We start from the raw sequence: 127,762 nt of genomic DNA, 5'->3' as shown, positions 1-127,762 counted from the left end.
CAAAGTTTGTTTAAAATCATTTTTTAATGATGCAATGTTACCAAATTAAAATAAAGTTGGGGTGCCTTCTGCCCTGATGAAGGTGGGAGTCTTCTCCAGGACCCCTTGTTCAAGACAGTCATTCATTAAATTCTTATTGGAATTACTTACACTCTTAGAAAAAGGGTTCCAAAAGTGTCCTTCTGCTTTCCCCATAGGATAAGCCTTTTTGGTTCCAGGTAGAACCCTTTGGGGAAAATGTTATAGATGGAACCAAAAAGTTTCTTCAAAGGGTTCTCCTATGGGGACAACCCTTTTAGGTTCTAGATAGCACCTTTTTTTCCTAAGAGTAGAGTTGGTCTGGCCTACAGTTTGATACAGCCATAGACTGAATTGTACTGCTCCAAGGCATTTTTAATGATGGTTGATGACTATTACAATATAATTAGTAGAGCATAAACTAATGAGGTATGTATATGAGTAGGTAGAATATGTGGGTGGAATTTCAAGTTACACACAATATTGAGAATTATATTTCAGATTCTTGACGACAGGGGATTCCTACAGGACCATCGGATTCAGCTTCGGAGTTGGACGGTCCACGGTGGCAGGCATTGTCCCCTCTGTGGCACAAGCCATTTGGGACTGTCTGGTTGGTGAATACATGCCTGTCCCTAAGGAGGAAGACTGGAGGGCCATTGCTACCGAGTTCCTGGAGAGGTGGAATTTCCCCAACTGTCTTGGCTCCATTGCTGGGAAACATGTAGTCACCCAGCCTCCACCGACCTCGGGTTCGCAATTCTACAACAAGGGTACATATTCAGTTGTAGATGCCATCTACTGTTTCCGTGTCGTCAATGTTGGTGCTTAAGGCAAGGGAAGTGATGGTGGGACTCTGCCTTCGGCCAGGCATTTCAGGATGGCACCCTGGAGATTCCACCACCTGCATCACTCCCTGGGGCTGAAGACCTGGGACCCGGTCCCCACGTCTTCGTCAAGGCCTTCCCTTGAGACCCAACCTCATGAGGTCAGCAGCTTCATCTAGGACCTCCTGAGATTATTATGACCCTCCCGGGAGTGACCACTGAAGGCCTTGAACAGGATGTGGCCGCGGAGACAAATGAGGAGAGAAACGTGGAGACAAATGAGGAGAGAAACATGGCTGCATCCCTCTCGATGGCTTTGAGGAGCCTCTGCTGAAATGAGTTGAGTGGTTCTGGGGGCTGGTGTGACGTTGTTCCTCTTCATTTCTCCATGTTTCTCTCCTCATTTGGCTCCACGGCCACATCCTGTTCAAGGCCTTCAGTGGTCACTCCCGGGAGGGTCATAATAATATCAGGAGGTCCTAGATGAAGCTGCTGACTCAGACCTCTTCTCTTTCTCTGCCCTTCTCCCTCTACCTGTCCCCGAGTCCTCTCCACTTCCTCCCACAGTCTTCTTCTACAGACATGAACAGGATAAGCCAAACCATCACCTAGCATAGCTATCATGTAAATGTCACCTACTGTACAGACAGTTATCTGACCAAATTATCAGGGGAAGTATCTACCATCATTTCTATTAACCTGACATACACTCTTTAAAACATGGTTATTTGGGCAAGTTATTAGGGGTAGTAACTATCATAATAAAGCACTGCTTTGCTTTATAGTGGCCAGGTCGCAGTTGTAAATGAGAACTTGTTCTCAACTAGCTTACCTGGTGAAATAAATACAAAATTGAAAAAAATAAATGTTACCATTTCTTTCACACACACAACTCATTGGCTAGTTTAGCTAGACACATCTAATAAAAGCTCACTACCAAATTTACCTGGCAATCCTATCGTGGACACGCAGCATTTTTTTGTGTTTATGTCCCTGTAGCTTTCAGCAGTTGTGTCAAAAAGCCGGTTTTGAAGATACTGCGAAAATGATTCTCCCCATGTGTCCAACCACATTCGACCGTCTGGCAAAATATACCTGCCTCAGTATAGTTGCCTAGCTGCGCAAAATGTTATGCAGCACTGTGGCAATGACCGAGTCGGTATGTTCGAAGCGTAATCCGTTTGTAACCCCCCGGAAGCGCACGAACATAAATATTATTTCGGTGACGCTCCCAATCTATCAAGACCCACATCCCACGCCATTGGCCGTTCGATAGCCAATTGGCTCTCAGCAACGCTTCTACCACTGCGTCCGAGGAGAATCAGTCTGCATCCCTCGCCCAAAGCGTCAAAATAGCTAACTAGCTACCGTCGGGGTCCAACAGTGAGCTAAATAACATGCTATATGTAAATTGAGCAAACTCGCTAACGAATTAGATAGGATTACGAGTAGAACTTGTGTTTTTTTAGATCCAAAAACTACAGTTATGGTGGTGATGGAATGCCTCTCTCTCCTACCACTCTGTCTGTATAACGTTAGTTGCATTGTGTCCTTCTGCCATGTCCCTTAACACGGAACCCACACCGGCTGCGCGCGTGCACTATCGTGCATACATTTATTTTGTCCCTTACACCAAACGCGATCATGACATGCAAGTTAAAATATCAAAACAAACTCTTAACTAATGTTAGGGTTGCGTAAATTCGAATCTGGTATCAGGATAAATATAACAATGAGTCACCGTTTTTATACTATGTATTTTTTATTAGCTAAGTAATAAATGGCAAATGCAACTTTCTATATACGGGCTCACTGTAATACCACGCAGGGCAGAACAGAGAACTGACAAGTATGTAAACAGTATTCTTATACTGACATTGTCCCAACCCGTCTGTTGGCCTATCACAGTAGAGACTGGGCGTGGTTTAGACTCACCCAGCCTATTATTGATTGTTGTCGTACGCGCTGGTACCAGCCCCCGGGCGCTCCAGTTGATAGATGTAACTTGCTGTGAAGAATATCTATGCGCTCATGCTCGATACCGTTATCTCGCACCTGGCTCCTGTTATCTAACAAAAGACCCTGCAACCCCACGCTCTGAATGTGCGTGGGTCTTACAAATTCTTATGAATTGACAAGAGTGTTTAATTTTAATTGGGAATTAAAACAGAGGAATTAAATTCCTTCAACAGATAGATAAACATTAATCCACACAAAACGCTCAACCCAATCATTTCTAGTCATCTCTCCTCCTTCCAGGCCTTTTCATCTTTGAACTTATATGGTGATTAGAATCTACACTTTCATAGTATTATTACGACAACCGGCAAAACAGTTTGTATTTGTGGCAATGACAAATATACCCTACGTGGGTATAACCAATGAGGAGATGGCACGTGGGTACCTGCTTCTATAAACCAATGAGGAGATGGGAGAGGCAGCGCGATCCGTCTCAGAAATAGGAATGGCTTCTATTTTAGCCCTTGGCAAAGCAGCTCGTTGGCGAGCGCAAGCAGCGTGGGTGCAATAATTGAATAACATATTCCTAAATCTATTTTGCAATGCTCGCGGACGTGACGTGAGCGGTGTAGTCAGGGTATAAGGCTGTTTATTTAACTAGGCAAGTCAGTTAATAACAAATTCTTATTTACAATGACTGCCTACCCCAGCCAAACCCTAACCCGGACAACGCTGGGCCAATTGTGCTCTGCCCCATGGGACTTCCAAACATGGCCGGTTGTAAATACAGCCTGAAATCTAACCAGGGTCTGTAGTGACGCCTCTAGCACTGAGATGCAGTGCATTAGACCACTGCGCCACTCGGGAGCCCAGGGCAAGAGGTTGATAACAATGATGTACATATGTCTGTTAAATAAAGCAGAATTCAAACCTTGTCTTTTACTACTAAACTTCCTGGTTTTGAATATATGAAAACGTTAATTATCTGTCAATCAGCTGTCCCCTGTGTCTTCCCTTCAGAAGGGTACTTGTGTGAGAAGAAACCCATTGGAGAGAGGTAGGTGAAAGCTCAGTAATTGATGAAAATAGTTAGAAAATGATTGTCTAGGATTTAATACCCATCATTACAATGGACTTGTATATAATGTAAAATATTACAATAGCTTTTGGTTGATAGGCAAGTCAAAGAGTGCTCGCTTGTACATCACTTCAGAGGTAATTCACCTCTAAGAGATGGCTCTCTATAGGCCTACTTGCAGGGGACTTAGCGAATTGGGGGCCTGTTTTTAAAAAATTGAACAAACATTTGATTGTGGGGGGGTAGAGGCAGTTTAAGGTAAACGTTGAGTGAAATTATATGCTGTATTTGTGATTTTCTTCCAGAATGGATTTCTTGACAAGTATCTTTTTAAATTAAGAGAGCGCTTTCAAAAGGAGTCGTAGGGCAGAGGTAGAGGAGTATATCGAAAACTACATCCGTGACCTTGATGGGTCATATGTCTGCAAAAGTCGAAATACACAACCCCTTAATTTTTACTATGAACGACAAGGCAAGAGGAAAGTCACCACAGCACACCACGGCAAACAGCTGTAAGGTCTACGTGTCCATTGACATCAACCATGGGCCCACCTCAAAAGTGTGCATCATCAGAAAGATGCTGGAGCACAAGGACAATGATAATTCCCACTCTGAGAATGTGACAAACAGCATCCACCCAGACCTGGTCACATATATTGAGATCTTATCTCTTCAATGCAAGGCATGCCACGAAATTGCCAACAGTACCATGAACTGGGAGAAGAGCAGGGGGTACACTGAAATGGCGGACAGGAGATTCTTTCCATCTCTCAGGGAAATCCTGTACCTAAAGAATCGAATGAAGACCCTGGACAGGCATCATGAAAACGACTCCTGGAGTGTTGACTCGCTTATGAAACCAGACCTTAAGAGTGAGATATTATACCATCAGCCTCTGCAGAGCAACAGATCAACCACAGATACTCATACTTCAAAAGAAAATATTTTAGGGTGGGAAGAATCTACTTGTTATGGACGCTTCATATTCTGGTGAGTATGGCAATAACGTGAAACTTAAAAATATATACAGAAGTCAGAAGTTTACATACACCTTAGACAAATACATTTAAACTCAGCTTTTCACAATTCCTGAGATTTAATCCAAGTAAAAACTCCCCGTCTTTGGTCAGTTAGGATCACCACTTTATTTTAAGAATGTGAATTGTCAGAATAATAGTAGAGACCACCGATTTATTTCAGCTTTTATTTATTTCATCACATTCCCAGTGGGTCAGAGGTTTACATACACTCAATTAGTATTTGGCAGCATTGCCTTTAAATTGTTTAACTTGGGTCAAACATTTCAGGTAGCCTTCCACAAGCTTCCCACAATAAGTTGGGTGAATTTTGGCCCATTCCTCCTGACAGATCTGGTGTAACTGAGTCAGATTTGTAGGCCTCCTTGCTCGCATACGCTTTTTCAGTTCTGCCCACACATTTTCTATTGGATTGAGGTCAGGGCTTTGTGATGGCCACCCCAATACCGTGACTTTGTTGTCCTTAAGCCATTTTGCCAAAACTTTGGATGTATGCTTGGGGTCATTGTCCATTTGGAAGACCCAATTGCAAACAGGCTTTAACTTCCTGACTAATGTCTTGAGATGTTGCTTCAATATATCCACATAATTTTGCTTCTTCATGATGGCATTAAATTTTGTGAAATGCACCAGTCCCTCCTGCAGCAAAGCACCCCCACAACATGATGCTGCCACCCCCATGCTTCATGGTTGGGATGGTGTTCTTCGGCTTGCAAGCATCCCCCTTTTTCCTCCAAGCATAAGAATGGTCATTATGGCCAAACAGTTCTATTTTTGTTTCATCAGACCAGAGGACATTTCTCCAAAAAGTACAAACTTTGTCCCCAAGTGCAGTTGCAAACAGTAGTCTGGCTTTTTTATGGTGTTTTTGGAGCCGTGCCTTCTTCCTTGCGGAGCTGGCTTTCAGGTTATGTCAATATAGGACTTGTTTTACTGTGGATATAAATACTTTTGTACCCATTTCCTCCAGCATCTTCACAAGGTCCTTTGCTGTTGATCTGGGATTGATTTGCACTTTTCGCACCAAAGTACATTCATCTCTAGGAGACAGAACGAGTCTCCTTCCTCAGGGGTATGACGGCTGCGTGGTGTTTATACTTGCATGCTATTGTTTGTACAGATGAACGTGGTACCTTCAGGCATTTGGAAATGGCTCCCAAGGATAAACCAGACCTGGGGAGGTCTACCATTTTTTTCTGAGGTCTTGGCACAGTTTGAAGGTAGACCTTGAAATACATCCACAGGTACACCTCCAATTGACTCAAATGATGTCAATTAGCCTATCAGATGCTTCTAAAGCCATGACATAATTTTCTGGGATTTTCCAAGCTGTTTAAAGGCACAGTCAGTTTAGTGCATGTAAACTTCTGACCCACTGGAATTGTGATACAGTGAGGTAAGTGAAATAATCTGTAAACAATTGTTGGAAAAATGACTTGCACAAGTGTCATGCACAAAGTAGATGTCCTAACCGACTTGCCAAAACTATAGTTTGTTGACAGGAAATTTGTTGAGTGGTTAAAAAAACAAGTTAATGACTCCAACCGAAGTGTTTGTAAACTTCCGACTTCAACTGTAAACCAATAATATTACAATGACATTTCAGGCCTCACAACTTATGCTTATGCAGTCTACGCACTAGTTGTCAGGGATGAAAGTGGGCATGGCTTCCCAGTGGCAACGTTCATCATCAGTTAATAGACCCCCCAGCAAAATGTTGCTCATGACTTTTGAGACAAGGTATTTGTACAGCTCCTCCTTGACAACTGTTTCTAGTGAATAACTATGACTTGCCATAACCAAGTCATTTTCTATAGTTTATGAATCTAAATAAAACATGTTATACCTCTTTTCTTTCTTATTGTTTTTTACATTTTTACCCCTTTTTCTCCCCAATTTTGTGGTATCCAATTGTTTTAGTAGCTACTATCTTGTCTCATCGCTACAACTCCCGTACGGGCTCGGTAGAGACGAAGGTTGAAAGTCATGCGTCCTCCGATACACAACCCAACCAAGCCGCACTGCTTCTTAACACAGCGCCATCCAACCCGGAAGCCAGCCGCACCAATGTGTCGGAGGAAACACTGTGCACCTGGCAACTTTGGTTAGCGCGCACTGCGCCCGGCCCGCCACAGGAGTCGCTGGTGCGCGATGAGACAAGGATTTCCCTACCAGCCAAACCCTCCCTAACCCGGACGACACTAGGCCAATTGTGCGTCGCCCCTCGGACCTCCCGGTCGCGGCCAGTTACGACAGAGCCTGGGCGCAAACCCAGAGTCTCTGGTGGCACAGCTGGCGCTGCAGTAAAACGCCCTTAACCACTGCGCCATCCGGGAGGCCCCTTTTCTTTCTTATTGTTACAGTACATCTAGGGCCTTCATGATTTACAAAGATATGGAGGAGGTGGAGGCCATAAAGGAAGTCTTTCCAAATGATCATGTTCTTCTGTGCTGGTTCCACATCCTGCAGGTAAAATATGATTGAAATTATGTGTTTGACCTAATAGATGTGTATGTCATTCATGACATTTTTCTGGTATTAAGGTAGACATTTCTTCAGAGGACTATATATTTTGAAGGCTGTAAATGCCTCCAAAGACTCAGGAATAACAGGACAGGTTAACATCAAAGACAGGAGAAAAGTGATTGACTTTATGATCCAAGTGAAAAACCCACAATCAATGAGTAGATGAGTCTTTATAAAAAACACACATGAAGGTATTGGGGCTTCATTTAGTCAGATTAGGCAATTTGATATTATTTTGCCTTTAATTTATCACAGGAAATTATTACCTCATAAAAGTAGATGTGTAGCAATGACACAGAACACACTACATTACAACCCTCATGGGGGTAAAGCTCTCTCCTGAAAAGGAGAGCATATTCCAAACATGGAATGCTATGCAATGTCCTTTAGAGGAAAAAAATAATGCAAATAAAAACTGAAACAAAAGGAGGATAAAAAATAAAAAAACAGAGCGACTAAAGAGCACCCAAAGGAAAATCACAGCTAACAAAAAAATGGGTATTTTAAAACTATTTTTTAAAAATATGTCCAGTTTCGGCCCCCTTCAGGTTCTCTGCTAGGCTATTCCAGAGGCCGGGTGCATATTAACTAAAGTGCAAGAGGACCAGAGGGATCTACTGGGTACATAACTTGAAAATAATTACAATATAGCATTAATACTGGAGTGATAGATGTGCAGATGATGATGTGCAAGTAGAGATACTGGAGTGCAAAAGAGCAAGAGGGTAAGTAATAATATGGGGATGAGGTAGTCGGGTGTGCTATTTACAGATTGGCTGTGTACAGGTACAGTGATCGGTAAGCTGCTCTGACAGCTGATGCTTAAAGTTAGAGAGGGAGATTTAAGACCCTAGCTTCAGTGATTTTTGCAATTCGTCCCAGTCTTTGGCAGCAGAGAACTGAAGGAAAGGCAGCCAAAGGAAGTGTTGGCTTTGGGGATGACCAGTGCAATATATCTGCTGGAGCACGTGCTACAGGTGGGTGTTGCTATGGTGACTAGTGAACTGAGATAAGGCGGGGCTTTACCTAGCAAAGACTTATAGATGACCTGGAGCCAGTGGGTTTGGCGACAGATATGTAGTGAGGGCCAGCCAACAAGAGCATACAGGTCACAGTGGTGGGTAGTATATGGGGCTTTGGTGATAAAACGGATGGCGCTGTGATAGATTGCATCCAATTTGCGGAGTAGAGTGTTGAGACAAATTTGTAAATGACATCGCCGAAGTCAAGGATCGGTAGGATAGTCAGTTTTACGAGGGTATGTTTGGCAGCATGAGTGGAGGCTTTGTTGCGAAATAGGAAGCCGATTCTAGATTTAATTTTGGATTGGAGATGCTTAATGCGAGTCTGGAAGGAGAGTTTACAGTCTAACCAGACACCTAGGTATTTGTAGTTGTCCACATATTCTAGGTCAGAACCGTCCAGAGTAGTGATGCTAGACGGGAGGGTGCGGGCAGCAATCGGTTGAAGAGCATGCACTTAGTTTTACTAGCATTTAGAAGCAGTTGGAGGCCTCGGAAGGAGTGTTGTATGGCATTGAAGCTCATTTGGAGGTTTGTTAGCACAGTGTCCAAAGAAGTGCCAGAAGTATACAGAATGGTGTCTTCTGCATAGAGGTCAGAGAATCACCAGCAGCAAGAGCGACATCATTGATGTATACAGAGAAAAAAGTCGGCCCGAGAATTGGACCCTGTGGCACCACCATAGACTGCCAGAGGTCCGGACAACAGGCCCTCCGATTTGACACACTGAACTCTGAGAAGTAGTTGGTGAACCAGGCGAGGCAGTCATTTGAGAAACCAAGGCTATTGAATCTGCCTATAAGAATGCGGTGTGTGACAAGAGTCGAAAGCCTTGGCCAGGTCGATGAAGACGGCTGCACAGTACTGTCTTTTATCGATGGCGGTTATGATATCATTTAGGACCTTGAGCGTGGCTGAGGTGCATCCATGACCAGCTCAGAAACCAAATTGCATAGTGGAGAAGGTACGGTGGGATTCTAAATGGTCGGTGATCTGTATATTAACTTGGCTTTCGAAGATTTTAGAAAGGCAGGCAGGATGGATATAGGTCTATAACAGTTTGAGTCTAGAATGTCTCCCCCTCTTGACCACGGCAGCTTTCCAATCTTTGGGGATCTCAGACAACAACTGTGGGAAGCATTGAGGGCTCCTGAGTGGCGCAGCGATCGAAGGCAATGCATCTTAGTGCTAGAGGCGTCACTACAGACCCTGGTTCGATTTCAGGCTGTATCACAATGATTTGCCCAGCGTCGTGTGGGTTAGGGTTTGGCCAGGGTAGGCTGTCATTGTAAATAAGAATTTGTTCTTAACTGACTTGCCTCGTTAAATAAAATTGATGTCAGCATGGGCCAGCTTTCGAAACCTTGTAAAGTCCATGCCCCGATGTATTGAGGTTGTTCTGAGGCCATATATATTGTATATTTCGACACAGAGTTTGGAATAATATAGTGAAAATGATTACAATGCCCTTTTAGTGTAAGAGCTGTTTGACAAGACTGCATGGAATTTCATCCTGCTTTGGTGCGATGGCGTTTTGGCCTGGCTAGTGACATCACCAGGCGGTAAATTAGTTAACAGACCAATATGAAATTGATTTCCAAACCTCTCTGCCAATAACTCATTTTCAGTTTTCCCCTCTCCAATCAGACCATTCCGACAGTCCTAGCTAAATTCTTGCTTGAGAAATCACTCTTTGCTAAGAATTGTTTATTTTATTTTTTACCATTTGAATTGAACACGATAACAGTAAGGTACTTAATATTTTACCCCAGGCCAGAAATTATTTGATATGGAGATGAAAACAGCTGCATTGGACCTTCAACCCCAACCCCCTTAACCTAACCTTATTTTAACCAATTCGGAAATAGATCATGACTTAACCATTTATCTGCATAAAATATCCCATATCATACATCGAACTCTCCATTTTACCACATCCAGCTCAGGTTACATATAGGCCTACTCTGCTAACTCCTCCTGTCCCTCCTTTGCTGACCTCACTCCCACTTGGACCCTCTACATATGGGAAAACAAAGGACAGAAATGTTGCCAGCATGGAAGAGCAATTAGAATGTGTCTTGTACATAAGTAACTAGCCTGTGGCAGAGAAACAGCACAGTCCAGTTGCAGCACTCACGTGACAAATGGATTCAATATTCAAGTTAAGGCTATTGGAAACACATCATAGTCATATATGTTATGTTTTGTTATCTTTATTTTCACAGAGGGAACTTAATTTGTGGTGTCAGATACATCAAGCACACTTCAATTTAAAACACAGTGTGAATAGGTTTGATTGTAATAATACTCTATGAAAATAGATATCTAATATCATAGCTTAGGCTACATTTTATAATATAATAAGTCCCTTTTTTAATAGGGGGGCCTACCCGTCATTGATGGAAACATAACTAAAAATGGCATTCATATAATAACTAATACTTTTGTTTGCAATGCCATGCATTAAAATATTTCTGAATTAACATTTACCATTAGGTCGATTACCTTTCATGATACTGGTGCGTGCCGTTTTATATGTAAAGACATTAACACGTTATTGGAATAAAAGTGTAGACATGTAATTTCAGAGTAACACATCATCGACAGATAAATTACAGTAACTAACGTTAGCTACCTTACCGAGTTGTCTTTCACTTTCTTCCAGTGTAAATTACTGCTCAGTCTGTCAAAGTCGCCAGTTTTTGTTCTTGATTTCATGAAGTGCAACGTGTCATACCAATGTTTGTATGTCTTTGACATTGTCAATGATGCAATTTAAACTATTTTTCTATCTGAAAACAAGCAATTATACTCGTAAACCATATCTAATTCGTTAGCTAAGCTTGCTTAATTTACATGTAGCGTCGCATTTGACTCGCTGTCAGTCAATCGAACTAGCTGGTTGGACGCGGCACTGCTGCAGGAGGACTGCTTCTCCTCGAACGAGGAAGTGAAAGCGTTGCTGAGAGCCCATTGGCTATCGAACGGCCAATGGCGTGGGTCTTCATGCCCCCCTCCTCGAAACCAGTCCCGGCGTTGCTCAGATGGGCGTGACTGGAATTGTGTCGCTCCGACAACACTGCGCAGACTCATCAGGACAACTTCGTGAAGAAAGACGGATGCTGGGCGAACGCGGATGCCCAAAGTGAACCTCGAAAAGTCAACTGTTGGACAGAATACAGAAGTGTGAATAAATTGAGAGTCTTGCTCTGTTACCATGAACATTGGACCTGGATGGTGAGTCTTGCTGCCACAGATTAAACGACCACCGGGAGTCTGACCGAGGCGGGGACGTCATCACATCAGCAGGTACACGGCATAGCCTCCTAACAATCGGCGGCGCAGAAGTCATTGAGCTAAACGTAGGTACCCTAGCTGACCACATATCCTAGTCACAATAGTGGTTATAAAGATCCCATCGATTCAAAATCCTTATCCAGGACCCCTGGGCTTCTGCCTCCCCAGCCACTGGTTAGTTAATGTTAGCTAACAAGCTAACCTATCTATACTGAACAAAAATAAACGTAACGATTTTACCGAGTTACAGTTCATATAAGGAAATCAATCAATTTAAATAAATTACGACTCAATCTATTTTCACTTGACTGGGGATACAGATATTCATCCGTTAGTCACAGAATTTAAAGAAAAAGGTAGGGGCGTGGATCAGAAAATCAGTCGGTATTTGGTGTGACCACCATTTCCCTCATGCAGCAAGATACATCACCTTCACATAGAGTTGATGAGGCTGGGGATTGTGGCCTGTGGAATGTTGTCCCACTCCTCTTCAATTGCTGTGCGAAGTTGCTGATATTGTCGGGAACTGGAACACGCGGTCATACACATCGATCCAGAGAATCCCAAATGTGCTCAATGACTGACATGTCTGGTTAGTATTTAGGCCATGGAAGAATTGGGACATTTTCAGCTTCCAGGTATTGTGTATAGATCCTTGCCATTAGCAGCTAAAACATGAGGTGATGTCGGCAGATTAATAGCAGGACAATGGGCCTAAGGATCCTGTCACAGTATCTCTGTCCATTCAAATTGCTATCGATAAAATGCTATTGTGTTTGTTGTCCGTAGCCTATACCTGTCCATACCATAACCCCACCATGGGGCACTCAGTTTACAACGTTGACATCAGCAAACCGCTTGCCCACACAACACCTTTACACGTCTTCTGCCCGGTTGGACTTAATGCCAAATTCTCTAAAATTACGTTGGATTCGGCTTATGGTAGAGAAATTAGCTTTCAATTATCTGGCAACAGCTCTGGTGGACATTCCTGCAGTCAGCATGCCAATTCCATGCTCCCTCAACTTGTGGCATTGCTATGACAACTGCACCTTTTAGTGGCTTTTTATTGTGCACCTGTGCAATAATCATGTCTAATCGGCTTCTTGATATGCCACACCTGTCAGGTGGATGGATTCTCTTGGAAAATGATAAATCCTCACTAACAGGGATTTAAACAAATTTGTGCACAAAATGTGAGAGAAGTAAGCGTGGATGAAAGATTTCTGGGATTTTTTAAAATTTCAGCTCATGAAAACAACACTTACAGGTTGCGTTTATATTTTTGTTCAGTCCAGATGTGGTTCTGCCTAGCCCTAGGTCATGACTCTTAGTTCCATTATACGAAGGCGTCTTCTGTAGGGGGGAGTTTTGATAAGATCCCCGTCACTCGGTCTGAACATTAACATGCATCGCATTCGGTAAGGTTTTGGAAGCATATGGACCTCATTTTTCATATCGGCAAGAAATACTTTTCAGAAAATAAGAGGTTATATTTATACACACCTTGATAGGGTTAGTGCTCCCACACTGCCATATCTCAATGTTACAGCGCTAGTTTAGGGAAAACAGACTGAAGCAATCTATAGCATGCGCCGAACACCTGTGTGTAAACATAACTTGACATGTAGTTTGGTAGAATGGAAGCACCCATAGCTGTATGGAACTGTGCAAAACTTCTACATTAAGTATCTTCTTTATCTGAAGTATTTTTTTCTCGCTGATGAGAGATAAGGGCCATATCACAAGCAATGATTTGACGTTTCCAAATGTTAAAACACAGCATGAGGGTTGTAGTTCACACAAGGCAGACGGGGAAAGCTGAGAACTGTAGGGAGTTTGAGTGCTATGGTTCTGCTTATGTCACACATGCGTAAGTAGCAGTCTTTGCTGTTCTGTAGTGTGAACTACTTAGTTATCAGCCATAGAACCATGGGTATGAATATCAAATTGTTTTAGAGAATAAGTTTCAACTAACCTGGCATTGGCGACACTCCTAATTCTCGATTCAGCCAAACGTATCTTCTAAAATGTCCAGTTGCAGGTGGTGCGTTTTGAATTTCGAAAATTCTCCATTGTTAAAATGAATAAATGTTTTTCTCCATGAAGTAATCCAACAATGTGTACGGCGCCATCTTGTCTATTTCAAATCTTCTCTCACTGATCGAGACATGAGTGTCATTGTGACATGCAACACTTTGGGGTGGACCCATCTATCTCAATCAATACCAGGTTAGTTGAAAAACCTCTGGCAACGTGTTTTATAGGCAAGCCTGTAACTCGCAGTAATGGATACCAAAAATCTTTGGTTAAATCACATCTGTTGGACAGAGGAGCAGGTAGTCGTGGACGTTCAAAATCGTGCAATATATGTAAAAGTAAAATAACGTTTAGTCTCCATTGTACATAACAATAATTATAAAACATTTTCTTTGTTGCCAGGCAATAGCATACGGCAGATACTACCACTGTGAGAGAAGAGTGGTGGGAGTAGGGCGACGTTGGGATGCTTGCGTGTCTGTGTGGTGCAGACCAGACATACAGTGAAGAGGAGTGGCAGCAATGTTGCCTGGTGTTGGTGTGTTTGGCACAGGGAGTACGGCACGGATGCTAGTTCCATTGCTGCGGGGGGAAGGGTTTGAGGTACGTGCGCTCTGGGGGAGAAGCGAGGAGGAGGCAAGATCCCTGGCGCAGGAGCTGGGCATTCCGTTTCACACCAGCCAATCAGACGATGTCTTATTGCACCCTGATGTTGACCTGGTCTGCATCTACATCTCACCCCCACTCACACGGCAGATTGCCGTCAAAGCCCTGGGTAAGACAACACAAATGCATGCACGCTTGTACACACACACACACAGTTGGGTTCTATAGTGTCCAGCCCCACCCAGGAAGTGTGGCAGACTGGGGCTCTTTCCTGCCCCTGCCCCGTGGGAGAGTGTTGGTAATCACAGTAACAATCCCAGTGTTTACACCACAAACGTTGGCACAGTGCCTACACAACACTCAACAAACACACAAAATACTCTTACTGTGCTTTCATAGCACACAAGTAATTGACGAGGCCGTAGGGAAGCGATGCTTCCACAAACTTACATAAACAGTACAGTCTCTGAACACTGATACTGGCTGCATTCCTCTTCTAATCTGTCTGGACTCATACCTCGCATACCTCTTCCCCCCCCCCCCCCCCCCCCATCTCTTTCCCTCTCCATGGCTGAGGCTCTCTTTTCCTTTTTCTCACTCTTTCACTGTATTCTGAATGATTTACAATAGTTGCCAATAAGCTTTAACTGAATCGTGAGTTTTGAGGTACTAGTAGGTTATGATGTCAGAGGAAGTGAATTGACTGTCTTATCTGGGTGAATTCCTGAGCGTTGACCTTAGCTTCCTGCTTTAGTTCCTGCTTCCTAAGAGTGTGTCCAACAACCGGCAGGTCCCTCCCTGCTCTGGGGGAGGGACTTGCTCTTTGTGTGTGCGCGGCAGAGGGGTCTGGACAGTATGTTCTTCCTCCTTCTGTGTCGGTCGATTGGTGGAACCCCTTAGTTGGGTGGGGCTTTAAGGTCAGGGCTGAGGTTATATTTGCACATAGACACACACACACAGTTAATAAATAGTGCCACAACCTACATACACACATGGTGGTTGTTGAAGCATAGAGGTGCTTTTCAGGAACGTCTCTCTCTCTTTCTCTCTCAGGGATAGGTAAGAATGTGGTATGTGAGAAGGCTGCTACCGCTGTGGACGCGTTCAAGATGGTGACTGCGGCGCGGTACTACCCCCAGTTGCTGAGCATTGTGGGTAATGCTCTGCGCTTCCTCCCGGCATTCGTAGCAATGCGGAAGCTGCTGGCAGAGGGATACGTGGGTGAGCTGCAGGTGTGTGACGCCCGCGTCTATGGCCCCAGTCTGCTCGATCAATCATACGGCTGGACCTGCGAGGAGCTGATGGGGGGTGGCGGACTCCACACAGTTGGCTCTACCCTCGTGGACCTGCTGAGTCACCTGATGGGAGCACGGGCGATACGGGTGCATGGCCTTCTCAGGACGTTTGTGCGACAGAATGGAGCGATCCACGGGATCCGCCGAGTCACCAGTGATGACTTCTGTTTCTTCCAGATGCTGATGGGAGGTTCTGGACCTGGGACTGGGTCAGGAGTGTGCTGCACTGTGACTCTGAACTTCAACATGCCGGGGGCCTTTGTCCACGAGGTGATGGTTGTTGGGTCAGCAGGGAGGCTGATTGCCAGGGGGACAGAGCTGTATGGGCAGCGAAATGGAGGGAACGGGGAGGAGCTGCTGCTAGGGGACAGCGAAGGGACAGGACAAGAGGTCAAGGATGTCCCTCTGCCACACCTGCGGGGGCTAGGTTCCATGGTTAAGGCTCTAAAAGATGCTTTCCAGGCACAGGAAGAGCGTCGGTCGTGGGCGCGGGGGCCAGTTGCCATGGCGTCTACGTTTGAGGATGGGCTGTATGTGCAGACGGTGGTGGAGGCGGTGAAACGGTCAAGCCGCAGCGGAGAGTGGGAAAGTGTGGAGGTCATGACACAGGAACCAGATCCCAACCAAAACCTCTGTGAGGCGCTGCAGAGAAACAAGAACTGAGTACTCGTTTATATACACACATACAGCCTCTATGGCCTGTCCTGAGGAGACTGTCCCCTATCAACTACTACCCTGTGTCTGGTGACCTCTTCCGTGCATAAGGGCCACACTCAAAGCCACAGCATCCTGTCCTGCAAGCAGCCACAGCCAGGCAGACTGGTGGGCACACCTTCTACTTGATGTCAACTCTTCTTCTCAGCTGAGTTATTGTGTGTGCATGCCTGTGTGTTTTTTTTTTTACATTTTCCAGCCAATCCGACCCTAGTTCACCTTACCCACACACATTCCTGTCTAATCAGTGAACACCTTGAAGGAGGAAGTGTTAAGTATTCACACTACAGTTTCTCACTGTGCCTCACTACTTCTGCTGATGTAAGAAATGTTTGGAGTTGTTTACATACATGTCACAGATGAAATGTAGGATTATCTCTTATACATGTGTACTATACACAAACTGTTACTTTTAAAAGAGTAACTTACTAACTCAAGAATTTCATAACAAATCTAACTTTACAACTTCTCGTAGAGTTTACAAGAAGGTGCGTATCATCATCAGACTGCCATCACAGCAGAGTTACTCATATGCAACCGCCCTTGACTTTCAGTTATTTGATGTATATTTTATTATATTGCTTGTTGATCCCATATTCCATATCAGCATTTCCTGCACTGCTAAAATGCTACTACAACCTCTGCTGTGTACAAGCCTGTGAATAGAATGTGTCTGACTATATGGTGGAAAGACTACTGTATTTATTTCTTTTTTACTTTTGCGTTTTACTAAGAAGGCTGTATGCTTTTTATTTAAGTAATATGTGTTCAGGAAGTGGAAATGTGTCTAATAAGCTATAAGTTTGTTAATGAATATTTATATTTTGTGTTTTTAAGATATCATTTCAGTTTTACTTGGTGTTATCACTGTTACACACAATACCTGTGATTTTGTTTTCAGTGGGGGGGACAGCGGCTGTGAAAACATACTGTGCTCTCGTGTTACTTCCCAAGTTAATAAATATCTCAGTCTTATTGCTTCCTCCATGCGTGTTTAATTTACTCAGAAGTGAAGATTTTCAAAAATTACTGATTAAATGTCTTCCAGTAGTGTAAAGTAAAACATATAACACAATGTTAATTGAATGATGGCTCCAATCTCCCCCTAGGAATTGTTGGATGTACAATTAGACCGACCAAAAGTGCACTGCATCACAATGTTGCTAATTTAGACGAGATAGAGGTTTCAGTCCTCTGCTGCAGACTGTCGATGAAGACTGCAAATACGATAGGTGGCAGCAAAACGCCTGTGAAGTGTCATTTTCCAGCATTCAAGCAACTCGCAACCACTTAGGTACCATGCATACGCTACACGATTTTTCCATGTTCTGCCGTTCCAGACAAATTTTCATGATCGGGGTAAAATCCTCTGCATTTGGCCTAGGATCATAAGAACTTAGGCTAGGATCAGAACATACGGGACTCGTGTAGTTTGAGCGGGACTCTCCTATGATGGTTGTTCTGTTCGCCAGACCCTGTCAGATGTCCCGAAAATGTTCTGACATGTCAGCAATTTCGGTTGTGCATTTTGTTGCATACGCAGTACTATGACGCGATTGCTGCCAATTTTCAGCATGTGACACCAAAATCAAAGACAAAGTATGAAGATAAAACAAACTGCTTTTCAATAGAAATCCCTGATCACACGTGGCTAGCCAAGCGCACGTGCACAAATACACAATCGGGTCTAACAGTCGACTCTCCGTGACTAGAACGTTTCAGAAATTCCGTGACCCGGAAGTACCTTTTTAGTGTTGCTGACGAGACGTCTATTAGTTACCACAACCACAAAGTCAAAAGGGCTATATCGTACAAATTCATGAAAATAAAAATGTGGTCTTCATTTAAGGTTATGCATAAGGTTGGCAGTTTACTTAAGGTTAGGTTTAAAACCACGTTTTAATAAGATAGATTCTAGAAATGGCTAGCGTTAAGACATTGAGGCTGTGGTAACTAGTGACGACTGACGAGACGTTTATGGGAAGATGGCGCCTAGAAAGCGAAGTGTCGTTTGGTCTTTTTTCAGAGCCGTAGATGAGAAGAAAGTGACGTGTCTGCTGTGTTTGGAGACCGTCCTTCATTGCGGCCACACCACGAACATGCTAAGGCATTTGCGTAGCAAACACCTGAACGAGTATAGTAGCGCGGCAGCATCAAAAGATAGGCGGTCTGTGGCGGCGGACGACAACAGTCAACCAATGATGATGAACAGTGAAGACTATTGTGATGGTATGATTTGATATTATGTGGAGACGTTATCATACTCGGATATCAGGTAATGCGAATGTAAAGTGTATCAAACTTTCATTCGTCAACCCACGCTTGATGCAGACAGTGTTTAGCTATTCCGTCAAATGTTTCCATTGTGTTAGCCCATATGGATAGTCGTCAGCTCAATGACTGGGCGTCTATGGGAAGACCTAGTATGATAGCTGAGCCAGTCACACTTCGTATAAAATGAATGGAATGCTACTTACCAACTAGCTATATTATGCTGCACACACAATGCTGAATGCTTCTACCAAAAACTAGCTAGCTTGTAACGTTAGCAGCTATGCTGTCTGTGTCCCGAAACATGCTGATTTACGAACTGACTTGTGATAACGTTCTCTCTTTTGGGGCAGGATGTCTACAACTTTAGGGTAAATAAACAAGCCAAGCAGTGTTGTCAGGTCTAGTAAAAATGTCTAACCCAATGACCTCTGAAAACCCGCCCACAAGGTCTGAAAACTAGCCCTAAAATGTTGTTTTGCAGCCTCAGAGTTGCCACATTTATCCATGAAAGCCTTTTCCCATAATTGTATCGAGCGAATTAAGGAATATCTACGTACTTTTTTTACGAAGTGAGTTAAGAACCAAAATTCAGTTTTCCATTAAAATAATAATTCTTCCAAGTATAAGAATGTTGCAAGAGAACATACATAAATCGCCTTTATTAATCTCTCCAGATTATTTTCCAACAATGGATGTCGATTTAAATTGTTTTGACTGCTATGATTAAACAATAAGGCCCTAGGAGGTGTGGTATACGGCCAGTATACCACGGCTAAGTGCTGATCTTTGGCCATAGCCCTTAGCCTGGTAAATTGGCCATATACCACAAACCCCTGAGGAGCCTGATTGCTATGTAAACAAAACAAAAAATTGGGGTCATTCCCATGGTACACAGTCTGATATACCATGGCTTTCAACCAATCAGCATTCAGGGCTCAAACACTATAGTTATGCATGTGCGTAATTATAGATAAATCTGACAGGATCATTTTTCTGGCAATTGTGCCTTCATTTATGTGCCAGATGTTAAGGCTACAAACCATTATAAATGGCCTATTTGCGAGATTGATTTATTTCAATCGGCATAGGCTACTGAAAAATCTGCGTTTATGATTGCAATTCAACTTTTCCATGGTTTGCTGAGCTAGTTGCAGGTAGTTTATAGCCCCTGAAAGGCCAACATCTAATTTCAGGGAAAAGTCCACAATGAAATGTGGAGAATGATACATTCGTGATAGAGCTGTGACCATGATCACAACTGATAACTTCCTTTTTAAATTAACATGGCCATTAAGAATTGCATAACACAAGGCTACAACAACAAATGGAGCAATACGCTATTTATTAAATCATTGTGAACTTTCCCCCATAGCACGCGAGGGAGTTACATTATTTCCATTTCTAATGTCCACTCGCACAGTGCTCGAGACCCAAGAACTGAGCATGCATAAAACCCTTCGCTTTTGATATGGTTTTCCAGAAACAAAGTCGGCATTAGAATGCAGTTTATCTAATGTTCTCTTACAGAGCCTAAAGTTGTTTTCCTGTGCTTTGTTACCATTATTTATTGATGCGCATCAGTTCTAGCTTTATGGAACAAGGGTTGGAAATGGATTCCTCCATAATGACGATCTAAACACTATTTCAACTGTATTATGTGACTTGTTCAGCACATTTTCATTCATCAACTAATTTAGGCTTGCCATAACAGAGGGGTTGAATACTTATTGACTCAATACATTTCAGGTATTCATTTTTTTATTTGTAAACATTTGTAAAAATGTAATTCCACTTTGACCTTATGGGGTATTGTCTCTAGGCCAGTGACCAAACAAATCTAAATTTACTAACTCAACAACATTTTGAAAAAGTCAATGGGTATGAACTTTCTGAAGGCACCATATGTAAAATACACGACATGACCAAAAGTATATGGACACCTACTTGTCGAACATATCTTCCGAAATCATGGGCATTAATATGTAGTTGGTCCCCCCCTTTTGCTGCCACAACAGCCTCCACTCTACTGGGAAGGCTTTCCACTAGATGTTGGAACATTGCTGCGGGGACTTGCTTCCATTCAGCCACAAGCATTAGTGAGGTCGGGCACTGATGTTGGACGACTCGCAGTTGGTGTTTCAATTCAATGGGATTGAGGTCAGGGCTCTGTGCAGGCCAGTTAAGTTCTTCCACACTGATCTCAACAAACCATTTCTGTATGGACCTCGTTTTGTGCACGGGGGAATTGTCATGCTGAAACAGGAAAGGGCCTTACCCAAACTGTTGCCACAAAGTTGGAAGCACAGAATCGTCTAGATTGTCATTGTATGCTGTTGCGTTAAGATTTCCCTTCACTGGAACGAAGGGGCCTAGCCCGCCCCATAAAAAAACGCCCCAGACCATTATTTATTTTCCACCATATTGTACAGCTTGCACTATGCATTGTGGCAGGTAGCATTCTCCTGGCATCTGCCAAACCAATGTTAGTCCGTCGGACTACCAGATGGTTAAGTATGGTTCATCACGCCAGAGAAAGTGTTTCCACTGGTCCAGAGTTTCAATGACGGTGAGCATGACGAACAGTTCTTGTACTGATGTTGCTTCCAGAGGCAGTTTGGAACTCTGTAGTGGGTGTTGCAACTGAGGACAGATGATTTTTATGAGCTACGTGCTTCAGCACTTGGCGGTCCTGTTCTGTGAGCTTGTGTGGCTGAGCTGTTGTTTCACCTAAATGTTTCCACTTCACAATAACCGCACTTACAGCTCTAGCAGGGCAGAAATTTGACTAGGTGACTTGTTGGAAAGGTGGCATCTTATGACGGTGTCCCATTGCAAGTCAATGAGCTCTTCAGTAAGGTCATTCTACTGTCAATGTTTGTCTTTGGAGATTGCATGGCTGTGTGCTCAATTTTATATACCCATCAGCAAATAGCTGAATCCACTCATTTGAAGGCAATGAATCCACATACTTTTGGCCATGTAGTGTAGCTGTAAGATAAGTTGGCTAGCAACACATTTTAGGTGAATGGTTGAGTCAGACAGTCCTCAGTGGAATAACTTTTTTTTTTAAAAATGTTTTTTTGCTGGTACACTTGTCTCAGTGGAGGTAGCGCTAGAGGAGCAGCCCCCAGAGCAGGCAGCCTCGGTGAGTGACGCAGACATCGCAAGTGCCATCAACGGCATCCTGAAGGCAGCAGAGGATCACGCTGTGGTCAGAGACACCGGGGCTGTGATTGTGAGCCAAGTCAGTGCAGGGGCCACACCATCTGGCCGGAAGTGGAGCTCCGTGTGGACGCACTACGAGCGGTTGGGGGAGCAGAACCGCGCGCTTTGTCTGATCTGCAATGAGAAGATCCAGCACCAGAGCAGCACCAGCAACCTGCTGCGCCACCTCTCCAAGAGACATCCAGAGGCCTTTGCTCGCCTGGAGGGCCACATCAAGAAACAGAAGACCAGCGATTTCCAGAAAACATTGTGTAGAGACTGCGACCCAGGCCCAAAACACACCAACCTGTCAAGGAGAATTGGAGGGATAGCACTGAAACAAAGCCCAGGGAAATTTCCAGGTATGTCTAATGATTATATATGTGTGCGTATCGGTGTTGCTCAAATTGATCCCAAAATTCTGTATTCGAAGAACTGATGCTCATACGCGTGTCTGCTCATACGCGTGTCTCCACTCTCTTTCTCTCACTCTGTAGATGCATTTGATGTGATGGGAGCATGTGAGGGGGAGGTGCGTGTGTTGGAGCGGGAGCGTGAGCTGACGGAGGCCTTGAGGAGGGCTCAGCAGCAGGAGGCACGGGCGCTGGAGCAGCAGAGAGAGCTCCTGGAGACATTACGTCGGGCCAACACCAGAGAGGCATCTGCAGAGAAGGTGGCCCTGGAGACCCTGAGGAGAAGCCAGGAGCAGGAGGCCCGCTCCCTGCAGAGGGAGAGGGAAGACCTGCAGAGAGAGCGAGTGGAGTTGCAGATGGAGAAGGAAAGGGTGCTAAGGGAGAGGGAGGAGCTGGAGTGCTTAAGAAGGGACTCTGGGCAAGAGAGCAGTCCGGTGCAGACAGTGGACCGAACCACTGGGTTGTTCCAGGGGGGCGTGGTACAGGAACAAGAGGTGACTATGAGGGAAGAGGTTCTTGGTTAGGGGATGTTTCAGTAAGCCAACAGGACGATACTGTAATGTTCAGAAGTTGACCACCTATCCCATCACCATGCATTCAGACTCTAACTCAAACACCTCTCTCTAAAAGGAGGGAGATGGTGGGTGAATGCACTCAGGAGGGGGTTTAGTGATGTAAATAGTTTTGTAACTTTTTTAATGAAAATAAACCTGTACCATGTCATTCAATTGTGGAGTTTTTAGTTCAGGAGTATAGTAAGTCCTCGTGTACCATTAAATCATTGTACTCTAGAACAAAGTAACATATTTGAGTTAGGAGTATAACATAGTTTGTTTATTATTATACAGTACCAGTCAAAAGTTTGGCTATACCTACTAATTCAAGGGTTTTTCTGTATTTTTACTATTTTCTACATTGTAGAATAATAGTGAAGACCTCAAAACTATGAAATAACACATATGGAATCATGTAGTAACCAAAAAAGTGTCAAACAAATCAAAATATATTTGAGATTCTTCGAAGTAGCCACCCTTTGACAGCTTTGCACACTCTTGGCATTCTCATAACCAGCTTCACCTGGAATATTTTTCCAACAGTCTTGAAGGAGTTCCCACATATGCTGTGTACTTGTTGGCTGCTTTTTCTTCACTCTGCGGTCCAACTCATCCCAAACCATCTCAATTGGGTTGAGGTCAGGTGATTGTGGAGGCTAGGTGATCTGATGCAGCACTCCATCACTCTCCTTCTTGGTTAAATAGCCCTAACACAGCCTGGAGGTGTGTTGTTACGTTGTCCTGTTGAAAAACAAATGATAGTCCCACTAAGCGCAAACCAGATGGGATGGCGTATTGCTGCAGAATGCTGGGGTAGCCATGCTGGTTGTGTGCCTTGAATTCTAAATAAATCACTGACAGTGTCACCAGCAAAGCACCATCACACCACTTCCTCCACGCTTCACTGTGGGAACGACACATGAAGAGATCATCTGTTCACCTGCTCTGCAGCTCACAAAGACACGGCAGTTGGAACCAAAAATCTCAAATTTGGACTCATCAGAACAAAGGACAGATTTCAACCGGTCTAATGTCTATTCCTCCTATGTCTTGGCCTAAGCAATTCTCTTCTTATTATTGGTGTCCTTTAGTAGTGTTTTCTTTGCAGCAATTTGACCCCATAATATGGGCTTGGTCTTTTACCAAATAGGGCTATCTTCTGTATACCACCCCGACCTTGTCACAACATAACTGATTGGCTCAAATGTATTTTGAAGGAAAGAAATTACACAAATTAACTTTTAACAAGAGACACCAGTTTAATGTAAATGCATTCCAAGTGACCACCTCATGAAGCTGGTTGAGAGAATGCCAAGAGTGCAAAGCTGTCATCAAGGCAAACGGTGGCTACTTTGAAGAATCTCAAATGTAAAATATAATATATATATATTTGTTTAACTTTTTGTGTTACTAAATGATTCCATGGGTTATTTCATAGATTTGATGTCTTCACTATTATTCTACAATGTAGAAAATAGTAAAAAATAAAGTAGGTGTTGTCTTGTCTGGCTATGCCGGAGGAAGTGATATGACGTGCTATTCTATAAAATAATTTATCCGTAATTACTATTACCTGATTGAGCTAATCATGTAAATGTAATTAACTAGAGAGTCAGGCACCACAAAATAATATTTATAGAGCTGTTATCTTCCGAATAAACTCTTAAAGACCTAGTAATATTTTACATCCATAGCAGTCGATATCAATCGTCACCTCAATTCAGTCTCATCTGAAAGTTGTAAATTCTTGGTTATCTGAAAGAACCCTGGCTAACAATTTGAATCCGCAATACAACATTTGGGTTTAATCATTTATTTACTAAATACCAAACTAATCACACAGAATCACAAATGCACATAATTAAATCATAACTTGATTACAAATGACGTCATAAAGGAAAACGTCCCTAGCGGGCGGAACAGATATGACAGCTTGTTACACAAAGGAAAAGGGGCTGGGTTGAGTGAAAGAGCGGGAAGACAGGAACAAAGGTGAAGCTGTGCAGTATCTTATGCATTCTAAATTACCACCCATTTGGAAAAGGAAAATGCAATAAATATTTACTCTGAGCTGTGCTTCAGTAGGTTGGTTGTAGATGGAAGGCCGTGTTGCCCAACCGAGTCCTTTGTCCTTTGAAGAATGTCTCTGGTGGTCAATTGGATACGTTGTAGTAACGTCGTTGTGTGGTAGACGGGATACTTTGTCTGTTCCTTCCTAACCTGCGTTTGCAGCTGCGGTCGCTAACTCAACGGCTAGGAGGTATCACTTCTGTCGTGAATAAGAGTTCAAAGTTCATACCATTCGCAATTTGGTTGCTCATGCTGATGTTGTCTTCGTTCTGTAGTTATCTGAACCATTCTGACATAGGACCGTCATCCTACCTCACCGGAACAGGAAGTTCTGTTGTCGTCAAGGCTTTATATAGGAAGGGAGAAGAGGTCGTGTTTGAAAAGTTTTATAGCCCATGTCCCTTCACAGAGGCGGGCCACTGAGTGAGCAGCAATATCTTATGAAAACCCACATCTCACATTTTAAAAGCTAAAATCACATTTCATCCCATCACAAATAATTTCATATTCAAACATTTAAATTATACAACAATTCCATGTGAATCCGATAACTCTGATGTGTAGACTTTCCACTGTAGAGTTTATGTCATCTTATCATTGATGAGAATGTCTCAGATGACAACCGAACTGACATCATATTCATTAAGTACCACCGCATATGTTCAATTGTTCGGATTACCAGAATATAGTTCATTTCCCCCCACCTTCTGATGTACCCAGAATCTCTATGTTAAAAAAGTGTTTTTAAAAATGTAACCTCAGTAGGTTAGAGAGAGGATAAAGGGGGGAAGAGGTATTTATGACTCATAAACCCATCCCCCAGGCCAACGTCATGACAGTGTCAACTTTTGACTGGTACTGTATATGTATATTTATTACAGAATTAGTTTACAATCATTATAATTCACTTTAGTTTCATCTCTGAGAACAGTTCCAACTCCCCTTTCCATCCCAGAATAATAATAATAGAAGGCTTTAGGTGAAAGGTGGCATATAAATCATGGCATATAAAACAGCAAATCTCATTTTAACAGGAAGAAATTAAACGATAGGAGTACAACACGTTCTTTCTTAAGGATTATCTGCTTTAACATTTATTTAAGTATGTGATGTACTGTATGGGACCGAAGCAAAACAATTCCTTCACCGTACTTCATTTCCATTTGTAGATTTCCTTTCATCTCAGTGAGCTAAAGCATCACAAACTAAAGTCAGCTTTTGGTCAGAACTTAGCTGTATTGTCAGCAATTGCTCCCTCTTGCACTGACTGCCTTGTTCTTCCAGAAGAGGGCCAGACCTCGCTTCCAACGGAGAGAATGTGGGTGCTTGAGCTCTGTCCAGTTGTCATGGAACTCTGCTCTGCCCCCCCCCCCCCCCCCCCCGCAGTCTCTTAACGCAGAGCCATAGGAACAGGAAGAACCCTGTGGAAAACAGGAAGCAGTGTCATAAACTAGCAGAGCAGAGGTGTATCCGGAGAACGCAACATTGCTGAATGTTCAGAAAGAAATATACTGTGTAGAACAGCCACACTTGTCTGTGGAGCTCAGCAGTACATTATTGCTATCTGCAGTGTTAGAAATTGAAATTGCGATGTTAGATTGTATGTACGGGATATCTTTCACCCCTATGTTACTTGCTTGTTTTCTCACTCTTATGGAAAGATAGAAAATAAAGTATGTCGTTGGCTCCCTCCGATAAGGATGAGAGTTTACCCTGCAGTGAGTTGAGGATGGTAAAAATGTAGAGCAGGGGTGTCAAACTCAAATACCCAGTGGGCCAAAATGTAAAACCTGAACAAAGTCACGGGCCAACATTGAACAAATTAACCTTTTAATATGGACCCAAACAAGTTTTGCTTTAACATTGAATATGGAACAAGCATCGCTTATTACCATACAATATATAATTTAATAGTGGAGACATGCAAAATCGAATTTCAAATGAAAAAACACATCAATGGCATTCATTTATTAAATAAATACAATTTAAATAAAAATTGTATGCCTCTTTTCTATTTGCAGCCTTCTGATTTAAATACCAAAATAAACTTTTTACACTGGCTAATAATTTTACAAATAAAATGATAATAAATCAATCAACCATTCAAGCCCATGCCTTGTAGCAAGAAAAAGTGCATAAAGAAAACGTTAATTATTGCACACTGGTCTAATCTGATGTGCCCAAGCCAGATACCTGGCATCTCTTCTTGGATGCTAGTTCATCAATGTCTGGGCTCAAGCTCTGAGCTGAAGAAATCCTCAGTATCGAGCGAAGATGTTCATCAGTCAGATGTCTCCTGTGAGTTGTTTTGGTCATCTTCATCGAGGAGAAAAGTTGCTCGCATAGGTAAGTGCTGCCGAACATGGAGAGCATCTGAGCAGCTTGGGTGCGGAGCTGAGGCATTGTGTCAGGGATGAACCGTGGAAACTGTGCGGCGCCCACAGCATCATACTTTGACTTCAGCGTGTCGTTGCACTGGAGTTCAATCAGCTCCATTTGGATGTTGGTTGGTGCATTTTCCACATCAACTGCGAAGGGATTACTAAGCAGTTCAAACTTGCATTTCTGGGCATCGAAGTCGGCAAATCGCCGGCTAAACTCAGCGGCGAGAACACTGAGTTTTTCAGCAAACTGTGCGCATGGGAACACGGCGGTAGAGATCTGCGCTTTTATGGATTGGCAGCAGGGAAAATGGCAAGGGTTTCCTTGCAGCATCTGATTCTCCCACAGACACAGTTTAGTTTTGAAGGCCCTCACTGCAGCGTACATCTCTGTGATGATGCGCCCCCGCCCCTGAAGCTGCAGGTTCAGCGCATCGAGATGGTTCGAGATGTCACAGAGAAAGGCCAGCTCACACAGGAACTTTTGCTCCCGGAGCTCTGCTGTATTCTTCCCTTTGGTTTCCAGGAATTGACATATTTCCTCACGCAGCTCGAAACATCTGTTCAGTACTTTTCCTCTGCTTAGCCATCTCACCTCTGTGTGATACGGCACGTCTGCGTATTCCAAACCACACTCCTCCAGAAAAGATTTAAACTGGCGGTGATTTAGACCTTTGGCTCTTATAAAGTTAACTACCTGTGTTACTGTGGTCATAACATGTTCCATCTTTAGGGCTTTGGCACACAGTGCTTCCTGATGTATGATGCAGTGGTAAACAGTTAGCTCACCTGCACAGTTCTCTTCCCGCATCTTCTCTCGAACCATGCCCACCAGTCCACTCTTTTTACCGCACATCGCTGGCGCACCATCTGTCGTTAATCCAACGAGTTTATCCCACGGCAGCTTTATTTCAGTTACACATTTGGAAACCTCCTCAAAGATTTCCTTTCCTGTGGTTGTGCCATGCATTGATTTGAATCCTAATAGCTCCTCCGTAACACACAGATTTGAGTCCACTCCACGGATGAAGACTGACAGCTGAGCAGTATCAGATGCGTCGCAGCTCTCATCCACAGCGAGGAGAACGCAACAAAATCTTTTCCCTTTTCCATCAGCTGGTCATACAGATTGGTGGCAAGATCACATGTGCGATCAGCTACTGTGTTCCTGCTCAGGCTCACGTTTGAAAATGCTTGTTTTTCTCTGGGCATACGAGGTCACAAACCTTCATCATGCACTTTTTCATGAACTCTCCCTCATTAAAGGGCCGGGCTGATTTTGCGATCTCTGCTGCCACTATATAACTAGCCTTTACAGCAGCCTCGCTTTGTGATGTGGCTTTTTAAACATATTCTGTTGTGAAACCAAACTTCTTTTCATCTCCTCTACTTTCTGGCTCCTTTGAGTCATGTCCAGGTCCTTGTATTTGTCATGGTGTTTCGTTTCATAGTGTCGTCTAATGTTGTACTCCTTACTTACAGCCACGTTGACTCCACAAACAAGACAAACAGGTTTGTCTTTTACATATGTAAACAGATATTCTGCCTCCCACTTGTCCAGAAAGCTCCTGTTTTCTGCCTTTCTTTTTGCCATTTTTGGGAAGGGTTAGCTCGCTGACAGTTGTAGCGTCTATGTTGCAATGACTACTGTCACAGAGGAGAGAGCGTTTCTGGGTCCTGTCCTGATTGGCGCGCGAAAACAGCAGAGCATTATGGGATTCGTAGTATTAGTGGTGAATGCGCTGTATAATACCGGCGGGCCAGCTCTAGTAGTAGTTTGGTATTGTCTCGCGGGCCAAATATAATTACCCCGCGGGCCAAATTTGGCCCACGGGCCAGAGTTTGACACCCATGATGTAGAGGATGACATAGTTGGTGTAGCCCATGGAGAAGAAGCCCACCCCCCAGGTGAGGCCCAGGATGCAGGTCAACCCAAGAACGCTGCAGGTGATGTTGCGGCTCTGCCTCTTCCCCTGCGGCGACGTGACAGAGCGCAGCTTGAGCATCGTTGTGATGACGATGGCGAAGATGGTGTTATTGAAGAGCAGGACCACTATCAGGTAAGCCACAACAGAGCCGTACTGCACACCAGAGTCTTTGATCCAGCACCTGTGTATCAGGGAGAAAGTCCTTCTAAGGGCTGGTATGCAATGTACCAATATGATGTGTTTTGTTAATAAACATTCTGTTATTCAGCCCATAGAAATCTGTACTGACAGCGGCGACTATGGATACAACCAAAGCAGGAACATCTGAGAGGAGACAGATTTGAGACTTTTGATTGTCAGTTTACTGCTGGTCTGTACATGTTAACTGTTGTTGACTGTTTAACTGTGGTATCTGTTTTGACAGTGCTGTTCTCACCCCAGCCCAGCAGGCTCAGCTTCAGCAGGTAGTGTCTCATGTAGGTGTTGTAGACCAGGACCAGCAGCCTGTACAGATGCAGAGCCTCCAGGCCCATCCAGGTGAAGCAGCAGAGCAGTGAGTAGTGCAGCAGGGCGGCCACGGCAGGACACAGGCCAGGGGCCATAGATGCAGGGCCCACAAAGGCCAAACCCACACTGGTCAAGAGCAGCAGGTTGAGTAACAACAGAGATGCCACCAACTGGAGATGAACCAGCATGGCATGGTCAGTAGATTTCCGTCTGAAAGAGAGAAAGATTGTGTGTGTGGTTGGTTACCGTTCATACAAGGATTTATACATAGCTAGACATGACTGCCTCATTGACCTGCTAGCTAGTGAGGTGAGACAGACAGTACCACCATTAGTGCTTATTCACAAACACTCTTGTCAGAGGAGGCTGGTTTGATGTTTTCTTGTATACAGTTGCTCTTTTGACTTGTAGTGCTGATATTTGGGAGCCTCTGCCATGTACATAGGCTGACAGTATGTGGGCTTCAGATTGCAGACCTGCGTAGGACAAAGCAGCTAGCGAGGTACTGCTCTGTATCAGCTGTCATGGGCAGCGGGGCTGTATGGAGAAGAATGTGCTTTCTGTACCCATAAGTGTCCATATACTGTATCTATGACCTATTAGATGTTTGAATCCTTCTTGACTGTAATGTGATTTATGGGTTCAATTTAAGTATTTAAAAAGTGTGTGTTTGCTTGATAGGTGTCACTCACGAATGCTGAAGACAGTGTGTCAGTAAGGTGATGGTGCAGAAGAACACAGAGATGGCTCCGCCCACACAGGTGAGCACACTCAGCGTCCTGGCATGGACCTCACTCAGCTTCACATCAGGGATCTGTGGGAGCAGTGACATCATGCTGCACATAACATTTATAAGGATTTGAGAACCCTAAGGCTATCTGCATACCATTTGTCTATTGTTTTGGCTGTGCGTACTAAACAAGAAGCGGGTATGGATATTGGAACACAACCTCAATGCATTGACTATTCCTCTCATGGGCAGCATGGCACTATGGTAACGAGCTGACTTTTTGAGTCTGGAAATATGCAAATGTTGCCCATGAATAGATGTCAGGAAAGGAAATGGCAAACACTAAGATATAATCTGGAAAGTAATATGAAAAGTAGGATCATCTCACCATGAGGGCAAAAAAGGAGAAGTGGTCACAGCTACAGATGGTCTGGTTAGTGAGCCTCAGGGTGTGGCAGCCATCAGTGACCCATTCACCTCCTTCAACAATAAGAAACAGACGTTCGTATACAACAGATCAACCGAGTCATTCTTGAATAAGTCATTCTGCTTTATATCATGCTGTATCAAATCGAAGCAATAGCCCATATTTATTGATTTGATACACAATTGCTCATTAGTTATGCAAAGATATGCAGTCCATATTTACGACTCCGGTTGTGGTAGACACACGTTGTATTCTCTTTTTCCTGAAGAAAAGAAAATGACAGTGTAAGCAGCTTGTTTAAATCTTACCACTGGTAAGTTGTTTTTGAAAGTAGCTACCTGTAGTTCAGATTTGTGTTTGAAGGTCATGTTGAATGGTGTTGACAGGTGAGAGATGGTTATGTTCACAACTTCAATACCAAAGAGAATCTTACCAAGTTGTCCCTCTACGGTCTACACACAGACACACACATTATTCCTGACAAAAGTTTAAGATGTTTTAGTCATGTGATGTGCAACTTGGGAGTGCATGGTAACTCACCCAATTTGGTGGTGAGGTTTTAAGCACAGAGAAGATGAACTTAACCATGTCAGGGGTGTGTCTCCACTTTAGCCCTGAGAGAAGGTTGGGGGGCAGGTTCACCTCGAGTTCAGGGTTCAAAATCTCTGCGATGTTGAATGAGATCTAGGGAGACATGCATAAACACCCTCATACTGATACTTACATGTACACTAATGCACTTACTGTACCAGTGACAACTCCATCTCCTACTCAGATACATAGGTCTGTATATTACTTACACACAAATATGTATTGAGAAATTCTTCATGAAGAGTGAGTAGTTGTAAATGTATTATATGCTTAGTTTGAGATGTACAGATGAATGCTGTGTTGAGATCTTGTTATAGTATATAATTGAGAGGATTTTTGTATTGATATCCGTGGGTTGTTGGATTTGGTTGGAGTTGACAGTCGTTTGGTGCTGATATGTATTGGAAGGTAGAGGTTGCATATATCTGATATGCTGTATGTACACTCAAAAGGGTTCTTCGCTAGGGCACAGGCCTGTGGGGGACCGGAGGCAACAAAAATAATAACAAAAATAATAACATATGTATAAATGTTATTATTTTTGTTGCCTCCGGTTGACTCAACGTCGTTTTAGAGAATTTGGCAGTACGTCCAACCGGCCTCACAACTACTTTTTCTTGCCACTGTGTGTGTGTTGAAGTAGTAGAGAAAGGGAAATTAAATTCTCTTGCAACAGCTCTGGTGGACATTCTTGCAGTCAGCATGCCAATTGCACACTCCCTCAACTTGAGACATCGTAGAGTGGTCTTATATTGTCCCCAGCAAAAGGCGCATCTGTATAATGAACATGCTGTTTAATCAGCTTCTTCATATGCCACACCTCGGGTGGATGGGATTATCTTGGCAAAGGAGAAATGCTCACTAACAGGGATGTAAACAAATGTGCACAACATTTTCGAGAAATAAGCTCTTTGTGCGTATGGAAAATGTCTGGGATTTATATTTCAGCTCATGAAACATGGGACCAACACGACATGTTGCATTTATAGTTTTGTTCCGTGTGTGTATTTACTGTTCCAGTGGCAAATCCATCTTGCTGCATGGATTTGTTCACAAAAAATGATAGTGTGCCGGGAAGTGTGGGGGCCCTATTAAATAAAATACATTTTCAAAAACAACTAAAGCGCTGGGGACTATGATTTCTTAATCCGGCCCTGCCTATGGGGACAGCCAAAGAACACTTTAGGTTGTAGATCACACATTTTTTTTCTAAGAGTGTAGGGCAGACTCACCTTGTTTTCAGATACTGTCTGCAACCAAGGTTGCTCTCAGATTAATCTCCACAGCAAGACGACTGACTTCCTGATCTGGAGAGGTAGCTGAAGTAGTGAGAGTTGTGGTAGTGGTAAGGACAGGAGTTGTGAAGGTGTTGGTGGAAGGGATTGGAGAAGGTGTAGTAGAGCTGGGTGAGTAAATGGGGGGAGAGGAAGGAGTTGTCAAGGGTGCAGGAGTTGTTTCAATGGTTGAAGAAAGAGTAGCAGCAGTAGTTTTAGTTTTAGGGGTAGTTTCTTTGGTGGTGGTGGTAGGAGTAGAAGTAGTGGCTGTTGTAGTAGTGGAAGAACGACATTTATCTAAAAAATAGAAAAAGAGTGAAGATGCTATCATATGTAGCGGACTGAGGCTTCTTAACAGCATGGTTGCTTCATAAAGTTCCCCTGGTGTGTTGGAATTGATAGGATCAGAGTTTAACATTTAACAGTATCAACTGCATTTACCTTAGCCAAACTTTATACATGGCTCTAATCGTCCTTCATTTTATACCATTAAATCCACACACCAAACCAAAGTGTTAGAATGCTAGATCCACCTACCTGTAAAATCGCCATAATATTTGCTTGGCTCATGTTGAGAGGCAGATGGTCAGCCACTGTGCAGCACCCCTGGATGGTGAGCAGGTGCTCAAGGGCACAACAGCAGATTACATTTTTTATTTTTTATTATACCTAGTATGCCACGGGTATAACATTTGTCAATAATTGTTGTGTTTCTCCAGGTAGCCTGCAGCATCTTGTGGACTATAGATTCACTTGCACACTAAGAAAAGAGGGTTCAAGGGTTATTTGGGAAGGGTGATGGTTCTATGTTGAACCATAACTCCAAGAACCATTTTAGCTTTTCAATGGTTCTTTCAGTTCACAAAGGGGTTCTTTGCTCTTTTAGTGATAAATAGATTGTCGCTGGGCTGCGGCTCATTTGAATATTTTGAGGCGTGGTTTCCTCACAGCTTTATAAATCTCTTTGATGTCGGAATCTTTGTCTTCAGCCTTCTTTCCATTAGTTGTTATGCAAGTGAGAAACCTACTCCATCCAGGGGTGTGTTTCTGTACTCAAAGAGAGCTATGTAAGGATCTCTGTTGCTGTCGCATGCTTTTTTCAATAGGTTCTTCACAGTCTGAACTGCTCTCTCAGCTTGGGTCAAGTGCAAGGACAGATGATCACGTAGTAATTACTAACAGCGCCACCCTCGGGGCGGCAGGGTAGCCTAGCGGTTAGAGCGTTGGACTAGTAACCGGAAGGTTGCAAGTTCAAAACTCCCGAGCTGACAAGGTACAAATCTGTCATTCTGCCCCTGAACAGGCAGTTTACCCACTAGGCCGTCATTGAAAATAAGAATTTGTTCTTAACTGACTTGCCTGGTTAAATAAAGGTAAAAATAAAAATGTTCTCTCTTGATGGCTTTGTTGAGATCCTGTGGGTCAATGCATACCCATATTTTGTTTGGCTTCACAATTGTCACCAAGCTGTTTACCCATTCAGTAGGCTCAGTTTGCCATCCATGTTTTCCATGCAGTTCAGTTCCTTTTCAAGTTTTTTTTGTGCTACATGCACTTTTCTGGGTGAGGGAACCACTGGTGTGACTTCTGGGTATTTTTGCATGTGATGAACTCCTGCAACACATCCAAGTCCTGTGAATAAATGTTCATATAAACTCCAAATGTCAGTCTCTGTCCTTTGTTCAAGTTTGAATATACTCTTTATTAAGCCCATTTGCAGACAAGCTGATCTTCCAAGTATTGCAGGTGCATCTTATGTCACTTGAAATTCCAGTTCGAACACTGTTCTTGTATTGACATCGGAGTTTCTTGCCTTTTGGCTCTAGCTGGTGGCCAGAATACGTCACTACCTTGCAGTTGGATTTTTGCACGGAATCGGCACACACTTTCAGCGTTTTCAAGTCTCTCACAGACAATACATTACAAGATATGCCTCGGGTACATCCGATTTGTCTCACAGTACGTTCGGGGAAAAGCTACTTTAATACATCCAAGTCATCTACATCATCGTCAAAATCAAACGTATTCCGGCTATGTGCAGGAATGTGGCACACTTCACTTTTTCGGATTTCTCTGAGATGCCACTAGCTTTTATTTTCTTTATTTTTATTTCACATTTATTTAACCAGGTAGGCCAGTTGAGAACAAGTTGACATTTACAACTGCGACCTGGCCAAGATAAAGCAAAGCAGTGCGACAAAAACAACAACACAGAGTTACACATAAACAAACATACAGTCAATAACACAATAGAAAAATCGATGTACAGTGTGTGCAAATGTAGAAGAGTAGGGAGGTAAGGCAATAAATAGGCCATGGAGGTGAAAGAATGACAATTTAGCATTAACACTGGAGTGATAGATGTGCAAGTAGAGATACTGGGGTGCAAAAGAGCAAGAGGATAAGTAACAATATGGGGATGCGGTAGTTGTGTGTGCTATTTACAGATTGGCTGTGTACAGTACAGTGATCGGTAAGCTGCTCTGACAGCTGATGATATATGATGATAGATGATATAGCTGGGATATAAAGGTTTAATTTATGGATCCACACTCCCAATTTTCGGCTAGATTTTCCTCTAGGTTCAGAGTAGTTGGTGGTGTCATTTGTTCCATGTTTTGTAATGTTGAGCTTTTCTTTGTATTACTTTTTAACTACTGACAACATGTAATATATTAGCACACTGAGGCGGGTAAAAGAACTATGTTCATCTGGGGCTGCAAGTAACCAAGACCGTTGGACTAGTAACCGAAAGGTTGCTGGATCGAATCCCTTAGCTGACAAGGTAAAAATCTGTCATTCTGCCCCCTGTCATTCCCCCTGTCACCCCTGTCATTCTGCCCCCGAACAAGGCGGTTAGGCCGTCATTGCCGTCATTGTAAATATGTATTTGTTCTTAACTGACTTGCCTAGTTACATTTTTTAAAATAAATAAATAAAATCTGATTTCATGTGTCAAGTGCAAGTACAGATGATCACGTAGTAATTACTAACAGCGCCACCCTCAGACACTCCAGGTAAATACATGTACATGCATGCCCGTTTCTGGAAGCAAACATAACGAAACCGGGAGGGGCCTTCATGAATTTGTCTAATATAAACTCTCGTTTTCGTTGCAAAACGCAACTGTTTTGCTAATGATTACACACCTGCTTCCGGGTGTTTATAAATGAGACTCAACAGGATTTATGAAGGGCCGTCACATAACCTCTAACATTCGTTTAGTCTTGGACCTTATAGACCTTATAGATTATTCAGATGCAATAGACTCAGATGCGGTTGTCCTATTTCTGGACTTCTGTAAAGCCTTTGACACAATTGAACATTAATTTATCTTTAGGTCTCTTAAACTTTTTGGATTTGATGAACATTTTATTAAAGTAATTCGCATGTTTTACAAATATATAAATAGTTATGTGCTACTAAACCTTAATTCTTCCAAAAGATTTAGTATCAATATAAGTGAGGCCCAATTTCGCCATTTGTATTCATTTTGGTTGTGGAACTTCTATCTGTAGATATTCTGAATAATGCAAATTATTATTGATGATATCTGCCTTTTCTGTGAAAAGGTGAGAATCTGTCTCACTTGTTCTTTGAATGTAAATTTGTGTCAGAATTTTGGGAAAACCTTGCAAAGTACTTATTTACCATTATGAACACTGCCTATATTTTTGACATGAAAGATATAATATGTTACTATTGCAATGATAACAAAACCACTGAAATGATAGTTTTTTTTATTGTATTCTTGTTGTCAAATACTTTATACACAAACATAAATTCCAAACTTCTATACCCAAATTACACATTTTTCTGATTGAATTTAATTATCTTATTAAAACATTAACCCTAGTGAATATCAACAAGAATAACATCTTCATGAATCATTATAATAAGATATTTTCAGAGAGAATATAATTGCACTTAAATTGTTTATTTTTGTATGTTTGAGTATTGTTAATACCGGTGATTGGTTTGCTAGACATGTTTGATGTAGCAATGTAAGTTTATTTTTGTATTATGAATAAAATAAAATAAAATAAAACACACCTGCTTCCGGTCTCCACCACTTTTCTTTTGTCTACTGGCTCACACAGTAACTTCTTTTTTAAAAATTGTATCTCTCTCCCTGGATCTCCAGCTCTGCAATGTGCTAGAAATAAGAAACCGGTGGATGTATCTTTATTGACAAATTTAGGTCCCCGTGATTGCAAAGAGCAAGGTACCAGAGCAGAAAAAGCTGAAGCTAGACCAATTTATTTCGCTAGCTAGCGATAGGAGACAGATGGCAGCTGTCTAAACTTGTTTTGCTAATAACACCGTTGAGATAGCTAGCGTGAGCATTTAGCTAGGTTTAGCGTGAGCATTTAGCTAGGTTTAGCGTGAGCATTTAGCTAGGTTTAGCGTGAACATTTAGCTAGGTTTAGCGTGAGCATTTAGCTTACATTTACATTTAAGTCATTTAGCAGACGCTCTTATCCAGAGCGACTTACAAATTGGTGCGTTCACCTTCTATGTATATTTGTGTGGTAAAGAATGTCACCTTGTGTTTTTCGGCAAGATCAGACCAAATAAAGTCAAAGAGGAAAGGTGTATGTTATCTAGCTATAGCTAGAACATCTCATTAGACATCGTTCTGTAATGTTAGTTAACTAACGTAGCTATCCACGTTGTGATAGCTTTGAGAGTTAAGCCAAAATGTAAACAAAACAATGTTATTAGCTACATTGTGAGCTTTTGAACATTTTAAGGACAGTCATCAATCATGGTCAAAACCTTTTGTAGCTAAAGTTTCTGGCTCAGTATGTTAAACAGCATGATGTAAAACTCATTTTGTGTTTCCAGGATGCTTTTCCACTTCTGTCCCCAGTGTGGCACCAAACTACAGCCTGGATTCCGGTTCTGCCCCTCCTGTGGGGACAAGTTGCAGTGTGTTGTGGACCCCTCTGGACCTGTGGAGGCTGCTTCCTCTGGAGTCTCTCTGCTTCATGTCACTGATGGTGTAACCATGACTGCTAATGCAAGCAGTCCTACTCCAAGCACAGGACAACTGACTGTCTGGGACACAGAAGGTAATGGGGCAGCAGGGTAGCCTAGTGGTTAGAGTGTTGGACTAGTAACCGAAAGGCTTTTTCTGGAGATGGAAAGATGCTCTTGTCACATCTCTCATTTGTTTACAGGTCTCGTCTGTGCCACCCCCAGTCCAGTGTCGACCCGTCCCCCACTGCGTAGGACCCGTAACTCAGTCCCCGTGGCCCGGAACGATGAAACTCCTAGTAGTATAGCCAGTCCTCCTGTCACTGCCTCCCCGAAACGTACTACAGGTAAGGGGATGGTGGCAGTATGATTATCATCAGTGGTAATGAAGGAAAGGTAATGATCGTAGCCATTGACGGGCTTTGGAAATGTAATTGTCTCATTGATGCTTTAAAAACATTTTTTTTAATGGAAAACGTGTGTCCTCCCTATCGGCAGATCAAAGCCACAAATTGTCTCCACGAAAACGACGTGCTGTCACCCCAAAAGTGGAACAGATAAAAAAGGAACCGTCTGTGGAGCTGGCCTCCTCACCTGGCTCTTCACCTCTCCCCAGGTCCCCCTCCACAGGTGAGTCTAAACTACAGCCACTTACAACTAATAAAACAAATGACTCCCAACAGCCTGTCCTCATGGTTTTGGTCCTTTTTTTCCCTCCCTCGTATGTGTGCGTGTATATGCATGTTCCTGTGTGTGTGTGTAGTCAAGGGGAAGGGGAAGAAGGCCAAGCGAGCATGTGCTGTGGAGCCACTGCAGGAAGGGGAGGAGCTTTGTGACACAACTGGCAGGAAATGGAGGCTTGTGAAACTGTTGAGTCAGAGCGATGCAGAGATGTTCTATGGAGGTGAGAGGTCACACTGCACTCTTCAGTTCTGGTCCAGGGTACCCTCAAGGTGTATAGGCTCTTGTTCCAGGCTAGCACCAACAAATCTTGATGATTAGTTGACTATTCACTGATTCAGGTGTGTTAGTACTAGGCTGGAACAAACATCTGCAACACCCTGTGGGACCCAGAGGACAAGGGTTGAAGAATAGTTTCACACATGAGTGTCAAACATGGACCAGGCTGATTTAATCAGACACTTATTTTTTTTTATTTTTTTATTCAATCTCTACCCAGTCCTGCAGAATGGGCCAGGTGCCAATTCCAGTGACTGCAAGCACATCCTCAAACTAGTGAGTGTAACTGCACAGACTGTGTTCTCTAATATAGAATGATTATGTTGGCTACAGTGTTGCTTTGCGTGTTATGTGGTGAATACTGATGTCTGTTCTTCTGCAGGGGGCTAAGGACGGGAAGATGTTCAATGAGCAGAACTTCCTCCAGAGAGCTGCCAAGCCCTCATCTGGTGAGTGTCAAGATCTGCCTTCATATACCTGGCCAGCCCTCAGTTTGATTTCAGCTCTAAACAGACCCCTGACTGCATTACCCATTCTCTTACCATAGCTATCTACACATTTAAGTAGGTCTGGCCGTACAGTAACACATTTGACAGAAGAATACAAAGCCAAGATTGTTACAATATCCTTTCATAAGCAGGTCACAGAGAGGGCTTGCAGATCACTGATGTTTACCCCATAGACAGTGGTGGAAAAAGGACCCAATTGTCATAGACTCAAGTAAAAGTCTAAAAGTATTTGGTTTTAAATATACTTAAGTATCCATAGTAAATGTATTTGCTAAAATATACTTGACTATCAAATTGAAGTATGAATAATTTCTAATTCCTTTCATTAAGCAAACCAGACGGGATAATTTATTAAGATACCCCAAAAAACGACTTAAGTAGTACTTTCAAGTAGGGTGCTACTTGGCAGGAACATGCTTATATTAATGCAAAGCTGCAAACTGTCATGTGAATGGGCAACTCAGATAGGTACCTATAGGTGGCAATGTAAGTTGTGTAAGCTGAGGTATAGAGCAGAAGGAATTGTTTGTTTTGTTTATGACTGACTAGACTACTGGTGGTGGAAGCCCATTGTAGAGCCTCTGTTAGTTACTAATGAGCCTTTCCAACTGCTGTGATGCTGTCTCCCCCTAGTGGACAAGTGGATAAAGCACGCCAAGATGGACTTCCTTGGGATTCCTACCTGTGTAGGATTTGGTCTCCATGCAGACTCTTACAGGTGTGTGTGTGTGCGTACACTGAGATGTGTGTTTGCTGCCTGCTTGTACATATGGTGGGGATATGTGTGTTTTGAATGTGTAATCATAGACTGTTCTCTCTGCTACTGCGCGCAAACGGTACTGAAGGTCCAAAATACTTCTTAACAGCTTCTACCACCAAGCCATAAGACTCCTGAACAGCTAATCAAAGGGCTACCCTCTTTTACGCTGCTGTCACTCTGTTTATAATCTATGCATGGTCACGTTAACTCTATCTACATGTACAAATTACCTCGACGAACCAGTACCCCCGCACATTGACTCTGTACCTGTACCCCCTGTATGTAGCATCGCTTATTTTACTGCTGCTGTTGAATTATTTTTATTTTCTATTTTTTACTTAACACCTTAAAGTATTGTTGGTTAAGGGCTTGTAAGTAAGCATTTCACTGTAGGGTCTACAATAAGTATATTCGGTGCATGTGACAAATAAGATTTGATTTGTGTTTTTGTTTCAGGTTTTTGATTTTCTCCAGCATGGGCCAAACTCTTCAGTCTTTCATGGATGAGGGGGAGGGGCTCCTGTCTGAGAAAGTGGTCCTTCAGCTGGCCTGCAGAGTAGTGAGTGCTCTCTCAGGCTCATATAGAGGCCCTGATATGACTTCAAAAATAGGATTCCCTATCTGATGTGCTTCCTGTTTGACTCTGCCTTTCTCCCTCCTCTTCCAGTTGGATGTGTTGGAGTTCATCCATGAAAATGAGTATGTTCACGCAGATATCCATGCTGAAAACATCTACATCAGCCCAGCACAACAAACACAGGTTAGAGTGCGTTTGTATAGTTGTGTGTTTGTGTAGCTGCCAGACCCCTCTGCTATGCTCTTACTCCTGCATGCATGTGTGTAGGTATACCTTGCAGGGTACTGCCATGCTTTCCGGTACTCTCCTGGTGGCCGGCATGTGGAGTACCGTGAGGGCAGCCGAACACCACATGAAGGAGCCATAGATTTTATAAGCCTGGAGTCTCACAAGGGAGCAGGTGAGTCATCTTACAGCCTGTCAATCATCTGCAGTCCTTCAGATACTGTGGAGGGGGTACAAGTTGCCTCTAACCAACCATAAGTGTTTGTGTGTGATCGTACCTCCTAGGTCCATCTCGCCGTAGTGACCTGCAGGCTTTGGGCTACTGCATGCTGCGCTGGTACACAGGGGCACTGCCCTGGACCTCCCTCACACACACACCAGCCCGCGTTGCCACGGAGAAGGAGAGGTGAGAGCTGAGGTTCTCACTATGGCAACAAAGCCATTGTGATAATGTTATTCTGTATTTATGAAATAGTAAAGCCTTGAGTGAGTGGCCAAACTTGACCCTTCACTGTAATGGTCCAGATACATGGAGGACGTCCCAGGTCTCCTGAGTCACTGCTTCGGACAGAAGAAAGTCTCGAGTAAGTCCAGTTTTCTAGTGATTAGTTTTTGTATGCAGCGTAATATGTTTTGTGTGTGCATGGGATATAATGCATCTGTATGTACTATGTATCAGGTGCGCTGCAGGTGTACCTGTCTCAGGTGATGGCTCTGCAGTACTCTGACCAGCCGGACTACAGGGCTCTGAGGGCAGGCCTTAGTGCAGCGCTGCAGAAGCTGGGAGGGTCACTGGAGCAACCCCTTGACCTGCAGGTCAGAATACCCCCACACACACAACCTCCACTCTATCCACAAGCTCCAGTTGAGAAAACCGTCAGATGACCACAGAAACCTGGAACCTCCCTCACCCCACAACCACCACTTAACAAGTGGGGTCCAACATCTTTTAGTTGACATTAATCATTACTTTCTCTTAACCCCCCACAGCAGGTTTGACAAGAAACCTGTCCCTTCCAACTGGTTAGACCACTCATCCTTACACCGCTACCTGTTCAGGTTATCTACTGAACTAATTTACACCTCTACACCAGTCTGAATGTTTTTCTCTTATCTCTCTTCAGATGAAAGCGATCGGAGGAAGATGATCCTTCGGGATGAAAATTCACGAATGAGATTTTTAGCCAACTGTTTTTAAAATGCTGACTTTGTGACTGTATGTGGTGTGAGTCCTGCTGTGTTTTTATTATGTTGGAGTACACTCAAGAAGGAGCGTGTGAAGGTGCTTTTCATTAAGTTCACTGGAGGTGCAGTGCACAGAAACTCCTGGTTATGCCAGGTTAGTGAGCACTGCTGTACTGTGTTATTGTCAGCAGTGGTTGGCGCTGTGTTAGTGAGTGTGTCGTTAATGTTTAAGCTATGCAATAATACAGTTTATAACAAAGAACCTTTGGTCAGGGTGGTAATGATTGTAAGTACAATAATGTGCACTGTTCCAGTTAGGTGTTGTAGATGTTCATGATATGCGTTTTACTTTTTGTATTGTTTTGATCACAGGATAATACTTTATTAAAGAGCTTTTATTAATTCAACTGTGTATCTGTATGTGCCCATTTCTTTGGGGTTTCTGGTGTTGATTGTGAAACACTGTTCTTGTGTACCCCTGAGTGCTCGGGGTCAGTACACTGATCTGAATGAGTAGATATCATGGCCCAATTCCAAACCAGTTCCCTGCTCACATCCCTAGATAGTTGTTGACCCCCTTCATCTGTCAGGAGTTGATGTTTGTGATGTGAGCAACATGGTGGAAGACTGTGTATGGAGGCTAGATGGAGCTAAACAACACAGACTAGCCAACATGCTCTTGTCACATCTAGACTTGTGCGTCTCTTACGACCCCTCTGAATAACAGAGGGTCCCTCCCTGATGGAACAGTTTCTAAGTCAGGACACTTCCACGGTGGGGACTCCCTGTGAGGCTGCTGGCTATGAGAAAAAAAAGTTAGGCTGCAGATTTATTATAAGACGGAGAGAACCTTTTAAGTTCCATGAAAGGGGGGAGCAGATAAATCGTGTTCATTTTCAAAGTTCTGTGGTTCTTACTCCCTCTTCATATATTCCATCCTCCTCCCATAGCAGTTCTTCTGAGAAAATAAATATTTAGGGATGATGTCTAAAATGTTAGGTGTTCCATAAAGATGTTAGGCTACCTCTTCAGCCTCGGTACTGTTATAGATTAATTGTTTTATATGCCTTTTATTTTCCTGCATAAGTAAACCTCTGATTATACCTCTATTGCCATTCATTCCTATTAGACTGGTTTGGATTTCTCCCTGACCAATATAGCTGCCATGTTCACACCTTTCTGGAACTTTGAGGGTTTATGACATAGCCCTTCTAGTAATTTAATAGGATCTCTGTGTGAACCACGGTGTTGGTGTAAGAAAAAAAAATCTGTGAAACGGTTCTATATTTAGCACCAGAGACCACATACTGTTGTCATGGAAACATCACAAACTTCAGTGTCCTAGTTTATGCTGTGGAAGGGTATTTTCATCAGACTTTTTGAATAATTCAGTAAAGGAAGAACTAAACCCACGCTCAGAGAGACTAGCTGACCTCTCAACCCCTCCCTGCACAAAACGCTTACAAAACCCAGGCGCTCGCTATACTTGAGAAGGAAAATAGGTAGTGCCTTAATGCGCAGACACACATTAAGGCTATAGCCTACTCCACACATGGCCCATACAACCTTGTATTAAACATTGTGTTTCTGTGTGTGTGTGAGAGAGAAATTTTCCCTTGTGTACTTTAACCATTTGTACATTCTTACAACACTGTGTGTGTATATATATATAAATATGACATTTGTAATGTCTTTATTGTTTTGAAACTTCTGTATGTGTAATGTTTACTGTTCATTTTTATTGTTTATTTCACTTTTTTATATTATCTGCCTCACTTGCTTTGGCAATGTAAACACTTGTTATGTGCTAGAAGCTGTTTCTATTGGCCCCAAGTGCAGATGGGTATGTGCGACGCTTGATGGCTCCAGAACACTGCAAGAAAATCCTGAAACGTCGATGTTTATGAAAAACGTATTTTCACCTCCCCTTCGTATTCCCAAAATATAACGGGATTCTTGTCGTCAGAAACAGACGCGCTTTTTCCGTTTACACCGAACGCCACACCCCTTACTAGGGGGGGGGGGGGGGTAGCCCCGTGGCGTCGCCAGGAGAAGAGGGGGAGGGGAGGGGAGGATGAGCGAGAGTGACAGTGACAAAGTGAAAATTTTGTTGGGAGTCGGAGTAAGGACAGCGCCCATGCTGAAATTGGATAGGCCTACCTTTTTATTCTCACATCGAAACATCGGACTATCGTTCTCCGGTCGGAATAGCGGCGAATGAAACATCGGATCCTTTGGACATGTACGTAACAACAGCAACTTGTAAGAATAATTTCCCTCCTCTTTTCTAAACCGGGGGTTTGCATTCATAGTGTAGTTTATAGTGTTATTTACGGCTTTCTCAAACTCTTCCGCTATGTGGCAAAGTGACAGATTGTGCATAAAAAGATGTTCTGGTAGGCTACTAAACGTTTTTAACTAGGCTTGGTTTTGTTCAAATTGAAAGAGCCAAGTCATGTTCTTCTTCTTTTCATTCTACCGGACAGTGGGGGGTTGGAAAATGTTGCCAGGTTGGGCGTTACGGGGTGGAGAGATTTGGGGTTGGGGAGAAGATGTCACGCTGTGGTTATCACCCGTAACGTGACCGACAATACATCCTTCTTTTCTTTTTTGGTGACCCAGAGGCGAAAACATCCACAACCACTGAGTCCAGGATCTCGAGTTTACCGGGTTGAAAACTTTGAGGCCATGTTCCAATTTAGTGGAGCATCCTAAACGCTGCGCAAGTGCGCTGTTTTGGAGTTGTTCGCCATGGCCTATGTCGTCCATTTATGTCTGTGTTTTTAGAGATTAAAGGATTATCCTCAATCTCTTTTTTTCACACCACTGGGTGTCTGTCAATCTGTCGATGGGTTTCTCTGCATCTATCCACATGGTCCTTCCTTTATAATCTGTGTTAAATCGTTTATTCATGCAGGTGACCAGTCCCCATCACCCCTACCCTGAATGTAACTCACTGCTTGTGCAGTGGAGGATAGTTTGAATGAATTTATGACGAAGTTCCACATGCACAACAGTGCAAGGCCACTGTCTCACAATGATGACCTCATGGTTTCATTGAATTAATGAATTTCTGGGATGGCAGGTAGCCTAGTGGTTACAGTGTTGGACTAGCAACCGGAAGGTTGAATCCCCTGAGCTGCCAAGGTAAAAAATCTCTCGTTCTGCCCCTGAACATGGCAGTTAACCTACTGTTCTAGGCCGTCATGGAAAATAAGAATTTGTTCTTAACTGACTTGCCTAGTTAAATAAAGGTTAAAAAGAAATATATTAATCTCTTCACTGACTACATTATTACTGTAATTCTAACCCTTTTTAGGGAGATCGTTCACAAGAAGGCCTTGTAAATCTTACAAAATTACAGTGGAGTAAGTCTGGCTGGCCAGCGCATGAACAGCAGGCCACTCTGTCACACACAAACACACGAAGCCATACTCTATGGACTTTATGCAAACCATCCAATATTTCTTGACCGTCCTGCGTTTGCATAAAGTCCATAGAGTATGGCTTCGTGTGTTTGTGTGTGAGAGAGTGGCCTGCTGCTCATGTGCTGGCCTGCTGAGTGTGTGGAACAGCTCTATGGAAACTCAGCCTCGTGGGTTAATTCTTACAATCTGTCCTTTGTGTGCGAGCCGCCTGTGGAGAGGATTAATAATAGCTAATGATCCCATCAACTGCTCACTAACACTGGTGAAGAAAGGGGTACACACACAGAAAAACATAAACATCACAAATATAGATCTACTGCAGTCTACACCTGGATCAAGGGGTGGCACTGGCAGGGATTGAGTTTCGGCATGTGTGTGTTTGGAGGTTCATGTCTGAGATGAGAAGTGTATGTGGGGGCTGCTGTGTTTTGTGTATGTGTGTTTGTGTATGTCTATGTTAGTGAATGTGTTGGCTGGTAAAAAAAAAAAGAATCCATAAAATGTAATAAAGACAGCCTTCATTTATCAGATTTGTTACCCAAACCACACCTCTATCCAAACTAAACCTGACCTTGACTAACCTAAACTAATCCTCTCATTGTCCGGCATGGATTAAGGATTAAACTGGACGCTTGGAATTCAGCATGGTCTAAGGATTTCACAATCTTAGACCAGAAATCACTTGGATAGTTCCATGGTGATGGTAGAGGTTGCATGTGTACATTATATTAAATAGGCTTCAAATTAAGATTATTTTAGTTGATCTGTCCATCTGTCCTTCTCTCCCTCTCTCTCTGCCTGCCACTTACTCTCTCACAGAAACACCCAACCATAAAGATGCAGGGTGGAGTAAGGGTAACTAACACTGTTTGGGATAGCAATTGGTAGTAAGTGGTGTTCTGTGTAAAAGGTAGGCTACTGCTGAGTCGTCATGTCAGTTTCATCTACAGGCATGTGGAGTTTTAGCCTCGCCTCAGCTCATTTACTGAATATTTGTGTTAATTTAGGTTTGGCCTTCGCTAGTAAGATCAACTTTAGCCTTTAATCCTTTTATCATAGCTAAGACACCTACCCTGTGGGGTGGCTGTAATGCTTATTACGGTACCCTCTTTTCTTGGAGAGGCTCTGTTCATGGTGACTGTACATGTGGCTGGTGTCTTGCTTGTTTAGACTGTTATTGTACTCTCTTTTCCAAAGTACTTCAACCAGAACATTTTGTAGTGTGTGTGTAATGCGTATGACACAGTGGACACACATGCAATCTAACAAATGCCTTGAATATATGAGCAGGAGGAAGATTGGCAGTTTTACACTCTTTCACACAGTCATACTCATATGTGTACACTTGCACACACAGATGGTTATATATTCCTGGCCCAAGCTCCTCTGTAGAATGTCCTGTGTAGAGTCAGCCATCATACTTCCTGTATTCAGGATTGGATGCAGAAGGGGAGGAAGTGGGGGGGAACCGGGTTAATGGGGAACAGGGAAGGAAAGGAGAAAGAGAGAGGAAGTAAAAGCACAGAGTGTTTGCTGGATTCAGTGTTGGTTGTTGTGGTTGTTGAGCTATGTACAATGCAGCCACATAGCATTGGACATGAAACAGCAGACAAGCTCTGAGGGAAGGAGGGGAAGTAAGTGAGTGGGAGCTAGGCTGTGTTCTTGTTAAGACTTCTGCCGAAGTCGGCTCCTCTCCTTGTTCGGGTGGCGTTCGGCGGTCGACGTCACTGGCTTTCTAGCCATCGCCGCTCCATTTTTCATGTATCCAGTTGTTTTGTCTTGTTCCCTGCACACCTGGTTTTCATTCCCCAATCAATCCATATGTATTTATTCCTCTGTTCCCCATCATGTGTTTGTGTTACGTGTATTTTGTAATTGTGGATATTGTTACGCGCATTACTTTTTTGGGGATTTAAAAAAAAAGGTTTTGTTGAATTTTACGCCTTTTTCTCCCCAATTTCGTGGTATCCAATTGTTTTTAGTAGCTACTATCTTGTCTCATCGCTACAACTCCCGTATGGGCTCGGGAGAGACGAAGGTTGAAAGTCATGCGTCCTCCGATACACAACCCAACCAAGCCGCACTGCTTCTTAACACAGCGCGCATCCATTTACATTTACATTTAAGTCATTTAGCAGACGCTCTTATCCAGAGCGACTTACAAATTGGTGCGTTCACCTTAAGACATCCAGTGGAACAGCCACTTTACAATAGTGCATCTAAATCTTTTAAGGGGGGGGTGAGAAGGATTACTTTATCCTATCCTAGGTATTCCTGAAAGAGGTGGGGTTTCAGGTGTCTCCGGAAGGTGGTGATTGACTCCGCTGTCCTGGCGTCGTGAGGGAGTTTGTTCCACCATTGGGGGGCCAGAGCAGCGAACAGTTTTGACTGGGCTGCGCGGGAACTGTACTTCCTCAGTGGTAGGGAGGCGAGCAGGCCAGAGGTGGATGAACGCAGTGCCCTTGTTTGGGTGTAGGGCCTGATCAGAGCCTGGAGGTACTGAGGTGCCGTTCCCCTCACAGCTCCGTAGGCAAGCACCATGGTCTTGTAGCGGATGCGAGCTTCAACTGGAAGCCAGTGGAGAGAGCGGAGGAGCGGGGTGACGTGAGAGAACTTGGGAAGGTTGAACACCAGACGGGCTGCGGCGTTCTGGATGAGTTGTAGGGGTTTAATGGCACAGGCAGGGAGCCCAGCCAACAGCGAGTTGCATCCAACCCGGAAGCCAGCCGCACCAATGTGTCGGAGGAAACACTGTGCACCTGGAAACCTTGGTTAGCGCGCACTGCGCCCGGCCCGCCACAGGAGTCGCTGGTGCGTGATGAGACAAGGACATCCCTACCGGCCAAGCCCTCCCTAACCCGGACGACGCTAGGCCAATTGTGTGTTGCCCCACGGACCTCCCGGTCGCGGCCGGTTACGACAGAGCCTGGGCGCGAACCCAGAGTCTCTGATGGCACAGCTGGCGCTGCAGTACAGCGCCCCACCTGGGAGGCCCCCGCGCATTAAGTTTTGTCTATGTTCCATGTTTGGCCACATTTTATGTTACTTTGTGCTGTCATTGACCGGAATAAAATGTGCGCCTGTTCACTACACTCTGCTCTCCTGCACCTGAATCCGCCTCCAATACACACTCCTAACAGAATCTTACACCTAACCATGGAGTCAGCAGGAGCAGGTACCCCGGTCAGAGGCGTCGAGGAACGCGGCTATGCTACATAATCTCGGTGCCATGATGGATCGCGTTGTCCAGACCATGGACCGCGCCTCGACCAGCTCAACCGGGGTAATCTCTACGCTTCCAGTCCAGACCCAGCTCCAGTGGAATTACGTCTCTCCCTTCCCAGGGAGTATGATGGGACAGCCGCACAGTGCCCAGGGTTATTTTTACAACTGGACCTATACCTGCCCACTGTTCACCCAGCTCCCTGAGGAAGGGAGAGAGTATCCGCCCTCGTCTCATGCCTCTCGTAGAGAGCTCTGGAGTGGGCAAACACTGTGTGGGGAGAGGAAGACGCAGCATTTGACCACATCGAGGAGTTTAAAAGACTCTTCCATTTGAGGCAAGGGACGAGAAGCACACAGGAATTGGCGCTGGAGTTCCGGACCTTGGCCGCCGGAGCAGGGTGGAACGACAGGGCCCTCATCGACCACTATCGATGCAGCTTATGTGAGGACGTCAGACGGGAGCTGGCCTGCAGGGATGCCACCACCACCTTTGACCAACTGGTGGATATGTCCATCAGGTTGGATAACCTGCTGGTCATCTGTGGACGTCCTGAGGGGGCTCAGTCGGTTCCATCTCCCAGCACTCCCGCTCCAGTGCCTATGGAGTTGGGAGGGACTGCGCGTAGGAAGGCTGGAGGAGGGGCCTTCACGTGCACCATCTGTGGCCGCAGAGGGCACACTGCCGGTCGGTGCCGGGTTGGTCCCTCTGGGAGTCGAGGCAGCAGGCAGGGCACTCTGACGTCACCCCTGGTGAGTATGCACCACTCTCATCCAGAGTCCTCTGTTGTCCACCTGTTTGTACCTGTTTATTTCCCTGAGTTCTCCCCGCATTCCCAGCATAAGGCGCTTGTCGATTCAGGCGCAGCTGGGAATTTTCTTGACAGAGCGTTAGCACTTAGTTTAGGGATCCTCATTATTTCTGTAGATAGACCTTTTCCGGTTCACACTCTGGATAGTCGACCATTAGGGTCCGGGCTAATCAGGGAGGCCACCATCTCCCTGGTCATGGAGATGCAGGGGGGTCACGATGAGAGAATCAGTCTCTTTCTCATTGACTCTCCTGTGTTTCCCGTGGTACTGGGCCTTCCCTGGTTGGCTCGTCATAACCCCCCCATTTCCTGGCAACAGAGGGCTCTCACGGGGTGGTCGCGAGAGTGCTCGGGGAGGTGTATAGGGGTTTCCGTTGGTGCTACCATGGTGGAAAGTCCAGACCAGGTCCCCACCGTGCACATTCCCCCAGAATATGCCGATTTGGCTCTCGCCTTCTCTAAGAAGAAGGTGACTCAATTACCACCCCATCGATTGGGGGATTGTGCGATAAATGTATCCCCTGACGTGTATCCCCTGTCGCAAGCGGAGACAGTGGCTATGGAGACATATGTCTCTGAATCCCTGCGTCAGGGGTGCATTCGGTCCTACACTACACCCGCCTCCTCGAGTTTCTTTTTTGTGAAGAAGATGGATGGAGGTCTGCGCCCGTGCATGGAATATAGAGGTCTCAATCAAATCACGGTGAGGTACAGTTACCCGCTACCTCTTATCGCCACGGTGATTGAGACAATGCACAGGGCGAGCTTCTTCACTAAACTGGATCTCAGGAGTGTGTACAATCTGGTGCGTATCTGAGAGGGAGACGAGCGGAAGACAGAATTTAGTACCACCTCAGGGCATTATGAGTACCTCGTCATGCGTTACGGGTTGATGAATGCTCCATCAGTCTTCCAATCCTTCGTAGATGAGATGTTCAGGGACCTGCACGGGCATGGTGTAGTGTTGTATATCGATGACATTCTGATATACTCCGCTACACGCGCCAAGCATGTGTCCTTGGTGCGCAAGGTACTTGGACGACTGTTGGAGCATGACCTGTACGTCAAGGCTGAGAAATTCCTGTTCTTTCAACAGTCCGTCTCCTTCCTAGGGTATCACATTTCCAAATCGGGGATGGAGATGGAGAGTGACCACATAGCAGCCATACGTAATAGGCTGACTCCCACCACGGTAAAGGAGGTGCAGCGATTTTTAGGGTTTGCCCATTACTACCGGAGATTTATCCGGGGTTTTGGCCAGGTGGCTGCTCCCATTACCTCACTGCTGAAGGGGGGTCCTGTACGTCTGCAGTGGTCAGCTGAGGCAGACAGGGATTTTGGTCACCTGAAGGCTCTGTTTACCTCGGCTCCCATGCTGGCCCATCCGGATCCCTCTTTGGCATTCATAGTGGAGGTGGATGCGTTAGAGGCTGGGGTCAGAGCCGTGCTCTCCCAGCGCTCAGGCACGCCACCGAAGCTCCACCCCTGTGCTTTCTTCTCGAAGAAGCTCAGCCCGTCGGAGCGGAACTATGATGTGGGGGACCGGGAGCTGTTGGCTGTGGTTAAGGCTTTGAAGGCGTGGAGACATTGGCTTGAGGGGGCTAAACACCTTGTCCTCATCTGGACTGACCACCGCAACCTGGAATACAACCGGGCAGCTAGGAGACTGAATCCTCGTCAGGCAAGGTGGGCCATGTTCTTTACCCGTTTTGCGTTTACCCTGTCCTACAGACCAGGTTCCCAGAATGTTAAGGCAGGCGTACTCTCCCGGCTGTATGACACAGACGAGCGGGCCATGGATCAGACTCCCATTCTCCCGGCCTCCTGCCTGGTAGCGCCGGTTGTGTGGGAGCTGGATGTGGGCGATGCGAACTGAGCCTGCTCCCCTCCAGTGTCCCGTCGGACTTCAGTACGTTCCGTCTGCTGTCCGTAAGCAGTTGATCTATTAGGCCCACACATCACCCTCCTTTGGTCATCCGGGGATCGTTCGGACGGTGCGCTGTCTGTCTGGGAAGGACTGGTGGCCCACCTTGGCTCGGGATGTGAGTGTTTATGTTTCCTCCTGCTCGGTGTGCGCCCAGTGTAAGGCTCCTAGACACCTGCCCAGATGTAAGCTACATCCCTTACCCGTTCCACAACGGCCTTGGTCACTCCTATAGGGTTGATTTTCTAACGGATCTTCCTCCCTCACAGGGGAACACCACAATCTTGGTCGTTGTGTATCGTTTCTCTAAGTCCTGTCGTCTCCTCCCTCTGCCTGGTCTCCCTACGGCCCTACAAACTGAGGAGGCCCTGTTTACACACGTCTTCCGGCACTACGGGGTGCCTGAGGATATAGGTCCCCAGTTCACTTAGAGAGTCTGGAGGGCGTTCATGGAACGTTTGGGGGTCTCGATCAGCCTTCCCTCGGGTTTCCACCCCGAGAGTAATGGGCAGGTGGAGAGAGTGAACCAGGATGTGGGCAGGTTTCTGCGGTCCTATTTGCAGGACAGGCCGGGGGAGTGGGCGGCGTTCGTGCACTGGGCAGCGATGGCGCAGAACTCGCTCCACCACTCCTCCACTAACCTCTCCCCCTTTCAGTGTGTATTGGGGTACCAGCCGGTTCTGGCACCGTAGCATTGGAGTCAGACCGAGGCTCCTGCGGTGGACGAGTGGTTCAGACGCGCGGAGGAGACCTGGGAAACCACCCATGGTCACCTCCAGCAGGCCGCGCTGCGCCAAAAGACCAGCGCGGACCATCACCGCAGTGAGGCCCCGGTGTTCACAACAGGGGACAGGGTCTGGCTCTCGACCCGAAACCTGCCCCTCTGCCTGCCCTGCTGGAAGCTGGGTCTGCGGTTTGTGGGGCTATTTAAAGTCCTGAGGAGAGTGAACGAAGTAGGTTACAGCTTCCCCCCGATTACCGCATTAACTCCTCGTTCCATGTGTTTCTTCTCAGGCTGGTGGTGGCTGGTCCGCTCCAGGAGTCTGAGGTACGGGAGGTTCCTCCGCCCCCTCTGGACATCGAGGGGGCCCTGGCGTACTCCGTTCCATCCGTCGGGCGGGGGGCCTTCAGTACCTCGTGGAGTGGGAGGGGTACGGTCCGGAGGAGAGGTGCTGGGTTCCGGTGGCTTATGTATTAGACCCTGAACTACTGCGTGAGTCCCACCTTCGCCGGCAGTACTGGGGGGTGGTACTGTTACGACTTCCGCCGACATCGGCTCCTCTCCTTTTTCGGGCGGAGTTTGGCGGTCGACTTCACCGACTTTCTAGCCATCGCCGCTCAATTTTTCATGTATCCATTTGTTTTGTCTTGTTCCCTGCACACCTGGTTTTCATTCCCCAATCAATCCATATGTATTTATTCCTCTGTTCCCCATCATGTCTTTGTGTAAGATTGTTTGTGTTACGTGTATTTTGGAATTGTGGATTTTGTTACGCGCATTACGTTTTGTCTATGTTCCGTGTTTGGGCACATTTTATTTTACTTTGTGCTGTCACTTTGGACCGGAATAAAAAGTGCGCCTGTTCACTACAATCTGCTCTCCTGCACCTGACTTCGCCTCCAATACACACTCCTAACAGGTCTGTTAAATGGCTCTCCTTCCCCATACGCATTTTGTCTTCTCCAATATCACTTATCTCGTCCTTTCTCATCAAAGGTCATGAAGGAAAGGATATTTGGGAAGGATGCATTTGAAAATAAGCCATGGAGTGGGATGGAGTATGGTAGAGAGTAAGAGGGGGAAGAGAGCGTGTGTGTCCGACCTGTAATGTCTTCCCTCCTGTTCCTTTACAGGATGTGTCCTAGGATCTATGGAAGCCACCCCGCCGTGCTAAGTCCTCCCAGCATGCAGTAGGGACGGTCCACCTTAACACCACAGGTAAGACACATGCACTCAATCACACGCACACCCACACACAGACAGACTCTCCAGACCTGAATGCTGTAACACACTGATGGCTGGCACGCAGAGAAAAGCAAGTCCACCCTGCAGTGTCTATGAACTGTGACCTTATCTTCCTCATTGAGCCAAATCTACTCATTGGCAGTAGTGTGTCTGTGTGTGTCTGGCTGCCTGTATGTGTACTAGCCACTTATCACCCCCTGTGGAGTATGAAGCCACTACAAGCAAACACCATTGCATGTGTGTGTGTTATTGTCTCTCTCTTAATCTTCAGTACTCCACTATGTCTATTACAAAGTATATTTCTCTCTGTGTTTAGTTCATGGCATCGCCCTCTAAAGGAGCCAGGATGTTTACAGGTTCTACCAAGAACCCAACCCCTAAAATACCTCAGCCTGAGAGGCTGGACGAGGTGTACTCTGCACTGAGGAGAGGCCTACAGTGAGCACACACACACACACACACACGACTGGCCTGACTGTTGTAGCAGACAGGTCTACAGCGATACAGGAAATTATTCAAAGTGAAACAGGAAATGACATCACAATGCTGTGTTCTCAGGTCATTCCTGCAGGTCCACCAGCTGGAGCTGGGCAGCCTGGGGCAGCAGATAAGAGAGAGCAAGAGAAATGGCCGTCTGGTGAGAACACACACCACCAATCACACCAGTCTGACAAGTACTAACCCATCATCACCACACTGGCCAATGCCGCTCGCACCATCCCACTTAGGGGACATTTAATTTCTCAGGACATTCTGTTAGAGTAATACTGTGTGCAAGGTGATGTTAACTGTTATATGCCTCCCTTCCTCTCTGCAGGGGTCTCTGTATGAGTTGGATAAGGTGGGTTTCAATCACACCAGGGGAGATGACTGTATTAATTCACAACTCTATTAATAAACTAATGAATATGTACATTTTGGGGTGATTTAATGACTGAATAACTTGTCTTTGATCTTTGTGCTTTATCAGCAAGTGAAGGCTATAGAGAGATTTATGCGTCGCTTGGAGTTCCACCTCAGCAAGGTATGACTTTGTGTGTTCATCTGCAGTGCAGTAAGATACCTGTTAGCCATACATTTGTCATAGTGTTGTCATAATGTTGTAACTACAGAGTAGACTCTGTTTTGTTATAGTATAACCATCTCTAATACTTTTTGGTAGCAGATTAAGGAGCTTTACAGGTCTGCATCACCATAGTGTTTCTGCACAGCTGTAATGTTGCTGTAACGTTCCAGGTAGAGGAGCTGTACGATGCTTACTGTATGCAGCGGCGGCTGAGGGATGGGGCCAGCAAGATGGTGGCAGCCTTTAACTCTGCCACAGGGAGCAAGGAGGCACGGGAGAGCCTGAATGAGGCCAACAGGGGCTACAGGGAGTACACTGAGGTAAGGAGCAGGGGCTTATGGGTACACTGGGGAGACGTGTTAGAGAACAAGGCTATTCTCTCTTTCATAGAGCCTTTTAACATTTAAAATAGCCATTTACAGAATGGAAAGTAAGGTAAAGTACGTCGTGAAATAAGTAACTTATCAGAAATAAGAGTTTGACCGCAATGTCATGTTGCTTTGACAACAAACATGACAGATTATTATTGATATGAATGGCTCATTCTCTCTCTCGATATCTCTCTCGCCTCTCTTTTTCTCGCCTCTCTCTCTCGCCTCATTCTCCTTCGTCTCTCTCTCTCTCTCTGCAGCACATGTGTTCGCTGGAGAGTGAACTGGAGAACCAGATGGGAGAGTTTCACATCAAGATGAAAGGTGAGTCATTTTCTCACCCCCCCCCCCTCCTTCTCCCACCAATTTGTTCTGACCCTCACTCCCATCTGTTCTTACCACCCCCTCACTCTCTTTCTCTCTCTCATTCTAGTGTTCTCCCTGTGTGCATATGTTATGTGCTGTAACTGTATGTCTCTTGTATTGCAGGTCTGATTGGCTATGCACGGTTGTGTGCAGGAGACCAATATGAGGTGAGAATAACTCATTGACACACACTCACCTACACCGACATATGCACACATGCAGTATACACACACACATGAGTAACTGATGGTACCCTTGACCCCCAGGTTCTGATGCGTTACGGGCGTCAGCGCTGGCGGATGAAAGGCCGTGTGGAGGTCAGCAGTAAACAGGTGTGGGACAGTGAAGACAATGTCTTCCTGCCTCTTATCACAGAGCTACTGTCAATCAAGGTGAGAAAGCCCTTTGGAAGGAGCATGATAGTGTTTATGATCAAATCAGTATTTACTGTAATTAACTCTGGATAAACGTGTTTTTGTTTATAATAACATGTATAATAACATATAGATATTATAAACATGTTTATAATAACGATATGTTATTACTGTATTGCCATATTATTATCACATTATTGTACACAAACAGCAAAAATACCCAGAACTTAACAATAGTCCTAAAAAAACATCACTTACCGCTACCATTCAACTGACTGTGGTTGTTTGTCCATTGTGGTTGCCAAGGTGACTGAGCTGAAGAGCTTGGCCAATCACGTGGTGGTTGGCAGCGTGTCCTGTGAGACACTAGACCTGTTCTGTCCACTGCCTCAGACGGTTGCTGTGGATATCAATGACTTGGGGACAGTAAAACTGAACCTAGAGGTCAACTGGAGGTCAGTCTCACCTCAATCATCCCTCTTTACCAATTCATCCCCTTGTCTCACCTCCCTCCACCTCAACCCCTGTTCCACCTTCATCTATCTCCCCATTCTATTGGTGATAGCCAAACCAGGCAATTTGTAAGAGAAAGAGTACTGTTTGTGTCAAGACTGACTCAGTTTGTCAGTAGTAATAACACACGATACAGCTGTTTCTATAATATATATCTCGAATGTAAATACAGTTGAAATCAGAATTTTACATACACTTAGGTTGGAGGTATTAAAACTCGTTTTTCAACCACTCCACAAATTTCTTGTCAACAAATTATAGTTTTGGCAAGTTGGTTAGGACATCTACTTTGTGCATGACACAAGTCATTTTTCAGTGGGTCAGAAGTTTACATACACTAAGTTGACTGTGCCTTTAAACAGCTTGGAAAATTCCAGAAAATTATGTCATGGCTTTAGAAGCTTCTGATACGCTAATTGACATAATTTAAGTCAATTGGAGGTGTACCTGTGGATGTATTTCAAGGCCTACCTTCAAACTCAGTACCTCTTTGCTTGACATCATGGGAAAATCAAAATAAATCATCCAAGACCTCAGAAAAAAAATGTAAACCTCCACAAGTCTGGTTTATCCTTGGGAGCAATTTCCAAACGCCTGAAGGTACCATGTTCATCTGTACAAACAATAGTACGCAGGTATCAACACCATGGGACCACGCAGCCGTCATACCGCTCAGGAAGGAGACTCGTTCTGTCTCCTAGAGATGAATGTACTTTGGTACGAAAAGTGCAAATCAATCCCAGAACAACAGCAAAGGACCTTGTGAAGATGCTGGAGGAAACAGGTACAAAAGTATCGATATCCACAGTAAAACAAGTCCTATATCGACATAACCTGAAAGGCCTTTCAGCAAGGTAGAAACCCTGCTCCAAAACCGCCATAAAAAAGCCAGACTACGGTTTGCAACTGCACATGGGAACAAAGATCGTACTTTTTGGATAAATGTCCTATGGTCTGATGAATGAAATATAGAACTGTTTGGCCATAATGACCATTGTTATGTTTGGAGGAGAAAGGGGAGGCTTGCAAGCCGAAGAACACATTCCCAACCATGAAGCACGGGGTGACAGCATCATGTTGTGGGGGTGCTTTGCTGTAGGAGGGACTGGTGCACTTCACAAAACGAATGGCATTATGAGGCAGGAAAATTATGTGGATATTTTGAAGCAACATCTCAAGACATCATTCAGGAAGTTGAAGCTTGGTCGCAAATGGGTCTTTCAAATGGACAATGACCCCAAGCATATTTCCAAAGTTGTGGCAAAATGTCTTAAGAACAACAAAGTCAAGGTATTGGAGTGGCCATCACAAAGCCCTGACCTCAATCCTATAGAACATTTGTGGGCAGAACTGAAAAAGCATGTGCAAGCAAGGAGGCCAACAAACCTGACTCAGTTACACCAGCTCTGTCAAGAGGAATGGGCCAAAATTCACCCAACTTATTGTGGGAAGCTTGTGGAAGGCTACCCGAAACGTTTGACCCAAGTTAAACAATTTAAAGGCAATGCTACCAAATGCTAATTGAGTGTATGTATACTTCTGACCCACTGGGAATGTGATGAAAGAAATAAAAGCTGAAATAAATCATTATCTCTACTATTATTCTGACATTTCACATTCTTAAAATAAGTGGTGATCCTAACTGACCTAAGAAGGGGAATTTTTACTTGGATTAAATGTCAGCAATTGTGGAAAAACTGAGTTTAAATGTATTTGGCTAAGTTGTATGTAAACTTCCGACTTCAACTGTATCTTGCCCTCTCTCACTTTCTCTCTCGCTCTCTCACACACTATCCTTCTCTCTCTCTCAGTCCGTTTGATAAAGATGACCAGACCTCGTCCTCCAGTACGGTTTCGAAGCGCTTTTTGTCCAATCAGAGCCCTCCAGACACACCTTCTATGCGCGAGCAGGTGTTTTATGTGAGTCACACCTCTCTCCCCAGCTTTAACCTATGCTTAAGTCAGCAGTTCATAATTGTCTGTAAAACCTAAATATTGTATTGTTTTATTGTTGTTATTATAACCATTGATTACTACTTGCTATTATTAGTTAAATTTTGTTCTGTTTCAGCTGCTCCCTGGCTGCTGTGTTTGTAGAGGTAGCAGTAGTGTGTGTGTGATTGTAGTAGAGGTGTGTGAGTATCAGTGAGCTGTGTAGGAGAGGACTGTGTGAGCGTACAAGAGTGGGTTGTGGTGCGTGTGAGTGTATTGGTGAGCTATGTGAATGTAGGAGAGAAGTGTGTGAGGATAGGAGTGAGTTGTGTGAAGAGTGGAGATCTGGTTGTGGAGTGAATGAGGGTACCAATGATATGTGTGAGACCAGAAGTGAGTATGAATGTAGATGTGGTCCGATTAGCTGTTTAATAGTGGTTGAGTAGTAGTCCAATTTCTCCCTCCTCTTCCTCGCCACGCCGAAGAGCGTTTCTCCTCGGAGCAGGACCAGACTGGGCCAACGCTGGTCAACGTTGGAGGTGTTCCGTTACACTTTGGCGGACAGGCTCTCTCCACCCAGCCGAATACACTCACAGTTGGTGTGTGGCTGCATACAGTTGAAGAAGTGTGGTTGTCTGTAGTTGAAATATGGTTGTGTGGTGGTTTTGTCATCAAGTCATGATTTTCAGTGTTCTGTACTTGGTAAATGTGAACTAGCCAGTGAGTGAGTCTTGGTCAATGTAGTCTGATCATTGCAATTTTCTGAAACGCAGTGCCATCTACGGAATTTGATTATTTTGTCCTTCAGATATATTGAAAATCATATTTGTATTTAAAGCATATGTTCAGTGCGCAGTTCTGGTGTAATTGTTCTGTCATAATGATGTTTTAGCCAAGTTAATTGTGTGACAGGAGGCCTCTTGAGTAGTGCAGTGGTCTAAGGCACTGCATCGCAGTGCTAGCTGTGCAACTAGAGATTCTGGGTTCGAGTCCAGGCTCTGTCGCAGCCGGCCGCGACCGGGAGGCCCATGGGGTGGCGCACAATTGGCCCAGTGTCGTCTGGGTTAGGGAGGGTTCGGCCGGAAGGGATATCCTTGTCTTGTCGCGCACTAGCATCTCCTGTGGCGGGCCGGGCACAGTGCACGCTGACACAGTCGCCAGGTGTTCCTCCGACACATTGGTGCGGCTGGCTTCCGGGTTGGATGGGCGTTGTGTCAAGAAGCAGTGCAGCTTGGTTGGGTTGTGTGTCGCTTCTCCCAAGTCAGTACGGGAGTTGCAGCGATGAGACATGACTGTAACTACTACCAATTGGATACCACGCATTTGGGGAGGAAAAAGGGCTGAAAAATACAAAGCAAAAAATTGTATGACAGGTCATCAAAATAGGAATTTAAATTCTCCTTTCCAGAAGGAAATAAAACAAATTTTACTCCATGTTTTGTCAGATGGACTCGCCTATTATTGATGACATATTTCTCTCTTCCTCTGCCCCACCCCTTCCCTCTCTCATTTATCGCTGTGTAGTATCTATTGAGGAGACCAGGGGAGCTGGAGAATGGTACAGTCTGGTCAAACTCCTCTGAATCATCAGACGACTCTTCCAGCCCAGCCATGGGACACACACACAGGATGATGGCCACTCACAGCCTGCAGACCACACCCACTATCCAGATCTCCTTCAATCCCCGCCAATCAAGCGTCTCTACCCCATCCCTCTTGTCCAATCAGGAGGAAGGGGAGCCAGACGCCACCAAGGGATTTGGCAAAACAGACTCTGTGAAGTGTACACTGATGAATGGCCATTTGAAGTGTTCACGATCTCTCAGCCATGTCAGTGAGAGAGCCATAGACTGTGCTTCGACTAACAGGTTGTCTGACCAATCAGTTGAGTCCTCTGAAACTCCAGAACCCCTACCCCGCTTAGACCTTGAAGTCTCCTGTGTGGCTTCTCACTGCTCTAACCAGGACATGCATGAAGCCTTGGACTTGCATGAGTCTGGGGGCCCAGAGTCATGTGTTTCAACCTCAGTGGATCAAGGTGATGCTCCTCCAGCCTCAACACTGCAGGCCGAGAAGCCTAGGGCTGGAGTTGAGCCTCTTCCCACAGACTGTGTACTGGGAGAGGGACTGAGGGAGGAAAAGTCCTCCGCGGAACACATTCACAGACTCCAATCTACTCAACCACAAGAGCTAACACTACCTGAAGAGACAGTGACTGTGAGTGTATGTGACAGTAGACATGTAATTGTGTGTGGGTAGACATGTAATTGTGTGATGTGTGTACTAAGTCTCTTTCCTCCGTAGGGTCGATCTCACAGTCGGTCCTTCAGCTTCACTCAGGAAGTTGAGACTGCCCTGGAGAGCTTTGATTTTCTCAACTGCTCTGACCTTGATGATGAAGAAGAGGAGGAGAAAGAACATGCAGAAGAGGAAGAAGATGAACAGAAGAGGGATGAGAAGGAGAAGGAACAAGAGAAGGAAAACGAGACAAGGGACTTTGCTGAGAGGTCAGCATTCCCTTCTATTATGTATCAGGCTCTAACTGAACTCATCCTGCCATCTAGTGTTTGAAAAGCGGAATGGTATGTGAATTTAGTTGAATCTGGATGGTGGATTTAGTTTGTATAATACTGGGTGAAGTTGCATAGTGCTGTTTTCTAATGCTCTACTCTCACGCTACTTTGAATGCGCCCAAATCCTTCCTATCCATTTCATAAGACAGAACTGTTTGCTCAATATTTTGTATTACACAGAGTGAGTCAGAGTCTGGGTGTGTGTGTCAGATTAAGTGTGTCAGATTGTGGTCTGTAATATTCTCCTTTTTGCTTTCCTCAGCAGTGATGAGTGTGAGGACGATGTTATAGAAATCATTGTCGAGGCCCCTGAAGGCTTCCGGAATGAGGACTGTCCTCCTCTAGATGCAGACTGCAGCTCTGAGGTAATGATAATGATCATGGGTTTATGCCTGTATAAATAGTGCCTTATGTTTCAGTGTTCTGAACTGTAGAGAACTTTGCATGTAACATTTACATAGGAGGAGGAGAGTAGCGAGCAGCTGCAGGCCTCCAGTGAGACAAAGGAAGAGCAAGAGGAAGAAAAAGAGAAGGAGAAAGTGGAAGACAAGAAGGAGGAGGAGCAGGTTACAGAGATGGACATCCCTGCCACAAAGGAGCATGGTGAGGGGGAATCTGCTGACTTGAGTGGTTTGAAGTGTGAGTGGTGTTGATCGAGATGTGTGTGTAATTTGTATATACAGTGATTTTGGAAAGTATTCAGACTTATTTTGTAGGATGTGCAAATGAATAAAAAATAAAAAACTGAAATATCATATTTACATAAGTATTCAGACCCATTACTCAGTATTTTGTTGAAGCACCTTTGGCAGCGATTACAGCCTTGAGTCTTCTTGGGTATGACACTACAAGTTAAATAAAAGTTGCCTAGTTAAATAAAGGTTAAATAAAAATATAACAAGCTTGGCACACCTGTATTTGGTGAGTTTCTCCCATTCTTCTCTGCAGATCCTCTCAAGCTCTGTCAGGTTAGATGGGGAGTGTTGCTGTAGAGCTATTTGCAGGTCTCTCCAGAGATGTTTGATTGAGTTTAAGTCTGGGTTCTGGCTTGGCCACTCAGGGATATTCAGAGACTTGTCCACTCAGGGATATTCAGAGACTTGTCCAGAAGCAACTCCTGCATTGCCTTGGCTGTATGTATAGGGTTATTGTCCCGTTGGACGGTGAACCTTCCCTCAGTCTGATGTCCTGAGCACTCTGGAGCAGGTTTTCATCAAGGACCTCTCTGTACTTTGCTCCGTTCATCTTTCCCTCGATCCTGACTAGTCTCCCAGGTGCTGCCGCTGAAGAACATCCCCACAGCATGATGCTGCTGCCACCACCATGCTTCACCGTAGGGATGGTGCCAGGTTTCCTCCTGACTTTACGCTTGGCATTCAGGCCAAAGAGTCTAATCCTGGTTTCCTCAGACCAGGGAATCTTGTTTGTCATGTCTGAGAGTCCTTTAGGTGCCTTTTGGCAAACTCCAAGCGGGCTGTCATGTGCCTTTTACTGTAGAGTGGCTTCCGTCTGGCCACTCTACCATAAAGGCCTGATTGGTGGAGTGCTGCGGAGATGGTTGTCCTTCTGGAATGTTCTCCCATCTCCACAGAGGATCTTTGGAGCTCTGTCAGAGTAACGATCGGGTTCTTGGTCATGGCCAGACCAAGGCTATTCCCCCAGATTGCTCAGTTTGGCCAGGCAGACAGCTCTAGGAAGAGTCTTGATGGTTCCACTGCGTTCTTGGGGACCTTCAATGCTGCAGACAATTCCTTCGACCTCTTGGCTTGGTTTTTGCTGTGACATGCACTGTCAACTGTGGGACCTTATATAGACCAGTGTGTTCCTTTCCAAATCATGTCCAGTCAATTGTATTTACCACAGGTGGACTCCAATCAAGTTGTAGAAACATCAAGGATGATCAATGGAAACAGGATGCCCCTGAGCTCAATTTCAAGTCTCGAAGCAAAGGGTCTGAATACTTATGTAAATAAGTTATTTCTGTTTTTTATTTTTTATAAATTAGCTAAAAATTATTAACCTGTTTTCGCTTCGTCATTTTGAGGTATTATGTGTAGATTGATGAGGGAAAAAAATATTTAATACATTTTAGGATAAGACTGTACCGTAACAAAATTTGGAAAAAGTCAAGGGGTCTGAAAACTTTCTGAATGCACTGTATTGATTGTGGAGGTGTCGTTGGTGGAGAGTAAGTTGTATTTATGCTTCATGCAGGTGATGAGGCATCCTGTGTTGAGGAACCCCGCTCCTCAACCCACAGCAGTATAGCCACCACTGTCCTTTAAAATAATGGAGATGCCACTTCTTCAGACCATTATCAGATGCCATCCTAATCCCACCACTCTCTTAAGAGATCCTTACCATTTCACCACTAACAGATCAAAGAGCTCCGCTCCTCTTCTCGATCAGACAATCAATTTCTGCCATGGAGTTCTTCTAGATCAGACAAGCAATTTCTGCCATGGAGTTCTTCTAGATCAGACAAGCAATTTCTGCCATGGAGTTCTTCTAGATCAGACAAGCAATTTCTGCCATGGAGGTGGAGATTGCGCAAATGAACATAAATATATTTGCCTCCCTCACTCCACTCGTGATTGAAAACATGAATGACTATTGTTGTCCACTCATCCAAAGGCCACGTGTACACACACAGTCACCTTACAGTGAAGATACATTTTTAGTCTAATGGAGCCTCTTCAATCAGAAAGTGCCTCAAGTTACAGAAAGAGGGATTGTCAGTTAACGAATACATGAAGAAAATGATATTTTTATTACGAACCAGAGAAGAATATGAATGAGTATAAAGAAGAGTTTTGATACATTGTTTATTTTCAGGATGACTTACAGATTGTGCACTATAAAAGATACAATTATTTACTGTTTCATATAAATAAATAATGTTGAGCAAATATGTTGCCTGCTTTCAGATGTTTAAACTTTATTATAAAAATCTGTTGGTTAACCTACTACATTGGATGGTATTTCTATGAGAGTACTTTCGGTGTGCTTTAAAAAAATCAGTATTTGAGAACGGCAGCAATGAAACAAAACCCCTCAAATGTTCTGTGCTGGCATCCAATACCCAAAAAGCAGAACTTTTACATCCATGACTTCCAGACTAACCTCTTTCTAAACTGTACTGCCCTCTCCTGGGTCATGATGGAGGACATATTCCCACAATATTATTTTAACCTTTAACTAAATTATTGATAATTGAAGGAGGTATATGGGATATACAGTGCTTGACTTGGACTAAAATAGGTGCTGGTACAAATGTTTGGTGCCGGTACTGTATATTTTTAGGTGTAAGAGCTCCACAATACTTTTGAGCTAATATTTTATAAGAGGAGTAGGAGCTCAAGCAGTAGAACGTTGGAGGTGCAGGTACTCCGCTCCAGTGAACTCTTGCCCAAGTCAAGCATACACTGTCATAGCCTGCTTCAATCCTTCCCAGCCCCACAATACATTTGTTATATAATGAAAGCAACATCTTTCACAAACTATTCTTACAAGCATGCATTTATGCTGTGGTTGCATGGTAGTCTTGAAATATTTAGCTTTTCATAGTGAAATATATCCCTATTAAGGTAACGCAAACTAATTATAGAAAAAATACAACTTTTTTTTGTCATGTGGAAACAACTGTTCACCCAGAACCACGCCCACGAACCCTGGAATTCAAAACTGGCGCTCAGACGTCACTGCCACACAACTGCTGCACTACCCCCCTCCCACTTCTCCCGTCGGGCCTCTGTCTGCGCATGCACATTCGCTCGTTCCAGGCCACCATTTTGTGTCGAGATAACTCTGTCAAAGCGTTAGAAGATTAATAACGCTGGGACGCAAGGGCAATCTTCCCTACCGTTGCCAGAGGAAGACCGAACAAGCACTGAGCGCTCAAGCAAATTTACCAGAAAAAGGAAGACCGAGGAGCAGGTAAAACGGCACTTTCTCCGATGAAGGGGGGCATTTTTGTAGGAGCTGTCGTCGGCCTCTAGGTGTCACGGTGGGGCTCGCGGTCCAGGCGACTGGCGGGGGGGTGTTTGTCTCCCTCTATCGTTATCGAAATTTACTAAAAACATTTATAACCCAGAAGTTAGAGCTTCTGTTAAACGTATTAGTGTATTTGGACTGCTATTGGTTCGTATTTAGGCACAGATGGCTTTATAAACGCCTTAATGTTTAGTGGCGTGTTTAGGCCAGGCGTCCATCTTCTCGTGCCCTTTGTTTCCTCTTTTGAGGAGAGAACCTGCGTCTCCTGGTTCTAGAACGAAAGCTTAACATTGAGTTTAAACTTTGTGTCGATGTATACGTTGTATCAATGTAACATCCTTAATGTGTCCAATCACTCATGGTGCAACACTTCGGAAGAAAAAAACATGTAATCAATAAATCTCTTCTGTAGTATTTCAGATTTACTACATGGGTAGTTATTTTAGTCGATGTTCTACAACATCCTTTGGTTCTAATATATCAACACTAATTGTATAATACTTTCTATGGATTCAAGCTATTTTACGGCTTCACAAAATGGGGCTCTAGTTAAGTTGGCTCGGTAACTTAGGTAACGTTTCACAAATGTTCCCGAGAGTAAACACGGAAGGAGGGAATGTAGCGTCATCTCTTAATATTTAGCCCAAATATGTCTGCGAGCACGGAGAGTAGATTTCTTCTCCAGAAGCTATCATCGGCACCACGTCCCATCGCGCCAGCCTGGTCCGCATACAGCCGCCTTTCGATTTAAAACTTGTCATGAGAGCTCGAGCTCCCTCTATAACCCGCACGGTAATGTTACAAAAACATCAGCAATACCGGGGCAAGACACATGAGGGTGAACTGGGTAGGTTCCTTTTATCAGTGAGTTTCTTATATATATAAAAATGATCTGCTTATTTTGGGAGTGCTGTTTTTTTTATTGGGACTTAAAGATCAGGATTAAAGATCAAATAATCAGCTGGTGTTCGGCAATTAGGCCTAGCTTGCAGTCGGCTTTCCAATTCATCAAACACCTTTGGGGTTGAGGTCAGGACAATGTGCAGGCCAGTCAAGTTCTTCCACAACGATCACGACAAATCATTTATGTATCGCTGAAACAGGAAAGGGCCTTCCCCAAACTGTTGCCACAAAGTTGGAAGCATAGAATTGTCTACTGACAATGTTTGTCTATGGAGATTGCATGGCGGTGCACTCAATTTTATACACTTGTCAGCAAACTGTGTGGCTGAAATAGCTGAATCCACTCATTTGAAGGGGTGTCCACATACTTTTGTGTGTATATAGTGTATCATGCTTTTTTACATTTTTTTATTTGACCCTTATTTAACTAGGCAAGTCAGTTAAGAACAAATTCTTATTTTCAATGACGGCCTAGGAACAGTGGGTTAACTGCCTGTTCAGGGGCAGGACGACAGATTTGTACCTTGTCAGCTCGGGGATTTGAACTTGCAACCTTCCGGTTACTAGTCCAACGCTCTAACCGCTATGCTTCAAAGTTATTTATTTTACAATTCTTCTGGTATTATCAGGTCGTTTCTATGGAGGGTGAAGTCGTTTCCATTGAGACCGCTCAGGTCGAGGGTCTCCAGGACAGTGGGGAGGGAGCAGAGCTGCTCCAGACTGCAGAGGCTTCCCTGATGGAGGGGGGTGTGGCACCCCAAGAGGTGATGGGGAATGTTGAAATGATGGTGATGAACACCCTGGACTCGACCCTTGACCCTGCCCTGCTACAGATGAAGACTGAGGTCCTTGAAGGGGGCGGAACAGTGACGGTCACCGGGGGAGACGAGGGACAGATCATCACCCTGCAGGTTAGTGTGAGTTTACGTTGAGAGAGGTTTGGAAGATATCCCTTGTAAGCCAAACTTGTAGGCATAAATTATTCAGAGAACTGACTGGCCCTGATTTGTGTCTTGACTTTAGGTGGTGAACATGGAGGGGAACATGGATCAGACGAGTGCAGCGCTGGGGCTTGGACAGCTGCAGCTGGTGCAGGTCCCTGTCACTACAGCCACCGTGGAAGAGCTCCAGGCCAGCTTCGTTGACGCCTCAGCAGGCAATACTGAGGCAGAGCCAGTGATCTGCCACACCCTCCCTCTGCCCGAGGGCTTCCAGGTCGGACGCTACTCAACTACACACACACTTTAAACAAGAATTTTAATATCCTGCTTAATGTTTCTATACACACTTTGGCCTGAAGGCTCTGGTGAGATGCACTGACTATAATACAACTCTAACCCCTTCCTGGCAATTTGTTTTTGTCTGGTGAAGGTGGTGAAGGTGGGGGCGAATGGAGAGGTGGAGACAGTTGAGCAGGAAGAACTGCAGGCAGCCCAGGATGAGCTCCAGGTGATCCATGGGGAGGAGGAGGAGGAAGCTGAGCCCCAAGTAGAGGACCAGACATGGTCAAAAGACCCAGATTACCAACCAACTGCTGGCATCCGCAAGGGGAAGAAGGGCAAGAAGAGCCGCCTGCGTTACGGGGAGGGGGAGCGAGACATGGACGTGTCTGTATACGACTTTGAGGAGGAACAGCAGGAGGGGATGCTCTCTGAGGTCAACGCTGAGAAGGTTGTGGGCAACATGAAGCCACCCAAACCCACTAAGATAAAAAAGAAAGGTCAGAGTTGTGTGAAAGGTCAAGTTTTGTGTCTCGGTGGGGATATGGCAACCCCTCTTTTGGGGTGTGAGGAGGAGATCTGTGTGTGTTAAAGGGAGACTCGGCGATGACGTAGATGCAGCAAGTAGAACGCATAGTGGGTCAATTTCCGCAACAACTATGACCGTTGAGGCGCAAGGCTCAACTTCTGTGCTGTTTTGGTCCTGTGGCTACCACTCTCTTAACAGCATGATGCGAGCCTGTGCAGACACTGTGTCACAGTGAGCGCGGCATCATGAATTTCGCTCGTCTTAATATTTGTGGTGCTGCTCGTGGCGACGTCATTTCGCTGAGTCTATTTTTTAATGTGTTTAATAACCTCTTTTGTCTCTCAGGTGTGAAGAAGACGTTCCAGTGTGAGCTGTGTAGCTACACCTGCCCCCGGCGCTCTAACCTGGACCGCCACATGAAGAGCCACACAGATGAGAGGCCACACAAATGCCATCTGTGTGGGAGGGCCTTCAGAACGGTCACACTGCTGAGGAACCACCTCAACACACACACAGGTATCTACAGACTCACATGTTCAGTCACAGGCTGTTTAAAAATAATAATAAGGGAATTTTTACTAGGATTAAATGTCAGGATTTGGGAACCTGAGTTTAAATGTATTTGGCTAAGGTGTATGTAAACTTCTGACTTCAACTGTATTTATCCTTATTGAATGGATAGGGTGAGTGTTACTTATGTTAACTATTGCCACTGCCCTCTCCGTTTTAGGCACTCGTCCTCATAAATGCCAAGATTGTGACATGGCATTTGTGACCAGTGGAGAGCTGGTGCGTCATCGTCGCTACAAACACACATTCGAGAAACCCTTCAAGTGCTCCATGTGTGACTACGCTAGTGTGGAGGTAAGTACGCACCTCTGATCTATTTTTACATGTTATCTAGCTGTGAACTCATTTGCAATGTATAACTGGAATGTTGTTTGAATGTTTCTCTCTCTCTTTGCCCCAGGTGAGTAAGCTGAAGAGACACATCCGCTCCCATACAGGCGAGAGGCCCTTCCAGTGCAGTCTGTGCAGCTACGCCAGCCGAGATACCTACAAACTGAAGAGACACATGAGGACACACTCAGGTAACACACACCCCAATCTCTCGGCCTTACACCCAAGTATTCCTGATTTTAGTTCTGTTGATCGATGCTACACTACTTGACCAAAAGTATATGGACACCTGCTCGTCGAACATGTCATTCCAAAATCATGGGCATTAATATGGAGTTGGTCCCCCCTTTGCTGCTATATCAGCCTCCACTCCTCTGGGAAGGCTTTCCACAAGCGCATTAGTGAGGTTGGGCACTGATGTTGTGGCATTGTCATGCTGAAACAGGAAAGGGCCTTCCCCAAACTGTTGCCACAAAGTTGGAAGCACAGAATCGTCTTGACTGTCATTGTATGCTGTAGCGTTAAGATTTCCCTTCACTGGAACTAAGGACCCTAACTATGGAAACCAGTCCCAGACCATTATTCCTCCTCCACCTAACTTTACAATTGGCACTATGCATTGGGCCAGGTAGTGTTTTCCTGGCATCCGCCAAACTTGTATTCGTCCGACGGACTGCCAGATGGTGAAGCGTGATTCATCACTGCAGAACACGCGTTTCCACTGCTCCAGAGTCAAATGGCAGAAAGCTTTACACCACTTCAGCCGACACTTGGAATTGTGCATGGTGATCTTAGGCTTGTGTGCTGTTGATCGGTCATGGAAAGCCATTTCGTGAAGCTCCCGACGAACAGTTATTGTGTTGCAACCGAGGACAGATTACTTTTATGCGCTTCTGCATTCAGCGGTTCCATTCTGTGAGCTTGTGTAGCCTACTACTTCGCGGCTGAGCCTTTGTTGCTCCTAGACTTTTCCAATACACAATAACAGTACTTATAGTTGATCGGTGCAGCTCTAGCAGGGCAAAAAATTGACAAATTCACTTGTTGGAAAGGAGGCTTCCAAGTGGTGCAGCGGTCTAAGGCACTGCATCACACCCGGCCATGATTGGGAGTCCCATGGGGTGGTGCACAATTGGCCTAGTGTCATTCGGGTTTAGCCGGGGTAGGCCGTCATTGTAAATAAGAATTTGTTGTTAACTGGCTTGCCTAGTTAAATAAATAAAATGACGGTGCCACATTGAAAGTCACTGAGCTCTTCAGGCCATTCTACTGCCAGTGTTTCCTATGGAGATTGCATGGCGGTGTGCTCAATTTTATACACCTGTTAGCAACTAGTGTGGCTTAAATAGCCCAATCTGCTAATTTGAAGGGGTGACCACATACTTTTGTTTGTGTGAATATATATTTATTTATTTTCACACACTACCGTTCAAAAGTTTGGGGTCACTAAGAAATGTCCTTGTTTTTGAAAGAAGCCAATTTTTTGTCCATTTAAAATAACATTGATCAGAAATACAATGTAGACATTGTTAATGTTGTAAGTGACTATTGTAGCTGGAAACGGCAGAATATCTACATAGGCAGAGACCCATTATCAGCAACCTCCACTCCTGTGTTCCAATGGCACGTTGCGTTAGCTAATCCAAGTTTAGCCATCATCGAAGGAATGAGCCTTACACCGTGGCCTGTTCTCTGGAGCGGGATCGATTTGGAGGTGTAGGGTCCGTCATGGTCTGGGGCGATGTGTTACAGCATCATCGGACTGAGCTTGTTGTCATTGCAGGCAATCTCAATGCTGTGCGTTACAGGGAAGACATCCTCCTCCCTCATGTGGTACCCTTCCTGCAGGCTCATCATGACATGAGCCTCCAGCATGATAATGCTACCAACCATACTTCTCGTTCTGTGCGTGATTTCCTGCAAGACAGGAATGTCCGTGTTCTGTCATGGCCAGCGAAGAGCCCGGATCTCAATCCCATTGAGCACGTCTGGGACCTGTTGGATCGGAGAGTGGGGTCTACAAATATTTGCACATGTTAAGTTTGCTGAAAGTAAATGCAGTTGACAGTGAGAAGACATTTCTTTTTTTGCTTAGTTCATATATACACACACACGTGTATCTGCCTCACATACAACCTAATAAAGCGTCCCTCTCTCTGGCAGGTGAGAAGCCATATGAGTGCTACATCTGCCATGCTCGTTTCACGCAGAGCGGCACCATGAAGATGCACATCCTGCAGAAGCACACAGAGAATGTGGCCAAATTCCACTGCCCCCACTGTGACACAGTCATCGCCCGCAAGAGCGACCTGGGTAAGTGACTCGCTTGTGCACAGTCATTTCTCCTCTGCTGAAATACGGTCTTGTAACCTTGAGTGAATCAGTCTGTGTTCCTTACATTTGGATTATCCCTTCCTTCCTTTTTCACTCTCAGGTGTGCACTTGCGGAAGCAGCATTCGTTCATGGAGATGGGCAGGAAGTGTCGTTACTGTGACGCTATGTTCCACGAGCGTTACGCACTCATCCAGCACCAGAAATCCCACAAGAACGAGAAGCGCTTCAAGTGCGACCAGTGTGACTATTGCTGCAGACAGGTACGTGAAAGAGACCACCTCTACTTGTTTCCTCACAATCTTCCCTGATTTGAAATGGTGGATGTCCACCAGATATTTGCCATCATCAATCTCAGAGATGAGGAGAAGAGGCCACTTTAGACAATTGAGATGCCTCCCATGGATATGTTTGGAATCAGCCGGAGACTAGACCTCGGTGTATTCACTGACTGTCCTATGTTTAACCTCTGACTCCTAGGAGCGTCACATGATCATGCACAGACGCACACACACAGGGGAGAAGCCATACGCCTGCAGCCAATGTGAGAAAACTTTCCGGCAGAAGCAGCTGCTGGACATGCATTTCAAACGTTACCATGATCCCAACTTCATCCCCACTGCCTTCGTCTGCAGCAAGTGTGGCAAGACCTTTACTCGCAGGGTAAGGGAACAACACACATCCACACTGCAGGCTAAAGGACTCATTCACATCCAAATGCATACCCTCCCGAGCAGGATACAGGACACTCAAAAAACACACCCTCCCACCAGGTTGGGGAGGATTGAAGCCTAGATGCTCCACAGTGTGTTGTGGTCTTAGTGCCTTCAGAAAGTATTCATACCCCTTGACTTCTTCCACATTTAGTTTTACAGCCTGAATTCAAAATATTTTTTCTCTCACCCATCTACACGCAATACCCATAATCACCAAGTGAAAAAATGTTTTTAGAATTCTTTCCAAATATACTGTAAATTAAATACAGAAATATCTAATTTCCATAAGTATGTACACCTGAGTCAATACCTTGTAGAAGCACCTTTTGCAGCAATTGCAGCTTTATGAGTAGTCTTGGGTATCACCTTCTGGATTTGGAATGTACTCACATTTCTTCCAGATCTTCTCAAGCTCTGTTAAAGAGCCACTGAACACGCCAATTGTCAGGTGTTTTTTCTGTTGATTATTAAAAATGAGATTTCAGTCTTTCCTGACCAATTCTGCATTTGGTTAATTGATTGTCCACCATGAGTCACTGAATACATCTAACATAACTCAGACTGTAAATAATTTGTATGTTTTTGCCAAGGATGTTTTAGTTACACAATTTTGTTTCTAACTAAGGTGTTTGGTGCGGTATTTCTCAAGCAAAGAATTTTTTGCAGGGTGTTTTATGTGAACATCGGAGCTGTTGAGCAGGTCTGTCACACTGTATGCTATTGGATTGAGTGCAATCACTACAGCTGTTCATCCCATAGTGGGCAAATGAACATTGTCAGATCAAAACAATCTTAATTTACCCATTGTGATGCATGAATGTTTTAGACGACTGACTTTGTCCCAAATTATCATGTCTACACTTGTAATAATAATTTTGACGCTAGTTTCTGACTCATTGGGGCCACGTGGTGTTTTTCAAAGGGAATCGTTGCTTTTTAAAGGCCATCTTTACATTAGATGGGGAGTGCGGTGAACAGCAAACTTCCACCGGTTTTCAATGGGATTCGTGTCTGGGCTTTCACTGGGCCAGTCAAGGACTCTCACATTCTTGTTCTGAAGCCATTCCAGCGTTCCTTTGGCTGTATGCTTGGCCATTTTTCAGTTGGAACGTAAATCTTCACCCCAGTCTCTAAGGTAATTTTGCACTCTGAAGCAGGTTCTCATCAATGATTTGTCTTTATTTGCCTCCATTCATTGTTCCCTCTATTCCTACCAGTCTCCCAGTCCCTACCACTGAAAAACATCCCCATAGCATGATGCTGCCACATCCATGCTTCACGGTAGGGATGGTGTTGAAGGGGTGATGAGCTGTGCCTGGTTTTCTCCAAACATAGTGCTTTGCATTCAGACCAAACAGTTAAATTGTTTATCAGACCACAATCTTTTGACTTATGGTCTTTCACGTGCCTTTTTGCAAACTCCAGGCATGCTGGTGCATTTTTTTCTCAGCAATGGCTTCCGTCTGCCCACTCCCATAAAGCCCAGATTGGGGAAGTGCTGTATATACTGTTGTCCTTCTGGCAGATTCTCCCATCTCAGCCATGGAACTCTGTAGTTCTGTCAGTGGTCATTGGGTTCTTGGTCACCTCCCTGACCAAGGTCCTTCTTGCATGGTTGCTCAGTTTGGTCGAACGGCCAGTTCTAGGCAGAGTTTGGGTAGTTCCGTATTTTTACAATATCCCGATGATGGAGACCACTGTGCTCTTTGAAACTTTGAACACTCTAGAAATGGTTTTATACCCTTTCCCAGATGTCTCATCACAATTCTGATTGTTCCTTGGAATTCATGGTATAGGTTCTGCTCTGACATGCACTGTTAACTGTGGGACCATATATAGACAGGTGTTTCTTTCTAAATCATGCCCAAACAATTTAATTAGTCACAGGTGGACTCCAATCACGTTGTAGTGACATCTCAAGTATGATCAAAGGAAATTGGATGTACATGAGCTCAATTTGGAGTGTCATACCAAAGGGATGTGAATACTTATGTAAATGAGATTTCTGTATTTATCTTTAAATGTGCAAACATTTCTAAACATGTTTTCACTCGGTCATTATGGAGTATTGTGTTTAAATGGGTGCGAGAGAATCTATTTAATCCATTTTGAATTTAGGGCTGTAACACAACAAAGTGGAATAAGTCAACGGGTATGAATCCCCGTTTACATTTTTTGATTTCTTCCATTTTCCATTATTCTTTTTAAACCAGTTACACATACGAACAACTACATCTCATCTGCCCAGACCCACATGCTCACACCCCATCCCCTAATACATGCATTTGCCACATGGCCTTAAATTGTACAAATTAGTTTTTCTAGGTCGCCCATGCTATTTCAATAAATCATTCGATTTTTTTCATTATGTAAATGGTTTATTTGCATGGTTTTAGTATACATTTTTTCAAGATGAGTGATGAAGAGAATCGTCCAGCCCATTGACTATCTCACTGTTTTCTGAAGGCACTGTATATGACTCTTTGCTTCTCAGAACACCATGCTGCGTCACGCAGAGAACTGTAACGGAGAGAACACTGGCGATGAGAACGGAACCCTGCCCAAGAAAGGCCGCCGCGGCAGGAAGAGGAAGATGCGCTCCAGACGGGATGACGACGATGACGACACCGGTACGACCAAGTCACAGTTCACTTTATTGTTCTTATACATGCAATGCAACAATATCGTGTAATATTGTTTACTATGCATCTTAAGAGTACATTGCTAAAATCAGGTTTTTCTTGTTCCTCTCTTCCACAGAGCCTGAGCTGGATGACATTGAGGAAGAGGAGGAGGAGGAGCTGCTAGCTGAGATTGAGGTGGAGCAGGCACCACCGGTTGTCCCTGTCCCTGCCCCTGTTGGCCCACCAGCCAAGAGGAAACGTGGAAGACCTCCCAAGGCCAAACCTGCCCCAAGTGAGTGTCACTCTGGTACCTTGTTGGAATAAAAATACCACCCTCCCTACTTAATTTCTTAAAGGAATCACTTTTCATGCAGACAGCATCGAGTGAATACTTTGGCCTTCACATATTTAATCAGGTGCAGATCACTGATCAGTACCCAAAGGGACTCAAAACAGCTGAACAGATTGTAAAAGTGGTTTTCTTCTTCCCTCAGCGGCGGCAATCATCCGGGTGGAGGATGAGACCACAGGCGAGGTGGATGACATCATCGTGAAGAAAGAGATGAAAGCTGAGCGGGCGAGCCAGGAGGAAGAAGCTGTCGAGGATGAGGAACCAGCAGTAGAGGTGGAGCATGCCAAAGGAGAACCTGCCAATCAGGTAGAAGAGTCACTCCAGGGGGAGGAGGTGGTGCAGGAAATGGCACTGTCTGTCACAGAGGGTCCCCCCAACGGTGACCTCACTCCTGAAATGATTCTCAGTATGATGGACCGGTGATGAAGACGAAGTCTCTGTCTACATCTAACAATACAAAGTGTCCCCTATCTGTACACTAACATACACCCCATTGTACCCACCATCAAACATACACGTATACCACACATGCACACCCCAGTTATAACCTGAGATCATATCTATCTATCTCTGATGTTGATGATAATGCCTGGGACATGTCTAAAGATACCTTTAGCCCATTCTATTTTTTTAAGAGCTTATTTTTCTCTCTTGTGATCTCTATCTACATCCCACTGCGAAACCCCTGACACCCTCATGTTGAATTATGTTTGTATACAGAATCTGGATAACATTGTGCAGACTGTTGTCACTGGAAAATATGTAAGGAGAGGGAGGTGGTTTACATCATGATGATGTCTTATGTCAAATCATGTGCTCATTCTGCTATCAATTATGTTCTATAGGCCCTCCAGAATGCCTTCTCTGTTGCATATTTTGGCCCATATTTGATCTCTTCATGTTGGCCCTCTTGTGCTCTGTTGTCTGTCTAAAAACAATTATCATGTGCTTTCACCCATGGAATTAGCTGTTCGGGGGTCAAAGGTTAGGGGGGTAGGAGGACCTGAAATATTCTGCTTTTACAAAATGTGATGCTGTTTTCAAATGAAACACAATACCTTGCTCTTGTTAATTAAAGCTTTTAGAATTTATTTGTTTTTTGGTTTAATGCTTTTTTTATTTTGTACCATCGAAATTAAATGCTAGGGGGCTTGAATGGCAAGATATGATTGGAGGGGTGGGAGAATGTTTGACTGTACAGCCAATAATACAAATAAAAAAAGATCAACCTACTGGGGTGTCATGAGTCAATTTGCTTCAGTTTCAGCTGTTATTAGGCTAATTTAGTATGGCATGTAGTACTGAAATATAGACACGATAGGATGTTAGATCATGTTCAGACTACAGCATAATCTGCCCTATTTATCTGCTACATGTTTCTGACAGAAGGCTTATGCCCACAAGTCTCTTTTTAGAAACCTGTTTGGAGTAGTAGGTGAACTAGACTATTTTGGTTGTTCCTGTTGAATTTCTTTCAGAGGATCTGCCCTCTGATATTGACTGCTTCATTAAAACACAATTTTAGTCCCCTCCCTGGTTTTCCCTTGCTTGATATTTTAATCACTTCTTGGAGATTTACACACCAGAAACCCATTGCCTAGATCGCCAATCATTTTCTATAACCCATCCATGTAAAATCAATTATTAATTTGTAATTTTAGCACATATTGTTCCCTTCCTGCATTTTGGTCAGTTCCATGAAGAACCTTAATTTATATTATAAATTAATATATGCTAGACTGCCTTGTGCACCTGCACCACTCTCCCTCTAACACAAGCTCTAAATTAGTCCATTCTTTCTCTGTCTTATTCTTTTGGTCTTTCTCACGTGTTTGTAGGAAGGGGGGGGGTAGAAAGGCGAGGCCCCTTGTCAAATCTGTCAGTCTAGCTCAGCTTGGCCCCTCCTACCTTGGTGGAGGCAGTGAATACTGCTGCTGGTGCTCTTAGCAACCGTGCCTCGGCAACAGCCACGGCAACGGAGCACCACGACAACGGAGTGCTGTGTCTCCCCTTATGGAGCTTCCATTGGGTGGGCCGGCGCTGAGGCACTACACCCGCAGCAGACCTAGACCACACCGACAAAACCAACACCTCCGCCCCAGCAGACCACAGGTACAGAGGGATGGAAAAAAATGGGTGCTGTGTAGAGGCGTAATGGTGAGGGGAGATGTGATAGGGTACAGTGGGGAGAGGGAGGGATGGAGAGAAGATGCCTGGTGCCTGCTTGATTCAAGGTACTTGTATCGCAACCAGCTGCTTGCATATTCTACACCAATAGTGTGTGTTTGGGGGGATTGCCTTTGTGTATAGGATTGTGATTGTATGTGGCTAATTTCTAGGGCTATATAATGCTTCGTCTGAAACTGGTGGGCTTTTTCTTGGTAGGTATGTGTGAATTTTCTCTACTTTAGCCATCATCACCTTATCCATTGTATGCCTGCCATTGGTACTGTATCAGTCACGATCAGAGTTGCACATGTAATGCTGGTTTTGTTGGATGAACTAAACCAAACCTAATCACATGGGCAGCCTTAGTGCCACAAGAGATGACATCATAGGGTATTAATGGTTTTCTGAGTCAGTCATTGGTAATTGTACATACCAATGGTAGTGTGATAATGTAGATCTAGGGGATATATGAGGTGTTGATGTGTATATTCTGTGTGTCAGGGAAGTCTGAGCCCATGAGGTGACAATTTTATGTAATAATTACTATGTGCTATATGAAGTAAACTGCTCTCAGTAACCTGATATCCAACATAGCACTCTTTCCACGAATTGGAAACCCTTTTGCTTTCTATTTCTCTGGTACTCTAACTGCAATGTGTGTACATTCTCACACACAAACACCTAATAATCACAGATGTCGTAAAACACATGTCTTTCTCTGTGCGTGTGTGCATGGGTGTGACACAGGAATCGGTGGTTGACAATGAAAATGGAGTCCCTAATCACATGGGGCGAGTTGATGAGGGAGTTGAAGAGTTCTTTACTAAGAGAGTCCTTCCTGTCGACACAATGTGAGTATCTGACCAAACTCATTTTTAGATAATCTGACACTTCACTATCTCATCCCCAACACATCTTAACCAGCTCACAATAAACCTCTTTAAATTTGAGTAATTTATGAGATGCTCATATTCATAACAACCTTCAATAAGTACATTCAAGGAATATAATTTATAACATTTTCCTGACCACATTACCTGCATGCAGGCCCTAGCTTGCCCAGCTCAGGCCACATGGCCAGGAAAAACTTGGGCCCTATGATTGACAAACACACACATGCTGATCCTGTGCTACTCTGACTCTTCCTTCAGGAAAACACAGAATGAGTCTGAGGAACCCCCCATTACTGAACAGGAAGTGGAAGTAGCGCCTGCTAGCGCCGTCCCTTGCCCCGCCCCTTCCAGAACCCTACGGAGGAAGCTGGGCGAGTTCTTCACCCTTAAAAAGCGGAGGGCTGTGAAATCAGAGGGAAGCCAAGAGGGGAAGGCCAAGAAGACCTCCATCGCCGACCTAATTCGGCCTCTTAGGGAGGCCACCAGAGCTGAAAAAGATCAAGTGAAGGAGAATGAAAAAGTGAAAGAGAAGGAGAGTGTGGATGACAGCTTTGTGACAGGAGATCCAGTGGAAGCAGAAACCCCTCCTGATGGTCCCACTCCACTGAGGGGTGAGGCTCCACCCCGTCGTGCGCTAAGAGAGGGGAAGTCACAGTCTCTCATTCTGCTTTCTGGATCCGCAGCCAACGCTGGGAACACCAAGAACACTGCACAAGGGAAGGTAGATATTCAAATGTGTTCAACCGACCCTTTGAAACAATTTGATGGGTTAAAGCAATTTGGTCAATTCTACACCGCCTATGAAAGGATTGTTTTTGCTTTTATTTGCTTCTCCTTGGTTCTGGTTAGTTTCAGAAACACTCGTCTGACAGCCATCATGGCTTTGAGCAGCGCCTCCAGCTCATGCTACAACGTATTGGTGTGTCCAAAGCTCAGCCAGGAGAGACACAGGTGTGTATGTGCATTTATCTGAGTGTGTATGTGGTTGTGTGTCTATATGGAAAACATAAAACTTCTTATTCCATTCTACAGAGTCAGGAGGGAGAGATGAAAAAAGCTGAATCAGAGGGTAAGTCCTTTTACTCATATAACACTTGCTAGAGTATATGTGCAAGTCTGTGTGTGGTAATGGATGTGTGTTTTCCTTCATTTTCTGTCTCGGTTTCAGGCACTATCATCGATAATAAACCTGAGCCCCCACCCACATTTATGAAGCCCCGGACCATGTCCACTTCATCAGGTAACACACACATGCACAATTACACTCATGCAGACAAACACACGCACGCACACACAAACACACACACTATTGTATACAATTTTGTGTATCTTATGCTCATCTTCTTTCTCTTTAGATACGAGACGAGCGGTCCGACAGAGTGTGTCCGCACATGAGTCAGCTGGGAAACCTGCTCTGCCTCCTAAGCCAATAATTAAGCGAGGCCCAACCCCACCTCCCACTATCTACAGTCATCTCACCCCTGAGAATGACCTATCCCAAATACAGGAAGGAGAAGCATGTTCCCCCACAGACCCCACCCCTAGTATCACTGATACCCCTACCAGTTCTAAACCTATCCCCACTGACACCACTATTCCCATCACTGTCCCAGATCCCACTAACTCTTCTATTCCCACAGACACCATCATTCCCTCCCCTGTCCCAGATCCCACTAACTATTCTATTCTCACTGACACCATCATTCCCTCCCCTGTCCCAGATCTCACTAACTCTTCTATTCCCATTGACACCATCCTTCCCCCCGCTGTCCCAGATCCCACTAACTCTTCTATTCCCACAGACACCATCATTCCCTCCCCTGTCCCAGATCCCACTAACTCTTCTATTCTCACTGACACCATCATTCCCTCCCCTGTCCTAGATCCCACTAACTCTTCTATTCCCACTGACACCATCATTCCCCCCGCTGTCCCAGATCCCACTAACTCTTCTATTCTCACTGACACCATCATTCCCTCCCCTGTCCCAGATCCCACAAACTCTTCTATTCTCACTGACACCATCATTCCCTCCCCTGTCCCAGATCCCACTAACTCTTCCATCCCCGTTTCTACTACTGATACTTCCTCTAATTCAACCCCCAATGACATCATCCCCTCTACAATGTCTGCACCTACCCCTATCAATACTACAGCGCCCACCCCCAACACCACCACCTTCATCCCCAGTACTAACCCTGCCACAACCACTACCAATACCTCCATCACAACTACATCTGGCCCTATGAATATTACAACTTCCACCCCCCTACTGACATGAACTTTGACTCTATCCCCACTATTACCCCCACCCCAACTCCCCCTGCCTCCACTGACTCCACCACCCCAACCACCTCTGCGTCGTCCATCTCTAATCTAGTCACAATCACCATTACAAGCATTACTACCCCAACACCTGTTAACACTAATACTGATACCCATACATCAACAACCCCCATCACTAATGCTTCTAGCCCTACCCTTACTGATACTACCGCCTCAACTTCTACTGACTCGACAACTCCAACACTAAATACTACCATCTCCATAATTGCTTCTGCTGGCAACAACACTTCTACTCCCGCCCCCACTACCTCTCTGTGTCCCACCCCCACTAACTCTCTGTGTCCCACTACCTCTCTGTGTCCCACCCCCACTACCCTAATTACTAATTCAGTTACCCCACCTACATCTCCTGCTGCTACTATAACAACCTCGACCCTTAATTCTATGAATGGTGCTTCCACTCCTACCCATATCTCCATAAACTCCACGATCTCCAACACTACCCAAACTGGAACTCACAATACCAGCGCAACTAACTCTGTCAACTTCACTTCTACCTCAAGCACCACTAACTCTACTAGTCCTATCCCTACTTGCTCTACCAGCTCAACTTCCACTAACTGTGCTGCTTACACTGCTACTATCCCTAGCAGTCTGATTCCCATTATCTCTAATAATCACTCCCCCACTGTCACTTCTATCCCCACTGCCACCCACTCAACTAACTCCACCAATGTTTCCTCCCCCATATTCTCTTCTACTCACACCACTACTAACACTACTAGTCCCATCCCAACTAACTCTACTAGCCTGACCACTAGCCCCACCCCCATTAACTCTAGCCCCGTCACCACTATCTCTACAGGCTGTTCTAATATCACCACTGCCACTAACTCTTCTGTCCTCATCAGTAGCCCCAACCCCATTAACTCTACTACCAACACCCCCACTAACCCTTCAAATCCCACCAACACCAATAAACCTACTAACTCTACTACACACACCACTATCTCAATCCCCACTAATTATGTTACTCATAGTCCCACTAACTCTTCTCCTCATAGCCCCACTAACTCTTCCAGTCCAACACCCACTAACTCTGCTAGCCCTACACCAACTAATACTATTCAACCATTACCTGAGGAGAGAATTAGCCTTAATCCTGCAATGGGACTGCTGTCCATGACTAAGGCTACAAGTAAGTGTGTGCTTTCAATAGTAATAATAATATTGCTTGAAATTTGGAATTAACCTGTTGAAAATAACATTTTGTCCTTCCCTTTCCTCTCCTACAGATGACCTGAATGCTGAGAGGGTAGAGAGGAACAAGGAGACAGAAGAGAAACGTAGCAAGGAAGAAGATGTCAGGAGGGCCACAGAGAAAGAAAAATAACAAATCATTGGCGCACAACATATGCAAAACCATAAAAGAGGAGGAGGTTCTGCAGAAGGTAGATGAGATAATGAGGCAGGGAGTAGAAGGGAACAAATCAAATGAAGAAAGAGAGTTGTGTAAAAAGGATGGGGATAAAAAGAGGGAAGGAGGGAGCAATGTGTCAGATGAAAAGAGTTCAAAACTAAGGAGGTGGTAGAGAGCAAGTCAAACAAGGGACCAACTACTGTGATAGAGGCAGGGGAGACCACAGTAAAATAAATGGGGGGAGAGTCCATGGGACTGAGTACAGGGACCACATCACAGCAGAAAACCGCAGAGGGTGGAACATCGGACCAAAGAACTGAGACCCCCTCTGTGTGACACAAATGGACTGACCCAGCAACGTGTCCTTTTTTTTCTCAACCATGTTTACATTTGCATTGCACGTATTGTATGATTATGTAATACATCAACTGTGGTGAAATATGTTTACAATAGATGGATATGATATACAGTACTTATGATAATTAAAAGTAATATTCATAATGTCATGATGTCTTTATCATGTTTCAGTCCGTCTGTTAGTTCCTAGCTCCCAATCTCTTTCGAATGTCTATAACTAAGCCTAAACCAGAGATGTATGACAAAAGTTGGTGGAAGGGGAGAGATAGAAGTGTTTCTTCATGGTAGTACCAGAGTGAATCATTGCCCTATATGCCCTCAACGACACACCTTGACGGACAGAAATGATTGGATTGATTAAGGTAATATGTGGTTGCAGAACCATATCTGGCCATCACCTGTCTCCAAGGACAAATTGTCAAGGGCAGACAGAGGGGAGCAATTACACTAGGGGATGTTGCTCCCAATAAGTTACTCCTAAAGACATAATTTCCTTCTTTTTTTAAGGGTAGATGAAGGGACTATACAGGTGTTCCCCACAAGTGCTTTAATACAGACATTTTAGATAAGGGGTCATGAATGGACAAGGAAAGGAATATAGCGTGTGCAGTGGGACAGGACACACTTATCGGTATCGAAATGGCGTGAACAGTGTTTCCCATGATAGGGGATTGCAGTGGGAACCATTTGCTGTGGAAAGGTTCCCCAACGGAACGTAAATAAAGTAACATCAGTCAGTGGAACCGCTACATTCAATCTGACTCAAAGGTGGTTGTCGTTGTTTTACTATCAGGTGAGTTGCAATGTATATTTGCCGCTGTTCCCAAATGTAATAGTGTAAATCTGAACGACATGACGACCTAGGGCAGTGGTTCCCAGCCAGGGGTAGTAATTGAGTAGACACATAAGACCAAATGCACATGAGGGGGTACACCGGGCAAAGCAAAATTCAGTTGGTGGTACAGTAACTAAAAAAAGGTTATGAACCACTGACCTAGGGGATCTACAGTAGCTAGCTAACGTTAGGGGTAAGCAGCTAAGTTTGCTGTCACATGAGTAGGAGGAAGACTTCGCCGTACAGTTCACAACAAAGCTAGCTAAGTAACGTTAAAGTTGGTATTGATGTTTTCTCGATATGATCTATTCTATTAGCTAGGCCTAGTTCTAATTTATCTTAGTTTAGTTTGTAAACTAGTTATGTGTGGGAAAGTTAGTACCACGAGAGGCTTTTCACTGCAATGTTTAGCTAGTTAATAAATCCACAACTGTGTATGGATATTATAGTCACCACAGTTAGTGTAATAACAGGTAACTAGCTAGTATACTGAAAATAGTATAAGGGACTAGTGCCATCAACTGTCACATTATTCTGTACATGCCTGTCTCCAGTGTTTTAGGGTGCGTGGCCATGACTCGGGGTAGGAGGACTAAGTTGGAGTCCTGGATAGAGCAGGTCATCCTGAGTTATGGTACAGAGCCAAAGGAGGAGAAGAAGAACACTCTGATAAAAGCGCATGTTGTTGGGGTAATGAGGCATCTAGTACATACACTTCATGCAAGGCCTGTGTTCCAAGTTTAGAAGGTGTGTGTGTGTGTGTGTGTGTGTGTGTGTAGGTTGGCCGAATGTCAGAGTTCCAAGCCCGGCCGACTGAGGGTTTGACAACGTTGCTGTTCCTCTCTGATGGAGTGGTGCACATCCCCGCCATACTGACCCAGGACGCCTGGGAGACTCTTCAGGAGTGAGTTAACATTTAGGACAAGCGTAGAGGCCTATGAGATCATATTAAATTACATGTATGTCTAAAACCCACCTATAAACCATTTCATTTTAAGCCCAGTACAAATCTAACAGCCAACATAAGGAGAAACAAGACTAGACAAAACTTATTAAGGTAATTAAAAACCATACAGCAAATGGTGATGCATTTCTATCTATCTGTATCCTCTGGCAGACAGGAGGACCGTGAGTGCTTCTCCAGTCTCATTAATTGCACAGTGTGTGTGTATTCATACACCCTGCAGTTCAACATGGACTCTGAGCAGGTGCGTGTGAATGATCCTATGATACTGGTACTAGAGTAGTCCTTTGGTCTTAGAGAGACAGCTCCTGTTCTTTATTCTTTACCATTCATATTTTATTTTACTCTAAATGTGTCCTCATCTCCTCAGACAAGGAGCCAGTTTTACTTATCGGTTGGTGAGCTGACCACCACATCAGCTGGGGCTGCTAAAGACAACACCCCTTGCTGGTAAGAGACGCACCTCCTGGCCTCCAAACCCAGACACCCACACATATGCACCTTAATTGGGAAGAACAGGCTCATTCTAATGACTGGAGCGGATTGAGTGAAATGGTAACAAATACATTAAACACATGGTTTCCAGGTCTTTGATGCCATTCCATTTGCTCCGTTCCAGCCATTATTATGAGCCGTTCTCTCCTCACTAGCCTCCTGTGATACACACATTAAATGTAGTGACTCTCCAACTTGCTTTTGTTTCAGCACATCGCTCAACTCAGTCAGACAAAAGATCTGTACAACATGGAGGTGAGTATGGGGTGTGTCTATTTATATGTTTAATTTATTTTTATCTTTTTAAATGAACGAGGCAAGTCAGTTAAGAACATATTCTTATTTACAATGACGGCCTACCAAAAGGCCTCCTGCGGGGACGGGGGCTGATATTAAAAATAAAAATGTATTAAATTAAAATATAGGACAAAACACACATCACAACAAGAGAGACAACACAACACTACATAAAGGGAGACCTGAGACGACAACATAGCATGGCAGCAACACATGACAACATCATGGCAGCAGCACAACATGGTACCAGCATAAAACAGGGTACAAACATTATTGGGCACAGACAACCGCACAAAGGGCAAGAAGGTAGAGACAAGAGTCTGTGTTTGTGCATTTTTTTGTTGTATATAATACATGTGTACATTACTTTATATATTGTATTTGTTGATCATGTGTTTTCTTTTATCCCCAGATCCCTGCTTGCACAGGATTCTGTCCATACTCAGAACACCCAGTCTGGTACGGAACTCTATACACTCTGCACTACATTGATGATTTGTATCCTTATTGTTTGCCACACCTGTGTATATGACTGTGTTTCCTATCTACTAGAGTTCAGTCTGTCAGAGCTGCTGGGGGAGTGGCAGCATGACTGGCGCCAGTCTCTGTTGAAGGATGTGATGGAACTCCTGAGGACACCCACAAACCCCCCCTCCTCACAGCCCTCCACCTACCACGCCCTCACACACACTGGCACCAGATGGGCTATTGAAAGGTTCAGATATAAGGTGTGTGTGTGTGACCAACCTATTAAATGTATGAAAACAGTAGGAAATCTGCAACTTTACAAGAAGGTTGTTGTTTTTTCCTAGAGGGAGGATACTTTCAATGTCCCTGTGTCTCACCTACACATCCCAGATGATCTGAGCCAGAAACTACACACACCCTCAGGTAACACTTAAGGGTGTCTCACCCTCTCTCTCACACCTGAAAATCACTTACACCTGTTCGGTCTTTCTGAGCTGACCGTTGTGTTTTATTTAGAAGACAACAGTGAAACGCAGAGTGGACTGGTCCCTCCATCTGAAGACAGAACGACAGACCCACCAGAGACCGATCAACCAATCGTTGCTGCTGACATTAGGCAGACTGACAGGCCAGTGCCTCTGGAGAGAAGACATCCTGCTCATGGTCCCACACTTTCCCGTGAGTTATGTTTGTTAACTGGTCCATGCTGTAGATTAAGTATTTGCTATCCGTTACTGCTAGCTGAAGTATGCTGCTACCACAATAGAGCCCAGTGTGTGTACAAATATCTATATTTTTCTCTCCCTCTCTCTAGAGGAGAGTATGGATGGTGAGGTGGTGTCAGGGGTGACCGGAGGAGCAGTGGCGAGCCCATGGGATATGTTTGCTCCAGCAGCTGAGCTGCTCAGGACCTCCTCTGCATCTGACGGTGTGCTCCTTTCCTTTTAACTTTTCAATCATTCAACCTCTATACACACACACACACGTCACACCATGCACATTTGTCTTTGCGCCGTACTAGAGATATTCTAACTTCTCTCTCATTGGTTCCCTGACAGAATCCATCACCACGGAGCCCCTCCCCCTCCAGAAGAGCCCGTCTCTGCTCGACCCCACTCCACAACCAGTCACCCTTGCAACGTTTCCCCTGGCAACCAACACCCAGGTGCCAACCCTGACCCATGGGGCTACCCAAAGGTCAGGCGAGCACTCCCTTCCTCCTTATCAAAAACCAGGCACCTCCCACAGCCTACTCCCCTCCAGTGGCGGCTCCTCCACTGTGAGTCTATCTACAAAGCACCAACGCTCTGGCATGAAGCTCCACCACAGTGGCTTAACCACAACACTTCAACTTCCAGTCACGGAGCAGCAGGATCAGGTGGAGGAGGATGTTGTGAAGAGGTGTAGGAAGGTTAAGAAGAAGAGTTCTGTGCAGTCCCCCAAGGATAATGATATCACCTGGGAGGAGGAAAATATGCAGAAGAACTGCAGCCTGCCCTCCTGGATGTTTGAAACTCAGGAGGTTTCCAGGATTGGGGAGGGAAGCAGCTGCAAACAGAAGGCAGTTGCAGCACTAGCCCCCCGGAGGTCCTCCAATGTAAGGGTGACCAGTTTTCAACCAAGAAATAGGATATATATTGACCATTTAGTGGAATTTTTAACCTGTCCGTTTTGTTAGATTGGTGTGAAGTAAATTATCTGTCTTGCTCTCTCAGGTTCACAGTGATGGCACTTCGTTCTCATATTCTTATCAGCTGTGTGGCCGCATTTCGAAGGATCTAAGCCATTTAAAGTGAGTAAACCGTGTGTGTGTGTGCCGTGCCTTCGGAAAGTATTCAGACCTCTTTGCTTTTTCCACATTTTGTTACTTTACAGCCTTATTCTAAAATGGATTAAATAAATACAAATCTTCAGCAATCTACACACAGTACCCCATAATGACAAAGCAAAAAACAGGTTTTTAGAAATTCTTGCAAATGTATAAAAAAAACTGAAATACATAATTATTCATACCCTTTGCTATGAGACTTGAAATTGAGCTCCGGTGCATCCTGTTTCCATTGATCATCCTTGAGATGTTTCTACAACTTGATTGAATTCTACCTGTGGTAAATTCAATTGATTGGACATGATTTGTAAAGGCACGCACCTGTCTATATAAGGTCCCACAGTTGACAGTGCATGTCATAGCAAAAACCAAGCCATGATGTCAAAGGAATTGTCAGTAGATTGTCCACATTGACCCTGTACCCCCTGTATAAAGCCTTGTTATTGTTATGTAATTTTATTTCGTAAATATTTTCTTAACTCTATTTCTTGAACTGCGTTGTTGAATAAGGGATTGTAAGTAAGCATTTCATGTTAAGGTAAGGTTGTATTCGGCGCATGTAACAAATACAATTTGATTTGATTTAGAGCTCAGAGACAGGATTGTGTAGAGGCACAGATCTGTGGAAGGGTATGAAAAAATTTCTGCAGCATTGAAAGTCACCAAGTACACAGTGGCCTCCATCATTCTTATGTGTGTTTCAAGATGGCGTAGCCGTCAGATGTCTGTTTGTGCCATGAATATATCTTTTTAATCTCATTTTCCATCTACGGACTGAACATAATCTCCTGCAACCAGCCTCACCCAATGTGGTACGGATCTGCTATTTTTTTTACACTTTAGAACCGGAACCCCCATCAGAAGCTAGCCAGCTAACTAGCTAGTAGTCAGTTAGCCACTGCTAGTGGTCATCACCATTAACTCGGACATCAGCAAGCCTCAGCCCGGTCAATTCCTGCCAGTCTGCACAGTATAACAACCCAGAGCATATCGGACTGCTTTTTCTCTACCACATCTCCGGATTCCTACCGCAAGCTTTGAACTTTTACACCAGATCATCGCAGCTAGCTAGATGCTATCCGAGTGGCTACTCCTGGCTAACGTCTCTGTCCCGAAGCAAGCACCAGTTAGCCTGGAGCTAGCCTGGAGCTAGGCACATCTCCCGGCTAGCTGAAGAGGTCCATCAGCCAATTCTTGGGCTACAATACCTATTCTGCCAATTGCCCTGGACCCTTTTACTGCCGACACGGAGCCCCGCCGATCCTTCACAGCTGGTCTGCCGACATAACCGCCTGAGGGGGTTTCAACAGGCTCTTCCGTTGTGACATCCCCTGAAGGCCCATCTGCTATCCCCGGCCCGCTAGCTGTCTGAATCGCCGTGTCTCCAGCTCGTCTAACTACTCACTGGAACCTATGATCACTCGGCTACACATGCCTCTCCCTAATTTACATTTACATTTAAGTCATTTAGCAGACGCTCTTATCCAGAGCGACTTACAAATTGGTGCTTTCACCTTATGACATCCAGTGGAACAGCCACTTTACAATAGTGCATCTAGGTCTTTTAAGGGGGGGGGGGGAGGGGGAGAAGGATTACTTTATCCTATCCTAGGTATTCCTTAAAGAGGTGGGGTTTCAGGTGTCTCCGGAAGGTGGTGATTGACTCCGCTGTCCTGGCGTCGTGAGGGAGTTTGTTCCACCATTGGGGGCCAGAGCAGCGAACAGTTTTGACTGGGCTGAGCGGGAACTGTACTTCCTCAGTGGTAGGGAGGCCTTGTTTATTGCTGTTTTGGTTAGTGATTATTGTCTTATTTCGCTGTAGAGCCTCCAGCCCTGCTCAATATGCCTTAGCTAGCCCTTTTGTTCCACCCCCACACATGTGGTGACCTCACCTAGCTTAAATGGTGCCTCTAGAGACAAAACCTCTCATCACTCAATGCCTAGGTTTACCTCCACTGTACTCACATCCTACCATATCCTTGTCTGTACATTATTGCTTGAATCATCTATTCCTCCGCACCCAAAAATCTGCTTATTTTACTCTCTGTTCCGAACACACTAGACGACCAGTTCTTATAGCCTTTAGCCGTACCCTTATCCTACTCCTCCTCTGTTCCTCTGTTCCTGTGATGTACAGGTTAACCCAGGCCCTGCAGCCCCTAGCTCCATTCCCCAGGCGCTCTCATTTGTTGACTTCTGTAACCATAAAGGCCTTGGTTTTATGTATGTTAACATTAGAAGCCTCCTCCTTAAGTTTGTTTTATTCACTGCTTTAGCACACTCAGCCAACCCGGATATCCTAGCCTTGTCTGAATACTGGCTTAAGAAGGCCACCAAAATCCTTACATTTCCATCCCTAACTATAACATTTTCCGACAAGATAGAACTGCCAAAGGGGGCGGAGTTAGCCTGCAGAGTTCTGTTATACTATCCAGGTCTGTGCCCAAACAATTCGAGCTTCTACTTTTAAAAATCCACCTTTCCAGAAACAAGTCTCACCGTTGCCGCTTGTTATAGACCCCCTTCAACCCCCAGCTGTGCCCTGGACAACATATGTGAATTGATTGTCCCCCGTCTATCTTCAGAGTTCGTGCTGTTAGATGACCTAAACTGGGACATGCTTTACACCCTGGCCATCCTACAATCTATGCTAAATGCCTTCAATCTCACACAAATGATCAAGGAACCTACCAGGTACAACCCTAAATCCATAAGAACAGAGAACCGATATAGCCCTTGGTTCACCCCAGACTTGACTGCCCTTGACCAGCACAAAAACATCCTGTGGCTTTCTGCATTAGCATCGAATAGCCCCCGCGATATGCAACTTTTCAGGGAAGTCAGGAATCAATATACTCAGTCAGTTAGGAAAGCTAAGGCTAGCTTTTTCAAACAGAAATGTGCATCCTGTAGCACTAATTCCAGAACGTTTTGGGACACTAAAGTTCATGTAGAATAAGAGCACCTCCTCCCAGCTGCCCACTGCACTGAGGATAGGACACATTGTCACCACCGATAAATCTACATAATCAATCATTTCAATAAGCATTTTTCTACGGCTGGCCATGCTTTCCACCTGGCTAACCCTACCCCGACCAACATCTCAGCACCCACTGCAGCAACGTGCCCAAGCCACCCCCCCTGCTTCTCCTTCACCCAAATCCAGACAGCTGATGCAAAATCTGGATCCCTACAAATCAGCTGGGCTAGACAATCTGGACCCTCCTTTCTAAAATTATAATCCGAAATTGTTGTAACTCCTATTACTAGCTTGTTCAACCTCTCTTATGTATCATCTGAGATCCCCAAAGATTGGAAAGCTGCCGCGGTCATCCCCCTGTTCAAAGGGGAGACACTCTAGACCCAAACTGCTACAGACCTATATCCATCCTGCCCTGCCTTTCTAAAAATCTTTGAAAGCCAAGTTAACAAACAGATCACAGACCATTTTGAATCCCATCGTCCCTTCTCCACTATGTAATCTGGTTTCCGAGCTGGTCATGGGTGCACCTCAGCCACGCTGAAGGTCCTAAACGATATCATAACCGCCATCAATAAAAGACAGTACTGTGCAGCCGTCTTCATCGACATGGCCAAGGCTTTCAACTCTGTCAATCACCGTATTCTTATAGGCAGACTCAACAGCCGTGGCTTCTCAAATGACTGTCTCGCCTGGTTCACCAACTACTTCTCAGATAGAGTTCAGTGTGTCAAATTGGAGGGCCTGTTGTCCAGACCTCTGGCAGTCTCTATGGGGGTGCCACAGGGTTCAATTCTCGGGCCAACTCTTTTCTCTGTATATATCAATGATGTCACTCTTGCTGCTGGTGTTTCTCTGATCCACCTCTACGCAGATGCCACCATTCTGTATACAACTGATCTTTCTTTGGACACTGCTAACATACCACCAAACAAGCTTCAATGCCATACAACACTCATTCCGAGACCTCCAACTGCTTTTAAATGCAAGTAAAACTAAGTGCATGCTCTTCAACCGATTGCTGCCCGCACCCTCCCGCCCGACTAGCATCACTACTCTGGATGGTTCTGAGTTAGACATTTGTAGTTGTCCACATATTCTAAGTGTCTGGTTAGACTGTAAACTCTCTTTCCATACTCACATTAAGCATCTCCAATCCAAAATTAAATCTAGAATCGGCTTCCTATTTCACAACAAAGTCTCCTTCACTCATGCTGCCAAACATACCCTCGTAAAACTGATTGTCCTACCGATCCTTGACCGGCGATGTCCTTTTAGCCCCCAACACTCTACTCAGACTACATCCAGCTTGCTATCACAGTACCATCCGTTTTGTCACCAAAGCCCCATACACTGCCCACCACTGCGACCTGTATGCTCTCGTTGGCTGGGTCTCACTACATATTCGTCGCAAACCCACTGGCTCCAGATCATCTATAAGTCTATGCTAGGTGAAGCCCCGCCCCACAGGTATATTTCACTGGTCACACCCAAACCCAACACTCCCTTTGGCTGCCTTTCCTTCCAGTTGTCTGCTGCCAATGACTGGAACGAATTGCAAAAATCACTGAAGCTGGAGTCTTGTATATCCCTCTCTAACTTTAAGCATCAGCTGTCAGAGCAGCTTGCCATTCACTGTACCTGTACACAGGGTGGTAAACCCGTGGGGTGTTGGGTTGAGTGTGCAGAGGTTGACACAGAGACAGGGAGGTTTTAGTCCGCAAAAACAACTTTACTAAGCCAGAAAATAAATATAAATTATATATTCATTTACAAATTATATAAGGCACATGACAGCCCGCTTAGAGTTTGCCAAAAGGCACCTCAGACCATGAGAAACAATATTCTCTGGTCTGATGAAACCAAGATTGAACTCTTTGGCCTGAATGCCAAGTGTCACTTCTGGAGGAATCCTAGCACCATCCCTATGGTGAAGCATGGTGGTGGCAGCATCATGCTGTGGGGATGTTTTTCAGTGGCAGGGACTGGGATACTAGTCAGGATCAAGGCAAAGATGAACAGAGCAAAGTACAGAGATCCTTGATCAAAACCTGCTCCAGAGCTCCCAGGACCTCAGACTTCCAACAGGACAATGACCCTAAGCACACGTGTCCTTGAATGTCTGAATGTCCTTGAGTGGCCCAGCCAGAGCCTGAACTTGAACCAGATTCAACATCTCTGGAGAGACCTGAAAATAGCTGTGCAGCAACACTCCCTATCCAACCTGACAGAGCTTGAGAGGATCTGCAGAGACGAATGGGAGAAACTCCCAAAATACAGGTGTGTCAAGCTTGTAACGCCAAACCAAAGACTCAAGGCTGTAATCGCTGCCAAGGTTCTTTAACAAAGTACTGAGTAAAGGGTCTGAATACTAAGTTTGGGGTCACTTAGGAATGTCCTTGTTTTTTTTTAAAGAAAAAAAAAAAAAAAAAATGTTGGTCCATAGTACACAGCATTGTACGAGATCTTGTCTCGCATGGAGTAGCCTTCATTTCTCAGAACAAGAACAGACTGACGAGTTTCAGAAGAAATGTCTTTGTTTCTAGCCATTTTGAGCCTGTAATCGAACCCACAAATGCTGATGCTCCAGATACTCAACTAGTCAAAAGAAGGCCAGTTATATTGCTTCTTTAATCAGCATAACAGTTTTAAGCTGTGCTAACATACAGTGGGCCAAAAAAGTATTTAGTCAGCCACCAATTGTGCAAGTTCTCCCACTTAAAAAGATGAGAGGCCTGTAGTTTTCATCATAGGTACACTTCAACTATGACAGACAAAATTAGAAAAAAAAATCCAGAAAATCACATTGTAGGATTTTTAATGAATTGATTTCCAAATTATGGTGGAAAATAAGTATTTGGTCAATAACAAAAGTTTATCTCAATACTTTGTTATATACCCTTTGTTGGCAATGACCGAGGTCAAACGTTTTCTGTAAGTCTTCACAAGGTTTTCACACACTGTTGCTGGTATTTTGGCCCATTCCTCCATGCAGATCTCCTCTAGAGCAGTGATGTTTTGGGGCTGTTGCTGGGCAACACTTTCAACTCCCTCCAAAGATTTTCTATGGGGTTGAGATCTGGAGACTGGCTAGGCCACTCCAGGACCTTGAAATGCTTCTTACGAAGCCACTCCTTCGTTGCCCGGGCGGTGTGTTTGGGATCATTGTCATGCTGAAAGACCCAGCCACGTTTCATCTTCAATGCCCTTGCTGATGGAAGGAGGTTTACACTCAAAATCTCACGATACATGGCCCCATTCATTCTTTCCTTTACACGGATCAGTCGTCCTGGTCCCTTTGCAGAAAAACAGACCCAAAGCATGATGTTTCCACCCCCATGCTTCACAGTAGGTATGGTGTTCTTTGGATGCAACTCAGCATTCTTTGTCCTCCAAACATGACGAGTTGAGTTTTTACCAGAAAGTTCTGTTTTGGTTTCATCTGACCATATGACATTCTCCCAATCTTCTTCTGGATCATCCAAATGCTCTCTAGCAAACTTCAGACGGGCCTGGACATGTACTGGCTTAAGCAGGGGGACATGTCTGGCACTGCAGGATTTGAGTCCCTGGCGGCGTAGTGTGTTACTGATGGTAGACTTTGTTACTTTGGTCCCAGCTCTCTGCAGGTCATTCACTAGGTCCCCCCGTGTGGTTCTGGGATTTTTGCTCACCGTTCTTGTGATCATTTTGACCAACCAACCAAGCTGCTTACCTATTGCAGATTCAGTCTTCCCAGCCTGGTGCAGGTCTACAATTTGGTTTCTGGTGTCCTTTGACAGCTCTTTGGTCTTGGCCATAGTGGAGTTTGGAGTGTGACTGTTTGAGGTTGTGGACATGGTTGCTGATAATGGGCCGTTTCCATCTACAATAGTCATTTACAACATTAATGTCTGCACTGTATTTCTGATCAATTTGATGGTATTTTAATGGACATGGGGGGGGACGGGACTATTTTAAGCAATTTTAGGATAAGGCTGTAACCTACAAAAATGTGGAAAAAGTCAAGGGGTCTGAATACTTTCCGAAAGCACTGTGTGTGTGTGTGTGTGTGTGTGTATCGTGCAGGATTCCTGATGGCATGGTGCACTGGGCTGTACGGTACCTGGTCCCTTCCATGCAGACGGAGGTTGTCAAGGACACACAGCTGCGACCGCAGACTCACCCCAGTTGACAACCTGAAGTCATCGCCCCCATCTTCCCATTGTGTTGAATCCTTAGTGTACAGAGGCAGCTTTGTTTTTTTATGAATCTCTTGTTATGTTTATGTAACATTCTGAATATTGATAAATAAATATACATTAGTAATTGAATTGTGTCAACTCTATTGAGAAGTAGGCAAATGTGGACTTAGCTACTTTTAATTTGTCAACAGCAATATTTCATTGTCAGTTACTCAGATGTTTTTTCCTTAATTTTACTTTTGAATAACACACATGCACTTATTTCCTTATGAAAACATTCACTGGCTGCTCTAATAAAATACAATCATATCAGATGTCCTCTAGAATAATTTTAACAAAATATAAGCACAACAAAAATAGTCCCAGTTACATAATGCTTGTACATAGTGCTTTAAACAATTATATCTACTCAATGGAAGTCAGGGTCATGTGGTGGTGGGGTGGGGGCTTGCCCTGGGAATTCCTGAAGAGGAAAGGGTTGAGGCAGCTGTTGATGATGGTGAAACCCATGAGGACATTCCAAGCTGAGTCACACACATTCTCCACAACCTCGTTCTGCACGGCCAAGTTCACCAGGGCCAGCAGGTTGAACAGGTGCAGTGGAGTCCAGAAGCAGAAGAAGGACACAACGATGCAGATGACCAGCTTGGTCGCCGTCCGCTGCCTGAACAGGGCCGCCTGGCTCACCCTCCTGTGGAGGTAGAAGTAGGACGCCACCAGGATGCAGCAGGGAACTACAAATCCCAGCAGCGTTTGGACAAGTAGGGTGGCCATTTCTTATCTGAGGCTCTGGAAGTGTGAGCTGCAGGATTTGCTGCCATGGTATGTCTTGACGTCAAGGACAGAGAAGGCGGTAGAGGCAATGAACCCTGCCAGCCCCCACAGGGACAGGAGGAGTGCCTCTTCCCCCATACGACCTAGCTGCGCCCAGTTGTGGGGGTACAGCACCTGGATGCAGCACTGCACACTCAGCAGGGTGATGGTCAGCACACTACCATTCAGGCTGCAATAGATCAGAAAGAAGAGCAGCTTGCAGGCGGTGGGGCCCAGATCCCAGGCCCTCAGTAGGTTGTTGATAACTAGAGGCAGGCACAGCAAGACCCTCAGGTCACACAGTGCCAGATTCAGCATCAGACGCATGTTGAAGTTCCCACTCTCAAATTTCCGCCCCACGACTATCAGAACCACCACATTCCCAGGGATTCCCACAATGCAACAGAAGCCTGTGATCACGCTGGGCAACACATGGGTCATGTGCCAGTAAGGATAGGACTGGGTGCTGCATAGGGTCGAATTGTCCAGACTATTAATATCCACAGAGAATGCTGGTTAGAAACTCAACAGGGATGTCTAACTACCTCTGTCGGGCTAATGGAGACACACTAAGCTCTGAGTTGTTCCCCAGATTGCCTTCACTACTGGTGGTAGTGATGATATGCTGTAAACAAAGAGTACCTGTGTATGACTCTGGGCCGGGCCTGTTTTGAATATACAATGTGTGTACAGCTCTGTGTTGTGTGAAGGTAACAGCCTACCAACATGACACACTCATGTATAGCCTCCTGACCCGTGAGAATTACAGGAAAACCTCAACGGAGGCCCCTAAAACCCTGACAAACTTTTACAGATGCACAATTGAGAGCATCCTGTCAGGCTGTATCACGGCCTGGTATGGTAACTGCACCGCCCGCAACCGCAGGGCTCTTCAGAGGGTGGTGTGGTCTGCCCAATGCATCACCGGGGGCAAACTACATGCCCTCCAGGACACCTACAGCACCCGATGTCACAGGAAGGCCAAAAAGATCATCAAGGACATCAACCACCCGCGCCACGGCCTGTTCCTGCCTCTATCTTCCAGAAGGCAAGGTCAGTACAGGTGCATCAAAGCTGGAACAGAGAAACTGAAAAACAGCTTCTATCTCAAGGCCATCAGACTGTTAAATAGCCATCACTAGCAGGCTTCCACCCGGTTACGTAACCCAGCACCTTAGAGGCTGCTGCACTATATACATATATATTTTTTCTTGGAATCACTGGCCACTTCAATAATGTTTACATACTGCTTTACTCATCTCATATTTATATACTATATTCTATTCTACTGTATTTGCCTAGTTAAATAAAGGTTCAATTAACACCGTTTTGTTGTCAATGCCACTCCAACATTGCTTGATGTAATATTTATATATTTCTTAATTTCATTATTTTACTTTTAGATTAGTGTGTATTGTTCTGAACTGTTTGATACTACTGCACTGTTGTAGCTAGGAACACAAGCATTTCGCTACACCCGCAATAACATCTGCTAAATATATGAATGTGACCAATAAAATTAGATTTGATGGAGGAAAGTGCTTTTATTGATGAACCATCAAGACCTTATTCATGCAGGGTTAGAGTTTTTACATTTAACAGAACCTTTGGGGTATGTTGGACAAGGGCAAAGCAATTGGATAGAGTTCGACCACCTCAAAATTCAGATTTTCATCTACAGGAGCTACTATTATTATTACTGGTTATTACACTCCAGCAAGATAGGTGGCGGCAATGCCCCAATTGTCGGAAGTTTACCTACTGCATCAAACACGGAACAGGAAAAGGAGAAAGAGAGGAAGGCAATTTGCGCATGGTTACGGCCTTCCATTTTTCTTTGTTATTGTTCTAGTACATGTTTTGCATTGCATTTCTACCTGAGGATTTTGAAGCTAGATTTTGTATAGTGGTATTGGAGCAATGTCGAGTGTGCCTGCTCCCAATCGTTCATCCGCCGGCTGGCCGCGCGGGGTCAGTCAGTTCGGCGGGAACAAATACATGAGCGCGCCTGCAAAACCACTCAGCCTGGAGAGAACCATTAATTTGTGAGTAACAGGGTGAAGGGACGACGACGATTGGTTTTTAACGTCAGATTATGTGTGTATGTATAGTGGTTATGCAAAGACTACTACAATACCCGTATTTCACTCAATTGTATGGAAGAGTTAATGGACTGCAAGCTTTGCATGAGGAGTTTAAAAAATATATATATATTTCACCTTTATTTAACCAGGTAGGCTAGTTGAGAACCAGTTCTCATTTACAACTGCGACCTGGCAAGATAAAGCAAAGCATTGCGACGCAAACAACAACACAGAGTTACACATGGAATAAACAAACATGCAGTCAATAATACAATACAGAAAGTCTATATAAAGTGTTTGCAAATGAGGTAGGATAAGGGGGTTAGGCAATAAATAGGCCATGAAATTATTACAGTATGGCAAATTAAACACTGAGGTGATAGATGTGCAGAAGATGAGTGTGCAAAGGAGCAAAATAAATAACATGGTGATGAGGTAGTTGGATGGGCTATTTACAGATTGGCTATGTACAGGTGCAGTGATCTGTGAGCTGCTCTGACAGCTTGTGCTTAAAGCTAGTGAGGGAGATGTGAGGCTTCAGTGATTTTTGCAGTTTGTTTCAGTCATTGGCAGCAGAGAACTGGAAGGAAAGGGGCAGCCAAAGGGAGTGTTAGCTTTGGGGGTGACCAGTGAAATGTACCTGCTGGAGCGAGTGCTTCGGGTGGGTGCTGCTATGGTGACCAGTGAGCTGAGATAAGGTGGGGCTTTACCTAGCAAAGACTTATAGATGACCTGGAGCCAGTGGGTTTGGCGACGGATATGAAGCTAGGGCAAGCCAACGAGAGCATACAGGTCGCAGTGGTGTGTAGTGTATGGGGCTTTGGTGACAAAAAGGATGGCATTGTGATAGACTGCATCCAATTTGCTGAGTAGAGTGTTTGAGGCTATTTTGTAAATGACATCGCCAAAGTCAAGGATCGGTACGATAGTCAGTTTTACGAGGGTATGTTTGGCAGTATGAGTGAAGGATGCTTTGTTGTGAAATAGGAAGCCGATTCTAGATTGAATTTTGTATTGGAGATGCTTAATGTGAGTCTGGAAGGAGAGCTTACAGTCTAACCAGACATCTAGTTATTTGTAGTTGTCCACATATTCTAGGTCAGAACCGTCCAGAGTAGTGATGCTGGATGGATGGGCAGGTGTGGGCAGCGATCGGTTGAAGAGCATGCATTTAGTTTTGCTTGCATTTAAGAGCAGTTGTATGACCATGGAAGGAGAGTGGTGTGGCATTGAAGCTCATCTGGAGGTTAGTTAACACAGTGTCCGAAGAAGGGCCAGAAGTATACAGAATGGTGTTGTCTGCGTATAGGTGGATCAGAGAATCACCAGCAGCAAGAGCGACATCATTGATGTATACAGAGAAGAGTCAGCCCTAGGATTGAACCCTGTGGCACACCCATAGAGACTGCCAGAGGTCCGGACAACAGGCCCTCCGATTTGACACACTGAACTCTGTCTGAGAAGTAGTTGGTGAACCAGGCGAGACAGTCATTTGAGAAACTATGACTGTTGAGTCTGCCGATAAGAATATGGTGATTGACAGAGTCGAGAGCCTTGGCCAGGTTGACGAATACAGCTGCACAGTATTGTCTCTTATCAATGGCGGTTATGATACCGTTTAGGACCTTGAGCGTGGCTGAGGTGCACCCATGACCAGCTCGGAAACCAGATTGCATAATTGCATAGTGGAAAAGGTACGGTGGGATTCGAGATGGTCTGTGATTTGTTTGTTAACTTGGCTTTCGATGACCTTAGAAAGGCAGGGTAGGATAGATATAAGTCTGTAGCAGTTTGGGTCTAGAGTGTCTCCCCCTTTGAAGAGGGGGATGACCGCGGCAGCTTTCCAATCTTTGGGGATCTCAGACGATATGAAAGAGAGGTTGAACAAGCTAGTAATAGGGGTTGTAAACGGGTGGGATTTTAACAAATCAAAATGTAATTAAAAAGAAGGCTGGACTCCAAAAGACAAGTTGACCTACAACAACTTCCATTGACACTATTAAATATGTAAATTATGTTAAGTAGCTTAATAATGAACCTATGTATTGATGTGAAAACAGATTTGAATTTCTAATAATTAATATATTATGTTTGTAAAATGTGAAACAAGCACGAGCTAGCGCGATCGATCTTCTTTAGGATTTGGTTGTCAGATTGCATCCAACTTTTAGGTGCATACACCACCACCTATTGCAATGCTGTGAGACCATTCATGGCCTACCTACATTAAATTGTTGATACCTTAGTGGAAAATTGCCCCTCCAACTATTAGCCATCTATAATTTAAAAAAATCTCCACCCCATTCCACTATTTAACCCTATCTAATCCTACTCCAGACCACGGGTCTTGAGAGGACAGAACACTACCACTCAACACCCGAAGGTGAGATCATGTTGGCGCGTTGTAGCATGTATTTGCATATTTTTGTTATGGAACGCGTACTCTGAATTGGGTGTGTGTGCCCAATAACTCAATTTGTAGTAAACACCACCATTTTTAGTAACTTTGGAAAATGGTTAAGTTTACAAAATGCAGTCCACTCTGTTACAGATTATAGTTTTGGAAACAGAAAACTATATTACGATTATTACGAAATGTTTAATCGATGAGAAAATCTGCAGAATGTCTCCCACTGCCAGCCACTGGGCTTCTTCTCATCACCATATTTGGTTGTGAGTGGAAATGCCAACCAGATGCTTCACATTTACACATCAGGTGAAATATCTGGTGTGTTCTTTTGTCTCATTCTTCTATCTTTGAGCTAGCTCTGCTCTACTTAATGGCCCCTCCCTTTCACTCTACCTGTCCCGCCCAGAAAACTCGAGTAGTGAGATGCCAGTGAGATGTCTCGCCCTGGGGCACCCGTGATATGGGGACAATAAGTAAACCTGGGCGGCAGGGTAGCCTAGTGGTTAGAGCGTTGGGCTAGTAACCGAAAGGTTTCAAGTTCAAATCCCAGAGCTGACAAGGTACCAATCTGTCGTTCTGCCCCTGAACAATGCAGTTAACCCATTATTCCTAGGCCGTCATTGAAAATAAGAATTTGTTCTTAACTGACTTGTCTAGTTAAAGGTAAAATAAAATAAATTTAAAAAAACAGTGGCCCCGCCCCGATCAGAAACTATTTGAGAGTGGGGTGTCTTGCTTTCCTACCGTCTCTGGACTAGTTTTGGGGTGAGTAACTACCGGAAGTGTTGTCAAATCTAGTGGACTGCTATAGTATTATGTTTTCCAAGCAGTATCTTGAGCGGCTCTGCGCTGTCCTGATCGTTGCATAGCCACGTTCTGACTGGAGAGAGAATGTAATGAATGTCTATTCGAATTCTGGCTAGCTTTGCAGCTGACTCTATGTCCAATTTGACAGCCCAGTTTGTGGCACAAAATTATGATGAATTGCTAGTCTACCGTCCTGTAGATGCATCCTCATTCAAAAGCTATACCGTGTGTGTTTGTGGGGGGTTACTGGGTAGCAGTGAAGGCTGTTGAGGGGAGGACGGATCATAATAATGGCTGGAACGGAGCGATTGGTATGGCATCGAACAATGGAAACCATGTGTTTGATGTATTTGATACCATTCCACCAATTCCGCTCCAGCCATTACCACAAGCCCTTCCTCCCCAATTAAGATGCCACCAACCGCTTGTTCTGAGTAGTGTGTGCATGTTAGTCGAGGCATGCTATGGGATGTGCACATTTAAAAATGGTATTCATGACATTGTTTCAGATACCCTCTCACCAACTACACATTTGGGACCAAGGAGCCTCTGTATGAGAAGGACAGTTCAGTGGCAGCACGGTTCCAGAGGATGCGGGAGGAGTTTGACAAGCTGGGCATGCGGAGGGCGGTGGAGGGAGTGCTTATTGTCCATGAGCACAGGTTGCCCCATGTACTGCTGTTGCAGCTGGGAACCACCTTCTTCAAACTGTAAGCACTACTACCAACCAAGCACAGTCTGCAAGAGTTACATCAACAGTCTGTTTGTTTTTAAAGTGTGTGCATGTATGTTTGTATGGTTCTCTTATCGTGTTGTCTATTTGTCTCTTGCAGGCCAGGTGGAGAGTTGAGCCCAGGGGAGGATGAGGTGGATGGGCTGAAACGCCTGATGACAGAGGTACGATACACATATACTCTCAAAGGAGGCCGGCCAGAGTTGGAATCACAACCTCAGATGACATCCATCCTAGCATTCTCTTACCTCTCGAACTCTTCTTCTCAGTTTTCAGCCATTCCATTCGCCTACATTTGGCTCCGTGTAAACTCCAATTCTGATGCTGTGTGTTAATGTTTAGAAACATCAATAATTATCGCTTTCGAAAAATAATCTTTAAAAAAAAAACTTATTGTAGCAGTTTTGCACACATTGTGTGCCTCCAGTTGATGAACAACACTTGCTCCCCAGTTAGCTTACACACAGGTGTGCAGAGCGCGCAAGATAGCTAATTAGCACAGGTGGCAGCCTATGTCTTCTGTAAACAAGCACTGTAACATGGGGATACGGCCGTGTGGGAACACAAACCTAACCCTATAAAGGTGTGTAGTAATTTACAGTTTGAAAAATATATATTTCTCGCTGATATGAAAGATGAATTCCTTAAGTTTCCAAAACAGTACTGCAAGCGATGCGTGTTAATGTTTAGAGCAAGTGTGTTGGGGACTTTTAACAAAACTACCCCGGTCAAAAGACACTCGTCAATAGGCGCTAAAGTAGTTTGCGTCTATCAATGGGGTAGCATTCTCTAAGATCCTGCAGGATGCCGTGATGCCATAGTGATGGTCTTTACTGTGTCTTTGTCAGATCCTGGGCCGGCAGGACGGGGTGAAGCAGGATTGGGTGATCGATGACTCCATCGGAAACTGGTGGCGCCCCAACTTTGAACCCCCACAGGTGAGCATAACCCAACACACAGTACAGTTTACACTGAAATGTATGGAGGAGGAGAAATTGAGCCTACAGTAAATATTTGTGTGGTAAATATTTGCTTTTCTGTTCTGCTGCAGTATCCCTACATTCCAGCCCACATCACTAAACCCAAGGAGCATAAAAAGCTCTTCCTGGTTCAACTGCAGGAAAAAGGTAAGCGCCCCGTAGCTAGTCAAAATCTGTTCTACGTACTCTGCTCACATAATCATTAGTGATATTTGCTTCTGTGTCTTTCAGCTCTGTTTGCAGTCCCAAAGAACTACAAACTGGTGGCAGCCCCTCTGTTTGAGCTTTATGACAATGCCCCCGGCTATGGGCCAATCATATCCAGCCTACCGCAACTACTAAGCAGGTAGTGTGTGTTATATATTGTGTATAAATCCCTTTTGTTTGTTAGAATGAGTGTATTAAGGGTGTGTGTGAGCTCAGGTATGCTGTATATTCATATTTATTTCCTGTAGGTTCAACTTTATCTACAACTAAATGGTGTGAGAATGGGCACAGTGGCTGGCTGTCTCTGTGAGTGCAGCCATATATGGGTGAAATGAAGACATGGCATGGAATTAATACAATGTGGGGCAATCAAAATAAGCAACACAAGGCTACTCACCTCTGGCTTCCTGGTAAGGCTGAACAAAAAACCCACCATCTCAAGAGAAGGGACCGTAAATGTGCTATTTACAATGATGGAAGAAAATATACTGTCAGACTTTTTGTTTGGATCTGAAAAAAATCTGTAATTTCTTACATGATTAAACTGCAACCCAGTGTCTCAAGAATCAGATGTTATGCTCTTGCAACAGAATACATTTATTTGATTAAAGAAACAACAGCATTGAGTTACCTGTTGTGTTTTAACCTGTATTACTGTCATGCTATTTCTTTTTCTTAAAATAAATAAATTAGTCTTTTCATTAAGACTTTTTTTATACCAAGTGTGTTGATGACGTCTTGGTTTTGTTGTATTGTTTTTACTATTTATGCTTCCCTCTTGGTGATGTCATTTGGAAACACAATGTCAACTTTCACAGCTATATTGACGACACAAAGAAGAGCCGTTTGTGAGCCGGCTCTTTTAAGTGTAATGAGACAAATTAACTGGTTCACCGAAAAGACTCGGAACCCCTAACGTACTGATGCGTTTTTATGACGCAATTTAACCGCGACTCATTTATACTAAAATGAATTGTAAACGACAGCGATATGATAGCGAGAAAGGAAAGAAGAGAAAGAAAAGTGAAGAGCGAGCAAAACTTTATGCACTACTCGAGGACGAAGATGTGAAGGAAGCATGGTCGCAGCGAGCGAAGTACTCTCATGGTCAGCTACTTGCTAGCTATTTTAGCTACATGTGTTTACACCAAGCAAATGCTTTGGCTAGTCTTGTTACATAGATGGTTATTTGATCGATACGTTATTAGTCACCCTACATATCAATATTGTCAGCCAAGTGCAACGCTTTAGTCACAACTTTGCTTTCATGACCACTGATCTGAAAACACTAAGATGTGGGTCAAACTACCTCAACCATTATCACTTCATTAAGTTACATTTTTTATTGGTATTTTCTAAGGAATACGCATGGTATTCATCAGCCAACGAACTGCTTACTTGCAGGTTCCTTCTCGACAATGAAACAACACAAAGATACGATTACGAACTTAAAGTAAATGGCACCGTAGTATATGACTTTTTAAGCTTAAGTATAATACAGGAAGGCACGATTTATAGCTAATATTTACACGTGTATTGGAGAGGGGGGGGCAGTGTATAAGCTGAGCAGTATAATAAGAGTGGTAGAAGCAGTTGTGTGTGTGTGTGTGTAGCATTCGGAAAGTATTCTGACCCCTAGACTTTTTCCACATTTTGTTACGTTATAGCCTTATTCCAAAATGTATGAAAAAAACTATTTAATCAATCTACACACAATACCCCATAATGACAAAGCAAAAACAGTTTATTTTTAATAATTTACAAAAAAATCTATCACATCTAGATAAGTATTCATACTTGTTACTCAGTACTTTGTTGAAGCAACGTTGGCAGCGATTACAGCCTTGAGTATGACACTACAAGCTTGGCACACCTCTATTTGGGGAGTTTCTCCCATTCTTTTCTGCAGATCCTCTCAAGCTCTCAGGTTGGATGGAAAGCGTTGCTGCACAGCTATTTTCAGGTCTCTCCAGAGTTGTTTGATCGGGTTCCAGACTCTTGGCTGGGCCACTCAAGAACATTGAGACTTGTCCCAAAGCCACTGCTGCATTGTCTTGGCTGTGTGCTTAGGGCCGTTGTTCTGTTTGAAGTCAGGTCCTGAGCGCTCTGGAGCAGGTTTTCATCAAGGATCTCTCTGTACTTAGCTCCATTCATCTTTCCCTCGATCCTGACTAGTCTCCCAGTCACTGCCGCTGAAAAACATCCCCACAGTAAGATGCTACCACCATCATGCTTCACCATAGGGATGGTACCAGGTTTCCTCCAGATGTGACCCTTGGCATTCAGGCCAAATTGTTAAATCTTGGTTTCATCAGACCAGAGAATCTTGTTTGTCATGGCCTGAGAGTCCTTTAGGTACAGAGGAACTCTGGAGCTCTGTCAGAGTAACCATCAGGTTCTTGGTCACCTCCCTGACCAAGGCCCTTCTCTCCCGATTGCTCAGTTTGGCTGGGTGGCCAGCTTTAGGAAGAGCCTTGGTGGATCCAAACTTCTTCCATTTTAGAATGGTGGAGGCAACTGTGTTCTTGGGGACCTTCAATGCAGCAGATTTTTTTTGGTACCCTTCCTCAGATCTGTACCTTGACACAATCCTGTATCAGAGCTCTACGGACAATTCCTTCGACCTCATGACTTGGTTTTTGCTTTGACATGTACTGTCAACTGTGGGACCTTATATAGACAGGTGTGCCTTTCCAAATCATGTCCAATCAATTGAATTTATCACAGGTGGACTCCAATCAAGTTGTAGAAACATCTCAAGGATGATCATTGGAAACAAGATGCACTTTAACTTAATTTCGAGTCTCATAGTAAAGGGTCTGAATACTTATGTAAATAAGACATTTCTGTTTATTTTTAATAAATTACCAAACCTTTCTAAAAACCTGTTTTCGCTTAAAAAAATATCAATTTTAGAATAAGGCTGTAACGTAACCAAATGTGGAAAAAGTCAAGGGTTCTGAATACTGTATATGTGTATGTCTGTGTGGGTCTGTGCATGAGTGAGCGCATGTGTGCTACGATGTGGAGAATAAGAACAGTTCAAGTGTTCAGTAGTCAGATGGCTTATAGATACAAACAAGCTCAGTGACAGTTTCTATCAGACCTCATTCGCTTATACCTTCTCCTTGTAGCGTGGGGTCCTTTATGATGCTGCGTGCCTTCCTCAGACACCCTTTCGGGTATATGTCCTGGATGGGTGGAAGCACGGTCCCAGTGATGTACTGGTCCATCTTCACCACACGCTGGAGGGTCTTGCATTCGTGCACGGAGCAATTTTCATACTAGGCCGTGATGCAACTCGTCAGGACACTCTTGATGGTGCAGCGGTAGTATTTGGAGAGGACCCGGGGCGGCATGCCGGATTTCTTCAGCCACCTAAGGAAGTAGAGACGCTATTGCAACCTCTTGACAAGAGTGGTGGTGTTGTTGATCCATGACATGTCCTCTGTGATGTGAATGCTGAGGAACTTAAAACTAGTGACTCTCCACTGCAGTCCCGTTGATGTGGATCGGGGCATGTTCCCTCCTCTGCTCCCTGAAGTTAATCATTTTGGGCTCCTGAGTGGCACAGCGGTCTAAGGCACTGCATCAGTGCAAGTGGCGTCACTATAGTATCTGGTTCAAATCCAGGCTGTATCACATCCGGTCGTGATTGGGAATCCGGTAGGGTGGCGTGCAATTGGCCCAGCATCGTCCCTATTTGGCCGGAGTAGGCCGTCATTGTAAATAAGAATTTGTTCTTAACCGACTTGCCTGGTTAAATAAAGGTTAAATAAAAAATATAAAAAATCCTTTGTTTTGCTGACATTGTGGGAGAGGTTGTTGTCATGACATCCCAATGCCAATTCACGTACCTCCTCCCTATAGGCTAACTCGTCATTGTTATCAGGCCTGCAACCGTGTTGTCGCCAGCAAACCTAATGGAGTTGGTGTCGTGCCATGCCACGCAGTCCTGGGTGAACAGGGATTGCAGCAGAGGACTGAGGGCACACCCCTGTGGGGCCCCTGTGTTACGGGTCAGTGTGGAATAGGTGTTGTTGCCAATCCTCACAGCCTGTGGTCTGCCCGTCAGGAGGTCCAGGATCCAGTTGCTCTGAGTTTGGTGTCAAGCTTGGAGGGAACAATAGTGTTGAATGCTGAACTGTAATCAATGAACAGCATTCTCACAGGTGTTCCTCTTGTCCAAATGTGTTACGGCCATGTGCATAGCGATGGAAATGGATCTGGATCTGTTGTAGCGGTAGGCAAATTGGAGTGGGTCCAGTCTGCTTGTCATGCTGGCCTTGGTGTGGGCCATGACCAGCCTCTCAAAGCACTTCATGATGACCGATGAGAGTGCGACGGGGTGATTGTCATTTGGGCCACTGAGACGATGGTGGTCTCCTTAAAGCAGGTGGGGACTACAGCCCGGGTCAGGTTGAAGATGTTTGAGATGCCAGCTGGTCAGCACACCCTCTGAGAACGCGGCCAGGGATGCCATCTGGGCCGGCGGCTTTGTGAGTATTCACTTTTTTGAGAGTTTTCCTCAAGTCAGCCTTGAAAAGCGAAAGCATCTGGTCGTCCGGAGCAGCGAGAGTCTTCCTGGATGGCTCTTTGTCTGCCTTGAAGCAAGCATTCAATGTGTTAAGATCATCTGGGAGTGAGGCTTTGGTGGGCACCGCACAGCTGGATTTGGCTTTGTAGTCTGTGGTAGTCAGTAGTCCTTGCCACATGCGACGTGAGTCTGAAATGTCAAACATAAATTAAGTTTGAGTCTGTATTGTCTTTTTGCGTCTCTAATCCATTTGCGGAGCTCCTACCTGCTTGCCTTGTACGTGTTGCGCACCACCGATTCATCGGTTTCGTTCTGCTGACATTGAATGCTGCGGTGCGGGCTCTCATATATGGCACCCAAAGAGAAGTAAGAAAATGGTGTCACAAAAAAAGTATGTTTTTGGAGTATTGAGGTTTACCACCTTCCTATGTGCTGTTAGAATGGGTTAGAACCTTACATGAAAATGTTCCAGAGGTAACAACTGACTCTAAGACATACATTAGTTAATGTTACATTTATTCACATAATTGGTGTTAAAACTTTTTTTATATTGGTAGACCAGTCGTTGAGTGTTCCTCTTAAGGGGGCCTGGAGCTGGACTGCCACCATTTCCCTCACTGCATCATCAGGAACTTCATCCAGAGTGACAGCTTTACAGAGAACCTACAGAGGGAGCTTCTAGACCTCAACTTCCATGAGAAGTCCAACGACCTGTACAAATTTAATCAGGTGAAAAAGGAAAACTGATAGGAATACAGTTTGGAAACGGGTTGCTTCTTGTTCATAATGTTTCTTTACTCTTCCTTTTGGAGTTATGACATTGGGAGTTGTGATACTCATTGACAATTTCTCTTACAGTCAGATGACCTGAAAAAGAGAAAAGAGCCTCACATCACAGGCTTGAGATAATTTGTATGTGTCTGTGTGAGAGCAATTTAGGGAGGTAGAGAGAACATGTTTGCTTTGTGTGTGTGCAGCAGACGGGGATCTGTGTAACTCATTCCTCAGCCTGAAGTGTCTCCACTTGCGCGTGCTTCCACAAGTGTCTCCATTTGGACGACTGAGTAAGACGCTTCAGGATGGCGGTTGCGTGTTTCTGAGGGAGGTCCTGAGTTCAAGCCTCGGTATGCGCTGAATCAGGGGAAAGCGGTACTCACTACGCAAACAGCGTGATGTTCTTTACATGTGCATGCTCTCAGTTTGGCTGTTTTTGAGCTTTGTGTGTGTTTTCAGGGCAGGACTATTTGGGCGGTTTCGATCCTGGCTGGGGGAAGTGTTGGGGGTAGAACTGAAGCTCACAGTGGACATTTCCTGTGCCAAGTACCAATACACTGGTGTCACATGTTTTTACCTCTACTCTTCAAAAAAACTATGAGCAAGCCTTAATATTAGCATGCTCTTCCTAGAAAAGAGCAGACGCACTGAGCTATCCCCCCAAGATATCCTATTCTACCCACTGCATAGTTAGTCTATATGGACATGCATATTTCTGGAATTAATTATGAAATATACATTGTCTTTATCAATGCCCTCTCTATCTCTCTGTCGGTAGATGTTCTGTTGTGTCATGATGATGAGTTGGAGGGGAGGCGTGTTGCCTTCATCCTCTACTTTGTCCCTCCATGGGAGAGCAGCGATGGAGGAACCCTGGATCTCTTCAGCACAGATGGTAAGTATTGGTGTGTGTGTGTGTGTGTGTGTGTATTGGCGTGAGTGAAAAAATGTGTGTTTTAACTTATAATCTACTTTGTGCATAGATCACTTCCAGCCCCATAGTGTGGTGAAGTCTCTGGTGCCCAGCTGGAACACTCTGGTTCTCTTCGAGGTTTCACCCGTCTCCTTCCACCAGGTAGTTCTTCCTATACCACCGGATAACAACCACACACTTCACACCTCTCACCTGTCCAGGTAGCAGTAGTGCAATCTACGGATGGTTGTCTCTCTGTGTGTTTGTCCAGGTTTCACGGGCCGTCTTTGGAGCGACCCCCTCGTCACACAGAGCCCCCCTTCCCAAGGAGCCCCCAACTTCTCAAAGATGTAAGTGTGTGTGTGTTCTGAAACAGTGAACTCACAGCCATATAGCAAGGATGTGGTCACAAGGATGTGTGTGTGTGCATTTTACCTGAGTGTGTATTTTGTGTGTCTGTTCACAGTGCTGCTAGAGTGGCTGAATCCACTGCATCTGGATGTTGACTACCAGTCACAGGTTCAGCAAGAGTTAGAGGACAGCTGAGATCCAGCTCAAGAATTTCCTCAAAGTAACACCATTACTCTACCTCTTAATTTTTCCATCTCTCTCCTGCTGCCTCTCTCCTGGTTGACAGTGTCTGTCTCTACAGGAGGAGAAGTTTAAGGTGAGTGAAGCACTGCGATCGACTGACGTCCAGTGGACCAAGCAAGGTCCTCCCAACAGGAGTTGAGCCTGTCAAGTAATTTGTTTGTGTGAGTGAGAGAGAGATTCCGAACGTGTTATGATGGCTGTAAACGTATATGATGTGTGTAAATATTTTTGTGTATGTCCGTTGTGCAGATGTTATGAAGTGACTTCGTTAGAGTCCTTCCCCCAGTGTGTGAGTGCATGCTGGGAGATGTTGTTCTGACTGCATCTCAGCCCTAGTGACGAAGACAAGGAGGAAGAGAAGGACCAAGAAGATGAACAAGAGAGAGAAGCCACAGGGTCATCTGGGTACAAACCATCAGCTAATAAGAATACCAAAGGTGTGTTGCTTGTTTGTGCATGTACACTACCGGTCAAAAGCTTTCAATGGTTTTTCTTTATTTTTACTATTTTCTACATTGTAGAATAGTAGTGAAGACGTCAATACTATAAAATAACACATATGGAATCATGTAGTAACCAAAAAAGTGTTAAACAAATCTAAACATATTTTATATTTGAGATTCTTCAAATAGCCACCCTTTGCCTTGATGACAGCTTTACACACTCTTGGCATTCTGCCAACCAGCTTCACCTGGAATGCTTTTCCAACGGTCTTGAAGGAGTTCCCACATAGACTGAGCACATGTTGGCGGCTTTTCCTTCACTCTGTGGCCCAACTCATCCCAAACCATCTCAATTGAGTTGAAGTCGGGGGATTGGGGAGGCCAGGTCATCTGATGCAGCACTCCATCACTCCTTCTTGGTAAAATAGCTCTTACACAGCCTGGAGGTGTTGGGTCATTGTCCTGTTGAAAAACAAATGATAGTCCCACTAAGTGCAAACCAGATGGGATGGTGTATCTCTGCAGAATGCTGTGGTAGCCATGCTGGTTAAGTGTGCCTTGAATTCTAAATAAATCACAGACAGTGTCACCAGCAAAGCACCCCCACACCAAAACACCTCCTCCTCCATGCTTCACGGTGGGAACCACACATGCGGAGATCATACGTTCACCTACTCTGCGTCTCACAAAAACACGGCAGTTGGAACCAAAAATCTCAAATTTGGACTCCAGATCAATGGACAAATTTCCACCAGGCTAATGTCCATTGCTCGTGTTTCTTGGCCCAAGCAAGTATCTTCTTATTATTGGTGTCCTTTAATAGTGGTTTCTTTGCAGCAATTCGACCATGGAGGCCTGATTCACACAGTCTCCTCTGAACAGTTGATGTTGAGATGTGTCTGTTACTTGAACTCTGTGAAGCATTTATTTGGGCTGCAATTTCTGAGGCTGGTAACCCTAATGATCTTGTCCTCTGCAGCAGAGGTAACTCTGGGCCTTCCATTCTTGTGGCAGTCCTCATGAGAGCCAGTTTCATCATAGCACTTGATTGTTTTTGCGACTGCACTTGAAGAAACGTTCGAAGTTCTTGAAATTTTCTGTATGGACTGACCTTCATGTCTTAAAGTAATGATGGACTGTCATTTGAATCCTACAGACGAAGAACCATATATGTGACAATTTTTCCATTTTAAGATAATCAGTTATTTTTATATTATTAATTGTGTGTACCACATTAGGTGTTTTATGGTTGACAAATAATTTACCATACCCATATCTTCCAACAACAATTTATATTTTTTTGTTATTTCAAAAAATACTTTTTTTTATTGCCGTTTTAATTTTAAGAATGTGGAAGAACAGTATATCTCCAGTGATGATTTCAGTTTGTGGAAGAACAGTATATGTGACATTTTGCATGACTTGTAAGATGTCCTTTTTTAACACCTGATATGATGTTTTAAGTACTTTCAAGTATAGACGCCCTTCGTGTAAATAACTTAAATGCAATATGCAGTTAATTCATTTGTATGGAGGTTCATTTAAAGGTGGTCTATCAACTTTAGCACTGATGACTTTTCTTAAAAGTTGAGTCATGAAATCTTAGTCTCATTTAAAATGAAGCCCTCAATGTGAACATACCATAGAACTACAAAACACTCCCAATCTATACACAGAATGAGTTTGTCCTGCACCATTGTGTAACACAGCACTTTTAGAGTTAACGTTAATGTACGTATCATTACTGTCAAAGTTCAACTATGCAAGTGTTCAATATAGCTATTATAATAATAGGCGTTTTGTCTTATTTCTAACCTGTTCTAAGCCGGAGAGAATCAACGCTTGTTGTTTCTCGTATGGGGCAGTGTAGAAACTATTGAACAGATGCAGCTTGCGCTCATCAGTCAACTTTCCACAATCCTTTCTGCACGTCGTGGAACACGCTCTTCCCTGCAGGATACAGTGCAACTAGCTACTGTAGCCATATCGAATCATCCGGTGGATGGAGAAAAAGTAGCTAGCTATGTTTCTTCTATAATCTAGCAATAACATTTGTAACGATAATGTATGAGTTATTAGCCAATATGTTTTCTCTATAGTTACAAATTAGACAGCCCACAACATACATGGTAGTTACTGTACTCTATAGCTAGCTAGCTTGACTGTTTAATATACGGTTCTTCCACATACCTCTTTTGGACAGCTTTACCCAGTTTTTTCTTGACCCTTACGATTTGTATAGGGTTTTCCCGCATCCCGTAAGATCTTCCTTTGCTTGTCTTTCTATTCTTTTAGTTTAGTTTTACGTTTCTTTCCCACATTTCTGCGATTTTCATCAGCAACAGAAAGGTTGTGCGCTTGTCCGTCCATTCTGAGTGGTGCACATAAACGGTTATTCCACGAGAGCCTATCTTTAAATTTAAAATTATTGTTAATTAGCGCGTGGAAAGCTTGTGAAACCGGTTCACTATAGAAAAGGGGTGTCCAATAATGATTGTTCATGTATATCTCGTTTTTTTTGTAAATGTCACATATATGGTTCTTCGTCGGTAGGATTCATTTGTCTTTGCTTATTTGAGCTGTTCTTGCCATAATATGGACTTGGTATTTTACCAAGTAGGGTTATCTTCTGTATACCCCCATACCTTGTCACAACACAACTTATTGGCTCAAACATATTAAGAAGGAAAGAAATTCCACAAAGTAACTTTTAAGAAGGCACATCTGTTAATTGAAATGCATTCTAGGTGATTATCCCATGAAGCTGGTTGAGAGAATACCATGAGTGGTCAAAGCTGTCATCAAGGCAAATGGCGGCTATTTGAAGAATCTCAAATATAAAATAGATTTAGATTTGTTTAACACTTTTTTAGTTACCACTTTATGATTCCATATGTGTTATTTCATAGTTTTGATGTCTTCACTATTCTACAATGTAGAAAATAGTACAAATAAAGAAAAACCTTTGAATGAGTAGGTGTTCTAAAACTTTTGACAGGTAGTGTATGTGTGGGTTTGTGTGTGTGTTGACCCCTGTGTGTATCCTCAGATATGTGTGTTTGTGAGCCTTGACCTTTCTGTACCTCCTCAGGACTGAATATGCCTTTCTAAGTATGTATTGACCCCTCTGTGTGTATTCTCAAGAGCCAAGCACTCCGGTGTGTGTTGGAGAACTGCGTTGCTGGGCTCACGGGGACTACACACTACTGCACGATGGAGACGCATCGAGAGCGGAGTACGCCCTTGACCTACTGCTGCCCCTGAGCTGTCCTGGTCAGTCACAGACACGCTTAATCACACACACGCTTAATCAGACACTCATGCCTAATCACACAGACACACAATGTAGGTTAGAATCATAGTTTGGGAAATATAAAAAAAATTGTAAGTGTGAATGTTATCATACACAATATCAAATCCAAAGTGTGATAACTGTCTTTTTATTTTTCAGACTGGCAGACCGAGTTTGGGGGCTTCACCTCTTATATTGCTAATGAAGAGGATGAGGAGGTGAGTGATGTCACAGTTCAAATGGCAACTGATCAACTAGATTCCTGTGATTGTCATGGTTGTCATTTCTCATCAGTGTCCTCCTGTCCGCAGCTCCTGATGGTGTATCCAGAGGTCAACTCCCTGGCTCTTGTCTACAGGGACAAAGAGACTCTCAAATTTGTCAAACATATAATTCACAGAAGCTCCACTCTACCTATTGGTGATTCTTGTAGGAGAGCAGTTTATGACTTCTCCTTTGTGTATTATGAATGAGTTTTTGTGTGTATGTGTTGAGGTGTATGTGTTTGTAATATAACATCACTGTGAGGGGTGGTGGGTCTACTCTAAAGCCTCATGATGTCATGTGTTCTTCATTAAAGTGAACAGACTGGGATACCCTGTTACCATGGTTACCTGGTTTTGGTCGGCAGCCACAGAGTAACACAGGTTTTTTTGTTGTTGAAATGTCTACAGTGACAGCACTTGGTAGTATTTTGTGTTCATTATCGTGCCGTTGTTGTGGCCCTGTATGGATGAGTTGGCAGGTCATGGCATTAGCAACGCCAGAGTTGTGGGTTTGTTTCCCGGAGCTACCCAGACGTGAAATATATGCACACGTGATTGCAAGTCGCGTTAGATAAAAGCATCTGCTAAATGGAAATAATAATAATAATATCATTATATATTGCTAGTTTATTTGTGTGTCTGTAGTATGTGTTCAAACTATCTTACAGTATTCATGCTGTCACTGTAAAAACGAATCTGTCTGCAAGGAAAGTAAACTACAGAGCAGTGATTGAACATTAGAGAACCAAATCCATACACACTCGCACAACCACCACTCCGATGTTAAATTCTTCACTTGGATATCAAACTGAATAACAAATGAGTAAAAACAGATAGATGTTTGGCAGACCTATGATTTCACTCATCTTTTAAAATGTATTTTTATTGGCCCATCCCCTCTTCTTACAGCATTTGTTGTTATATTTACGTATGACTCATATTTTACATACATGGCACTTTTCTTTTACACAGTAGTTACATAGCAAAATATAGTTATTTAAATACATTGCATAGTACTTAAACACATCGGTATACATTATTTAGTTTTTAGTCACCGTAGTGAAAATATTGAAACAATGGTTGCAGTCTGTTACATTTCGATAAAGGATGTAGATACATACTGTAACTATAGATTGTCACACCAGATATTGTGATTTAACCAGAGTCGTTTGGTATCCATTACTGGGAGTTACAGGTTGGGTACTGTTTGGTGTAACAGAGAATTTTCGAGCAACTTTAACTTGGCGACACTATCTTCGTTCTCGATTCGGACAAACGTATCTTTTAAAATGTCTGTGTCCAAATGCAAGTGGTGCGAAAATGCTCCATTATTAAAATACATGTTTTGCTACATTAAGTAATCTAACGATGTGCACATCGCCGACTTGTCTATTTCAAATATTCTCCCATCGATCGAGATAGGTGTGTCATCATGACAACTAGGGAAACTGGGATATTTTCTACGATTTGGCAAATCGGAAATGTATGAGTTTCCTAATTCCAACTAGCATGTGAAAGCGGCATAATCTCTCTTGGGCAGATGAAACGGCGAGAAACTGTCAAGGCTCACATAGAATTGTGTTATTACCAGCAGCGGTAGTTTCTGGTTTGGGGTTTTAATCGTTGATTATTTGGACGAATCAAGATTGGGCGAAGGCTGTGCTCGAACTGGTGCGGTTATTTTCAAGCCCGCGTGGACAATAAACGGTTTTCAGTAGAATCCACAACCACAAAGTAAAACAATTCTATATCATAATTGTTAATGGAACCCCCCCCAGCAGTGAAATATAGATAATGTGTTTGTGATGATTACAATATTGCTGCTGTGATCAAAGAGGATATTTAGGGATGAACAGTAGTCTAACATGTTTAATGTGTGTGGGTGTTTGACAGTAACACAGCACTACAGATATATTTCAGCACCAGGGTTTATTAATCGATGAGGATATTTTAGCTTTGCACATTGATGCGCTGGCATATCAGATTCTGAGAGAAGAAGAGAGGGCTCAAGTCTGTCTTGACTCTACCTGTCCGAATTTTCTTGGAAGGGGCTCTCTGATTAATAGTGAGGGCATTTCCTGTCATGCCTAGATAAGACCGACAGTTTACTGTCAGACCTTATGTGGGCCTTGCTCACATCATTTTTGTTTTTTATGTGAATCCTTTCTATTCTGTTTATAGGCTCCATCTGGCCTGTTCTTGTCCCCAAGCAGTTGCCATAGTTTCAGTCTGTAACATACGTATTTCCTTTGAAAGTGAACATGTATTTCCTTGTTAATAAATGTGGCCTACCTTCTCTGAAATAATCTCTTGTCTGACAATGTGGATGTGCACGTAAGGAACATTCAAATGGCGCAGTGATTACTTCGAGGAAGGAATATACATGTTAACAACATTTAAACCGGGCAAATGAATAACGTCACCCATGGCCCTGCTTCCAAAAACATCAAATAACAGTAACTATCTATATAGGCCTAAACAAATAACCTGTTACTTATTTGGTATGTTGCTTCTCAGTCGATTCATTTTGCCTTTAGTGTCATGTTCAGTGGGTACATGCAATTATATAATTTCAACATTGTCATTAGCTACACAGTTGCAAGCAAATAGCTAAAGCAGTAAAGAATCAGTTCCGACAAATATTTCCTTCCAATCAAGCAACAAAAACAGTCAAATACTTCCTTCCTGTAAAGATACGTGATTCTAACCAATAGGGAAGCGGCATGTTCTTTCTCACCAATCACAGTGCCTCAGGTTTCCCTGTAACCAATTGCCTGTCGGGAAATTATTACTGTATCTGTGTTTTCCTGTGGTCAGGTCGTGTTGCCGTCCTTACAACATTTTTTTCTTTGAAGGTAAGTTAACAATACAATTATGATTTTACTTTAAACCCAAAACGAAATTATAGCCTATACAACAGTTAATGCCACAAATGACAGTAAACAAATGCATAACTACGTCAATCATGAAAGAAAATGTATTCAAGTTGCAATGATTCCTTTCTATCGTTGATTAGGCTACTGTTTTGTAACAACTTCAATGTATGATTAAAACTTCACCAATAGTTTTTTATTTATTATTGAAGGTCAATAGGCGGTGTTTGGTGCAGCTTAATTTACTATAAAGTAGGTCTACTTTTCTAATTTCCTAAAAGTCTGAACCGCACTGTGTCCAACGTGGTCTCAGAGCATTCTGTATTATTCTGTACGTAAACGCAAGACATGTTACATTTCGTATGGGAAGTATTAATTTGTGGATGTCCATCATCCATTTCGTATGATATGTTACAAATTACTATTAATATGACATATTACAAATTGCAATTTGTACCATATTGTAATGAAACAGGCAGGGCGCAGGTCTCGAACACTCGACCTTCTAACCCGAAGTCCAGCTCGCTATTGACTGTGCCACAAAAGCATGCTTAAGCGGCAGAGTCGATATCCACGCTTATAAACCCAGGGTCGTTACACTATTCCCTTCTTTCAAAGAGCGCGTCCTCGCACTAGCTTGCGACTCTACGTCTTACAGGAACTCTCACCGGCCAAGCACACGCACTGTCGTGGATGCAAGGTCCGACCACTTCTGACACCAATGTAATGAAACAGGCAGCGCGCAGGTCTCGAACCCTCGTCCTTCGAGTCCGAAATCCAGCACGCTATCGACTGTGCCACAAAAGCATGCTCAAGCGGCAGAGTCGATATCCGCGCTTATTAACCCAGTGTCATTACAATATGTTACAAATTGTGATTCGTACAATATGTTCTGAATTTCCAAAACATATATGTTACACAATAAATTGAATTTTTAACATTAGCTAGCTCTAGGGGTTAAGGTTGAAAGTTAGGTTAAAGGGTTAGGGAAGAGTTATGTTAGGGGAAGGGTTCGCTAAAAGTGTTAAGGTTAGGGGAAGTTACTAATTAGCTAAAATGCTAAAGTTGTCCGTGATGAGATTCGAACACATTCACATTATATTCCTGACCAACCACCCTCCTTTAGTTTTTTTCTGGTTGAGGTTATTCATAGTGCAAGAAAGTGCATAAATGAAAAGGGAAAACAAAACACAAAAGTTTCGGCCTTTGGCCATTCTCAGTGTAAATCTACATTTAATTTATTTGGGAACCATGATGTTCTAATAATCGTCTTTATTTTGCATTCAAGTCTCCGTTTTGGATTTATTCCTTTTTTCGACAGTGCGCGGGTCTCCATCTCTTTCACTATACCAAACGTAACATATCATATTGATTTGAGTGACCCAGATTTACATTTACTATGTTACGTCTAGTCTATGAGACCAGTCTGCTGTGTCATATTCTTGCCTCATAGCAGGAGAGAATGTAGTGAAATTCCTGTCATCTTGTACATGTGACTCACTGGACTCGCGTTTTCACAGAACTACATACCACACAGTGCTACCTGTCTTGTAGGCTCAGTAGTCTAAACCAATGATTTATATAAACCCTGGATTGCTGATGCTATCTATTGGTCAATGAAAGACTTTGAAGCCATATTGGCACTCTTCAGAAAAGCAGTAGTTCCATAGTTATGAATATAATTCTTCAGTATTTCATTTAAATCTTTCAAGGACAAAATTTCATGTATTTAAGTATTTTGTAGCAGTGGGGACAGTGACATATTAGACACATAAAATTCTACTTGAAGGAAAATGTTTTTATATATTTTCATTTTTTATTTGTATGCTTAGCTCACATAATATGATTCAAAACTATGCATTAAGGTGTCTGTAATAGAGTTAACGTGGCAAAAACAAATAAATGCTTTATAAAATATTCCAAAATATTTGTATCTTCAAAACAGCGCCCCTGTTTTTCATTAGTCTAACCCGTCATAGAGCTCACCAGTTTGTAATAATAAACAACAAAAATAAAGTCTGAGGTAACACAGGCTTAAGAGATCTTACATATTTTGTTCTATATACATATATGTACATATTCTCATTCGCCCCTTTAGATTTGTGTGTATTAGGTAGTTGTTGGGAATTGTTAGATTACTTGTTAGATTTGTGTGTATTAGGTAGTTGTTGGGAATTGTTCAATTACTTGTTAGATATTACTGCACCGTTGGAACTACAAGCACAAGCATTTCGCTACACTCGCATTAACATCTGCTAACCATGTGTATGTGACAAATAAAATTTGATTTGATTTATTCGTCAGTTAACATGACCTTTATGAATGTATTTGTTTATTTTCCCATTGAATCATTACTATTGCTCTCTATAGACTACCATATAAGTATTCACTACAAAAAATGAAACCGACCAATTAGACTTGTTTGGCAGTCTGTACCTTGTAGACTCTCGTTTTCATCCTAATCAAAAGAATGGCATTCGCTGAATTGAACCAATGTCCAGGAATCCTTTGGTTGGCACTTGGCAGGATGATTTTAGTCTTTGACGCTGCAGTGGTGGATGTTAAATGTTGCATTAATAAACTCTTGATGATGACATAATCCTCATACACTCTATGGTATTCTAGACTACATCTGGTGAATTAATCCAGCACACTTTCAGTTTTAGTAATGTATGACACTACCGGTCTATGAATGTAATGATGGCTTATGATTACATGTAGGCCAGGGGTCCACAATTACATTCAGCTGTGGACCGATTTTTGATAGATAGGTAAATAGAAAAAATGCAGACATTGAATATCCCTTTGAACAAGGTGAAGTTATTAATTACACTTTTGATTGTGTATCAATACACCCAGTCACAACAAAGATACAGGCGTCCTTCCTAACTCAGTTGCCGTAGAAGAAGGAAACCATTCAGGGATTTCACCATGAGGCCACAATGGTGACTTTCAAAGAGTTTCTCCTATCACAGAAAACTGAGGATGGATCAACAACAATATAGTTACTCCACAATATAAGCCTAAATGGCAGAGTGAAAAGAAGGAAGCCTGTACAGAATAATAAATATTCCAAAACATGCATACCACTCTTCATATTTTCAAGCATGGTGGTGGCTGCAACATATTATGGGTATACTTGTCACCGGCAAGGACTAGGGAGTTTTTTAGGATAAAAAGAAACAGAATGGAGCTAAGCAAAGGCAAAATCCTAAAGGAAACCTGGTTCAGTCTGCTTTCCAACAGACACTGGGAGACGAATGTACCTTTCAGCAGGACAATAACCTAAAACACAAGGCCAAATATACACTGGAGTTGCTTACCAAGATGACATTGAATGTTCCTGAGTGGCCTAGTTACAGTTTTGACTTAAATCGGCTTGAAAATATATGGCAAGACTTGAAAATGCCTGTCTAGCAATGATCAACAACCATCTTGACAGACCTTGAAGAATAACAAAAAGAATAACTCTTAGAGACTTACCCAGAAAGACTCACAGCTGTAATTGCTGCCAAAGGTGATTCTAATGTATTGACTCAAGGATGTGAATACTTATGATATTTCTGTATTTAATTTCCAATAAATATACTAAAATGTCTTAAAAGATGTTTTCACCTTGTCATTATGGGGTATTGTGTGTAGATGGGTAAGAAAACATTTTTTAAATCATTTTTTAATTCAGGCTGTAACGAAACAAAATGTGAAATAAGCCAAGGGGTATGAATACTTTCTGAAGGCACTGTATGTGCCTCTATTGATGCGTGAGAATACTTGGGAACAGATTTCCTAAATGAAAATCAATTTGAGATGATTTCCTGGTGATTTTAGACTTTTATCTTCCCCAATAGGCGGCAATTTAAAAAATATAAATATTTTTCTTTGCTCAGAAAACTTGGGCCAAATAAAATCACCTGCAGGCCAATTTTTTTATATGTATTCTTTTGGGCTCCCGAGTGGCGCAGAGGTCTAAGGCACTGCATCTCAGTGCTAAAGGCGTCACTACAGACCCTGGTTCGATTCCAGGCTGTATCACAACCGGCTGTGATTGGGAGTCCCATAGGGTGGCACACAATTGGCCCAGCGTCGTCCGGGTTAGGGCTTGGCCGGGGTATGCCGTCATTGTAAATAAAAATGTGTTTCTTTAATGACTTGCCTAGTTAAATAAAGGTTAAATAAAATAAGAAATGAATAGTATAATATGAGGATATGGGCATAATCCAGCTCAGATACTCTTTTCCCTTTATTTATCTCTCTCCCAGGTCTAGCACATCAAGCACTTTCTTGACCCTAAACCAGAACCAAGTCACATTGAAAGAAGTCTAACCAGAGATAGGGGTTAGGTTGAGGTCAGGCGTTAAGAGAGGGTGGACTGTGTGTGTGAGTGAGTGGGTTGGGGTAGTACCAGTGGCGTGATTAGGTCTGGGCTTCCGGGGCCTTAGCCAGACTGAAATGTGACTGCGTCACAACGTAAATGAAGGTTGGGTTTGTTTCAATCCAGCCCACAGTTGGCAGGACACAAGTAAAAATACATTCGGAGTGCAGCTGTCACATCATGACCATAGAGAGCCCTTATTTTCTATGGTAGAGTAGGTCAGGGCGTGACTGGGGGTTTTCTAGTTATTATTTTCTATGTGGGGTTCTATTTTAGTTTTTCTATGTTGGTGTTTGGTATGATTCCCAATTAGAGGCAGCTGGCTATCGTTGTCTCTAATTGGGGATCATATTTAAGTAGCATTTTTTCCACTTGTGTTTTATGGGATATTGTTTTGAGTTAGTGTATGTTACACCTCTTAGTTACGTTTCGTTGTTTGTTTCGTTCTAGCTTTATTGTTTTGTGCGTTTCCCTAAATAAAGATGTGGAACCCAGATCACAATGCACGTTGGTTTGAGTATGCTTCAAACAATCGTGACAGAATATCCCATCAAACCAGGACCAAGCAGCTTGCCCAAAGAGGGAAGGATTTCTGGACATGGGAATAAGTGATGGGGAGATGCGAAACCCTTCCTTGGAGACAGACGGAAGGAGATTATGGAGGACAGGGATGACAACAGGGTTCGCGCCTACAGAAAGCCCAAGGACAACCCCAAGTGTTATTTTTGGGGGGTGGACATGGATCTGGCGGCTGAGCAGAGGAAAGAGCCAGAGACTGTCAGGGAGGCAATGGCGAAGTTGGGAGAGAGTGAGATGAGAGAGATGTTGTGCAAGTGTGTTCTGCTCAACATCCGACCAGAGGATCCGGTTAGCAGTCTGGTGCAACCTGTGCCGGTTCCACGCTTCTGGCCTCAAGTGCACCTCTCCAGTCTGGTGCGTCATGTGTCTCCTCCTCGCACTCTCCCTGAAGTGCGTGTCCCCAGTCTGGTACGTCCTGTGCCTGCTCCTCGCACTCTCCCTGAAGTGCGTGCCCCCAGTCCGGTACGTCCTGTGCCTGCTCCTCGCACTCTCCCTCAAGTGCGCTTTCCAGTCAGGTACGTCCTGTGCCTGCTCTTCGCACTCTCCCTGAGGTGCGTGTCACCAGTCCGGTGCCACCTGTGCTGGCCCCACGCATCAGTCCTCCAGTGCGCCTTCCCAGTCCGGTGCGTCCTGTGCCTGCTCCTCGCACTCTCCCTGAGGTGCGTGTCACCAGTCCGGTGTCACCTGTGCCGGCCCCACGCATCAGGCCTCCAGTACACCTTCCCAGTCCAGAGCTTCAGGCGACGGTCCCCAGTCCAGAGCTTCCGGCGACGGTTCACAGTCCGGAACCTCCAACGACAGTCCATGGTCAGTAATCTCCTGAGACGGTCCACGGTCCGGAACCTCCTGAGACGGTCCACGGTCCGGAACCTCCTGAGACGGTCCACAGTCCGGAACCTCCTGGGACGGTCAACAGTCCGGAACCTCCAGCTCCATGGCCGGAGCCTTCCCCTGCGCCGATGCCCAGTCTAAGCACGGCGTCCAGTCCAGCTCCAAGGCCAGAGTCTTCTTCTGCGTTGGTGCCCAGTCCAGGCACAGCGTCCAGTCCCGCTCTATGGCGGGAGCCTGCGCTGATGCCCAGTCCAGGCACGGCGTCCAGTCCAGCTCCATGGCCGGTGCCTTCCTCTGCACTGATGTCCAGTCCAGATCTGGTGTCCAGTCCCGCTCCATGGCAGGAGCCTTCCTTGATACCGAGGTCCAGCCCAGGCACAGTGTTCAGCCCGGGTCCATGGCTGGATCCACGGGATGAGCGGGTTCTTCGGCCCGCACCAGAGCCGCCACCAAAGATGGTGGATTCGCAAGCTGAGTGGGTTCTTCGTCCTGCACCAGAGCCGCCCCCGATTCTGACGGATGAGCGGGTACTTCACCCGGCACCAGAGCCAACACTAGACCCCCCCCTATCCCTCCCTTTTGGTTTCAGGTTTTGCGGCCAGAGTCCGCACCTTTGGGCAGGGGTACCCTCATGTCCTGACCATAGAGAGCCCTTATTTTCTATGGTAGAGTAGGTCAGGGCGTGACTGGGGGTTGTCTAGTTATTATTTTCTATGTGGGGTTCTAGTTTAGTTTTTCTATGTTGGTGTTTGGTATGATTCCCAATTAGAGGCCGCTGGCTATCGTTGTCTCTAATTGGGGATCATATTTAAGTAGCATTTTTTCCACCTGTGTTTTATGGGATATTGTTTTGAGTTTGTGTATGTTACACCTCTTAGTTATGTTTCGTTGTTGGTTCGTTGTTGCTTTATTGTTTTGTGTGTCTCACTAAATAAAGATGTGGAACCCAGATCACGCTGCACGTTGGTCCGAGTATGCTTCAAACGATCGTGACAGCAGCTGCATGCGACCCGATCATAATGCCTGTGGTAAATTCAGTTTGATTTTGGATATCCCTATGGGGCTCTGTAAATTACACAATGTACATGGGACAATATGTTAAAATTCCAATAGCTCCAAATTTCAATGACTTAAAAAGCTCAAACCAAATATGAATTGTAGAAATACAAATGTTAAAAGCATTCCATGAAAAAACAAAGGAGATGATCGTGGATTTCAGGAAACAGTAGAGGGAGCAACCCCCTATCCACATAGACGGGACAATAGTGGAGAAGGTGGAACGTATAAGTTTCTCGGCGTACACATCACAGACAAACTGAAATGGTCTACCCACACAGACAGTGTGGTGAAGGGGCAACAGTGCCTCTTCAACCTCAGGAGGCTGAAGAAATTTGTCTTGTCACCTAAAACCTTGACAGACTTTTACAGATGCGCAATCGAGAGCATCCTGTCGGGCTGTACCACCGCCTGGTACGGCAACTGCACCCCCCTCAACAGCAGGGCTCTCCAGAGGGTTGTGCGGTCTGCACAACGCATCACTGGGAACAAACTCCGCAGAGTACGACCCTGCCTCACACAGGAAGCAGCGCAGGTCCTAATCCAGGCACTTGTCATCTCCCGTCTGGATTACTGCAACTCGCTGTTGGCTGGGCTCCCTGCCTGTGCCATTAAACCCCTACAACTCATCCAGAACGCCGCAGCCCGTCTGGTGTTCAACCTTCCCAAGTTCTCTCACGTCACCCCGCTCCTCCGCTCTCTCCACTGGCTTCCAGTTGAAGCTCGCATCCGCTACAAGACCATGGTGCTTGCCTACGGAGCTGTGAGGGGAACGGCACCTCAGTACCTCCAGGCTCTGATCAGGCCCTACACCCAAACAAGGGCACTGCGTTCATCCACCTCTGGCCTGCTCGCCTCCCTACCACTGAGGAAGTACAGTTCCCGCGCAGCCCAGTCAAAACTGTTCGCTGCTCTGGCCCCCCAATGGTGGAACAAACTCCCTCACGACGCCAGGACAGCGGAGTCAATCACCACCTTCCGGAGACACCTGAAACCCCACCTCTTTCAGGAATACCTAGGATAGGATAAAGTAATCCTTCTCACCCCCCCTTAAAAGATTTAGATGCACTATTGTAAAGTGGCTGTTCCACTGGATGTCTTAAGGTGAACGCACCAATTTGTAAGTCGCTCTGGATAAGAGCGTCTGCTAAATGTTAAATGTAAAATGTAGAAAACTAAAAGGTCTTGTTTTAGATTTTAGGCATGAACATATTCTCTCATTTACGTTGTGTAATTTATTTACTGTCCATAACTAGCCCCGGAGATAGGCTATCCAAAGTCAGGTCACACACCAGTCGGCTGAAGCTAATTGGCAATATAAGTTGGCTAATTTTTTCCACCTGTGAACATACACATGATACACCCACATCAAACCACACCCCAAAAGCAACTCGCATTTGAATTCAGTCATGCCCGCTAGCATTTCTTATTGAGCCAAATCTAAAACAAGGCCAAATCAGGAAGTGCAGTCGCCCTTCAAAACAAACTAATGACATGCTGCACCTTTCTACCTTTCAGATAGGAAGAGGAGGACAGATGAGAACAGCAGGCCAGTGGAGCAATTAGAACAGAAGCAGCCAGTGGCAAATGGTAGGGAAGAGCATGATTAAGGTGACCTGGTCACAGACCCAAAACAAGTTAAGCTACCCCAGTATCCCCTTGACCGTTTTGGATTGCAAAACTTAAGAAACACACCAGACCAGACACAGAGACAGCAACAGAAGAATATGATATGATGGAGAGAGACACCAGAAGAACAGAACAGGCCATAGCAGAAGAGGATAGACAAGGGAGATGGTAACAAACAAGACACAGACAGCAACAGACAAGAGACATAGAAAGTTACAGAAGAGGGCAGGTGGATTGAGCACACAGTAGACTGTATCACTTCAAGCTGCTCTAAAGAATCTAATTTGTTTTATTTATTTGCACAAATTATAAGAAGTGAAATACAGACAGTGAACAAATAAAACATGGCTTACAAAGAATTTGCAGGTAAGGTGAAAAAAAGTCCTGTGAAATTACTATTAAAATAATTGTTTACTTTAAAACTTTTTACAACCAGGACAGGATGAGAGAGGAGGGTAGACAAAAGACAGCAACATAGAATACTAAGAGACAGCAACAGACGACACATAGAAAGTGATGGAGAGCGCGAGAGGAGCGGTGAGCACACAGTAGACTATCACTTAAAGTTTTCTAATTACTGCTGTGTGTGTGTGTGTGTGTGTGTGTGTGTGTGTGTGTGTGTGTGAGAGAGAGATAGAAAGGGTGTTTGGGTACTGTGGGGCTTTAGTCAGTTTTGTCTTAGTGGTTTTTGGCAATACACTGTAGATGTATGTGTTCCAGAGAAGAGAGACCCTGTGGCAGGTGGGAAGGTGCACGTTACCTGAAAAATATATATTCTCTCAATATTAATCTCAAAGTGCACCAAATTAATGCATTTAACTGTTGAAATTCCTTAGATTCTTCCTGGGGGATAATGCCCCTTGGACCCCCCTACTGGCTTTGGGCTATGCCCCCAAAGTCTTCAAATCCTAGAAAAGCCCCAGGGTAGTAAAGGGACATTAAATAGTAAATTAATGTAATGACATATAAGATAGGGTAAGATACGTAAGAATCGTGGAGTGAGATAATATAAAGTGAGGGGTTCCATTGTATTGTGACTGCATCTTGATCCTGACTCTTTTTAATACCAGAATGGATTTGATTGATGTGTCTTGGCCTTTGAACTGTTGAACTGTTGACTGTTGATTACCTGAGTAATATATATGTTCTATCTCTGCAGGAAGGAAGACGCTTGAAGGGAACACAGAAGAAGCTTGTGACAGCTGAGGTCAGATGACGGGAATGCTCAAACAATGGACATAATGGATGAAAAGGTACTCTATGTTTAGTTGAGAGAGGCAGGAGAGGAGGTGTGATATGTATGAGAGGGAAAAGGGGAACGAGGCAGGGACAGAGACAGTTCCCATTAACTATTTATAGGACAACATGCATGTCTGTTTCTGTTAGTGCGCATGCGTGTGATAATGTCAAGTGGGGAGTGTGTGTGTACTGTGTATGTAAGAATGTAGCTGTAAGTACAAGCTCCTGTGCTGTACAAAATTCAGCATAATGTTTGAATAGTAGCATACAGAGCAGAGACATTATGAACTTTAATCTTGTATGGGATGTTGTACCATATGATATTTTAGAAAATGGTGGCACTGAGTGTAGAGGATGGCCCGTGGACAGGATGTGCGGTTCTCTTCCTGCACTCCTGTCCCGCAGTGAACCTGCTCTCTCTCTACAAAGACCAGCAGGGCAAGTTCAGCGTCTTCAAAGTCCTCAAGCTGACACTCACAGGTGAGCCACATCAGGCCATCCGGTCTCCAGCTAGCGTAGGGAGCATGCTGAGCATTGGGTGAGGCAGATGTATTATTGATAGAAAGAAAGGCTTAGCTTGGTGGTCATGGGGAGTGAAAAAGGGCTGGTGTTGCAGTGTGACCTGCTTATCTACTGAGGGGATGAATATAGTTAAAAGCTTATGAAAAACTGCTGTCAGATAAATGCTGGGAGATCTTTTAGGAAGTCATAACACGGTTGAGTTCAGAGCTCTGCCTGGACCAGAGTAGTGGAGGGATACACAGTCAGGTTATATTTATTTTATGGTCGCAGTGAAAAATATTACAATTGTGCCAGTGATTCGCTATGGTTACCTCTAACCTTTGACCTTACCTGGCCTGTGTCCCAGACTCAGCTGGGGGGCTGGAGGGGTACGAGATCCTAAAGCTGCACGATGCAGATCCTCTGCTGGGTGTGGAGGTGAAGTTTGTGGATGTGGCGGCGTGCCGCAGGTTCCTGCAGAGCTATGGCTCCGGTGCCGTACAACAGTCCCTCTCCCAGCACACCTGCCGCCTCCTCCACATCCCACAACAGGAGCTTGCATTGGAAACCCAGCTCAAAGCCGGGACGCACACTTTGGACTTTTGTCTGGACGACCTGGAGCTCTGTCTGCAGCACATCCACCAGTCACAGGTAATATACTATATACCGGTTATAATCCATATATAGTGGTGTTGTTACTGGTAATATATGATCAACAGATCACAAGCAATACTTCACCAATCTATACCTGACAGGTGCTCTGCTGTGCCTAATGACTCACTATGGGGTGTTCTAAATGTTGGTGTCACTTCCTGACAGCCGGATCGCCTACGGGATGATGAGATTGCTGAGCTGGACCAGCAGCTGCAGAGCCAGGCCTTGGGTCACATTCCCCAGCCACCCACCCTCACACAGGAAGAGCCCCCCGTGCCCAGCAACTGTTTCCTGTTCCAGAAGAGGGTGTTTGGTGAGTTGGCTCTGGCTTCCATGGCTGCTTCTTATCATCAGTGGGGGTTCAGCAGGGAGCTGTCCCCTGGGTCCTCTACATTCATACACTGGCATAGAACAGTGTTTCTCAACTCTCGGTCAGTAGACCAGCACTGGTCTATGGAAGGTTATTGACCTGTGCCTCAAATAGTTTGATGACACTTTTAGTCGGCTCAAGTGCTGGTTTTAATCTAAGTGGTCCTTTGAGGAAGAGGACCATTATAGCTTGCCCAATCTCTGGTATAGAGGACACTCATTATGGGTCATCTACTAAACCCGGGACGGCAGTGTAGCCTAGAAGTAAGAGAGGAGGGCCAGTAGCTGGAAAGTTGCTGTTGTATTTTACTTACTTACACCACGTCTTACATGCAGAAACATATATAGACTCTGGATACATGTCTCTAACACCCCCTCCCACTCTGTCTCCTGACCTATCAGAGGACCGCATGCTGGTGGCGGGGGACCTGCAGCGGTTCTCCAACGGCGTTGGGCGGGACTGGAGGAAAGTGGGGCGGGCCTTGGGCAAGAACTGCCGTGCGCTGAAGGGGCCGGCCATAGACAACCTGGCCTACGAGTATGAGAGGGAGGGGCTGTACGAGCAGGCCTATCAGCTGCTGAGCCGCTTCATCCAGGCGGAGGGGAGGGCGGCACGACTGGGCCGGCTGGTCAGAGCACTGGAAGACAGCAAACTCACTAGCCTGGCTGAGAACATTTTGGACATCCAGCCCCAGGATTGACACTGTCTGTCACACTGTCTGAGGGTGTGTGTTGTTCTGTGTGTGTGCATCTGTGTCTGTGTGAAAGAGTGGTAACGTGTGGGTGGCATTGTTTGTGTGAGCGCAAACGTGTGTGCACTAACTTACCTAGGTGCTACCATGTGTCAGTTCTGTGTGAGCTTTGTGTCTGTGAGCTTGATTGTATGTTTTTTTTATTTGAGTAAAAATGTCTTGTGTTACAAAACCAATAGTTCTCATAATTGCTATGTCACGTCATTGTTGTCTCTGGTTGGAGAGCAAACTAAAATCACTGCGGGCCTTTTCTTCTTCTGCTTTAAACCCAACCCCCTTTCTGCACCACAGACTGGACCATTGATGCATTTGATCATTCTACCAATAACCTAGATTGATATTGAACAATTTGCAATGGGATTGTGGAATATTTGTTCCGAATTCCAAATAAAGTGTTGGATTTATAAAAACGAATTGCCCATTGCTTTCATTCACGTTGAGAGTTGTATTTCACTTCCACAATCCAATATCCTGATAAAACTTTTAACTATGGATTACGTAGAATCTTTAGGAAACCCTTTGATCCTGCTTTCTGAAATACCCTACAGTCTATGGAAATACCACCCAGGTAAAAAAAGATGTCAACTTTGGGAAATGGGCAGTGTCTAATCCATGTACACACACACATAGTAAATGTTTTACGATCCTTGTGGCGACCTAAAATGTATTTCCATTCAAAATCCTATTTTCCCTAAACCCTAAACCTAAATTCTAATCCTAATTGTAACCTTAAACCTAACCCTTACGTTTAAAACAGCCTTTGTCCTCATGGGAACCTGGGAGATATTCCCACA

The 127,762-nt window shown here is 44.3% G+C and overlaps 12 protein-coding genes and 1 pseudogene across 27 annotated transcripts; 10 read left to right on the top strand and 3 right to left on the bottom strand.

Moving 5' to 3' along the window:
* Positions 1-11,543: 11,543 nt before the first annotated feature.
* Positions 11,544-17,394, top strand: LOC115112326 (glucose-fructose oxidoreductase domain-containing protein 2-like). 4 transcript variants are annotated; one of them, XM_029639325.2, is made up of 3 exons: positions 11,544-11,776; positions 14,207-14,579; positions 15,464-17,394. In XM_029639325.2, exons 2-3 carry the CDS (start codon positions 14,327-14,329, stop codon positions 16,366-16,368), a joined length of 1,158 nt encoding a protein of 385 aa, XP_029495185.1. In that variant the 5' UTR covers positions 11,544-11,776; positions 14,207-14,326; the 3' UTR covers positions 16,369-17,394. The 4 variants fall into 4 exon arrangements, with proteins under 4 accessions (XP_029495185.1, XP_029495183.1, XP_064868030.1 ...); XM_029639323.2 differs by having other exon boundaries at positions 11,544-11,829; XM_065011958.1 differs by lacking the exon at positions 11,544-11,776 and adding an exon at positions 11,842-13,185.
* Positions 17,395-18,365: 971 nt separating this feature from the next.
* Positions 18,366-23,033, top strand: LOC115112328 (uncharacterized). 2 transcript variants are annotated; one of them, XM_029639329.2, is made up of 3 exons: positions 18,366-18,648; positions 21,795-22,259; positions 22,395-23,033. In XM_029639329.2, exons 1-3 carry the CDS (start codon positions 18,405-18,407, stop codon positions 22,832-22,834), a joined length of 1,149 nt encoding a protein of 382 aa, XP_029495189.1. In that variant the 5' UTR covers positions 18,366-18,404; the 3' UTR covers positions 22,835-23,033. The 2 variants fall into 2 exon arrangements, with proteins under 2 accessions (XP_029495189.1, XP_029495190.1); XM_029639330.2 differs by having other exon boundaries at positions 18,621-18,694.
* A 1,628-nt stretch (positions 23,034-24,661) lies between these two features.
* Positions 24,662-36,913, bottom strand: LOC115112340 (adhesion G protein-coupled receptor G3-like). Of its 5 annotated transcripts, none has more exons than XM_029639345.2 (10): positions 36,826-36,913; positions 33,310-33,378; positions 32,731-33,069; positions 31,448-31,591; positions 31,246-31,359; positions 31,130-31,169; positions 30,869-30,960; positions 30,443-30,564; positions 29,680-29,960; positions 24,662-26,355 (listed from the first exon to the last, which is right to left on the bottom strand). In XM_029639345.2, the coding sequence occupies exons 4-10, from the start codon at positions 31,493-31,495 to the stop codon at positions 26,279-26,281; spliced, it is 774 nt and encodes a 257-aa protein (XP_029495205.2). In that variant the 5' UTR covers positions 31,496-31,591; positions 32,731-33,069; positions 33,310-33,378; positions 36,826-36,913; the 3' UTR covers positions 24,662-26,278. The 5 variants fall into 5 exon arrangements, with proteins under 5 accessions (XP_029495205.2, XP_029495208.2, XP_029495210.2 ...); XM_029639348.2 differs by having other exon boundaries at positions 32,731-32,900; XM_029639350.2 differs by lacking the exon at positions 33,310-33,378 and having other exon boundaries at positions 32,731-32,900; positions 36,826-36,900.
* LOC115112313 (serine/threonine-protein kinase VRK3-like) lies at positions 36,910-42,375 on the top strand. The gene is made up of 15 exons (XM_029639308.2): positions 36,910-36,997; positions 37,621-37,847; positions 37,956-38,099; positions 38,251-38,382; positions 38,516-38,656; positions 38,933-38,988; positions 39,095-39,161; positions 39,855-39,939; positions 40,438-40,540; positions 40,649-40,741; positions 40,826-40,958; positions 41,069-41,189; positions 41,309-41,367; positions 41,463-41,599; positions 41,908-42,375. The coding sequence occupies exons 2-15, from the start codon at positions 37,622-37,624 to the stop codon at positions 41,929-41,931; spliced, it is 1,521 nt and encodes a 506-aa protein (XP_029495168.1). The 5' UTR covers positions 36,910-36,997; position 37,621; the 3' UTR covers positions 41,932-42,375.
* A 1,643-nt stretch (positions 42,376-44,018) lies between these two features.
* LOC115112308 (rho family-interacting cell polarization regulator 1-like) lies at positions 44,019-63,424 on the top strand. The gene is made up of 17 exons (XM_029639292.2): positions 44,019-44,230; positions 53,209-53,293; positions 53,637-53,758; positions 53,879-53,957; positions 54,138-54,161; positions 54,291-54,344; positions 54,557-54,706; positions 55,018-55,081; positions 55,247-55,290; positions 55,390-55,515; positions 55,804-55,952; positions 57,822-57,930; positions 59,467-60,165; positions 60,247-60,449; positions 60,778-60,880; positions 60,977-61,118; positions 62,730-63,424. Exons 3-17 carry the CDS (start codon positions 53,640-53,642, stop codon positions 62,798-62,800), a joined length of 2,136 nt encoding a protein of 711 aa, XP_029495152.1. The 5' UTR covers positions 44,019-44,230; positions 53,209-53,293; positions 53,637-53,639; the 3' UTR covers positions 62,801-63,424.
* Positions 63,425-64,243: 819 nt separating this feature from the next.
* LOC115112302 (transcriptional repressor CTCF-like) lies at positions 64,244-75,316 on the top strand. Of its 3 annotated transcripts, none has more exons than XM_029639278.2 (13): positions 64,244-64,451; positions 66,041-66,328; positions 66,435-66,626; positions 66,783-67,131; positions 67,506-67,676; positions 67,891-68,024; positions 68,131-68,251; positions 70,224-70,373; positions 70,495-70,655; positions 70,873-71,055; positions 73,603-73,738; positions 73,869-74,024; positions 74,227-75,316. In XM_029639278.2, the coding sequence occupies exons 2-13, from the start codon at positions 66,050-66,052 to the stop codon at positions 74,505-74,507; spliced, it is 2,313 nt and encodes a 770-aa protein (XP_029495138.1). In that variant the 5' UTR covers positions 64,244-64,451; positions 66,041-66,049; the 3' UTR covers positions 74,508-75,316. The 3 variants fall into 3 exon arrangements, with proteins under 3 accessions (XP_029495138.1, XP_029495134.1, XP_029495137.1); XM_029639274.2 differs by lacking the exon at positions 64,244-64,451 and adding an exon at positions 65,179-65,355; XM_029639277.2 differs by lacking the exon at positions 64,244-64,451 and adding an exon at positions 65,181-65,355 and having other exon boundaries at positions 66,041-66,322.
* Positions 75,317-77,023: 1,707 nt separating this feature from the next.
* Positions 77,024-79,973, top strand: LOC115112299 (capping protein, Arp2/3 and myosin-I linker protein 2-like). Its single transcript, XM_065011279.1, has 5 exons — positions 77,024-77,104; positions 77,405-78,097; positions 78,179-78,215; positions 78,315-78,386; positions 78,502-79,973. Exons 1-3 carry the CDS (start codon positions 77,040-77,042, stop codon positions 78,195-78,197), a joined length of 777 nt encoding a protein of 258 aa, XP_064867351.1. The 5' UTR covers positions 77,024-77,039; the 3' UTR covers positions 78,198-78,215; positions 78,315-78,386; positions 78,502-79,973.
* Positions 79,974-81,833: 1,860 nt separating this feature from the next.
* Positions 81,834-93,389, top strand: LOC115112310 (uncharacterized). 3 transcript variants are annotated; one of them, XM_029639303.2, is made up of 14 exons: positions 81,834-82,002; positions 82,599-82,734; positions 82,824-82,948; positions 83,162-83,252; positions 83,379-83,458; positions 83,714-83,758; positions 84,213-84,259; positions 84,353-84,528; positions 84,613-84,691; positions 84,788-84,946; positions 85,083-85,196; positions 85,327-85,865; positions 85,984-86,060; positions 93,145-93,389. In XM_029639303.2, exons 2-14 carry the CDS (start codon positions 82,618-82,620, stop codon positions 93,248-93,250), a joined length of 1,755 nt encoding a protein of 584 aa, XP_029495163.1. In that variant the 5' UTR covers positions 81,834-82,002; positions 82,599-82,617; the 3' UTR covers positions 93,251-93,389. The 3 variants fall into 3 exon arrangements, with proteins under 3 accessions (XP_029495163.1, XP_029495162.1, XP_029495164.1); XM_029639302.2 differs by having other exon boundaries at positions 81,843-82,002; positions 84,785-84,946; XM_029639304.1 differs by lacking the exon at positions 81,834-82,002 and having other exon boundaries at positions 82,595-82,678; positions 84,785-84,946.
* A 276-nt stretch (positions 93,390-93,665) lies between these two features.
* LOC135565365 (leukotriene B4 receptor 1-like) lies at positions 93,666-94,034 on the bottom strand. The gene has a single exon (XM_065011957.1). It carries the CDS (start codon positions 94,032-94,034, stop codon positions 93,666-93,668), a length of 369 nt encoding a protein of 122 aa, XP_064868029.1.
* A 3-nt stretch (positions 94,035-94,037) lies between these two features.
* Positions 94,038-94,514, bottom strand: LOC135565121 (hydroxycarboxylic acid receptor 2-like). Its single transcript, XM_065011159.1, has one exon. The coding sequence runs from the start codon at positions 94,512-94,514 to the stop codon at positions 94,038-94,040; it is 477 nt and encodes a 158-aa protein (XP_064867231.1).
* A 1,333-nt stretch (positions 94,515-95,847) lies between these two features.
* LOC115112341 (cleavage and polyadenylation specificity factor subunit 5-like) lies at positions 95,848-102,016 on the top strand. Its single transcript, XM_029639353.2, has 7 exons — positions 95,848-96,118; positions 99,884-100,084; positions 100,208-100,271; positions 100,956-101,045; positions 101,159-101,234; positions 101,319-101,433; positions 101,543-102,016. The coding sequence occupies exons 1-7, from the start codon at positions 95,994-95,996 to the stop codon at positions 101,562-101,564; spliced, it is 693 nt and encodes a 230-aa protein (XP_029495213.1). The 5' UTR covers positions 95,848-95,993; the 3' UTR covers positions 101,565-102,016.
* A 3,991-nt stretch (positions 102,017-106,007) lies between these two features.
* Positions 106,008-112,962, top strand: LOC115111145 (prolyl 3-hydroxylase OGFOD1-like; annotated as a pseudogene).
* Positions 112,963-114,876: 1,914 nt separating this feature from the next.
* On the top strand, positions 114,877-127,382 carry LOC115112333 (tumor necrosis factor receptor type 1-associated DEATH domain protein). 4 transcript variants are annotated; one of them, XM_029639338.2, is made up of 7 exons: positions 114,884-114,968; positions 123,343-123,414; positions 124,613-124,706; positions 125,022-125,172; positions 125,561-125,844; positions 126,013-126,160; positions 126,619-127,382. In XM_029639338.2, the coding sequence occupies exons 3-7, from the start codon at positions 124,686-124,688 to the stop codon at positions 126,915-126,917; spliced, it is 903 nt and encodes a 300-aa protein (XP_029495198.1). In that variant the 5' UTR covers positions 114,884-114,968; positions 123,343-123,414; positions 124,613-124,685; the 3' UTR covers positions 126,918-127,382. The 4 variants fall into 4 exon arrangements, 3 of the variants coding, with proteins under 3 accessions (XP_029495197.1, XP_029495198.1, XP_029495199.1); XM_029639337.2 differs by lacking the exon at positions 123,343-123,414 and having other exon boundaries at positions 114,877-114,968; XM_029639339.1 differs by lacking the exons at positions 114,884-114,968; positions 123,343-123,414 and adding an exon at positions 123,890-123,990.
* Positions 127,383-127,762: the final 380 nt, after the last annotated feature.

This window comes from Oncorhynchus nerka, linkage group LG27 (assembly GCF_034236695.1).
Source record: "Oncorhynchus nerka isolate Pitt River linkage group LG27, Oner_Uvic_2.0, whole genome shotgun sequence".
In the NCBI taxonomy this organism is placed as follows: Eukaryota; Metazoa; Chordata; class Actinopteri; order Salmoniformes; family Salmonidae; genus Oncorhynchus; species Oncorhynchus nerka.
This window is presented reverse-complemented; position numbering and strand designations above follow the sequence as displayed.

What these genes read in the sequence shown, in the direction of transcription:
- LOC115112326 (XM_029639325.2), top strand. Translation starts at nt 14,327, where the DNA reads ATGTTGCCTGGTGTTGGTGTGTTTGGCACAGGGAGTACGGCACGGATG. An exon ending in GATTGCCGTCAAAGCCCTGG is followed by an intron (nt 14,580 to 15,463) that starts GTAAGACAACAC and finishes TTTCTCTCTCAG; the next exon opens with GGATAGGTAAGAATGTGGTA.
- LOC115112328 (XM_029639329.2), top strand. Translation starts at nt 18,405, where the DNA reads ATGGCGCCTAGAAAGCGAAGTGTCGTTTGGTCTTTTTTCAGAGCCGTA. An exon ending in CAGTGAAGACTATTGTGATG is followed by an intron (nt 18,649 to 21,794) that starts GTATGATTTGAT and finishes CACTTGTCTCAG; the next exon opens with TGGAGGTAGCGCTAGAGGAG. An exon ending in AAGCCCAGGGAAATTTCCAG is followed by an intron (nt 22,260 to 22,394) that starts GTATGTCTAATG and finishes CTCACTCTGTAG; the next exon opens with ATGCATTTGATGTGATGGGA.
- LOC115112340 (XM_029639345.2), bottom strand. Translation starts at nt 31,495, where the DNA reads ATGGTTAAGTTCATCTTCTCTGTGCTTAAAACCTCACCACCAAATTGG. An exon ending in AACACAAATCTGAACTACAG is followed by an intron (nt 31,170 to 31,245) that starts GTAGCTACTTTC and finishes TCTTTTCTTCAG; the next exon opens with GAAAAAGAGAATACAACGTG. An exon ending in GCTGAGCCTGCTGGGCTGGG is followed by an intron (nt 26,356 to 29,679) that starts GTGAGAACAGCA and finishes TGTTTTCCACAG; the next exon opens with GGTTCTTCCTGTTCCTATGG.
- LOC115112313 (XM_029639308.2), top strand. Translation starts at nt 37,622, where the DNA reads ATGCTTTTCCACTTCTGTCCCCAGTGTGGCACCAAACTACAGCCTGGA. An exon ending in TTCAGCTGGCCTGCAGAGTA is followed by an intron (nt 40,541 to 40,648) that starts GTGAGTGCTCTC and finishes CTCCTCTTCCAG; the next exon opens with TTGGATGTGTTGGAGTTCAT. An exon ending in GCCCAGCACAACAAACACAG is followed by an intron (nt 40,742 to 40,825) that starts GTTAGAGTGCGT and finishes GCATGTGTGTAG; the next exon opens with GTATACCTTGCAGGGTACTG.
- LOC115112308 (XM_029639292.2), top strand. Translation starts at nt 53,640, where the DNA reads ATGGCATCGCCCTCTAAAGGAGCCAGGATGTTTACAGGTTCTACCAAG. An exon ending in CTCTGTATGAGTTGGATAAG is followed by an intron (nt 54,162 to 54,290) that starts GTGGGTTTCAAT and finishes GTGCTTTATCAG; the next exon opens with CAAGTGAAGGCTATAGAGAG. An exon ending in AACCTAGAGGTCAACTGGAG is followed by an intron (nt 55,953 to 57,821) that starts GTCAGTCTCACC and finishes TCTCTCTCTCAG; the next exon opens with TCCGTTTGATAAAGATGACC.
- LOC115112302 (XM_029639274.2), top strand. An exon ending in CACTAAGATAAAAAAGAAAG is followed by an intron (nt 67,132 to 67,505) that starts GTCAGAGTTGTG and finishes TTTGTCTCTCAG; the next exon opens with GTGTGAAGAAGACGTTCCAG. An exon ending in TGACGACGATGACGACACCG is followed by an intron (nt 73,739 to 73,868) that starts GTACGACCAAGT and finishes TCTCTTCCACAG; the next exon opens with AGCCTGAGCTGGATGACATT.
- LOC115112299 (XM_065011279.1), top strand. Translation starts at nt 77,040, where the DNA reads ATGGGGCGAGTTGATGAGGGAGTTGAAGAGTTCTTTACTAAGAGAGTC. An exon ending in GTCCTTCCTGTCGACACAAT is followed by an intron (nt 77,105 to 77,404) that starts GTGAGTATCTGA and finishes CTCTTCCTTCAG; the next exon opens with GAAAACACAGAATGAGTCTG.
- LOC115112310 (XM_029639302.2), top strand. Translation starts at nt 82,618, where the DNA reads ATGACTCGGGGTAGGAGGACTAAGTTGGAGTCCTGGATAGAGCAGGTC. An exon ending in TTGAAAGGTTCAGATATAAG is followed by an intron (nt 84,529 to 84,612) that starts GTGTGTGTGTGT and finishes GTTTTTTCCTAG; the next exon opens with AGGGAGGATACTTTCAATGT. An exon ending in GACCTCCTCTGCATCTGACG is followed by an intron (nt 85,197 to 85,326) that starts GTGTGCTCCTTT and finishes GTTCCCTGACAG; the next exon opens with AATCCATCACCACGGAGCCC.
- LOC135565365 (XM_065011957.1), bottom strand. Translation starts at nt 94,034, where the DNA reads ATGGCCACCCTACTTGTCCAAACGCTGCTGGGATTTGTAGTTCCCTGC.
- LOC135565121 (XM_065011159.1), bottom strand. Translation starts at nt 94,514, where the DNA reads ATGACCCATGTGTTGCCCAGCGTGATCACAGGCTTCTGTTGCATTGTG.
- LOC115112341 (XM_029639353.2), top strand. Translation starts at nt 95,994, where the DNA reads ATGTCGAGTGTGCCTGCTCCCAATCGTTCATCCGCCGGCTGGCCGCGC. An exon ending in GGAACCACCTTCTTCAAACT is followed by an intron (nt 100,085 to 100,207) that starts GTAAGCACTACT and finishes TGTCTCTTGCAG; the next exon opens with GCCAGGTGGAGAGTTGAGCC. An exon ending in GGTTCAACTGCAGGAAAAAG is followed by an intron (nt 101,235 to 101,318) that starts GTAAGCGCCCCG and finishes TGTGTCTTTCAG; the next exon opens with CTCTGTTTGCAGTCCCAAAG.
- LOC115112333 (XM_029639337.2), top strand. Translation starts at nt 124,686, where the DNA reads ATGGACATAATGGATGAAAAG. An exon ending in TGGACATAATGGATGAAAAG is followed by an intron (nt 124,707 to 125,021) that starts GTACTCTATGTT and finishes ATGATATTTTAG; the next exon opens with AAAATGGTGGCACTGAGTGT. An exon ending in AGCACATCCACCAGTCACAG is followed by an intron (nt 125,845 to 126,012) that starts GTAATATACTAT and finishes ACTTCCTGACAG; the next exon opens with CCGGATCGCCTACGGGATGA.